Here is a 144,179-nt window from a genome sequence, read left to right on the forward strand (position 1 = left end):
CCCGGCCATTCTTCTACATGGCCGACACATGAGGACTTCTTTGGACGTCATTGGTCAGCCGACTTCAGCAGAAATCCTTCACGGGAGATGAGTCCGCTCAGAAAAAGCGTCGCAGAGCGTCAACGAAAGAGTAAGGCATACGCTGATCAACGGCGAGCTGCAAGGGTCCCTAAGTTCCAAGTTGGCACCTACATACGAGTGAAGAAACCAGTTCCTGGACCGAAAAGCACTACAAGTTATGGACCACTATTAAAAATCCTCAAAAAGATTGGCCGCTGGTCCTTCTATCTGGAAGATGGTCAAACTTGGAATGCTTCACAGCTATCAGCGGTACCAAAAGAGGCATCACCAGGGCAAGATACTAACAAGGACAACTCTTGCACGTACAACCTGTCCCCGTTGACGGACTACCAAAGAGAGCTGCACCATCGAAGGCTTGGATCACTGCACCTGCCGGTCCGCCACAAACACACTTCTCAAGATCATCCGCAGATCAACTTGCGTCTTCACGCGCTTTACCACCACAAGTGCCACTGAGCCCACCACAGCTGCAAGGTTCGCAGCCACAGAGACTGGCTCCAGGCTATGGCCCTGAGGAGTGCAGTGTACCAGTAGAGGGAAATGGACTCGATGCCGAGCCACCACCTGAACGGCCCAAAAGAAATCGCAGACCTCCAGTGCGCTTCCAAGATTACATGCAGTGATTTGACGGCTGTGAGAGCTCGTATAGACAGTGAATGTATTGGCGATTTCTGCGGACAGACAGTGAACGTATTGGTGATTGTTTTGTGCAAACAGGACTGTCTAATGATTGTTTCTAGGGCGGGAAAGATGTAGTGGCCCGCTGAAGCACTAGGTGCCGCCGTATTATCTCTGTAGACGCCAACATGTGGCGCAACCTCTGCAAGAAAACATCGGAAAGCAAAGGGGAAGATGTGGTAGGCCATTGACACAGATAAATAATTTGGAAAGAAAGTGGAGAAAAAATGCCCGCCAGGTGGGATCCGAACACACGACCTCCAGAATACCGGTCTGGTGCGATAACCACTACGCTACCGGCGGGGCGATTTTCCCCTCCACTTTCTGGGGTATTTATGTTTAGGTATTTTTGTTTCCTGTGCTTGGGGGTGGTAGCCAGCGCCACTCGGAGTACTCGGGGTGAAGGGGACCTTCTTTTTAACCCCAGGGCCGTGACTCGAGTGTCTACGACATGTCGAGAGTGGTCGGCCAGCCAGCATTGAACCCTCTTAAGCTTCCTATGGCACCAAGACTGCCAGAACAGAGGCCCTCGCTATGCATGTAGCGAATCAGAATAGGAAATGAGGGGCTCGTTGAAAATAACACAGAAATAAGAGTTGGCAGTCAAGAAAACCTCGGAAAGCAAAGGGGAAGATGTGGTAGGTCATTGAAACAGATAAAGAATTTGGAAAGAAAGAAACGAAGTGGAGAAAAAAATGTGTGTGTGTGTGTGTGTGTGTGTGTGTGTGTGTGTGTGTGTGTGTGTGTGTGTGTGTGTGTGTGTGTGTGTGTGTGTGTGTGTGTGTGTGTGTGTGTGTGTGTGTGTGTGTGTGTGTGTGTGTGTGTGTGTGTGTGTGTGTGTGTGTGTGTGTGTGTGTGTGTGTGTGTGTGTGTGTGTGTGTGTGTGTGTGTGTGTGTGTGTGTGTGTGTGTGTGTGTGTGTGTGTGTGTGTGTGTGTGTGTGTGTGTGTGTGTGTGTGTGTGTGTGTGTGTGTGTGTGTGTGTGTGTGTGTGTGTGTGTGTGTGTGTGTGTGTGTGTGTGTGTGTGTGTGTGTGTGTGTGTGTGTGTGTGTGTGTGTGTGTGTGTGTGTGTGTGTGTGTGTGTGTGTGTGTGTGTGTGTGTGTGTGTGTGTGTGTGTGTGTGTGTGTGTGTGTGTGTGTGTGTGTGTGTGTGTGTGTGTGTGTGTGTGTGTGTGTGTGTGTGTGTGTGTGTGTGTGTGTGTGTGTGTGTGTGTGTGTGTGTGTGTGTGTGTGTGTGTGTGTGTGTGTGTGTGTGTGTGTGTGTGTGTGTGTGTGTGTGTGTGTGTGTGTGTGTGTGTGTGTGTGTGTGTGTGTGTGTGTGTGTGTGTGTGTGTGTGTGTGTGTGTGTGTGTGTGTGTGTGTGTGTGTGTGTGTGTGTGTGTGTGTGTGTGTGTGTGTGTGTGTGTGTGTGTGTGTGTGTGTGTGTGTGTGTGTGTGTGTGTGTGTGTGTGTGTGTGTGTGTGTGTGTGTGTGTGTGTGTGTGTGTGTGTGTGTGTGTGTGTGTGTGTGTGTGTGTGTGTGTGTGTGTGTGTGTGTGTGTGTGTGTGTGTGTGTGTGTGTGTGTGTGTGTGTGTGTGTGTGTGTGTGTGTGTGTGTGTGTGTGTGTGTGTGTGTGTGTGTGTGTGTGTGTGTGTGTGTGTGTGTGTGTGTGTGTGTGTGTGTGTGTGTGTGTGTGTGTGTGTGTGTGTGTGTGTGTGTGTGTGTGTGTGTGTGTGTGTGTGTGTGTGTGTGTGTGTGTGTGTGTGTGTGTGTGTGTGTGTGTGTGTGTGTGTGTGTGTGTGTGTGTGTGTGTGTGTGTGTGTGTGTGTGTGTGTGTGTGTGTGTGTGTGTGTGTGTGTGTGTGTGTGTGTGTGTGTGTGTGTGTGTGTGTGTGTGTGTGTGTGTGTGTGTGTGTGTGTGTGTGTGTGTGTGTGTGTGTGTGTGTGTGTGTGTGTGTGTGTGTGTGTGTGTGTGTGTGTGTGTGTGTGTGTGTGTGTGTGTGTGTGTGTGTGTGTGTGTGTGTGTGTGTGTGTGTGTGTGTGTGTGTGTGTGTGTGTGTGTGTGTGTGTGTGTGTGTTGAAAGTGGTGGGGAAACAGCCCCGCCGGTAGCTTAGTGGTCATCGCACCAGACCGGTATTCTGGAGGTCACGGGTTCGGATCCCACCCGGCGGGCATTTTTTCACCCCTTGCTTTCTGACTCAAAAAATTCATCATCTGTTTCCATGGCTTACCGAATTCCCCCCTTTGCTTTCCGAGGTTTTCTTGACTGCCAACCCTTATTCTGTCCTAATTCCCCAAGCCCCTCATTTCCCATTTTCTGATTCGCTATATATATATATATATATATATATATATATATATATATATATATATATATATATATATATATATATATATGACAGACGATACTTGAATGCAGAGAAAGAATTCCTTTCCGTCTGAGCTACGATGTGTAGTGCAGTGCATCCGTCCGGCCGCGCCGTCCGGCCGACATAACTACTTATGCTTACGAACAACCATAGTCCATAGCAGTCATGAAACACTCGGTATGTAACGCCAGCGCATTTGATTACCCGAACAATATTCGCGCTCGTTCATACTGCTTTGTTTGTAAACATACCCAGTCAAACGATTGTGTACGAACGTTTTGTGTTTCACACATCTCTTCAATAATGAGGTAATCACGCCTGTTAACGTCAGGATAAAAAAACGCATCGTTGCTCCGATTGTACGGCCGCCCAGAGCAAGCCACGAAGCCGCTGCGTAAACAATACCTTCCGTTGTCAGTAGAGTGAACTAGAATATTATTCGTAACAGCAGCTATCTAGGCCTCACGTTTAACATCGGGTGAGCCCGCGTTTACAGCCAGAAAAAAACAACCCTTGCCGCCTGTCACTGCTTCTGTCGCAGAACAAAGCCACCCAAATTTCATCAGAGAGGTTGTGTTACACAGACACACATCACACCAGCAACAGCTAGATTCAGCCTGGACGTTCTCGGCAGGAGATAGGTGACGACGTTGCGCATAAAAACAGCCCACCACGATTTCCTCACGTACAAATGACGACTTGGCGAGACACACACGGCGAAGACGATTTTAGAGCCTTATGGTGCACTACATTCATAACAGTTTGTACACAAATCGCATACATCGGAAGACGGCATTGTTTCCTTTTTTTCCGGGTACTTCTACCACTAAAAGGCGCTCGTGGCGCATCCGCCCCACTTCCGTTCAAGCGTGAAGTGTTTTGATGCGAATGCTTGCACGCGCCGCAATATTTTTACTTTTTATGATCATAATTATTACAACTTAAGGCATAAGCGGCTTCTGCGTATTTGTTCTTTGTTTTTTTATTTTTCTGTGACGTCACCGGAAGTTTTGATACTGCAGCGTTTTGGAGACTGAGACACGCTGGCGCAACACCTGTCCCACGGAACCTCGACGCGACTCCAGGTACGCCGCGCATGCGTCGTGTAGGTACGCGCCGCCGCTGCGCCTCAGCTGTCGTCAAGCGCTAACGCGCATGTAATGCTTGGCATGAAGAACACGGCGATATCGATACATATGACTATGCCTACTGAACATGTAAATAGACAATGACAGAACATGTAAATAAACAATTTCAAACTTGTACAAATGCGTAGTTGTGTCCAGTGCTCACGTAGAACGAAATCCTGCAGCATCGCCATGGATCAAGCCTTGCGCGACTTGGTGCAAGCTTCGCCAGTTTTTGTGGTAAGCTACTAACTGTGAGGAGCCAGTCACACGACCTGTGTAGTTGCAATGGCCGGAAAGGCTGCCTTGTGCTTTCTCTCCTTGTGCACGGCTTTATGGCGTTAGAAACGTATGTGAGCGCGCATGGTATAACTTCCGACGAGACGACAGTATTTTCCTTACGGTACCGCACAGAGTGAAGGAACAAGCCACTGCTGAGTCATGTTTTGAAGCGAAAAAAAAAAATAAATCGCGTCAAAACCACTGCGATCTACTAAAAAAAAGCAGCGACAAATGAAAGATCAGGCACTACTTTTTTTTTGGTATAGAAGCGAGTTTTCAAACAAGTAATTTAACGCAGCTTAAGTCTGTCGCAAATCAATTTCGTCACACCAAATTTTGGTTTCTGTTCTTTCCTAATTATCTGACCATAAAGCAGTTAGGTTCGACATTGTATGCTTCGGTAAGTCCGGAGTTACTTCACTTAGGTCGCTGGCAGCACACTTAATGGCTAGAAGGTTTCGTGGGACCTCCCAGGAAATATGGGTCCAAGCTCGAGGTGCAGGTCTGTCTCAGTCAAGGGGGATGGGGCAAAACAACATGTCACAAATCCTTTTAACACAACACTGGTAACGCGAGTCATCGGGCAGTGGAAGAAGTGTGTACCGGGAGCCACGCGGCGTGTGTTTAGCGGCTACAATCAAAGCAGTCCCTGACAGAAGACTGCTATAAACAGGAAAGAAGACGAGTGACAGAAAGGCTGGTGATTTCATTTCTCCAAAAGGTAAACGTCGATCTCCAAAAGGTAAACGTCGATAACAAAACTTCGTCATGCACTACAAGGCGATAACTCGTGGTTCAGCTTCTGTGCAATGCATGCTAGAGTGACCAATCCTTGCCGCGAAGAGAGCGAACTCGCTGAATGACAACAACGTGCATACCATTTGACTCAAACAGGTGACCTGCGCTGTGGAGAGAGAGAGAGAGAATGATCTTTAATGTGAACTGGTGAGGTCAGCCCTGCTAGAGACAAGGCACAATACAGAATGTCATGCTGGAATTGCGTGATGCCAGAGTGCAGACCGAACTTGTGAGTCAAATCTTCATATGCTCGACACTTTACGACGAAAATGTATTTTTGGTTACATGTATTGGCCAATCGAGTGCGTTGTGGGAGAGGTGGTTGTACGGCGAAGCTAGCTGCGTGCGCTGGGAGTGGTTTCCCTGCGAGAATGTGTCGGACTTTCGAGTCTGTGATAAGGTCGTTATCGAACCACAGACTGTTCTACACGTTGCAGCTCTAGCCGAAATGACGATCGAGAAAGTTTCTTTGGAACCTAGTGTACGTACGCACCGTTGCACTCTTCCAGGTTGGCAGCTTGGCGCCGAAGGTGCCTTGCGGCGTTTTGTAACTTACGATATGTATCGTCGGTCCTCGCTCGTGTGCCGTCTCGCGGGCATGCTCGTCGGATGCCGCAATAAATCGGCACGCCGTCGACGATTACTTTCGCGTCGCTGTTATCGGGTCCCGTACGCATCGCATTTTACAGCTAAACTGTCTATGCGGAATTTTATGGCGTCTTCCACGCGAGAAAACGAAATGTTGGAAAGTCAGCTTACAAAAACCAAGATTACATCGATAAGGCAAGGTACTAGGACCTCCATATTTTGATGCGAGACGGCTCATGTTGCCGCCTGTAAAGGTATCTTCCCAGCGATGCATTTGTGTTTAGCATTGAAGCCGGCTTAAGGCTATCGGTGTAAGCTTGGTCAGTTCACAAATACCAAGTTAAGCTGATAGTTTTAGGGTATTCATATTTTGATACAAGATGGCTTATACTGCCCCTGACAAAATCTCTTCCCAGCAGTGCATTTGTGTTTAGAAGTGAAGCCGATTTGAAGAAGATGGGTGTACGCTTGTTCTTTGTAAGCTGGCAATCAACGTCGTGTGTTGCACAATGAAGCCTATACTGATAAAGGAAGTGCGATGCGAACGGGGCCCGATAACAGCGACGCGAGTGTAATCTCCGACGGCGTGTCAATACTAATGCGGCGTCTGACGAGCGTGCCCGTGAGACGACGTGTAAGCGACTAGCAAGAACCAACGATGCATATGGTGAGTCAGAGATTGCCGCAAGGCGCCTTTGGTGTCGACTTGGAAGAGTTCAAAGGCGCATACGCCAGGTTCCAAAGAAACTTTTTCGACCGTCATTTCGGCTCGAGCTGCAACGTGTGCGACAGACTGAGGTTCGATCGCGACCTGACCGCAGGCACAGAAGTCCGGCACACACTCAGGACGTCAGGATATCAGGATTATGTCAGGATGAACTACAAAATCGATCGTGGGTTTCATGTATAAGGACAATTGCATAATTAACACGTAAGTGTGATCAAAGTTAAGCCGACAGGTTTTATTATAATTACACACTTAGATGTACGTGAAGACCGACAGATATGTTATGCGCTCAGGTGAAACAGAAGGACGTAATAACTATTGATGTCGGTGGCTTAATAGACTAAAATTGATTAATGAACTCTTTAGTAATTGCAGTAAGCAGGCATGTTTGTACCACCACCACCACCACCACCACCAGGTGTGCCCGCGTTGGGTCACACCTGGTGTCAAAGGAAGCAAACCAAATCTAGCTTTGAAAAGTTAAACCAGCTTGCTAGGCGCATTTTTGGTAAAGTTACTGCCAATATCCCAAATGTAAACAAAACAGTCACCCTAGCCCTATTTGGCGAAGCCGCCTGCGCAAAATCGCAAAATAAACAAGTAATTCACCCGGGGAGGCCTTTAAATAGTTGGAATAGGTTAAAAAAAGAACCGTCTTAAAAAAAAAGGTCGGGAAACTTACTAAAAGAACGCTAACCAGTTACTTGTCCTAGTATAATCTAGGTACATAGTGTTTTTACTAACTGGCCATGCATAACTTAAAAAAAAAACTACGCGTGACAACATGAATCGGCTGAGCGCGCAGCACGACTTAGACACATTCAACACGCAGACATCACACTTGACAACAAATATAACGCAGGGATAAAACCCACTGGATGCACGGGGAGAGCGAGTCTAACTTATTTACCTTAGAAGTACATCTGGGGCGGTATTCTTGTAACTGTCCCTTTTGAAAACGTCCCTTTTGCGTCCCTTTCATCGTGACGTACTTCCGGTTAAGCAGTGGGCCTTTGATTCAAATAGCGTAACTGTTCTTGCAAACGCATTTTAAAGAACTGAAACCGTATATTTTATGTGTTTATTGTTCCGCGAGCGAACCAACAATAAGGCGACGAAAAATCGTCTGCTCCAAATCGTCTGCTCCGAGTAGCCACGGCTCATAGCTCCGCCGTGCTTGCATGGCGTCACATCCGGGTGTTCGCTTTTAGCCAATCAGGGCTCGCTCAAAAGGGACACTTTTGAAAGGGACACAAAAGGGACAAAACACGGGAATACCGCCCCTGGTCTTGCTTTTATATGTCAAGCAGCGGAAAGTCCTCTGATAAAGTCGGTGGGCTTGTTGCAAAAAACAAATATTTTAGCGATAATTTTAGAATTATGCATTTTAATGTGAGCATATACGAGTCAGCATGTAGACTTCCAAAAACTTTTTAATTGTGATTTCGAGTGGGAAAAGTGCTGTAGTTATTATGTTCAATTTTCATATAATTAATCACTGTCAGGGAATGTTAGTATCCAACAAGCAGAAGTTCCTACTTGCACTGTCTAGACTAGTAACGATAGCATTTTGGTTGCATACTTAGTGGTAGAGCCTAGTAGCCTACGTACCGTTCTGCGGGGTAGTAAATTTGTTAGTAAGGAGTTTGTAAATACAGCCGTTACTACCCTTTTACGAGCTTTTTTGTTAAGAGTGTTCCGCTTCATCGCACATGCACTTAGAAACAAGGAAAGGCTGTATAATAACAGCGCTCGTCGAAGCGTGATATAAACAACCGGCACTAACCCCAATCCTAACCGCCCCAGCCAGCGGGGCTATATTTGAAAAAAAAAAGAAATTATTCGCTAGGCAGGGGTCAAAGATTGTCGGTAAAGCTAAAGAAGACCTTCTGCAGCATCGGACACTAAGTTACGAAGGGGGTAAAATCTCTAAATTAGTTCGGCGGTACGTCAGAAACGCCGCGCCCATGCCGGGCTAGGAATAGGACGACGGCCTAGGGTGACAGAGGTAGCACCGCTGAAATTTGAACAACTCGACAACCCCTGGGCTCACAGTAAAGTACAACCACTTGCTGACCGCCCGATCAAGGGCTACCTAGATATGTAACTGGTTTTTATGTAGAAAATACGGAAATAGTTTTTGCACCCGTGTCGTGGTACTAATGCTTCCAGACTTTAGAGAGCACAGGGTTGCCTAACTTTTGCACATTCCTGCCAAAAGGTCACAGTTGTTGGCGCAGCGCACGATAAACAGTTTAGTGGCGTAGAATAGCCGGGAAACTTTTTATGGTCAAATCATAAAGAAAGAAGAGAAACTAATATTGCCCGAAATTTGGTGTAACGAAATTGATTTGCCGACAGAATTAAGCTGCATCAAATTATTTGTTTGAAAACTTGCTTCTGAACCAGAAAAAAAAATTAGTGGCTGATATTTCAATTGTCGCTGTTTTTTTAGTAGGTCGCAGTGGTTTTGACGCGATTTCTTTTTTCTTCAATACATGCACGACTCAGCAGTGGCTTGTTCCTTCAGTCTGTGCGGCACCGTACGGAAAAACGCCGGCGAAAAGTGGGCGCCGACCTGCACTGAACAACTCCCCCCCCCCTCCATTTTCTTCCGTGTTCTCTCCACCCGGTTCTGTCTTTCTTCCATCAAATGAAGATACTTCGGCGGTGCACTTAGAAGTCAGGGAGAAAATGCGTATGTCCCAATAATCCCAAAGTATCAAGCCTATACTGAGACACATGGACCTACAACGTCACACCCAAAACGAGGGTGTGAAGGTGGAATCGGCCTTCCGAGAAGCCGCCTCAGGAGGCCTCGGGAGACCGTACTCACAGAACTAACTAAAGTGTGATTATTGCCTTCCTACACTTATGCTTAAAGAAAATGCTGAAACAAGAACAAAACTTACGCTGAAAGGGCGCCTTGTCGCGAAGTTATCCGCAAGAAAAGTAAGCTACACTTAAGACAGAAGTAAGCGACGCACAAAATTGAATTGGTCCTATTTTGAAGTATAAAGAAAGATTTTTTTTGCTACTATTGTTACTGTGTGCACGGAGAGGAAAAAAAGAATATTTACACAATTGTCTGCGGCTACTTCAGGAAGAGAGGTTGCATTTCCGGGTTCTGACATTATTTTGAAGCCCTGGTTGGTTTTATTTTGAGAGAGAGAAAGGGAATAAACCTTTATTTATTGAGCAAAGGCTGATGTTATGGGCTTCACCCCGTGGAAGGATCCCTGGGATTCATTGGCTTCAATTTAAATATCGTCTCTTCCGTGTTGCAAACAAACTGAAGAAAATCTTTATTACAGCAACCCGTGGCTAGAGCTCTCTCCTCTTGCGCACATTTATAAGCAGGGCTGTTTGTTAAAGAAAAAAAAAAACAGAAATGCTCGAATTACTGGCGTGTGTTGAAAGTTCCAAAGAGAAACAGCAGATACTGAAGAATGCCCTTTAAAGTATAAGAGAAAGCCTAATTTTCGTATTAGGCTAACTAACCTGATCTATCCTGACAAACCTCTCCCGGTCTACAACATTACTTGAGGAGGTTGTGCTCATATCAACAGCAATCATTTCACCCCGCGAGACGTTTTCCCATGTGTGTGAGAAAAAGTAGTGCACCAACTCCAGACCACAGCCGAGGTACTTTTGTTCAGCATCGAATAAATTCATGAATATAAATATAATATATGTTAATTTTCTATGTAAAAGCCAAAAGAAGCCACTGTCACCAAGTTTAATGCTGAAACTTTGTCCCATCAATATGTTAGCTGTGGTGTCTACCTGGAGTTTGCGCATCTACTGTTGTAGTTCTTTAGTACTGAAACCCCCACTTCTGCATTTCGCCGATGTTTACTTGTCTGTCTGGTGCTCTGCACAGCTTAACCAATGAGGCAGCACGCGTACGCTGTACTGTAAAAAATAAAAATCCGTAATTTTATGAGAGTATTTTACGAAAAAAAAAAAACAACGGACGCTTTATCGGTCCTCTCAGTACGGATATCTGATTCCTGCTCCTTCTATTTGAGAGTAGCTATAGCACTACTTGTTTCGCTGTAATGCCCGTCGTACTCGTGCCTCTAACACTGGTTGGTTGCTTATAGAGGCTTAAAATCAGACAGTCAACAGAAGATGTAAAATCAGACAGACACAATCACAAAGTCCATCAGACAATTGATTGATTGTAGGGTTCAACGCGCCGACGCAACGCAGGCGATGAGGCGCGCCGTAGTGGAGGGCTGCGGATTAATTTTGACCACCTGGGGATCCTTAACGTGCTCGTACACTCGGGCGTTTTTGCTTTTCGCCTCCATCAGAAAAGGGGCCGCCGCGGCCGGGAATCGAACCCGCGACCTCGTGCTCAGTAGCGCAACGCCTTAGCCACTGAGCCACCGCAGTGGGTCGGTCAATCAGACAATATTGGGGCTTCGCTAGTGCGCTCTAGCTTCTTCATGAATACCTTCCGTTGTCTGGCGCTTTGGTTACAACTAACCCTTTTTTTTTTTTTTACTGGCAAGCCTCTCTTTGTTTGTGCATTTTAAGCAGCATTATCTGCTTGAAATGTACATGCTATGCGACTTGGTCGGACCTTAGGCGGCGTCATTCTGCGCCAGCCTAATTCTGGCTGGCGCATTGATTCGCGGTCCTCGTTGCAGGGTTCAGCCACCGAAATACACAGCTCGCGTGAATGAACTGTCAAACACAATTTTGTTTCACGATTAGACATCCTCCTAAAAAACGAACATAATCAACCACAAAAAGGTAATTGTAAAAAAATATATACCATCCCTTCCGAAAGAAAGTTGAGAGAAGCTCGAAAGCGACGACTTTTTGCGCACTAAGTAAACGCGCCTACGAATGACCTAAGTGTACACCGGCACGTGATTCATGAGTTATAAACTTTTGTGCTCCTTTGTATTGTCTTAGCCAGAACCGGTCCTCTTTCGCGATTTTTAACTGACCGTTTTAACACAACGGAAGCCCGGTTTTACGGGGAAGCCTGGCTGTAGCGGGTAATTGTGGGGAAATTTGTTTCGGGATACTTTCGATAGCACAAGAGTTACAGCATTTTTTTTTTGTAATGATAATCCTTCCATAGATGGCTATGCTTCACTGCAGAACAGGCAATGTGGAGAAGCCAGCTTACAAAGACCAAGCGCACAGCGACACCCTGAAAGTGGGGGAAGGATAACCCTCCACAAGCAAAGCGATAAATTTCCCACCCGAAAGTGAGTAAGACAACGAGATACCATCTCGCGAAAACTATTGACAGGATGTCTTGGGGGCATTTAGAAAGCTTGACTGGGAAAACACAGGATTAAGGATAAACGGGAAATACTTGGTCCATTTGAGGTTTGCGGACGACATAGTGTTGCTGAGTGAGACTGCGCTACACATGCAAACAAGGCTTGAGAAACTACAATAAGAAAGCACAGCTGTGGGGCTAAAAATAAATATAAATAAATCTTAGAAAACAAAACGATAGAAGAAGTAAAAGAATATGACTACCTCGGACAGATGGTTAGTGCTGACCCCAGACACGAGAGAGAAATCTGGCGCAGAATAGGTATGGGTTGGGAAGCGCTCGCAAGCACTTTTAAATAATGAAAAGTAAGCTACCTCTGTCCCTCAGAAGAAAAATCTACAACCAGTGCATACTGCCAGTGATGGGGGGGGGGGGGGGTGCTGGGGGCTGGGTGCGGTTTGGTTTGTGGAAAGAAGAAAAAAAGGTGCATTGGGGATATTTTGAGCTCGTCAGGAAGCTCACCTGCATACAACCCAGTGCGGGGAAGGGAAGTAGAGTGGGAGTGGAAAGATAAAGTAGTGAGAGATAGAGAAAGATATAGATGAGAAGGAATAAGATATAGGGCTGTCAGTCCGGGCACAGCAGTCAGTAACAGTGCGGTCCGGGCTACAACGGCTGCGTGAGGCCGGTCGTCTGCAGGTAATGGAGCAGATGTGCGAAGATTTCCCGTTGGGTTGGCGCAGGCCCCTTCGGGAACAGAAGATCCTCTATGCCGGCGCTGGGAAGGCCTTGACGCTGGAGCGCTCGGTGGAGCTCTGCTTTCAGCGCCGCGTGGTGGGGGCAGAAGCGGTGTAGGTGTTCCAGCGTTTCTTGTCCCGAACAGTCCGCACATGTAAGGGAGTCCTTGCTCCCGTGCCGGTGCAGGCGCTCCGCCACATTGCAGCAGTCGAACCACATGAGGAGCAGCAAGCATCGGGCGTCGTCCCTGCTGATGAGTGCAGAGAGCGGCCGCGGCGCCAGGCCACTCACAACCCGAGGGTCGGGGTGCATCGTCCGTTTGCACCATGCGGGTTAGGACGGTGCGGGCCTCGTCGAAGGCGGTGACGTCCCGGGAAGCTGGGGTGCCCTTCTGGTGGGCCTTCCTGGCTCGGGCGTCGGCGTCCTCGTTGCCCCGGAGGCCACTGTGGCGCGGCAGCCAGTGGAGCCGCAGTTCATGACACATGCCACCGTGTGCAGCTTGGCAGCAATTGGAGCGCTCCGGGTAGCCGCTGCTGTTGGTGGGCTGGTCGGCCTCGTGCAGCTGCAGCAGGGCAGGCCTGGAGTCCGTGAGGATGACCGTCCAGTGGTGGTCCTGGGGCCCCTGTCGAGGAGAAGGTCGGCCGCCAGGTGCAGCCAGGCCAGCTCCGCCCGTGTGGAGGAGGAGAAAGAAAAGACGGAAAGGCTGGGAGGTTAACCTGGTGTAGAGCCCAGTTTGCTACCCTGCACTGGGGGAGTGGGGCTCAGGGGATAAAAGAGAGGGCGGGAGAAGAGGAAACGATAGGAGTGGGAAATCGCACTCTCTAATCACGTTTAGGCCCTACAGTCGTTCAAGCAAATTCGTTTCGTTCAGGAAACGTAGAAGGGCTTTCGTCGGCTTCCGTGAAGTCGATGATATAGACCGATGACCTAGGATAGTCTCTACTGTAAGTGGTCGATTGTCCAATCGGCTGAGCGCGGTGGAAAGCACGCTCCTCTCCGACGAGTATTCGGGGCAGTGACACAACACATGGTTTATAGTCTCTTCCGCCCTACAGGCGTCACAGTGGGCGCTGCTGGCCATCCCGATGAGGAAGGGGTAGGCTTTCGTGAAGGCCACTCCCAACCACAGTCTACAAAGTAAAGTCGACTGGGGTTTAGACAACCCATACGGAAGACGCCGCTGAAGAAAGAGGTTGAATATAAAGGCGGTGATTCGAAAAGTCCAGTGTGTTCCATTGCTTCATGGTTATTCTACGTGCAAAGGAGCGAAGCGTCCACGCGGCATCGGTCTTTGAAAAAGCGGAAGCAGGATGGTGTGTTCGCTCTCGTGGCCTGTACGAGCAGCTTCATCAGTCAATACGTTGCCGATGATTCCGCAGTGACCTGGAAGCTGAAAGCCACTGGAACATTGTGTCATGGCCGTCTGTGATGACTTGGTGGGATATCTCTAATCTCGGTCACCAGTTGGTGGAGGGGGCCGTAGCGCAGGGCTGCGCGTAAGCTTTGTAAAGCAGCCTTGTAGTCAAATAAAATAGCCCAGTTTTGAGGAGTAGCTCCGATAACGTTATCAAGAGCCTCATGAATGGCTGCAAGTTCTGTAGCTGTCGAACTCGTGTTATGGGCAACACGGAATCGAGTTGTGGTAAAATCTGCTGGAACAACCACCGCACCTGCCGAACTGGATGACGTTACTGAGCCATCCGTGTATACATGTTTTATTCGTTGTAACATTCATGCAATTAACAGCATTGTAAGCTGTTGAAGGGCCAATGATGGCAAGTCGGCTTTTTTGCCGATTCCTGGAACGCTGACATGGATCTCAGGTTGTGTCAGACACCACAACGGGGAGGACGATGTAACCGGAGGGGCGTACCTCGACGGGATTTCATCCCTGTGCGTTGTGTCAATGGATGAAAACGTCGATCGTGGTCGATTCTGAGGGAGCTGTGCTAGATAGTGAGATGGCAGCCTCATGAGGAGCCTGATGTACAGGCGCAGTGTTTCAGTAGCCACATACGTTGCTATTGGCTGTTCCTGAGCGATGCAAACGGCGCCCACTGTTGATGCACAGCGGGGCAAACCAAGACACTTACGCAGAGCCTGCGCTTGGAGGCTTTGTATTACCCGAAGGTTAGTGGAGCAAGTATTGGAAATTGCTGGCAAGCTGTAACGCAAGGCTCCTAAAAAAGTGCGGAGTACAGCTACAGCATTTCTCTTACCGATGTTCCCCACGTCCTTCCAGCAAGAAATCTGAATATGTTGGCAATGGCGGTGAGTTTCTTCCTAAGGGCAGTCACATGTGCGCTCTATGAAATGTCTCTGTCGATGATAATGACAAGGGATTTGTGATGACTGGAGTAGAGAACGAACCTCCCATTGATCTTGATGGAATATCGGGACATGGGCTTGCAGGTAACTGCAACAAGCGCGCACTTGTCAACCGACATGCTCAGACCTTGCCTTTTCAGGTAAAATCCCGTCATACTGGCCGGCTTTTGAAGTCGTGCCCGTCGTTGTGGTCGGTTGACACCCGAAGCCCAGAGGAAAATGCCATCGGCATAAATGGAGACGCAGACATTTTTGGGGAAAGCGGGCACAGGTGTGATGATCGCTAGGTTGAAAATCGTTGGCCTTAGCACCCCACCTTGATGAACACCACGTTGAATAAGGTGCTGTGATGCTGCACCGTCCTCTGTCACAACATTAAGAAATCTTCCGGACAAGAAGCTTTCTACCCATCAGTAAACTCGCCCACCAAGGTCGAAGTGCTCCAGGGCGTCTAGAATAGCCTCATTTAACGACGTTGTCATAGGCGCCCTTAACGTCAAGGAAGAGGGCTGCTGAAATGCGTTTGCGACTTTTTTCTTGCTGTGCAAACGTTACCAAGTGCAGACCGGCTGACCAGCTCGGACCTTGCGGCGCAACAAGAAGTCGTCGCTAGAGCCCGGGCAGCCAGCCAGGACTAGGGCATCCCGGACTAAGGACGCCCCCCACAGGGCTGGTGCCCTTGCCATTTAGCACCAAATTTGCTCGTTTTTATTAAACGCTTATTTCTCTCTCTACCAAGTCCACCACACACTCTATGGAGGAACGCCCACGTCGAAAACCGGTCATAACTTGGGGGTATATACTGTTATATTCAAGGTACCTCTGCAGCCACGTGAGTATCATTCTTTCCATGACCTTACAAAGGCAGCTTGCCAGGGCAATTGGACGGTATGATGGAAGGTCAAGCGGACATTGGCCAGGCTTGAGTAAAGGGACCAGACGGCTTATTTTCTACTCCGGTGGAACGACGCCATCCATCCACGTCTTGTTAAAGATGTCCATAAACGCTTGACGTGCTTGAGGGCCAAGGTGTCATAGTGTGGAGTAGGAGACCCCATCGGGACCCGGGGATGAGCTACTCCTGCAGGATGCCAGAGCTGCCTCTAACTCTTGCATGCGTCCATGCGTTGGTCGCGTAACGTGGGGACTTCACGAATCCTTGCCTATCGAATGGCATCAGTTCTAGCGGCAACCATCGGCAGACATCTTCGGCTTCCAGCTCGAGATGGTTTTCATGTAGTGTCAAAGCTTTGAATGGGTAGCGCTGCTGCACACGTGTCGCCAGGCCACGCACTACCCTCCATTTAGAAGACAAAGGCTTCCGAGGGTCGAGGGACTCGCTGAACGATTTCCACCGTCGTGCATGGACCTGAGCGATGCGGCGCTGTATTTTCTTCTGTATGCTTCTGGCTACCCTTTAGTCGTGTACAGCTTTTGTACGCTTGTATCGTCGCTGCGCACTCCGTCAAATTGCCCAGAGAAGTTCAAGTTCGATAATAAATTCTGTTGCTTTGGGTGGTATTGTGGCAGTACGCGTGCAAGCCTGGGTTGCACTGCCGATCGCGGTTTTTAAGCTTGTGGAAAGGCCCGCACAGCAGGCGTCCTCCATAAGGGATTGAAATTTCGGCCAGTCAGTATGTTTGGTCCCATTCGGCAAAAAAGGGTGCTGGAATCCCTTAATTTTGATATAAGTTGAAATGTGATCACTGCCGTGGGTTTCAATATCAGTAAACCATTGGAGATGTCCAGCGAAGTGCCTTGAAGCCTAGGTCATATCCAGGCAGCTCCCATATGTCGGGCCGCAGAGAAATGTGAGACTGCCATCATTTCGTACACAAAGCCCAAAGCCCAAAGCCCAAAGCCAATGCAAGTCTTCAACCCCTAAGGTTCATCTTGGAACTTCCCCAAAGCGGGTGGTGGGCACTAAAATCTCCGGTGAGGATCCACACTCTTAACAAAAATCTCGTAAAAGGGTAGTAGCGGCTGCATTTACTAACTCCTTAAGGAGTTAACTACCCCCCAGAACGGTAGGTAGGTCCTGCCACTAAGTGTGAAAACCGTTACTAGTCTAGACCATGCACTTAGTAACTGCTGCTGGTTTGATACTAACATTCACTGAAGTAACAAATTCTATGAATTATTGAACATAATAAGTGCAGCTCTGTTTCCAAATGAAATCGCGATTAAAAAGTTTTTGCAAATCCACATGCTGACTTGTATATGCTCACATTAAAATGTATAATTCTAAAATTATCGCTAAAATATTTTATTTTTACGACAAGCCCACCGACTCTCTCAGGGGACTTTGCGCTGCTAGCTATAAAAGCAAGAAGAGCAGATGTATTTGTAAGGTAACTAAGTTGCACTCGCTTTCGCCGTGCATCCCGTTGGCTTTCTTGCGCAATTCATGTGTTGATTGTGCGCGTGTGACATGTGCGTGATCAATGTGTCCATATCACGCTGCGCACTCAGCAGATCCACATTGTTACGCTGAGCTTTTTGCTAGGTCATGCATGACCAGTTAGTAAAAGCAACTAAGTACCTAGTCAATACTGGGACAAGTAACTGGTTAGTGTTCTGTTAGTAAGTGCGCTGACCTTTTTTTTAAGAGTGCAAGGGCCATGTGTGTTTGGAATATATGCTTCAGACTCTGTCGATCAATGATAGCTGATGGGTATATGTAGGCACCGAGGAGCGTGAAAGAGAGCTTTCGTTTTTTTTTACAGCATACGTACTGGTTAGTGTCGGGCAGGCGTATCGAATGAGCAGTATAGGTGAGTTCCCGGCCAATGAATACTATGACGTTTTCTGCTTGTCCCATAAATAGATGACTCGATGCATTCATAGCCGGACAGTCTAATTGCAGTAGGCACGTTTTGTTCACAGATCACAAGAATCGGGACGGATCAGGAGTTGGGGGTTTGAGACCTCTTGCATTCCACAGAAGAATAGAAGCTCCACGGATTCATGGCGGAATGATGCGGTAACACGGGCCACATCACCCGAGGCTGGCCAGTAGTGGACCCAGGGCATCCAGAACTTTCCGGGCGCTGGAAATGGGGAAGGGCAGGCGGCAGCTCCGGCTGGATCGCAGCTCAGGCACCACGCACGCAGCCGCCCCCTCGCCCATGCTGTGATTGAAAAAGCAGTCCGTGAAGAGATGAAGGTAGCCACTCAGCTCGCCCTGCAGCAGGGCGGCCGCCTCGTGGAGGATGACCTGGGGCGGTGTGGTGCGCTTAATTGTTGTGGACTGAGGAGGGTCGTGGTGATTCGCAGGGCATCCCCGGTGTCTGGTGGTGGCGGCTCCAGGCGGGGTCGGTTCGGCATCTTGATGCCCTTTTCGAAGATAGGGAGCAGCGCTCCTGTGTGCGAATTGGGCCGGCTACGGAACCTCTGCAGGAGGGCAGCCCCGTCGCGTGCGGCCAGTAGGCGCTGGATATGCCGCAGCCCCGTCTGCAATGCCCGCATCTCGATGGGCCAGGTGCCCACGTCTGTGTATGTTCCTACCACCGGGACGGGGAGGGGAGGCCAAGGCAGAGGCGGATGGCGCGGCGCTGGTCCATCTCCAGCTCCTTCCAGCGTCCAGGCACCAGGTAGGCGAGGGGAAGTGCGTACAGCACAGCTGAGGAGGTCATGCCGTGGAACACGCGTTGCCCCACCTGGTACGAGAAGCCGTTGCCTCGAGCCAGAAGCTGCCGTATCCCTTGGAACACCCGTGCACTGCGTTGCCGGAGGGCCTTGACTGCCGGCAGCCACGTGAGCTGGCCACGTGAGCTGATCAGCCCGAGGTACTTCACGGCCAGCTGCCAGGGAAGAGGCCGTACGTGTTGTGTCATGGGCGGTGTTGGGCGCGGAGCCCTGTAGTCTCCCGGGTTTAGCATAAGGGCCTGCGTTTTGGCCTCGAGACTTGACAGTCTCATGAACCAAGCCCTTTCGGAAGAGCTGCAATGGATCCGAATCTTACTCTGAATACGGCCCTGGCAAAGGCGTGTACCAGTGAAACCGTAAAGCAGCAACAAGTGTAGCTGAAAGAGAACGATAATATCGCCTGCCCAGAAATATCCGTCGCAGCTGTAAAGCAGAAAAAGGCATACAGAAATAACTCATTTGCGCGTACCTGAAGCTACGATGACAGCAGGGATACTTGCAGTTTTTGCGCAGCTCCCTGGCACCCGAGAAGCAACTGTCAAGCGCCACAAGCATGGTGCAATTTTTGCCGATGCATAGGTTCCTTCGAAAAAGCATGCCGGAAATAGCAAGCAGATCAAGAACTCAATGAACTTGCCGAACCAGACAAGCATTTTCTTGGCACCGTCGAGTTGCCCCGAAAATCTGCTTCTGCGCACTATGTCGCGGTGCTGATAAACGGCACAGAACTTCCCATGAAGGTCGCTACTGGTGCAGAGGTCAGCGTGTCGGCGACAGTTTTCAAGTGTTCCAGACTACTTACAGGAGGAGGAATAAATGGTCATTTTACGAGCGCTGGTGCTGCTGTTAGGGCACCCTCCCGGTGGGGGGCGTCCCTAGCCCGGATACCCTGGCCTTGGCTAGCAGTCCAGGCCTTCTTCACCGGTATGCGCTGGGTCCCAGGGTCAGGACTTTTCAGGCAGGCCACCCGCTGCACGTAAGAAGGGGAGGGGTTGAGGGGTAGGCCTGGGGTTTGTCCGCACTCCCAAACTTGATGGTATAGGGAAGTGGTTCTCAAATGGGAGTCCGCAGACCCCAAGCGGTCCGCGAGGGCATTTCAGGGGTCCGCGAAACCCTCCCCGAAACTTTTTAACCCTTCCCCCGGTTCATTTTTTCTTTTTGCTAGACCTTGTTGGAAACGCAAACATATGGCTTCGCAATATGACGTTTAATTTTTGGCGTAGCTAGTGTCAACGTTACTAGAATAAGCTAGTAACGTTGGCTAGTGTAGCATAGCCCATGGTTTAACGTTGGCTTTTTGGACGACATGCCAGCTCTGCGGAAAAGCCAGATGCACAAAAGGCCGCTTGTATGTGTTTGGGTGACTCTTAGCTGCAAGGGCAAATTGTTTGACAAAATGACACGCATCAGCATAAACGTCCGACACAAAACGCGGCCATTGGTGTTTGCTGGAGACTACAGTCGCAAGTGCAAATACATAAAAATTATTACATGGGTCAACATGGTCCATCGTGGGGTCCCTAATCACTTTTGCAAGCCCGGAAAGAGTCCCCGACACACTCATGGTTCAGAACCGCTGGTATAGGGTGCCGGGTAAGGGACAGAAATTACAGGTGGCCGGCTATAGGGTGGTATGTAGGGTGCGATGAGCATAGGCGTTTGTATATGTCGGAAGGTGGTGGCTTCTTGTGTGGATAACTAGGCATGTAAAGCCGGGAATATTCTTCTGCTTTGCCGATAGTGGGCCACAATATCTTCATATTTTGCGAGAGGTTCTGTCTTGGGAGTAGCAGGCGACGTTTGTCCCTCGTAGATAATGGCCCGGTGTACATGCGCGCGGGAAGTGGCATGGGCCGCCTCATTACCGGCGACGGCAGTGTGTCCGGGTACCAAGACGATTTTTATCTCGGGTCGCTGACCCTTGGTTTCGAGGATGCGTAGAGCTGTTCTGGAGACGCGTCACCATGGATAACTGCTGCATGCTGCTTGCAAATCCGTAAGCACAGTGAGGCCGTCCTCACTAATCATTGCGGCTAGGGCAATAGCCACTTCCTCTACGGCTTCCGTTTGTGTTGTACGGACGGCGAGGGAGGTGCTGCGATCGGGCGGGGGCACTCGATCCGTTCTCCGTGGCCTCCAACATACGATGGGTAGCGTGTATGATGCGAGCGGCCAGCCGCTGTTGCAGCCGAAGAGAAGTCCAGAGCAGTAGGATAACGTAACTGTTTACTTCATAGCGAGAGGTGAGCCGAAGCCAGAAAAACATACAATGCCCTGACGGGCGAGGTTACAATACAGGACTCGAGCAGAGCGACCGCATGGATTCGCTGCTCAGACAGGAATGAATATCAGCGTTTGTGCTGCTTCTATTTATACCCAAAAGCAACAATAGGTCAAACGCCCCCAAGAGTAACACGCCACGAACATCACAGACACACACACGCTCTTTCCATAGTTCGTGAGTCATTCATGGCTTCGCCCCACGTGGCGTCCGAGAGAGGGGAGAGAGTGTCCTTGAAAGGTGCCGGGGTCGCGCTATCGAATGTTGATCGCGCCGATAGCGAAACGTCTGAGCCGGGGATGTCAAGGCGTGACTCACCGACGCGCAGGTGCCTGAAGGGTGTGGCGAACGTCGTGGCTTCGCACGTGGAAGCTGATGCCGGAAAACACGTGGCGGCTGATGCGGGAAAACACGTGGCGTTGGCCGGCCGATTCGTAACAGAGGTTATTTCCTGACCTGTTGAACTGGCGACGCATACCGCGTGGGCTGGCGGCTGAAGGCGACGGGACGCGTTGTGTACTTTGCAGTCGGGTTTTGGCCATACTTTATGTCCATGACCCTGGTTCGTGCCATTCGGCGAGCTTGATTGTAAACTGGGTGCATGTGGCGTGCCCAAGCAGCAGAGCACGATTGCCAATGATTGGAAACCCTATGGGTCCCCATTGGCTTCCCAGCTATCGGCCACTCATTGGTAACTCTGCTGAAAGATTGATAGAGCGCCAAGCAAACGGCGACCGGAAGTACATCACACGGAAAGCACATCGGAGGCCGAGCTTCAGCAGACGGATAAAAGCGCATTTTGACCTTGCACTTGCTGTGCCCGTGGCGACGACGGTTAGAGCGGTGAACAGGCCACAACGCAGCAAAAAGTAGTTACCTTAAGAGCCACAGCTCCGTGCCACGAAACAAAGCGTACTCAAATTAAAGTACAGCGTATTCAAAATAGCGTGCGAGATACTGTTACACGTTTTCTAGGAATGGGTCATTTGTGTGTCCTAATGCAACGGTGTCCGTCGGACTACTTGAGCGTTGTGCCTTTGCACGTTCTTTTTCTCTACGGCTGGGCTGGCGGATGGTCGCGTCGCTCCGACGTCTGCGTCTCTTTTGTGGCAATGAAACCGCCGTAGCACTCCTGTACGTGTCTGTGATGTGCGTTTTGGCGTCGGTGGTGGTGTTTTGAAGTATACCTGCACTGTAAAAAATTTCTGTAAATTTACAGAGTTTTCACATACAATGTCTGTTGCCGTACAGACGTTTTCTGTGATGGTTAGTAAACAGAAACCTGTTAACAGAAAAAACACAAATTTTCTGTTATTTCCTCATCTTGACCAATAACAGGCGTGAAATCGTGAACATATTGTACTATTAATTTGCATAAAATAGAATAAAATATGAATAATTTTTTTAATGTTTAACAAGAATTTTCTTAACCGTCAAACAGCGCCCGGCCGACGTTATTTTGTTGCGCTCCTGCAATTTTGAAATGCGGCCCTTTACAAATGGCTACCCTGTAGGTACCAGCATAACGATACAGCGGCGGGCTTCTTTCTTCAATTTTTCATCTTCCCAGGGTGAGTACTAAATTTTAACTATGTTTTGTGGAGGCGGCGCCTAGTTCCTATTTATGCCTCTCTTTTTCCTGCCTGCACTGTTGCTTGTTGGCTTGTTGGATGGAAATAGATTGTTATGAAGTGCTTACCCCGTACCGTAACGATAAGTCGCCTCGTGGGACAAGAGCGTCGTGCCGTGCTTATGTAGTGACGCTCGCCTTAATATGAGGTCCTTTTTGCTTTTTTTTTTTTTTATGAATGTTGTGCGCAGACGCGGCCACCGTACTCTCCTTTTCCTCTCTATTTACCCGCTGGTGACCGCGAATCAACACCACCTCGCGCGTTTCTGTGGTTATACAAAGGCATTGTCTAGCGTGGGTTGCTAAAAGTTATGTACAGACGAAATGAAATTCGGCGGATCAGATGCCGTTTTCCGTCGTGGAGTTTAGTGTGAAGGTTACGTCTCTGCTTACGGATGTTATAATTACGGGTTCGAGTCCCCCCAACCTTTCCTCTTTCTTTTTTTCTTTATGTGGCCGTGGCTTGCCTTTTGTAACAGCTGTAGATATTCTTCACGCCCCGTATGAAGACATCGCTATACGGGAAAAAGTTCCATTGGACCTTTTTCCAGTGGCAATCTGCACATCCGCGGGCTGCGGTCCACCATTCTTGGCAGTTGCCTCGGGTGAAATAAACAAAAGGGCGCCCCCTCAGCTTGCTGCCTGGAGAGCGGCTATGCTTCTTAAGGCTGCACGTTTTTATTTTCTCTTTCCGGGAAGTTCGCAGTGAGTTCGTACATGCACACAAAAAAGGCTTTCAAAGAAAGGGCCAAAACTGTTTGACGCTGCGCGCTGTGAGCTCTTGGCTACCTGTGAGGGAGCAAGGAAAATGAAAAAAATTAAAGGAAAGGGAGTGCTTCGGCCACTGTGGATTAGTCACGCGAGCGTGCGCCTGCTACCGTGGCAATAATGTGAGAGGCACGGGTGACAGCTGGGTGCGGGGGGAGTGCAGGACCAGGATATTTCGCACAGGGGTTCCCCGAAAGCCAAACATTTTTGGGGACGTGCCTTACAGCCAGTTTGTTTCGCCGTGGCGGCCGGCTGGAGGGCCGGTACTGGGCAAAGGTCCATTGTCCATTCACTCCGTGAGGGCGGTCGGTCTTAATTTTTATTCAGCCGGCCAAACCGCTGCCGCTTAGGCTGAAGCCAAGGCTGATGTAGCCATTGATAGAGCTACGTAGGATAATCTGCAAATATTAATAGTGATTAATAATTAACACTAACTGGCTACTCAGTGAGCGGGAGAAGTTTGGCCGTTTGGAAGAAAATCAAGGTTGACTGCTCCCGCTGTGTACTGTGAAGCGGGTAGTGAAGAAATACAGTGAACTGTATTTATTCACCCCCTTGCAATGTTGGTAGTCTGCTATATATATTTCTTGCCTTTGCTCAGGTGGTACGTTTGGATCACCTCAGTAGCACAAGAAAACGGAGTGTAGTTATCAAACACCTTTACACTTGATTTCAAAAAAACTGGAAACTATTACATGATACCATACATAAAACCCTGCAAACGATGTTGTTTTGTTGGTGCACATGTATTTTATATGCGGAACGTATGCTATTCTTGTTGCAGGGTTATTGCAGCCATCAACCCTGACATGGGAGCAAAGAAGGAGAAGTCAAAGCAAAAGCAGCATTTCCTGTTTCCAAATGTCGCATCCCTGATCACTGTGGTGGAAGACCACGAAATCTACTAGGCTCTCCAATTTCCCTGGGCAGCAATGAAGATGTCTCTGATGGAAGCGCCTTGCACCAAATGTGCCGCATCCTTGGTTACTTTGCTATTGTATGAATTGGCATTTATATGTTCTCTGCTTTTTTGTGATTTCATTAATGTGGAAAATATGTTATGTTCCTAGTCTCACAACACTTCCTCCCTCATTTTTTATTACCGTGGTATTTGCGTTATGTTGCATCTTTCTGCTTCCAGAAAGCGGGAAAAATGCCGGATTTTATTTTATTGATTTTCTTTTTTTTTGGAAGTAGAAGAAAATGTGTTCCTAGTCCTATCAGAGCTCTCACCGTAGTAGTATTGTACTGTAGTAATACGAGATGTGAACATTTTGTAACTTAATGTCGCTGTAGAAAAAGTGTTCTCAGTTTAGCGTCACTGATTAAGTTCTGTAAATAGTTCGTTTTGCCTCAGTGGGGTGTTTGTGGGCATTTCTGATAGTTGAAGAAAAGGTGATATTCCTAGTCTAACAACACCTCTGTCACGGAAAGTCTCCTTTTGTTCACTGTGCCACAATATCATGAATTGTGATTTTGTTTTCATACTCATAGATCCTTATATTTGAAATTGTTGATACGTTGTTCGTAACTGAGTTAATTCTTGGTAGCAACAGCCTTAAGTTTGGCAGAAAAATAAATAATGTCAATGATACTTTCACCCTGCTTTCTTGTGTGCCTGAGTGGTCACTTTATGCTATGTACTGCACACCAGTAATTGTTTTGGCAGTTTCAAACAATATGGTACAGGGTGATGTTTAATTTTCAAGGCATGATTATTCTCACCCATGAAGCATAAAGCCGCGAATTCAACTGGAGTACTTTCAAGATGTGAAAAAGTAACAGGAAATGTATTTTATGAAGGACCATAACCGAAATTGTATCAAGGTGCTGAATACTTTTGCTTTGACTTATTTTGCCGGAGATTGATGTCAAAATAAGTCAGAGCTAAATAATTTAACCTTACTTGTTAAATGAGCAAAACAATTTAACCAGAAATGGGAAACAGTACATTATTATAATTTTCGTAAGAAAAAACGATGTATGCACAACACAAATAGTCTATAAAAAAGCTGCCAGTGAAAAACAGAAGGTTCACAGATTTTCTGTGGAGGAAAACAACCTTAAAAAACAAAAAGTTTATAAAAAGCAGAAAACGGAAAACAGGGAATTGACATAAATTTTCTGTAGTGAGAAACAGAAAATGCTTGTAAAATAACAGAAACATGAAAAACCGAAAACAGGGAATTGACATAAATTCTCTGTAGTGAGAAACAGAAAATGCTTGTGAAATAACAGAAACATTAAAAACAGAAAACATAACTTTACAGAAAATTTCTGGCAGGACAGCTGCCAGAAAATGTCTGTTTTTTCGAGCAAAAATTTTTTACAGTGTGACCGATGGAATAACATCATTTGCCTGCTGCGGCCGGCCGCTGAAAACGTGAGTCACCATTTCATTTTTCCTTGAGCGGTACGGGAGAGCTCGCGCTCGTTCCCGCCAAAACTTCAGCTGTCGTTTATAACAATTGGTGCGCGTCAGGGCTGCTTACTGTTGGTTCTTGCGAAGAATAAAGTGGTCACATACATGTGCTTCCATTTGTGGGATGCCAGTTCTAGCTATCCTCTTTCCGGCTTTGTCTTTTCCGAACAAGCGGCCGTGCACCCACCGCAGGTTCATGACGTTCAGCATGCGTTGAAGCAAGACTCGTATGCAGTATAACAGTAACGGATGTATAAGCTGGCTTCATTGAACTCTAGCTATAAATGAAGCTTTCGTTTCATTATTTTCTTGAGCAACGTAAAGATATTGTCAAGCGAAAAAGTAATTACACTGCCGCTGGGCTTCTCCGTCGGTTCCGCTCGCATCTGGCGCGTCCGACAAGGCAGAAGTGAGTGAAGGCGACAGCAACGCCGTAACCAGTTTAATACCCAATCAGTTAGGTTTGTAGCGTCGCTTTAATGTTCGCTTTATTTGGCTACCCCTTAAAAATATAGCGCATTCAAAGTCACAAGGCTTCTCATCTATCTCCAAGTTGGCATAGATGTCTAGAAAAAAAAAAAAAAAAAAAGTTAAGAACTGTGCATTCCGAACCCATTGTGTAGTGCTTTGCCTAGTAGTCTGATCCCGCGTAGTTAGAAAACAAAACTTACGCTAATAAAACGTTGACGGCACAACATTTCAGTCGAGATAAATTGTTTGTGACTACAATGGCACAACAAAATTTCATGGAACCGCTGGCGTGTTGCTTAGTTGTGCTTTGTCTAGTGAGGTGACTGTGAGAGGGAAAGAGGTTCCCAGCCTGCACCACACATGTATCGTTTTTTTTTTTCATATAACCTTGTAAGTGTGAAGCCCATTTTCGGTGAAATTCCGGACTGTTTTCTCAAGAACGAGCCAAGTAACTGCTACTGTAAAACGCAGTTTTGAAAAATAAATAGTGCAGTACGTTTCATGTAGCACAGCTAACAAGCTAAAAGTTTAGGCTGAATATTTTCGCACGTGTATGTGTAAAGGACGGAGCTAGGTGCTGTATTTAGTAAACAGCGTGTATTTACCATTGTAGTTAACGTTTTTTTTTTCTTATTACAGGTGCTACAATGTAAAGGTGTTTCCCGTGGAGAAGTGGCGGATGCAGCAGAGAGAATAAGCCTTCCGAGCTGGACTATTCTAGAATAGTGCTGTTGAACTACATACTGTGATCTTGGCAGGTCGGCGAATTACCGGGGAGGAGGGTCTTGTTTTTATTTACCTGAATGCTTGTTTTGTAGGCATCTCAAACAGTTAAACGAAGCATAGATTGGTTCGCGCTTCATAAGCAGCGCTTTTTTATTTTTATCGACTATTGTATTTGTGTCTGCTTTCGTGTTTGTGTTTTGAACAAGCTTATTTCGTATTCTTGCCACTGTTAAGCCAGGTTTGTCGTTGTAAATTTGGTGTGCATAATAAAAAAAGGAAGCAAAGAGACGTGTTGTGTTGTGTTGCTCAATTGTTTTTGGCAAGTCACGTATTGCTTCGCAAAGTTGATGCAGTTTATTGTGCCTCGCGTTCCGTTTTCTGTTTTATACGTGCCATTGTATAGGAAAATATTCAACGAGTGCGCATTAAATAAATAATTAATGCGCACTCGTTAAATAATTTCCTGTATAATGGAATGTATAAAGCAGAAATCGGGCCGGGAGGCAACTCATAAAATAGGCATTGGCCATAAGGACTGGCCAGAAAGCCAAAAATGTGCATGGAAATAGCGTGGGGTCCACCCGTAGGCATTATCATGGCAACATACTTTGCCACGCGTCGTCCAATATTGACCTTGCAGAGCTTGGACAATTGTTGGCTTGTCACCTTTCCCAAGCACCAGCCAATAATGGCAGCCGAGGTATTGCCAAGCTCGAACTCATTGGCCACTGATGATTTGCCATGCTTGAATTTGGCGATTTCTGCTGCTTGGGTGGTAGTGGCGTTATCCTGATGTTCTTTCTAATTAGTAGGGGAATCCTAACCTTGTGGTTTTGGGTTGGAGGCGTTGTATAATGCAATATTCTTTGTGTGGCTCGTTCTGTGGGTGTTAGCTTGAGGCGTTCTATTTAAAAGGTACGATTGGCAATTACTCTATCTCTTTCCAGGTATTGTGCAATCCAAGTTGAATTAATTTCTTTGTCGACGTCTTGGAGGGCAATCCTATTGCAGTCTTATAGTTTTGGCGGATAAAGATATTCAATCTTCCCTTCTCGTTCTTTTTGAGAGCCAAGTACGGTGTATGGTAGGCGATCCGGCTGACTAGCATTGCCTGTAGCATGCGCAAGGTGTCCAACTCTTGATGTCCAAAACATCAATGTGCTACGCGGTGTATTAAGTGAACCTTACAAAAGCCTGGAAATTGGCAAGGGCCGAGCGACACACACATTCCAACAAGTGGAAAATTTGATACAGAAGTGACTTGGAAATGGAACAAGTCACGCCAAACAATATATGTAGTACATAACCTGAGGGCGCCCTCATGGGGATGGCCCATTGGCAGATCCAGAGGGGGGTCCGGGTGTCCTGACCCCCCACTTAATTTTTGAATCGATACCCCCGAGAAGATGACCGCTCAGCTCTTAGAAGTCTTGTTGATTTTTTTATTTCTTGTATTGTTGGCTTTTGGAAATTTCCGTGAATAAAAAAGGCTATTATCCTCCTCTTCTTCACCACCACCATCATGATCATCATCATTAATAGAAGCTCCCCCCCCCCCCCCCCCATCAGAAAAAAAAACCTGGATACGCTCTTGGGACTGCCAGCCGTCCAAGCATTGGGAATTATCAAATTTCTTGGTGCACTCGAAACTACAGATCATGTAGAAAGCAGATATCCTAAGCTTTTTCAAGGTCCAGGATCAATGGGCAGACAGCATACAATACGCCTTCCATACGCAGTGTCCACACCTCGAAGGATCCCTATACCCATTAAGGAACTGGTGAATCACGATTTGTTTAGGTTGGAGCAAGAAGGAATAATCCGAAAAGTGGAAGGTCCGGCCGAGCGGTGCGCACCAATCGTACCCGTACAAAATCAGTCTGGAAGGGTAAGGATCTGTGTTGACCTGACCCAACTCAATAAGTTCGTAAGGAGAGAGCGTCACCAATTACCTACGGTAGAGCAAGTTATTGAAAACTTTTCTCCAGTATTTCCTCCAATCTAGACGCCAGCTCTAGATTCTACTAAATACGCCTCTCAAAGGAGTACCAAGAACACACCACGTTCATAACTCCGTACGGGATCACATCGGCGCCGGAAATATTTCAGAGAAAGTTTATAGAGATTTTGGAAGGTCTCGACGGCGTGCTGTACCACGTGAACGATATTCTAGTGCATGGCAAGGACGGCCCGTTTGCAAAAGTTGCTTGAAAGACTGCAAAAAAGTGCGTCACCCTCAACAAAGAGAAGTGTCGTTTCTTCGTCACGAGCGTTACTTCTTGCCATGATTTTCGACGTCAATGGTGTGCGCCCGGACCCAGAAAAAGTTAGAGCTATTAAAGAATTTCCCCGACCGCAGAACGTTGCAGAAGTTCGTTCTCTACTGGGCATGATGACCACCTCGCAAGATTTTTGCCTGATGCTGCGTCTGTGTCGGCTCCGCTACGCAGCTTACTTCACAAGGACAACGAATGATCGTGGAGGCTTCTACAACAGGAAAGCTTTGAGACGATTAAGAGCACCCTCAGTTCTGACAGGTGCCTAGAAAGGTACAACAGAAGGTACCCAACAATTGTATGAGCGGATGCGTCACCACAAAGCATTCGCGCGGTGCTTTTCCAGGAGCAACCATCGGGATAAAGACGCCCTGTTGCATACGCCTGAAGATCACTAACCGTAGCCGAATAAGGGTTTTCACAGATCAAAAAGAAGCCTTTGCATTGGCATGGGCAGCTGAATGCTTTGATTTGTTCCCTAGAGGTTTCACGTTCTTGTTCAAGACAGACAATGGTGTCTCCAAAACAGGGAAGATGTGACGTCATCGTGATGTGCGAGGGCCAGGTGCGTGTGGCCTTTCTATTGGGCCAGGGAAGTCACGTGACCGTTCGGACTGTGTATAGTTTGGGGCCGAATAATAAATGAGGCTTAATCGTGGTCGTCACACAGACTTGTCTGACACGAAATATCTAATAATTATGTTTGTATTGAGCAATTCAAGCGACCTGTAGCTGAAGGGTGAGCTTGAATACACTTACATATTGTCACGCAGCCAAGGGCGACGCAGGGCTTTTGTATGAACAACGTTTATTGGAGCGAACTTGTGCTCCACAAAAACTCAAATAAAATACAACTGGCGTAGAAACAGTCAACGAAGGGACGTGCGCAGACTGGCGTCGGCGAATCGAATGCTGCAGTGTTTGCCTTGCGGGCATTTATCCTTCGGCGTTAACACTTAGAGAACAATTGAATCAGGGGGTGCTATTCCAGAAGGCCCGAGATTGAGCGGAACTCGGGAGACACGAGCTCTAGCGACGCCCACGTAACATGATAGTATTTCGAGGCGTAGTTCAAGCGCTTTAAAAATACGCTCCATGCTATGTGCTGATTATTGAGGTGACGTAACCGGTCCAGGGCAGCGCGCGACAAGGAGGCACAACTAGGGCGTGGTGCATTTTTCAGCGCGTTCTCCCGCTCAAAGTTTCTCATGCGCGGAGAGCTTGGCTGACGTGTCTTTGGCTTCTTTCTGCTTCCCCTTGCGGGTTTTGGCCAAGAATTTTAGATTTAAGATTGCTTTTCATTTTATTTAGAGTGTGCTTTCTAACGCTGGAGCATTTCCTAAATTGCTGGTTCGGGAAGCAGGCGAGCTGATGTCGTTCAGCTCTCCCGGCCAGGAGCCATCGCCCTGGTCGGCTTCCCTTTTTGTGCAGGAGCTGCCTCTGCACTTCTCCAGTGGTGGCGTGAACAGGGTTCCTGCTCTGGTGCCGACCAATGGAGCGTCAATTCGGCTCAACCATCCCGAGGCAGTACAGTCGGCCCTGCAGGGTGCCACGCAGCACTACCAGTCGGGGACCGAGGTCCGGCAATTCGGCAAGGGTGTCGTAAGGTGTAGGTCCTCAGACCTGCTGTGCATTTCTGGCCTGCTAAACTGTCGCATGTCCGGCTCCACTCCGGTGAGTGCGTTCATCCCTCATCATCTTGCGTGCTCCGAAGGCATCATATGCTAGCGCAGAGTTGAGTGCCACGGACGTGCTCCACAAATTTGCAGACGCTGGGGTGACTGCGGCGTACCGCTGTAGCCGAGAGGCCAACAACAGCAGGGTCCCCACTGAATCAGTCATCGCCACATTTGCAGGGCTCACTTGCCCCTCCGAAATTAAAGTCTGGCCACTCGTTTTCAGAGTTCATCGTTTGAATCTGCGTCCTCTGTAGTGCAAAAGGTCTTTGAGGGGTTGCAAATCGCCCCTTCGTTACTGCTCGTGTGGGAGCGCGCACTCAGCTTCCGGATGTAACGCAGATGAGGTAAAGTGCTGCCTCTGTCAGCAAGGACATCCAGCGGACCACTCCAACTGTCCCGCAGGAACTCAGGAAGTCAGTGTGTTCGAGGTTCTGGAACAACGTCGCTGTTCGCAGGTAGAAGCCGCAGCCATTGTTCAAGAGCGGGCTTTAGGATACGCGGGTGTTGCCTCTGGACAGGTGGCGACTACGGACCCTTCTTTGCCTTTGCTTGTAGATGCTGCTGTCGCAAAAGCCATCCCTGCAGCGGTTGACCGCGTGTCAGGTATATTTTCAGAAGGCTTTCAGCAAATGCAAGCTCAAATGCAAATGATGTCGTCGCAGTTTTCTCAGCTGCTCCAAGCATTCCAGGGCATGCTCGCTTTCATGCAGCAGCTCAACTCCAACTCTACTAATCCATCGTTCAGTCTTCCTCAGGCCGTCACCGCTCCTCCTCGGAGCTCTCCAGTAGCCCCACCAACGACAGCTTCCTTGGTAAAAGCACTCTGTACCAACACCTTGGCTAATAATGCAATAGTGCTTGTACCAGCGCAGTCTCAGAGCGCTGCATCTGTGCCAGCTGTTCTTCGTTCTTCCACCGAACACTTCATCGCATGAGAAGCGACCTTCATCGATAGCTTCCCAGGCCACTTGTCACCCACCTATTGATTGTTCCACAGTCCCGCTGCCTCCAGATTTGTGTGATGAAACATCGGCTGAGGACATGGTTGTGACTCTTTCCAACAAGAGAGGCACGTCCCCTCCACCAGGTCCTTCTGCGAAGTAAAAAAATAGGAACACTCATTTACGCAACACTACGCCAGGGGATATCCTAACCAGACCGGTGACTGAGGCTAACATAAACTAATCATGGCGTCTCTCAGCCGTAACGACCTCCACTGCAGCGCCATCGCACCAACCTCTACACAGATCCGCACCCAAGCCAAGTCCGTTCCCCAGGGACGATTATAAGCTAGTTTTACGTCCCTAGGGTGGCCTGAAAATTGCCAATGTAGACTGGGCTGAAATTTCTCTCGCTTTGCCCAACTCCGTCAATTTCACTTGGCGGCAGGCCAACCTAAAAGTTCGTTTTGACGCCAAACAGAACATTGCAACAATTAGCACTCCGTTCGAGAACGCAGCGAAGGCTTTGAACCAAGTGAAGCAAATTAAGTTGTGCAACGTAAGCCACCCCGTACAAGTCTATGGCCTCGCTGCTGATGACTCGGTCAAAGGGCTCATCCAAGGAGTGGCGCTACGTTTCTCGGAGGCGGAACTCTTGCAAAATATAGATCAATCGAAGCATGCAATCTACGCATGCAGACGATTGGGTCAATCTAACCTGGTCGTCATCACATTCGCTGGCGGCAAAGTCCCTTATTACATAACCCTTTCGGAGCAGAATACCCGTGCTCGCTGTACAAAAAGACGGTTCCAGTCTGCGACGTCTGCCATGAAGATGTCCCCAGCCAAATGTGAATGCGTGCCACCGGTGCGGCTTACGGGATCCCCAGGCTGGTCATGCCTGTCAATCCCACTGCATCCTCTGTTTGAGGCTCCCACCTGACAGCTTCCAAGGGCTGCCCGAAACGCTTCAGGGTACCGTTCGTGCTGAAGCAACGAGAGTCTGCGAAGCGCCGTTTGGAAGAGCGGACCACGAGGGCCGACCTGGATCCACAGCACGGAAGACGAGACCGCTTCAGTACCCACTTCCAGAGAAGGGAAAGCCGTTCGGGTTCCAGGTCCACTTCCAGGAACAGGAGATCCATGCCAGGCACGTGCGATAGGTAGACCTTCCAACATGCACGGGGCCGCAACAGGTCTACAACTCCGCAGCGAAGGCCGTCTCGGGACCGGTCACCGGCGGGCACGGATTCCACAGCTTCGGGCAGCAGCAGCTCAGCACCCGGCGGGTGTCGAGGTCGACATCCAAGTCCCGGAACCCCACGCCAGCGAGGAGCAACCCCAAACAGGTGGGCTGGGCAGATCGATCTCCCATCGCATACCAGAGCGAGTTTCCCCCGTTAGGGCAGGAAAGTAAACAACGCTGTCAAGAATGCGTGCAACTTAAGTCCCTGATAGCGAAACAGACGGAGCAAATAGAGAAACAAAACCAGTTGATCAGTTCTCTGTTAGCCAGGGTGGAGGCTGTAGAGCATAGACGCCAAGATGAAAACGACATGAGGCGCAAGGTGGCCAAAAGGGACATCCTGCCCGAATCGCCAAAGCAAGACGATTAGACTAAAACTACGCCTACCGAGGAAGAACTCACGTTGGCGAGGCCTATGCAGGAAATCAAAGACATAGTATCGCAGCTCACAAGCCAGGTGTCGCAGCTGATGGCGCAAATGACGCAATTGAGCTCGAGGGTAGCCAAGATGGACACCTTGGAGGCGAACGTGAATCAACTTTTACTTGCTCATAAAACCAGGAAAGGGGTGCCTTATGTGAAGACAAGTGCGGAAGGGAACCTCACCGCGATGAATCACAGCCTGAGCCAAGATGGAGCGCCGAACTAAGAAAAAAGAGGACGTCACGGTAGTTTCGCAGTGGAACTGCCGTGTCATCAGAGAAAAGTTGTGGGAGTTGCAGCAGTACGTAGAATCTCTCGAGTACAAGCCAGATTTAATAGCTCTGCAAGAGGCAAATAAAAGACCCAGACTCCCCGGATTTGTAACGTATACAGATCCTACGGAGGGAAGCACGGCCGTCCTAGTGCGTAACACCATCGCAGCTACCCAACACTTGACTTACCAGAAGGGCTGTGAGCACACCCTGATTGAGCTAAATAGCAGAAGTATCGGAAGCGCAGACAATGTGTTTGTGCTCAATGCATATTGCCGACCAACCAAGAAAGGTCTAGATATCGCCGGTACAATTCAAGACGCCGCGATGAAGGCAGGCTCTCGACCACTGCTTATCCTGGGGGACTTTAACGCTCCTCACACGACGTGGGATTACAAATTTTGTTCTAAGAGGGGAAGAACATTGGCGAACCTGATTGAACACTTTGACCTCGCCCTCCTCAACGAACCATTCACTCCTACCCGTACAGGCACAAGCACCTCAAGGGACACCACACCAGATTTATCATTCCTAGCTGGGACCCTCGATGCTACATGGCACAATTCGGGAGTGAACCTGGGCTCGGACCACGACGTACTATGTATCACTATCAAACGACCGCCGTTTAAGGCGAGGATGGGGACAGCACGGATCACGAACTGGGACAAGCTAAGAAAAGAGCAGGAAGACCGTTCAGAGGAGGAGGTGGAGGACCGGCCGTACGAGAACTGGGAAAAAGAGCAGCTGGCGCTGGTGGACAAGCACACGCAGAAGATTGCCACGACGTACCAGAACCCATGCATCGACGCACGACTGGCGCACCTGTGGGAAGCCAGACGCAACCTCACCAAGCACTGGAAGCGGCAGCGACATAATAGGAAATTGCGGAAGAAGATTAATGAAATTAGCAGGAAAGCAGCTGAGTATGCCGCCTAGCTGTGTAAAGAGACTGGGCTCAGCCTCTGTGACGATCTGCGCGTGATACTCTCTACCCGTAAGACTTGGCAATTGCTCCGCCATCTCATAGACCCACTGGCCAGCAAAAGCGCTACCAACCGAAGCATGGCGCGCACATTAAGCAACTACGCAGGAGGTGCGAAAAAACTAATGGAAGACTTCAAAGACAGGTACCTGAATACGGAGAAGAGTGTGGAGCAACCTGGGCCGTACAGAGGCACCTCTAATGAGGTCTTGGACAGGCCTTTCATCGACTCTGAATTACGAACGGCCATTTCTGAAAGTAATAGGCGCAGTTCCCCAGGGCCGGACACTATTACTTACAGACTCCTCAACAACATGAGCGACAAATCCAGACAAGAGCTCCTTGGACACATGAACAGTGCCTGGGAAAGCGGCGTTCTGCCAGGCAGCTGGAAGGAGGCGGAAGTCCGGTTCATCCCCAAGGCTGGGAAGTCACCACACATAGATAACTTACGGCCGATCTCCCTCACGTCCTGCAAGGTTATGGAAAGAATGGTGTTGAATAGGCTGCAAAAACATCTGGACAGCACTGATCAGATGCCGGACTCTATGTTCGGATTTCGGAAGCACTTAAGCACGCAGGACGTACTGCTGCAACTGAAGGAAGAGGTCATGAAACAAGCCACCAAGCAATCGCCTAGAGCAATCTTGGCGTTGGACCTCAAAGGAGCGTTTGACAACGTCTCCCACGCTAGCATCCTAGCCAACCTTCAGGACACAGGCTGCGGAGAGCGGGCATACAACTATGTGCGGGATTTCCTGACAGGCCGCAGCGCTCGAATCAAGGTGGGGGAAGAGGTATCTGCACCCATAGTGTTGGGAAGTAAGGGGACCCCACAGGGGTCCGTCCTGTCGTCTCTTCTCTTTAATATGGCACTATTAGGCCTGCCCAAGGCGCTCGGGGTAGTGGATGGTTTGGGGCACGCGCTCTACGCCGACGACATTTCGCTCTGGACGACGAAGGCGGGCTCTTTAGGGTGGATTCAAGATACGCTGCAAGCAGGCGCAGATGTGGTTAGTAAATACGCGAAGGAGTGTGGACTGCGATGTTCGCCTCAAAAATCTGAACTGGTGGTTGTCCGCCCTCGGGCGCCCAAGACACAGAAGGAAGACGTGAAGGTGGTCCTAGAGGGTGAAGACATCGTTCCAGGGCCCAGTGTTAAGATTCTGGGGCTCACCATCCAGGCAGACAACAAGGCCACTACGTCTGTGCGCAAGCTTATGCACTCCTCAGGACAGATCCTGCACATGCTTCGGCGGGTGGCAACAAGGTGGGGAGGACTGAAGGAGAACGACACCCTGAGGCTGGTACAAGCCTTTGTGGTGTCAAGAATAACGTACGCCACACCTTACCTCCTGATGAACAAAGGAGAAAAGAGCCAGGTGGACACAGTAATACGCAAGGCAGTGAAACAAGCCATCGGAGTTCCCATAAGTGCGTCGACGGACAAGCTCCTCCAGATGGCTCTACACAATACAGTGGACGAGCTGGTTGAGGGCCACCTATCCAGCCAAAAACAGAGGCTGAGTCACACTAAGGCGGGCCGCCGTATCCTGGGTAGAATCGGCTGAAGCGTGGCAGAGCTGACCGATCGAGAACAGCTTGCGCACAAATGGCTAGACGCAATCAAGACCAAGCCTCTCCCAAAGAACATGAATCCGGCTCACCATGGCGGCAGGCGTGAGGCTAGGGCTCGTGCCCTCAACAGGCTACTGGAGAGCGAAGACGGTGTCGTCTTCACGGACGCCTCGAAAAACAAGGGGACGACCAGAGCAGTGGCGGTGGTGACAACTAGGGGAGAGCTGCTTACAAGCGCATCGTTTCAAGTCAGAGATGTGGAAGAAACGAAAGAGTTGGCAATTGCCCTAGCCCTGACCCTTCCGGGAATTTCCAAGGTTGTCACCGACTCACAGCAGGCGTACAGGAACTTCCAGTCAGGCTGGGTGTCCCGGTGGGTACTTCGCATCCTGAGGGACAAAACACCTCCAGAGAGCCATGTTGAATTAGTATGGGTTCCAGCCCACTCCTTGGTGGAGGGCAATGAGTTTGCCCACCGACAGGCCCGCGCGTTAACGTATCGGGCAACGGCTGAGGAGGAGGTAAGAGGTGAACCTATGGTGACCTACAGAGAGATAGTGCTGCACTATCGAGAGGATAGGCAGAAACTTCCTGCCCCGCACCCAGAACTCACGCGGGAGCAGCAAGTACTGGATCGACAAATTCAGTCAGGATCTTTCCTTCACCCTCGCTTACTCAATAGCATGTTCCCAAATCAGTACGACAAGACCTGCCCGTTATGCAAGCAGCTCGGTACTCTTCGCCACATGATAGGAGAGTGCGACGTCTGCCCAAAACACCCACCCCTCATCAGCAACTCTTCCACTAAGAACCCCACCCTTACCCCTAGCGAGCGATGGGAGATCTTGCTGTCCAGCCCCGCCTTGGAGGATCAGCTACGGCTGGTTACCAGGGGCCAGGGGGCGAAGGCAGCATATGGAATCCTGTGAAGAGGGATCCACTCTCATCCAGCGCGTTTAGCGCTGACATGCTGTGCAATTAAAGTTGTTCCTCCTCCTCCTCTCAAAGTGTTACAATGAAATTGCCGCTCGATTTGATCCTCTCCTTCGGACCTTTACATTTTAACTGCTGAATTTCCCCCTGAAATTATCCCTCTACAAGAAACTCGGTTGTACTCCGGCTCATTTTTCATGTTTCATAAGTACAAAACTTTCCGACTGGACCGTCAAGGTCCCGGTGGCGGTTTACTGATATTAATATCTAATAACTCCTGCCGTAATACGTTTATGACTTTTCTTGGTATTGATTTGCTTCTGCCGGATCGCAGACCTTTTTCATTGGTCAACGTGTATTTCCCCCACGGAGTTTCCGAAGTGAGACCTTTAGATTCGGCTATCGCGGTGTGCCAGAAAGCTGTGGTTGTGGCGGGAGACAACTCACGTCATGTAACTTGGGGATTTAAGACAGACACGTCAGGGAAACGTCTGTAGGAATGGGCATGGGAAAATAACCTACAATGTCGAAATATGGGTAATGCCACTTTCATAAGTGGTCAGTCGCGGTCTGTCCTCGACCTCACTTTTGCAACATCAGGGCTGGTATCCTCGTGGTCAACACTTGGTTGCGAAACGAACAGTGACCATATCCTTATTCTTTTCGAAATCGTTTGCACCGCGAAAATACCTAGCCACATAGTACATTCATTCACCAAAATTACAAAATTTTCCTTGGAGTTGGACAATGCGCTCTCTACTTTTCCACATATAGAACAAACCTGCAGGGCTGAAATCGTGGTCACAGCTCCTAATGGTTCTATACGTAAAGCGAAATTCACTGTCGCATCAGTCCACAACAACTCACGTAGTCCTTAGTGGAATAAATTTCCGAAGTAGAAAAGCCGCTTGGAAGCAGTTCCTCCACAATCGGAGTCTGGCTAGCTGGGTTAATTTTAAATTTTACCGCGAAACTTGCAAGCAAACTGTATTACGTGCAAAGGAATCCATTAACATTGGTCGATTTTCAGCCCTATCAGAACCACATCGTAAAAAAGCATTATTCAAGTTTATGAGGTCTAGGAGATCATGTTCCCCCTCTCTGAACGCACCCTCTCACTGGTTCGTACGCCGGAAGAAACCATAGACATCCTAGATAATATTTATGGTGACCTGCAGTATCGATTTGCGACGAGGATTCCTCTGACAAGCCGTCGAAATGTAGGCTCAGCTGATTATGAAGAGGTCACTATAGGCGAACTGGATAGAGGGATTTCTTACCTCCCAGCGTCTGCGCCGGGTCCGGATGGTATTACCGCCGCTATGATCAAATTGTTGTACAATGAAGCTCCGGCAGATCTGCTAAATGTAGTTAATATTTCACTTAAAAACGCATGGATACTACCTGCAGGTAGTATCCATACAAAATCTTGGCCAAACGCCATTCATGAATGGCGTTTGGTCAAAATTTTGCCTTTCCTCAAGAAGCCCGAGCTTGATTATACCATTGATTAGGCCGATAGCGCTAACATCCACCCTAGTTAAAGTGATTGAGCGAGTTTTGCTTCTCCGAATTAACACGTTTTTGAGTGCTAAGAACATCCTAAATTGCAGACAAATTGGTTTTAGAGAAGGATGCTCCATTTGGTGGGCTCATATAGACTCAGAAACTCGCATCCAGTGGGCACGACGGAATAAGCAGGTTGCAGCACTGGTCACTCTAAATATCTCAAAAGCTTGCGACAGTGTGGAATATGGCATCCTCCTAGATCTCCTGGCTTATTATTCGTTCCCGGAGTCCATCACCGCGTGGATAGCGGCTTTTCTAGAAAACAGAGAGTTCTTTTGTTATCAACATGGCTACGCCTCTTCTCGGTATAAGCAGACGCGTGGAGTCCCCCAGGGGTCTGTCATCTCCCCAGTGTTATTCAATGGGTTCTTGAGCTCCATACCTATTCAACCTGATGTACAAACGTATGTTTATGCAGACGATATTGCCTTTTTCTCTTCTTCGCAGAATATTCATTCCCTGTTTCATTCTCTTCAGTCATGTCTGGACGCCCTGGATTGATCCCTGGAATGATCCCTTTCCCCTCTTCTCGCTGGATTGATGAGTACACAGGAGGCGTCATAAGCGTTGAAGAGGAAAGACTGGCCGCTTGTGTCGGCGGTGATGGCTTTGGTGATCCCCGGGGCCCAGCTTCACCGAATCGTCGTCGATGTTCAGTCGGTTCTGATGACCTGCCACCTCCCGGTGTGTAGCTATAGCCGCTCCGATAGGTGGCCCTGAGGACGGATTTGATGGCTTTGATATCTGTTTGGTCGGTAAATGAGCAGACTTCACTGACTGGCTGCCGAAAAGCTTTGACTCGTCTTCTGAAACTGCTGGTCCAGGCTCTACGCTTCGAGGTCCAGAGGGAGAACACGCAGGCGCCGTGAATGCTGTAGAATCTGAAGCTACTGTAGTTTCTGTGGAGCCAAGGCTGGTCGCATCCACAGGTGAGGGTGGATTAGTCTGTAAGGCCTTTTCCTTACCGCGCGATGTAGACCAGTCTTCTCGCAATCCCGACGGAAGGTGAAGGGAGGATGAAGCAGAATGCGAGCTGTTTTGTAGATCTTTCGAATCAGACTTAGTGGCCTCCACAATCATCTCAGATGCGTGGCGTGAGTCCCTCGTAACCGTTGGGGAGGTACTAGCATCCTTGACAGGCTGCGATGATTCCGGCGGTACTTGCGCTTCAACAGCTTGTCTTCCGGTGATAGTGTATCATCCGTAGTTGCTTCTGCCAGAGGCGACGACATACAGGGATTTTTCGTAGCTGCACCGACAGAAGGTGTGAAGGTTTTTCTGGTTCTGGCAGTTCCAGAGTGAATGCGGCTCCGGTTGGCAGAGACGTTGTCTGTAATTGTTCTGTTGGCACAGGTGGCGATGTAGGGCTTTCCGTTCCCACTGGTTTCTACAACCCAGGCTCCGAAGGCTCTTGTTCCGGTGCGCCTGAAACAAGAGCTTCATCTGGCGGCGTTACTTCGGACCCCGAAAGCTTGGCAGATGCCGGGTTCGTTTCCCTGCTCTGTGGGTTGCCCCCACACGGCTTCTTCTTCAACGTATCGCCTGGACCGCTGCTGCAATCCTCTCCATGAGTGCGCCGAGGTAGCTCCCTGTCCTCCAGGGCCAGCGCGTCGGGTCGTTGGAAGCAGGCGCGGTTCTCGTCAAAAGGCGATGCAGCAGAGGTAGCAATCCCCGGCGAGAACACGCCGACAATTTTAGAACGAGGGCTACGACCTCCCACTACCGACTAGGTCGGTTTGGTGTGTCACGAATACAATGAATGGTAAAGCTTTTTTAAGAGCAGAAGCTGTAAAACGCTGCACGGTAGGAAAAGAGATAGGTGGAATCCAAAATGGCGGAACTCACACTTTGCTTCTTATGCCTCGTCGCCTTCTTGATGATGATGATGATGTCCTCGATCATTTTGGCACGTACCCACAAGGGAGGAATTGGCCCGGGCTAGATCACTGATTGTACTTAAACAGGTATTTAAAATACTTTTTCCATATAAAGAATGCCGTGAAATGAACGTTAGGATTAAAACACGAATTACCGAATAATTATGTATTGTTTAGCAATTCGAGACCCCTGTAGCCGAAAGGTAAACTTGCATACAATTATAGATGTCTCTTTTCGCGCACCAAACATTTGCTGCCTCAATAGAAAACTGGGACAGATAGCGTCAACCCCATACACTCAATCGGCTCCTTTAAAATCATCTGTCTAGCAGCCGACAAGCGGCGGCATTGACAAAAGGATGTTTCACTGAGTAAAGGAGTGGGCACGTGCCAACAATATTGAGGGCATCATCATCATCATCATCATCATCATCATAAACTTCGTATATTCATAATATGGCCGGTGGCTTCGTTAGGGATTCCTTTTTACGCAGCTTTGACCCCGAAATAAAGATAGGGTCGTCCAATTGACCGAAGATGCCGCTCGCGCCATACGACTGCAGGCGGCCGTGTAAGGGGGAGGAATCTAGGAAGACTCGCACTTCGCCTTCCTACTTTCACCTACTTTTGGCAAAATGAAGTTATCATCATCATTATCCCACCTGGCTCCGTAACCGCACGGTTACGGAGCCGTCCGAGCAGTCAAGCGAAGTATAATTCTAAGGATATGTATTATATTTTGTGACTGATACATCGGGGCCCGGCCCGACTACAGCGAACGGAATTCCTAGACGTCTCCAGCTCTACTTTCCAATACCATTTATTATAATAAAAATGCGAAAATACCGCAAGGTTCATACGATCACCGCAGGCCATTCAGATGATCACGTCGCTGGGTTTCCACCGGAGCGGTGAGCGACGCAGTCTTTGGGGGCTGGATCGGACGGCGCGATTACTCGGTCCCTTGCGCGAGGTGAATATCTCGACAGGTTTGGTGTGCGGAACGGGGCTCATGGGCGTGGAGGGGTACGAGCTGGAGTTGGAGTGTCCGAGTTCCCTGCTTCTCGATGAATTGATGAGTACACAGGATGCATCATAGGTGTTGAAGAGGGAAGACTGACCGCTCGTGTCGGGGCTGATGGTTTTGGTATTCTTCGGGGCCGAGCTTCACGGAATCGTCTTCGGGGCCGAGCTTCACGGAATCGTCGTGGATGTGCTGTTGGTTCTGACACAGAACAGGGAGGTTCTGATGACCTGGCACCTCCCGGTGTGTAACTAGCCGGTCCGATAGGTGGCGGTGAGGGCGGATTCGATTGTTTGGTCGGTAAATGGGCAGACTTCACTGACTGGCTGCCGAAAAGCTTTGACTCGTCTTTTGAAACTGCTGGTCCAGGCTCTATGCTTCGAGGTCCAGAGGGAGAACACGCAGGCGCCGTGAATGCTGTAGAATCTGAAGCTACTGTAGTTTCTGTGGAGCCAAGGCTGGTCGCATCCACCGGTGAGGGTGGATTAGTCTGTAAGGCCTTTTCCTTACCGTGCGATGTAGACCAGTCTTCTCGCAATCCCGAAGGAAGGTGATGGGAGGATGAACCATATCGAGCTGTTTTGTAGATCTTCCGAATCAGACTTAGTGGCCTCCACATTCATCTCAGATGCACGGCGTGAGTCCGTCGTAACCGTTGTGGAGGTACTAGCATCCTTGACACTGCAGGCTTCGATGATTCCGGTGGTGCTTGCGCTTCAACAGCTTCGTCTTCCGAGGGTTGTGCATCACGCGTAGTTGCTTCTTCCAGAGGCGACGAACTACAGGGATTTTTTAGTACCTGCGCCGACTGAAGATGTGCAGGCTTTTCTAGTTCTGGCAGTTCCAGAGTGACTGCAGCTCCGGTTGGCAGAGACGTTATCTGTGATTGGTGTGTTGGCGTAGGTGGCGATGTAAGGCTTTCCGTTTCCACTGACACAGGCTCCGGAGGCTCTTGTTCCGGTGCGCCTGAAACAAGAGCTTCATCTAGCGGCGTTACTTCGGACACCGAAAGCTTGGCAGATGCCGGGTTCGTTTCCCTGCTCTGTGGGTTGCCCCCACACGGCCTCTCCTTCAACGTATCGCCTGGACCGCCGCTGCAATCCTCTCCATGAATGCGCCGAGATAGCTCCCTCGGTACTCCATGGGGCCACAGCGTCGGGTCGTTGAAAGCGATGCACCAGAGGCAGCAATCCCCGGCGAGAACACACCGACAATTTTGGAATGACGGCTTCGACAAGCCACGACCGACTTGCTCGGTTTGATGTGTCACCAATACGGCAAAGCCGCTTTAAGAGCAGAAGCTGTACAACGCCACACGGTGGGAAGAGAGTTCGGTGGAATCCAAATGACAGAACTCCCACTTTGCTTCTTCTTCGTCGCCTTCTTGATGATGATGATGCCATCGATCGGTTTGGCACGTGCCCACCGGGGAGGAATTGGGCTGGGCTAGATCACTGATTGTACTTAAATAGGATGAGAAAATACTAATTTCTTTCCAGAAAAAGAATGCCGTGAAATGAAAGCAATGATTAAAACCAGAATTACCCAATAATTGTGTATTCTATAGCAATTCCAGCGACCTGTAGCCGGAAGGCAAGCTTGAATAGGATTACATCCCTTTTCGTGCACCAAAAATTTGGTGCCTCAATAGAAAAGTGGGACAGGAAGGGTCAACCCCATACGCTCAATCGGCTTCTTCAAAATCGTGTCTAGCTGCCGAGAAACAGCGGCAGTTGTGAAAAGATGTTCGATTGAGTGCGGGACGTGAACCAGCGAATATGCACGGTATGGCCGATGGCTTTGTTCCGGGATATGTTATTGCTTAGCTACGACCCTGAAATACAGTGTAGGAAGCAGGCGTGAAGCGGGTGCGGCTTTCCAGATTTATTTCGGTCGCGTAGGCCCGGCCATGAACGAGCGGCCGCCAGCTGCTGAGTCCACGTTCGATGTGTTCTGTGGCGCGTGGCACTGCCCATGCAGCCCCTGGCAAGTCCCGCTGATGATGATCGTGGGATGATGCAGATGATGATAGTGGCGCTGCTAGAAGATGAGGTGCACGCCACTACAACAGATCAAGGTCGTACAACGCGTACAACTGACCGAAGACGCCGCTCGCGCCCAAGGGCTGCAGGCCGCCATCTGTTGGGGAGAAACACGGACTCCCGCTTCCCCCTTTTCGTTTCAGTTTCAATCAGAGCGAAGAGCGGCGCCTGCTCGCCGCTTTACGAAACTTCGTCGAGAACTCTGGCCTTCACCATTTCCTTTAATACCACACCCAATTGGATGTACCATTGGATGTATCCTACTTTTTCCCCAACTCCCATTACCTAATCCCTCTCCCCTAGACACCAAAATTCGCTAAAGCGCAACATGGCGTCTTTGTATCCCTTGTACATAAAATAAATGCGTGTTACCTCCACCACCCAGTTTTGGGGCAAAGTAAAGTTATCATCATCATTATCATCACCTGGCACCACGCACGTGCGGCACACATGGTTCCATTAGGTTTACCCCCGTTATGGTGTCTTAACCTTTTGTAGTGACTGGCATCCTTTTACAGAAGGAGATTGGCCAGGGATTGTGAACAACTATGGAGCTAAGTAATACGATGATAAATAAAGGATTAAAAAAAAACAAAAAAAAAACAGCCAGAACCTTTTGTAGTGACTCGTATCCTTGTACAGAAGGAGATTGGCCAGGGGTTGTGAACAACTATGGAGTTGAGTAATGCGATGATAAATAAAGGATTCAAAAAAATTACACGACACCGCAACGTGGAAAAACACCAAACACGACTTCGGCAGCGACCACATGGTCATAGAGATCCGGGTCCCGCTGTGGAACGCTGCAAGCCAAGAGAAACGAACACACAGATACACGAACTGGGAGGAGTCTCGGCGTAAGCTTCCAAGCCAGCATGGCAACATAGAAGATATAGAAGCGTGGTCGAAGGCGATAGTAGAAACGACCGAGGAGGTGACGACAGAGATAGAAACGGACGACGACATACACGAAATGGACAGCAGATTGGCCCACCTCATCGAGGCGAAGATTGCCCTCAAGAGAAGGTGGAACCAACAACGAACAAACAGAAGGCTCCGCAAAAAGATCGCGGAAATCAACAGGGAAATAGAGAAACACAGCAAGGAGCTCGGCCGGCAGCAGTGGGAGCAAACGTGCAGAGAGGCGGACGGCCAGCTCCACCTGGGCAAGACGTGGCGACTGCTCCGGCACCTTCTCGACGACACCCAGACCAAGGGAGAACAACAGTACAAGCTCGGCAGAATTATACACAAGGCGGTTGCGGAGAACGGGGAAGCGGAGGTGAAGAGGAGACTCGGCGCCAAATACCTCCCAGTTTCCCCGAAGGAAAAGCACCCAGAATACCAAGGGGCAGAGAACATCGAGGTTGACCGAGACATCCAGGAATGGGAGGTCCGAAACGCGATGCAAGACCTGAACAGGCGTTCGGCGTCGGGCCCGGACCGCGTCAGCAACAAGGCGCTCAGAAACTTGAACGACGCGGCGGTGACGGCGCTGACGGCGCTGACGGCGTACTTCAATAAATGCTGGAGGGCCGGCAAGCTACCACGCCAGTGGAAGGAAGCCAAAACCATCCTCATTCAGAAACCGGGCAAGCCACCCGACATCGAGAACCTACGCCCAATATGTTTAACATCGTGCGTGGGCAAACTGCTAGAGCATGTCTTAATGACCAGATGGCAGCAGTACCTCGAAGAGGCGGAGCTCTACCCGGATTCTCTCGTCGGCTTTCGAATCAAGCTTGGAACGCAAGACGCCATGCTCCAACTCAAGAAGGAGATAGTGGACTACGAAACGCACACCAGCGACAACAGGGCAATACTGGGCCTGGACCTGCAGAGCGCCTTCGACAAAGTCCGGCACTCTGCGATCCTCGCCCAGGTGTCGCACCTGAACATGGGACAGAGATCTTACAATTACGTTCGGAATTTCCTGACCGACCGAACAACTCGCATCTCCGCCGGGGATCTCCAACTACCAGAGAAAACGCTCGGCAGCGAGGGGACACCGCAGGGTGCGGTAATCTCGCCGCTGCTTTTTAACCTGGTCATGATCGGGGTCGCCAACCGGCTGCGAAGCGTCGAAGGGGTACGCCACACGGTTTATGCCGACGATGTGACGCTGTGGGTCACCGGCGGCAGTGACGGCCACATAGAGAATACACTACAAGAAGCAGTAAAAACGATAGAGGACCAACTGAAGGGCTCAGGGCTGGTGTGCTCCCCCACAAAGTCGGAGCTGATGGTGATCCCACCCAGGGGAGCGAATCGCAAGAAGCAAACCATCCGAGACTGCGACAAAATCTGCATACGAACGCAAGGGGGGCACATCATCCCCGAGGTAACCAAGATTAGAGTTCTGGGCATGATCATCGAGCGCAGCAAAGTCAACGGGGCAACGGTCTCCAAGCTCGAAGCTAAGACTGGCACGGCACTGCGTCTCATACGCCGCGTCGCCAATAGAAGAAGCGGGATGAAGGAAGCACGACTCGTGAGACTGGTTCAAGCCTTCGTGATCAGCCATTTCACCTACGTCGCCGCCTTCCATAATTGGCGGCAGTGCGAGCGGAAGATCGATGCGATGATCCGCAAAGCTTACAAATCAGCATTAGGGCTCCTAGGGTGCACGAGCACGCAGAAGCTCGAAGCCCTGGGACTCCACAACAGCCTCGAAGAGATCGCCGAGGCACAGCAGACGGCGCAGCTCACCAGACTGTCGGAAACCAGGACCGGCAGATCTATCCTCAAATAGGCATCGGAGCCAAGGTTGACGACCACCGCATGCATGAGCAGATACCGCGGGAGCTGGGCAAGCGCATCGTCGTGAGCCCGATCCTGCGGAACATGACTCCGACGTTCCACCAAGAAAGAAGAGAGGCGAGAGCCAAGGCGCTGATCGTGCTACACGCCAGCGATGAGGGAGCCGTGTTCGTGGATGCGGCCGTTACAAGAACATCGGCGACGCCTTCAGCGTCAGCGTGATCGGAGCCAAAACGGGTGAGACCAGGCAGGCGGCAAGCGTACGAACCACGGTGCTCAGCCAGGCGGAAGAAGTGGCGGTGGCCCTCGCCATCGCGGACCCCAGAACGAAGACGGTGTTGTGCGACTCGCGAACGGCAGTGCGCAACTTTGCGAAACACCGAGTGTGCAGTGCGGCCGCGCGCATCCTGCTCAAGGCCGAAGCCAACGGAGTCATCACCAGTGCAGTGATAAAGTGGTTTCCCGCACACGCGGGCGAAGGAGTGGCGAGCTCGCTGGCGCTCGCCAACCACAACGAGACGGCCAACGCCGTGGCGCGTGGACTCGCCGGCCGCGCCCCGGTAACGGCCGCCGCCGAAGTGGTGGATCACCCCCAGAAGGACACCATGGACACTTACAGCGAGGTAACCCTGCTGTACCGGTTAGCCAGAAGAACGACGGCCCTGCTCCACCCTCGTCTGACGCGGGAGGAGGCGGTGGTATTACGCCAATTGCAGACTAAGTCCGTGATAACCCCAGTGTTAGCAAAGCACCTGTGGCCAGAGGTATACGTAACAGACTTGTGCAGACTGTGCGGGAGGGAGAGGGCCACGTTGGGCCACATCCTGAAAGACTGCGAGTGCGCGAACGCAGACAACAGTGCAGACGTTCTCCCGCCCCTCATGGAGGAGGCGAAGAGATCCGAAGACTACGGCGTCCAACACACGGCCATCCAGCAGATCCTAGCGGCGCTCGAGAAGCATGCGACCGGACGGGATGGAAGCAGAAAGGGTTAACCCGAGTACGCTGAAGCCCGCCGCGAGCGGCTCTCCCCGCTAAGAAGGCGACCGGCCACGTCGCCCCAAGAACCCGCCTAAGAGGGTGGGATGATAGGGGTTACCGCAGGAGACCCATTAAAGTTGCTCTCTCGCTCTCTCTATCACCATCTCCCCGAAGGGAACTATGTGGTGATGCAAAGCGTGCCGAAGCGGCTTCGCTTTCTCGCAGTGTGGGATCCGCTGCTCGACGCTGGCGTTTCGAAGCGGCATCACTTTCTCGAAGTTTGGCATCCGCTGCTCGACGTCGACGTTTCGAAGCGGCGTCGGGTTGCCGAACGCCATCTGGATCCGCTGCTCGGCGTCGACGTTTGCGCTCTGCAGCTCGAGCTCTCCTTGTCTTCAGAGGTGCTCGCGGTTCTGGGAGTGAGCTGGCTGGCGCTGGTTGAAGGTGTGCCAGCCAGTTCGCTGACAGAATTGTTGGCGTCCATTCAGTTCATCGGACAAGCAGCAATTGAGGAGCGCCGCGCGGATAGGAAGAGCAGCGCGCGCGCTATCGCACAGCTGGCGTGGAGAGAGGGAGAGGAGGGGAGCGGCGTTATCGCACAGCTGGTGGGGAGAGGGGGAGAGGTGCGGACGGACGCCGACGGACATAGCCCCGAGCAAGAGATGCTTTGCATCTAAAACAAAACAACAACAACAAAAAAAAAAACAGCCAGATTCATTCCGTAGGAGGGAGGGGGAAAGCATGAAGGCATGATGAAAAGATTGTTTTAACAAAGCAGTCTCCCGGTGGCCAAAATAAAATCGTGAAGCAAAAACGCAAATTTTTATCATGTTTTTGATGCTGCTTCCGCGGAATGGACGAAGTGCAGCAGTTTTTAGCTCAAGGCCAAGACATTTAATTCCGACAGCGGGAATTAATTCTCTGCTCAGAGTATGAATGGGCGTCATTAAAAAAATTTACACCATCTTCCCGCGAGAGGAACCATGGGGTAGATGCGACGCATCGGGGGTTGCCGTTGCGTTTCAGTTATGTTAGCGTGTGGATTGCTGTTGTTGTGTGTCCTATTTACGCAGCATGTTCACCCCCGATGCGTAGCATCTACCCCATGGTTCCCCTCGCGGGAAGATGGTGTAAATTTTTATCGGGGTGGCCGGTGCTTGTTACGGTTGCGCCGACCATCGCGATAGCAGGCCTGTTAGTCTCCATTCAAATCATCGGTGGTCATCGGAGGATGTCATCGGCAGAGCGGCGGCGGAACGACTGAGCGGAGCGGCGCAGTTACCGCGTTTATATGCAGCGGAATGAGAGAGAGCAGCGCATAGCAGCGCATGCGCATGTGTTAACCGAGCGCAAGCTGCGCGCTAACCCGCACCCACGCCACCCACGCACAGCTGGCACGGCGACGGAGCGAGCGCCGGCGAGCGCTAACACGCAGATGGCGCTGCGGTGAGAGCGGCGCTTAGGGACCTTAAGCGGCGCTAGCGCGCAGCTGGCGCGGCGAGGAGAATGGGGGAGGGATGCGGACGCCGCCGGACTACGCCGGAGGGACAAGGCGGGTGAAAGAGATGCGTCGCATCTAAAAAGTACTGTCCTAGGGTTTCTGGCGATTGATTGCAAGTCATGCAAGCGTCTATTGGTGTTAGAGATATCAACTCTATAATGAATGAAGGCGGGCCGGGTGGGGGGAAGGGGGGGGGGGGGGCGTACACTAACTTAGGGAGCCAGCAAAATCAGTTTTTTTATTGGTATCTTCCAGACAAATTCATTGTTCAGCTTTACCTGCCGCTCTGTTCGGGCTAATTTCATTTTCCATAGTGTAATGCGCATTGTTGGGCGTGCGTTGGATCACATAAAAATTTCTAACTGGACAGTCTGGAACAAAACGGGACATATAGCTGTCCATCGTGCGGGACTCGGGACGCTGCATGAAAAGTCGACACAGTGACGCAGTGCAGCCGTGTTTAGAAGTGCAGGAGTTTTTAGCTCGAGGACGAGGCGTCAACTCCGACAGTGAGAATTTTTTCTCTTTTCAGAGAAGGGGCGGCATTCAAAAAAGTAATGTCCCAGGGATTCTGGCAATTAATTGCAAGTCATGCAAGCATCTGTTGGTGCCAATCCAGAGCTGCCTAAATACAAGCTTAATAGGTGGCATATCTCAGGGCTGTGAAGGACACTTAAAGGAGCCATGAAGAGAAAATGCAAGTTGGTTTTATTCGAAAGATTTCGTGTTTTATAGTGCCCCCAGCGCTTGTCCGGATACAGACGGTGCTTTATTCACTGAGAAATTAAACAATTTAGGTTAAAATTTTGATTTTCCCGCTCAATCGTGCGTTTGCGTGGTCCCAAATGACATCACAGAAACCGACCGCTCTGCAGCCTAGATACCTTCATTCACGCATCCGCCGTACAGGGTAGAGACACGTCTACGCTGGCGCCGCCATTTTTGGTTGCTCGCTCGCCGCCGAAGCAAGTCATTGTGTCAAAACCGCGCTAAAATTATCGCCGCAACGCGGTTTACTGAAGAAGTTTGAATCATATTGTCTGTTTCGCGTTGCTAGGTCTCGTGGGAAACGAAAAGAATAACGCGTTGAGCCCGTTGGCCCAATTGCGGCGGCACGGGACCGTTCAAAGGTTGTCTCCACCCTGTACAGCGGTGTTGGTTTGTTCCCGCGTTTCTTTACGTTCCGTAACCTAGATGGCGCCACCATACCGTGGCAAGCGTTTGGTTTGTTTTTGCCTGCATTTAAACCTGGCTTGTTTTTGTTCTGGGAGAAAATATTCGTTCCCTGAAACAGTGCTAGCTTGGGGTCACGTAAGACACCGTTGCTTGCGTCAATCGGCCAGTGTCGTCTGAGACAACCCCAAGCCCCGTAGTGCTGTGCAGCTAAACCAAGCATGCTGTGCGCAGTACGAACAGCAGAACGCATCAGTACTTCTATGTTTACATGTGCTTTCGTAACTTCCACTGCTTGTCCCATCATTCTTATTGCTTTGTAAAGAATGTGCCCTAAATTTAAGCGCAAATCGCTCGTTCGTCTAGTTTGTAAGCTCTACCTAATTTGCGTCTGCTTCTGCCAGCCTCCGCCAATCGCAGAGCTTAGCTCATGTGACATCATAGGTTCTGTTGCGGGAAATGAGCTGGTGGGTCGCATGACCATTCCCGTTTTTCCTAATTATGTAGCTTATTTGAGCGAAGTTTACGTTAAAAGTGGTGTCAGTATGATTCTAACGAGACAATCTTTTGAATGAACCAAACTTGTGTTTTCTCTTCATGGCTCCTTTAACATTGGTGGGAAGAGCAGAGGGATGAGTGTCATTTAAATTTTAACTGCTCCTACTCTGATCTGCTTGTTTACTTCTTCCCCTACTAGCTCAGCTCCGATTCTCGGATCCGCTAAACAGAATGAGTTGCTTTCTGAAGACCGGACGGATTTTGTTCTACTTCTTCTCCTCCTCCTTCTTTTTGTGTAGGATAGGATAGTACGAATTCATTCCAGCTTATTTTCCCTGACTCCCTGCTAAAGCTTTTTGCATCACAGCAACTGCTTCATTGTGACCAATCTTCCCTACAGGCCAATGTCATTAGGAAACATTGTTACTGCAACAAGAGTCGCACACGGAGGAGACCGTGCCATAGCTGAAAGATGTAGGCAGCACATCGCAGATGTGCGGAATAACACAACACAAGTGACAAGCCGTTCTTACAAAAACAATGAAAGAAATCTAAAAGCAACAAACATCACAAGTAGCACATACAAAAAAAATCTAGGAGACTGTATTTGCATATAAATAGATGGGCAGCTACATCCATTTAAACGTGGATATGAATTTTTAATTCTTTTTTGTAGGAACTACTTGTAATAAGTGTCGTTTAACTGTGCATATGTCCCATGAGCTGCACTTACAGCCGATTGCTTGCCAGAATGAAATTCTCTGTGAATACAATCCTACATGCGGGAAGACAGACGGGTTAAAACTGCACCAAAAGTTGTCCCCCGCGCCACTAGAAAAAGCGGCCAATAAAGTGGGCATCAAAATGATGTGTTCTTTGTGCCAATGCTTGTACAAGAATGCCCCATGTGGTTAAAGTTTCATGCCTACAAGCAATCCAACATAGCATTTAAACCTGGCAACAAAACTTTGGCACACCCACTCAGTCGCGCAGCAAGCATGCCATTACAGCCAGTGATCCTACCGCTACGGCCCAGCACATGCACACCCTGTTGTACCTTGCCATCGGTTCCTTGCTAATGCACCTACAGACCGTGCTCATGGTCTATATGCCCTAGAGTTCCTGTATGCAGCCAACATACAGGATATTATATTTATTACATAATATGGCCATGGCACCCTCCGTGCTGCTACCTACAAAGGCACACGAGCAGTCACTCAGCGAGCTCCATGGTGTAAGCGTAAGCACTGCCCCAAATGTTTATCTCCACTCTGTCCTCCATGGATCCTCTTGCCCCTGCTGTTGACAGCGGAGTGGCTATGACACCAAATGCCGTGGAACAAGCGTGCGTGAAGCGTACAGTGCTGCGTGTTTTTCTTTTCCCCACGTCTCTGCATTTCTCTATCAACATGCCAGCCTGCCATGGAAGAAGGCGGAAGACCAGTGCATGTGCATGCAACTAGCCGTTGTCACCGTAATAGATGGCTCCCAAATTAATTAAGAATAGGGTTCCTTAACACCAGCATTGTGTGCACTTTGTTTTTCACCTTCACCGCAAAGTCACAAACGGCTGTAATCATAATTACCCAAGCTAAAGGTGAACTAACAAGCGAAGAGCTCTCAGAACAGCAGGTGATCTTCGCAGTGACACTTGAACCAACACGGACCAACAGTCAAACAAAAGACCTGGGTTTAAATTTTTCAGATCTGGCGGCAATCAAGGAAGCCACTGGTCATTTTATGGAAACAGATTTTCCAAGTCCTACAACTCTCGACTAAAAGATGCTTTCACTACACATACTCTCATGAATGTACTATAAACTCTAGAGCTGGGCAGAACGGCTGAGCACCACTCAGTCTGCATCGTTACGAGAAGTGGTTGCACGTATGATTACACGACATGAGCATGCCAGTTTCATGGCATTACCAAATGCTTGGTGGTAATGCAGGCTGCAGAGCAAGCAGTTCTCTCAAAATGAAGTTCCTGTGCCTGTGAAGTGTGGAGAACGTGCTATGCATTTTGACCATAGGTTCAAATGACACTTTACCATCCTCGTTCTGACTCGAAATCACTCCAGTCTGAATTTTAAGAAGGCCTTCGCTGCCATAGTGACCCTGCTGTAATCTATTCATATTTTACTGCACAGATGATTGCCTTTACTGCTCAGTTTTGGATATGTTTCAGTGTTGACATTCCAAACAGAGACAGACCAGGATTGCTGCATGCAAATGTTACATTTTATTTGACACCGGTGCCGTGCATTTACACAACAGTAGTGAAGCGCAGAGAGGCAAAAAATGGCATCAAAAAATATGGCTACCCACAACATCTCAAAGCTAAGACTAAAGATTCATCGAAGGCCGCTACCTTTCGCTTTTGTGCGTGTAAATAAGAGCAAAAAATATCACAATCTACACACAGAAATCTGTTTGCCCTATGTCTTAGTAAATATCACCAAACAATCACCAAACATAGCGTCGGCATAAAATAAATCTATTGGCACTAAGGCTTCAAACTAGAATGACTCAAACACAAATGTCAAAGAATGGGCAGTTGTGGTTGTAAAGCTTGTAAATATCTTGTAGCACTGGTACGCCTGAGCAGACGAAAGCACTTTTCATCTTACGTCCTAAATATTTCTTGTATCTCTGTTAACTAATGTTTGCCTGAGAACGACTTTTCAGCAAAATAGAGCTATGAGAATAAGCTGTACGACTTTAACAATGGACATGTGAGACACACGATACACTGTGGATAAAAAACAGCAACATCAACAATATCCACCTCACCTACCATTGAACACCTTTGTTCTGAGCAAGTCTAACATTTCCGTGCGTCAAAGGCATGGCGTACACTTGAATATAAACTGCACCAGAAAGAAAGAAAAAAAGAAAACTTTTGCAAACATCCAGACAGAACAAAGTGCACAAAAGCTTCACGTTTCCACAGTAGAGACACCAATGCCATCGACAAGAGCACAGTACGTTGGATAAAGAGCATAGCGGTGGGTCACCGATTTGCAGGGCACACATACGTATGGGTGCTGACACCAAGAATACCCACGACTAGTAACACTGCAGACACACCTCAACACAACTTCCTCTCAGTTATGGTCGGTTGAATACTGGTGATACTAGACAGACTTGATCACACAGTTATGGGAAACGGCAAGCGGAGTTTGCTAATGGCTGTCCTTAAAAATAAATGCAAACAAAATATTTATAGTCTTCTTTTTTTAGCACTTTATGATGAACAGCAAACAAATCAGGTGAAAAGTATGCAACTCGCAAGCCAACACGGAATGTTTGTAGCACTTGCCTCTGGAAAAAAAAAAATAATAAAAAGTAAAATGAACTCATTCCTTGTGTAAGGTAGGCCATAAAAAAAAAGCAAAAAAGGCAGAAAATAACTTTTGTCAAGAATCGAGGGAGAACCTTACCAGGTTCCACCCCAACAGCACATCAGGAAAAAATACACTCTGGGCACACTGCAGCTTAAGTAAGTAACGAGTAACAAAATATTTCGCCCCTTTTACTTCAAGACCTCAGTTGTACTCGATGCCTGCAGCTTTGGTACTTCAGACTGCACAACAGAGTGTGTTTCGAATGCATGCTTTGAGTAAGCATGCATCCGTGTACATACCTCGTATGACAGAGCACTGCACCGTGTGACTGCCTCGTCCAGCAAGTCCCCTGTCCTTATAAAGCTAAATCTTTCTAGGACAGCACAAGGTGCACTCGGGATAAGTTAATTTGATGGAAGATATAAATTGCTTGATGCACCTTCTCTCTGCCTGAGGTGCTGCCAGCACCAACTTCAATGTGAGCATGAGTGGGGAAAGTGATATGCAGAGTAAAAAAAATAAATTCGTAGCACGCGAACATGAACGTTTCCCTCAGGTGTGCGCCAAGCACAACTTGCCCCAGTAAATTACTGTGTTAACAGCATCACCAATGATCGATCAAACGAGCCACAGAAAGATGCTTGCTTCCTGTGTCATACCTACACTAACTACCTGATGGCACGAGTGTACAATGCTTTTCGAAGCTTAGCATTCGGCCTTTGACACATCAGCCATTATAATGCAAAAAGTTTATAAAAAAAATCTACGTCTCAACGAAGCAGCAAGTGCTGCTTTAAAACATATTCCATGAAACCATGGCAGATCATATGCTTGCTTGTTTACTGTAATGGTGTCCAGGCACCTTCATTAGAGAATTTTGTCATGCTAGCATCTTCTACCAATAGCATCTTCTACCACCTTGCACCTTTTTATTTTCTGATAAATGGCTATTCAGAATGCAGCAAAACTTAACAGCCTAACAATCTTTACATATGAGCATATTTTTACTTGAAGGCCAGAAAATTTCTGTCAAATCAACCCCTTCCTTCAAATAAAAGCTCACAGTGGTAAAAGAATTTTGATGCCGGGTGAAGCCAAGCTGTCATTATGTACGTCTTTTTGTCCTTCAGTGAAATGGGTATGATACGTTTTCCACAGAGCTGCTGAAGCCTATACAAGATTTTTAAAAATATGAATAATAAAAGGTATGAGGCTCCAAGGTCTACACCTACATGTCATGTAATAAAAAAGTTACAAGCAAACACGGCAGTGTCCACAAGTCTGTTTCATTACTAAAATGACTACGACTCCATGAAAAAAAAGCCCAAGAAAAAACAAAACACGCTTGGTATCCTTGTCTATGAAACGGCACAGCTGACTGCAGCAATGACTACAGCTTGACAATGTTGGATGTGAGCTGTCCCACAAACACATAAATTAACCAATTTGCCTTGCTGACAATCAGAAGAACAAAGTAATGAAATCATTTACATTTACTCATAGTAAAATGGTGGCCACAACTGGTTTCCAGTGTGCTTGTACAGATTGCACAACATGGACACAGACTAGATAAGTACGTGCACAAACACGACACAAATAAAACCCGTGTCAAGTGCAGTATCCATCAATTGAGGAAAGGCCAAAGCAGCACAGCCTTGACGACGATGAAACAACCAGCAGTTGCGTGCATATTAACCAGGCAAATGGGGAACACATGAGCAAGTGCAAGCAAGGCTGCATACTCTGCACTGTCCAGTACACAGAACAAATTGCACATCTGTGCTGAATCTAAAAACAATCCTGACCTGCCGATAAAGGGAATGGAACACAGACCGATTGGGCTGTTCAGGGAGACGGCCAGTAGTAGGAATGGAAATGAAACTCGACGATCGAGACTGGGGAGCTCCTTCACAAGGGGCCCACTATCACCGGGCATCTGAAACAACATCAGCAGCGACTTCGAATGTTTTACCACACGGCGTGGAAGCCCGCCTGACAGCCCAACGACGGGGGTTGGCGTCCACTGCTTCGGACAGCCCCGCCGACAGTGAGAACACCTCGCCCTGCGCACCAGCAGCGGCAGCAGCGGGTGGGGCCACTGCGCGTTTGGCAAGGGGCGGCAGGGCCCTGACGTGTGGCCGGGCTTCCCGTGGGCTGTCCCCGTGCGAGGAGCCCGGGTGCTCCAGGAATGACGACTCCCCAGGCGCTGCTGGCACAGTGCTCTCAGGAAAAAGCAAATTGCTCAGGCTTCCTCCGCAAGCAGAGGAACTGAGGCTGACGGCAGCCCCGGGCGCCATGGGTGCCTGGGCTGGGTCAGTGGTATCCATGGATGACTGGGAGACTGACCGGCCCTCCGGTGTGACACCGGACAGGCTGACGGAGTCGAGCTTTCTTTTCGACGAGTCGGCAGCCCCTGCAGGTGGTGCAGCCCCTCCTAATCACATGAAAAAGAACACAAGGTTCACCTTTCCCTGCACACACGGCGCTACTGGCAGCCGCACGAGAGCGACCCATGAAGAAATCACCCACACAACTACTTTTACCCGACTTTTCGAACAAATATGCAGTAATATGCTTGCAATAAAGTGAAAAAGTTTGATCAACTGCTTGGACCTAATTTCGAGAATCTGCCTTAAAATTTAATGCGGAAGGTGAAACACCTGTCAGAAAAATAACCTTAAATTGGTAGCTTTTTTTGCGGGCAACTCCAGTAACTGGTGTGTGTTGTAAAAGGCGTCCATTGGTCAGATATGGGGACGTGCTGCATCCCAAGGAGTACATCAAGTCTGCATAGTTCTCAGAACAGCACTCTTGTGTTACTTTAGGGCATTAAAAAAAAAGCAATTACAGAACACTCTTGCATAAAGAGAGCTATAAGTGGTATGTATTGACAGAGTGGTGCTATCTGCACACAACAGCGCGACGTGGCCATAGAACCACAGGTAACGGCACACTTTACTGCTCCCACAGACAGCACAGCACTATATGACAGGCTTTTATTGGCCAGTCTACCTATGACAACCACAACCTGGGAAATGGTCACACTACATTTCACAACTGCCACCATTCTTTTTTTTTTTTTTGTTGAAAATGCAGTGGCTTTGATGTCAAGGGACACACATTTATAGTCCTTGTTCAATGCTGCTGTTAAAAAAGCCGATCTGCTAGTATAAACGAAAAAGGGATCAATGAGGCCTAAACTGTGCACAACACAAACATGTGGCCTGTGACACACACCACACAGGAGCAAATTTGCATGTTGGACTGCTTTTTAACGCTGCATGCCGACGAGCTACTTGTTGCTCCCCATTGAAATATGCGTGTTGCAGCCCAAGACTGAACCACCAAATATGCGCTCTGCAGCAAAACGGTAAGAGCAAGCACTGCTGGTTTGTCCTTGAAGAGAATCTATTACTTTCCTGTACTTCACCTGGTATTGCACTTGCCACTGGGTGTCCCAGCAATCTTCTTGGATGTTAGCACTTTCGACTGCTACCTACTTGAATTGAACGCATTGGTGTATGTGAGCAATGCAGTCTGTTTCTTGACACACTGTTAGACTTAAAACTCGATACAACCAACTTCAATGCAGCAGAAACCTTGATATAACGAAGTAACAAAATTTACACAACTTCGTGCCTACTCAACCCAATGCACATTTAGCCACGACATACATGGAGCAATTTTTAGTGTAATTTCAATATAATTATGTCTGAAGCAGTAAAATTCAAATAAATGTATGCAGAAGGACAATTTTCCATTTATAATGCGCAGGGGTGTAAGCGAGCTTGACCCTTTGGAGAAGCTCAAGGAGCAGGAGTAATGCTGTTTTCGAGCAGCTTTGGAGCTGTAAAAGGGTACTTTTGGAGCAGCCTTGGAGCACCAAAAGGCGAATTTTGGAGCAGTTTAAGCCTGTTTGGGAGAGAATTTCTAGAGCCAAGCATCATTTATTTGCAGCTTTTCATTGCTGGTAAGCACCAAAAAAAATTAAAATGGCTTTTATTAAAATTTAATCAATACTGAGCAAACCAATTTTCGACAAGTTAGAAAAATATACGTTCCCAAGCATCACAGCTGACAGAGCAATCACCAAGAAAAAACTAGAGCTAAGTGATGCTTTAAACAGCTGCACCTCACAAGACTTCAGACAAGTGAAAAATAGCACCATTACAGCCATGAGAAACAATTAAGAGAAGACCAGAGCTAGGCAAAATGATCTGTCTTGCACCTAAGATAAAAAGTTTACTTTCATACTACACCTTACGAGACTATAGACAAATAAAAAAAACCTAAGAGAGGAAGAAATTAAGCGAAAACTAGAGATAATCTGAACTAAACCTAACTAAATTCCAGAGAAAGTAAAAAATATTTAAATGTTCACGTTTGCAAAACAACAGGGAAAAAATATCCTAGCGCATTATATTCGCATTATCGACCAAGTAATATACATGCTTCTAACCAAGGAAAGTATGTGCAAGTGTGTCGCATTTATCCAAATAACAAACGTAGCATTGTTTATCAACTTGTTTTTTTGAGTGTACACAGTGGGCTTCCCAGAGGGAGAATGAGGAAGAAGACGCGCTTCCCCCAGTCAGCCCCCTCCCCTGCGAGAAACAAGCAGCATTGAGCAAGACACTTACGAAGCTGATTACTTGTAGATAGTTGCTAGCTTAACAAAATCTCCCCTTTTGTTTGTGCCAGTGCACCTCCTGTTATCTCATCCTGGTGGTCAGGGCACAGTGGCATCTTCCCTTTGGAACAGCAAGTGCACTTTTTACAAGATAAAATGGCGAGGGACCAACTAAACAATAAAAACTGCTTTAATTTTTTCTTTTTACACAAAACGTAAAGATTGCTATGACGGCTGGTGCCAACGCATGCATCACGGCGCAGCATGCTGTGCAGTGAAGTTGCATTTCAGGCCAACGTTTGCGCATCACCCGCACCCCCAGGTCACTCCTAAGTCCCCTGAAACTGCACCGCCATTTCGAGACTGGGAAATTGCGACAAGTGACTCTGAGCATCCTTTAGGGCGTTCACCGCGGTGCGCCACGTCGTGAATGACAGCTGGACGAATACCTAAGTGCCTACTGCTCTGTGGTCAATTCGACTGGCATTGAGCATCACCTCACAGTTGCCTCACATCTTGTGGCACCACTGTAGAGGAGTTTCGGTACAATTCTGCCTTTTGGAGCAGGGTGGAGCAAGAAAAGCAGATTGGAGCAGCGTGGAGAAAATGGAGCAGCACTTCCACCCCTGCAATGCGGCGTCTGAGGCAAGATTATTGCTATTATGAGCAAATTATGGTGTCCCAATGAATGCAGCGCTGCTAGGCTTGCTGCAAACCAATCATCAGAGGGAGGAGTTTCGGTACAATTCTGCCTTTTGGAGCAGGATGGAGCAAGAAAAGCAGATTGGAGCAGCGTGGAGAAAATGGAGCAGCACTTCCACCCCTGCAATGCGGCGTGTCTGAGGCAAGATTATTGCTAGTATGAACAAATTATGGTGTCCCAATGAATGCAGGGCTGCTAGGCTTGCTGCAAACCAATCATCAGAGGCTACCGACAGCGCAGTGGCTAAAGGTACTGGAGTGCTTGGCTGAGCACGCAGCTTACAGTATCTGTTGTTTTCTTACCTTTTGTTCAGTCTGCAAGCTGATCTGTGTTTACCGTCAACATAGCTTTTTCATCTCCCTGCACCGCTTTATCACGTTGCCTTCCTATTTTGCTATGTAAGGAGTTCAAGGATTCTTTCTCGCCCTTTTGTCTGTGATATACACGTGTTAGAGCCATGTCCCCAACATGAAAATACAAATGTGTACACACCCGTTGCGGTGGCTCAGTGGCTAAGGCATTGCGCTGCTGAGCACGAGGTCGCGGGTTCGATTCCCGGCCACGGCGGCCGCTTTTCTGATGGAGGCGAAAAGCAAAAACGCCCGTGTGTACGAGGTTTTGGAGCACATTAAAGATCCCCAAGTGGTCAAAATTAATCCGGAGCCCTCCAATACGGCGCACCTCATCGCCTGCGTTGCGTCGGCATGCTAAACCCTATAATTAATCCAATCTATAGCAGTAGACTATCGTTAAGACAAACTCAAATTAAGCGGAATTCTCAGATATGCCACACAGTGTGGGCATGTTTGTTTGGTTTTTCCACGTACTCAATGAAAACAAAAATTCGCTTAAGACGAACCGCCGCACACGTACTCTCCTGTTAAGACAAACTTTCACACTGACCACCACCGCTGACGCTTGACAGGGCATTCACATGACCGAGGGAAAAGCGAAAAGGAAAGAAAAGAAACAAAATGCGAAAGCGGCGCGAAGCGAACCTGTCTCTCCACGCGAACAAGAGAGCGAGAGAAGCAAGAAAGAAAGACCCGTGGACACAGCGGCCACCTCCGCCAACCCCTACCCGCAGAGCTAGGCGTAAAGCAAAAAATTTAAAAAAGTAAGGAGTACCACGACCAGTCATGCGCACACTGGTCTTGCAAGAGAGAGATTTGGGAACAGAGAAACTCCTGACCAATGCCGTCCCTCTGCTGGAGCATGTGAGCTCACGTCGCCGCCGCCTACCGCACCACTACCACCACAGCTACCAGCCGTGGAGTCAGCGACTTGACTCTGTGTTTACCTCGCAAGGACAGCTACCTGCCATGTCTTCTGTTAAAACGAACTTCTGATAAGACAAACAAGTTTGCATGGTCCCTTCGAGTTTGTGTCTTAACGGGAGTCTACTGTATATACAAGAGAGCAAAGAGTAACATCTCTTTCGTTACCGAGGACAATTGACCGATTTTTCAGGCTAGGTACTAATTACAGGAACACAAAATCCAGATTATTTAACGGCCTTTCCATAACACCAGTTTTTAAAATGTTTTCATATATCATAGTTGCGAAAAAATATCAAAATCAAAATTTTTGCCAAAATGTCGAAAAAAATGATAGAAAAGGAGTTGTATATAACAAACCACCGGTAGTAGAAAGAAATTAGAATATACATTTTGTAGGGAAACAATTCAAAAACACGCCCTAGAAAAAATGTCGACGTGCGCGGAACAGTTTTTCACATATAAAAAAAAATGTTAGCACATGCAGTGCTCGTGTCATGCGGTGAAGCCCAACCTCCACTTCAATATGTGCAATTTTGGGTGGTTCCATGGAAGGAATCTGACAGTTTCACATTATCAGAGGCACCAATTTGCCCCCACATAGCATAAAAACATCTTGTCAATGACTGACTTTGCATTTACAGCCAGCACAATATTTGGGACAAGCACGCGATGCGGAAAAACATGCATGAAGTTGAAAACGGAACTCCGTGGTTGATGCTTGTTGACGTTCACGGTCAGTTATCTCTCAAAACATAAAGTTGAGCTTTATTATCATCTTCTGACTCGCAATTGTAGCCTTGCTTGCAGGAACGAGGTGCGATGCGCTAGAATCGTGCCCTGCAAACTTTGGCCGAGTAGTTGTTGCGCGATAAAAAAGATCAGCACAACAAGCCTCCTCCATTGCAGCACCACCTAACATTTTGAAATGAAACAGTACAAAAACTTATCGGAGACTCCATCCGAATAGACAGTTCCACTAAGCAGCAACACTAGACCCCCGGAGATACCCTTGTATGGAAACAAAACTAGAAGGCAAACAGCTGGCAGTGTGTAAGGCCGGTTTGAAGCGCTGTCCTCGTCAGAACAGATATCTGGCGACTGGGTGTGATCTTTTGACTTGCATCTGAAGTTCTTATCGCTGAAATCGGGTTAGGGTTCAGTGAAATCAGGAGCAGCATGCTTTGTTCGAGGATCAGTCGCAGACGCTCAAGGCGCCATGGCAGGTAGCCTTGAAGTTGGGTAACTGCGTAGTAGCGCTACATATGAATTTCGCGATGCAGAAACGAAACCAAAACTGTTGTAAACTGTTTGCGAATGGTCCTGGGGTAAGAGTAGAACTACCACACAACTTAGAACAACATGCGCAAAGGCAATAAAACTGCCTAAAATCATAAAGTAGCTTTGCAAACAGGCACTGCTTGACATTTTCAGCCGATTTCTGGGATTATTACCGTCAGAGTGCAAACCTGACGATTGAAAGTCGTTTGCTGGTTCAAAAAGAAAGGCTGATGCAGAATAATTACGAATGGCACACATTCTTCGTTGGTAGCAGTGACGCGCGATGACCACGGCCCTTTTCCACATTCAGGTGATTCAAACACATGTCAAAAATTAGATTTTTGTTGCAAAAAACAAAACTGATTTTGAAAGGCCATTTTCTGATCTAACTCCAAACAGCTTTACTTGTTCGAGCAACGCCTGGAACGCTATGAAAAGGAGCTCCGAAAGTATCGTTCAAATTGAACGATTTTGAATAGGCGCGGTAAGGAAAGAGTTAACACTGCCACATAGCAGCAATCCTTTCACCAGCACGAAGTTGTGTACTGCAAGCTTGACTGCAGTTTTTCTGTCGGCAGCAGAACAGGAGCCCTTGCTAGGAACCAGGGTTTCCAGACTTCTAATTGGTGCAAAGGTCGCACGGCATTTGCGGGCCTGCGAGCTCCGCACCACAAAGTTCTAGCGGACAAGTAGCAGAAAACAAGAGGGAATCATGGAGCAGCTCAGTTAGTGTGTGCAACTGTTACTTGCTTTTGTCACAGGAAATAACTGCCTCAATTTGTTGAGAGTGAAAGCTTACAATGAGTAAGTAAAGCGGTATTGTTTGTGCAAGCTAGTTATAAATTTTTCATTAAGTAAAATTTCAACATAATGAAGCAATGAGCAAGGTTCCAATTTCAGCGATATTGAGTAGCACAAGGAGTGGAAGCAAAGCAAAGCAAGTGACGAAGTGCTGTTCAAGGCATCCAGTTACAACGAAGGGTCACACATTCAGATACAAGAATTGTCCAGCTAACACACCCATTCTATAGCAAACAAGTGAGCTGTGTGCTGCAATGCAATGGGTCATGAAGCTATGCTGTGTGAGATTGAACCTCAGGATTGGTGAAGCCCGATTCCAACCGGCTAAAGCCCCAAGACCACTGCGTTTTACTTGAAACACGGCCACGTGCTACTGCACATTGTGACTTCCCCCTGTCACAATGCTCTAACAAAGGTTCTTGATGTTCTACACACTGACATGTCTGCCACTGCTCGTGCCGGAAACCATGGTGCAGTGAGCCTCACAGCTGCAAATGAGGGCACCTGACATTTCCCATTGTTTTCTTGGTGTGTCAACAGGCTTAAGGGTTTCAAATACCACATGCAAAGCCAGTTTGGACACTTGCAAATGTGGTGGTAGGAACTGCTAAAGCATGCATCTTTGATCAGTCCTTGTAGTTATTCTGAATAAACGATGCATTACTTGTGTGCATTAATCTGGTTGGACAAAGACTAGTGCTTATGATTTATACAATTACTATGCAAAATGCGTGCCTGATGAACAGTAGTTTCACCCCTTCAGGGCTTGCTTTTTGCAAAATTTCCTGGAGCACCTCTTCTGGTGCATGTTGCACTGAAAAGTTGATTCTACCAGTTTCCGTTCAGTGCCCGTCTGCCATGCACTTTTCTTATGGAAAACTAAGCCACTTATTACAATTCTGCCACGCCACGTTACTGAAGTGTAGACCATTTGTAACATAACCGCTTATAGTGTGGAACCGGATATAACACGGGTTTTTCTGGCTACCAATAGGCCTCCCATAGGACTCAATCAATGCATAAGCGTGCCACTTATAACGTGGTTGCCCGAAGCACAGTACCATTTATAATGCATTTTTTTGGTGGGTCCGCTGATCAACCGATGCAGCTGGGCATCGTTTTAGGGTTGCAGAAAAGAAAGAAGAAAGGTGGATTCATCCATCCGCCCAAACAGGCATCCTTCAATTCCTGGGTTCCGTCTGCGCCCGCGTGATAACCACAACTGCCCTTGCTCTCGGCACACTTCTGAAGATAGCAAGCCCCTCCCCCCCCTCGCCCTTGGGCGGTAAGTTGTTGCGATTAGAACTCTGGAGGTAGCAAGCGGAGCCGCGACACCAGAGGTTTCCACCACTTCTACATTATGCTGACTGATAAGCACCCGCCTTCGGCATCGCGAACGCTAGGTGTGAACGAAAAAAAAAAAAAAAAAAAAAATCAGCTTGCGTACTTATCACGATGCCTTGCCAGCTTATGCCGGGCTGCTTGTCTCTCTGCGGCATCCGTTCTTCTAAGCGCTAATAAACACAAATCCCTGTCCCGCTCTAGGTTTAGACTAAGACGGTGCAGCATTGTCTGATGTGAAAAAAAATATATAAATAAATAAAGGACGACATAAAGACCGCACCTCCATATTTAAGGGGCACTCATTTGAGTGATGGTAAACAAAGAATGATTAAAAGATAGCTTGCGATATAGTTGTATACGCGCATGTTTTGTTTATAGTGCGGTACCGCCTTTAGTGCAGATTTTCACGGCTCCCTCGACATACATTATAAGCGGTCTACGCTTTAGTTCTAAAAACTGAAAGAAAATCGCGGAATCCGAGGCAAATATGAAAGATGCATCGACTACAAGTTCCTCAGTAAACAGGTAGCAGCACAGTGCATACATTCTGGTGGCTACCAGGGTGTCCTGCACTGCGTATGGGACTGGGTATGGGACTGCCTACAGGCTCGCCCCTTGCCTGAGCTTCCTGGCTCGTCCCCCATGTCTCTTGGAATGACCGATTGGTTAACTCAAGTGGCCAAGGACCGACGGGCCTCACGACCTAGGTGTAGCTGTGCACCCCTACATTGGAGAGCCTGGAATGAGGCCTTTGCCGCCATTTGACGGCGAATAAGAGTTCCATTCATTTCTTTATGTGCTGCACTTCTTGTCAGCACTTCATTCTTCAGAAGATCACCTGACTACTCTACGTCATGAACTCTTAATACATTCAACGGAGGTTATTTCACAGAAAGGCCAAGTCCGCTTGGTGTGAAGCCAACAGACTTCAGATCTTCACTATGATCCAGTAAATATTAAAACCTGCTTTGTTGGCTGCTATATTACTGAATGGGTTGAAGCCTCCCTCGCCTTATCCTGGCTATGCCAGTTCCTAATACAAGCTGATTACCTATCAACAATATATTATTCCAGGTAGTCCAACATTGTTACATGTGGCTTGGAATGAAACCACGGCAAAGGGATGTGCAATACTCGCAGCATGTTTGTCGTGTAGTGCACAGCCAAATGGCATCACCCTTGGAAAAAAACCACAAAGCTGCAAGAGAGGGCCCAATCTTGGCACAGACGGCTTAACTCCGTGTCCTCACCCTTGTTACATTCCCATAGAGAAGCGATAGACAAGAGCATGGTGGTCCTGCACAAACTGGCACTGCCCTCATCGATTCATTGCCCCTAGTGGATCTGTGTAAAACTTTGTTAACAATTAGGTGTCACAATTGTGAAATTGTGAATTAATACAATAAGACCTCCCTAGTGGATAAAGGACAACATTTTTCTTAGTAGTGACCACACACTCCTCAAAAATGTACGACGCACAAGTTGCATTAGAACAAATCTTTGTACGTGAACTTCACCTTAAAACAAGCATGGAAAGCGAGACCATACTACTACGCCTAGCGATCACGCTAAAAAAAATGAAAAGGTGTAATAAAAATTGCGTGATATTTCTAGCTGACAAGCTTTAAAAAAAAGAAAAAAAGCCCAGTGCAGCTTCAGAAGTGCAGAGTAAGTTGTACAAAAATAGTGCTGGCAAGCGAAAAGAAAACAATCCTGCAGCGACATTGCAGGGCTTGCATGACTGCACCAAGAAATAGTGCAACCTATCACAGAAAAAAAAAAAAAAAATTCTAGCCAACAATTATGCCCAACCCTATGACTACTGGAAAAATTAGAAAACATACGACGTTCTAAGAGTCATAATTTTCAAAGAAAATTGAAAGGGTACTTTTAAATGTAATAACAATAAAACAGAGAAAATTGGCTGTTTGTTGTACTTGACATCTGGCAGAGTCAGTGGCCTAAACATCCAAAGCTTGGCTATGTGGCTGAAACCCGCTAACCCATGAGCTAGAGGGAAACAATAGAGTCGCTGAAGGAGCATAGGGTTGGGCTTAGAAGCTACACAGCAGCAGGAAAGCCCGTCTCCAGCTGCTGCTCTCAGCTCAAAGGAAGAGGGGGGGAGGGTGCGAGGGCCAAGCGTGAGAAGCTGGTACCTGCGAGGCAGCCAAGGCAGGTGCAGTGTGGTGGCGGGACATGCACGCTCACAGCCTGACAGCGTCTGCTCGGTGACCCCAAGAAGCACTACCTGGCGGTGGCTGGTGGGCGAGGCCCACCACGGGGGCCGCGTGGCTGCCCTGCTCCAGCACCTCCGTCAGCTTGCCGCCACGGTTCTTGCGGGACACCTGCACGGAAGCCTCGCATCACGGTGGGCCAACAAAAAATTTCAAGACGAACCTTGCAGGAGGCTAGTGATAGCTTTGCAAGTGCCTCACCAGCACTCGAGCAAGTGTGCTTCAGCATATACAGGGTGTCACAACAGTAAATGAGCTGCTTTAAAATATTTTCCCGAGCAAATTGCTTCGTTGTCCGCACTCAAACACCAAGAACGGCGACATGTGACCCTTTTTTTGGGAGAAAATATGTCTTAAAATTGCATGTGCATTATGACTGAGTAGGTACCTAATATGCCCCATAGCTACCCATTGTCATTGTCATTATGCAGTGGTGGCAACTCACTTGTTGCCAACAACCACAGTGGCATGTCTCCTTGTCATATTGCAGGCACTACAGAGTAGACCATTTATAACGTATGTCGCAGGAGCTGCGAAAACCCATACAATAAACGGTACCGCGCTATAAACAAAACATGCGCAAATCCAACCACATCGCAACCTATCTTTCAATCATTCACTGCTTATCCTCACTCAAATGAACACCTCTTAAAAACATAGGCACGATCTCTATTTAGTCTTTTTTTTCCACATTGGACACTGCTGCACGGTCTTACAACCCGCAAGTGCGACTTTAACTTACTCTCTGTTTATGTTTTGAGGGAGCCTGTCTGCATTTCTTGGTGTCTAGAAGACTGGATGTGGCAGGGGGGAAAAAAGCTGGGCTTATGCCAGCGAGACTGTGTAATAAGAACGCAAGCTGGATTTCTTTTTTTCCCCCCACCTCGTGTTCGCAATGCCGCAGACGATTGATTATCAACCTAATAGAAACTTACTGCGTGCTCGGGGGCTCGCTATCCCCAGAGGTGCACCAGGAGCAAGGGCAGTTGTGGTTATCCCATGAGTGCAAACGAAACATGCGAAATAAAGGGTGCCTGTGTTTTTTTTTCCAGTGTCTAAGTTACAGGAGAGCAGGGAGGGCACGCTGCGTTGAATGAATGATTGCATTTTTTTTTTTTTTGCCACTCAAAAAAGATGCCCTAGCCAGGGTGTCGAACCGGAACCAGAATTGAACCCAAATTTTTGCCCGGAACCGTAACTGACCCGAACCCATATTTTTTCCAACATTTTTGAGCTGAACCCGAACTGGAATGAATCAAAGGAACCGTTCCAAACCGGTTCTGGGGCTTCAAAACTGTAATTTCTGGTTTCTAATTATGGTGCTCTAACTCGTGTCTGAAAATATTTTCACTACTCGCCTGACAACCCAACCAAATTTTAAGCATAGTCTGTGTAGTTCCACGACCCATCAGGTTGTCTTCTTATTATTACCCTGAATTTATAGTAAAGTTGTTCGAATATACTATCAGTTTGCTTTATATACTGCCCATATCCCCCAGTTTTCTTTTGCATTTATAATAGGTTAAGTCAAACGTAGGTATATTCCGAGGCAACATATCATGGCTTATTCTTCATGGTTCCTGTGTGCATGGTGTTTAATATTGTGTAAAGTTTTTAATGTGTTTGTAATTTTAATGCACCCATGCCCCCTTGTGAAGCCCCTCAGGTACATCATCAACCATAAATCCACATCTTCCACTTATTCTCGTTTGAATAGGCAGTTATATAGAAACAGCAGTGAAACACAAGTACTCGTGATCGTCTATGTCACCGAGACTTCTTGAGCAGGGACATTGTGTCCCTTGTTTACTGCTCTAAGAGAATGCGGCAATTAAAAAGAAAAAAAGAAAAAAAAAAAGGAAAAAAACTTTGGCGCCTTCTCAACTCCACTTTTAAAGTAGATACGACAGCATTTTTTATCATCTTGAATTTGCTCAACCTTAACATTATAAAGACAATTAATGAGGATTAGCGGGTATCTGTGGTCGATTAGTGAGATGACTGGGTGAGCTAATGTGAATTAGTGGGATTGGTATATTCAATAACTTGGATTACTGGTGTATTCAATAATTTGGATTAGACGAATTAGCAGGCTGGTTAAGGTGGATCGCACAGACCTTGATATTTTTGGGGTTCTTGATATTTGGAAATTTCGCGGCGCTCGCCCTCTCGACCAATCCGGAAATTTTGGTTAATTTGACCCCCCCAGGAATTTCAGGTAAGAACGAACAAATGGTGCCTGGTCGACCTTTCAAATTTGCTTGAAATTATTTATATCATTCCCTGATTATTCTAATGCTCAGACACCAATTTTTTCCCTGGGAAGAATTTTCTCTCAATGTAAAAAAATTGAAACTCGACAAGGTGGACCCCCGCCGCTACCTGCCTGTGCACCTCGGTCAAATTTAGTGACATCTATCTACGAAAATATTCATTAGGGGCAATTCGTATATTTATGCTGAATTTAAGCCTGGTTTACACTTCAAAAAAGTTTTGTCGCTGACAAGAATATAAATTTTTCGCAATAAAATGTCATATTCGGCACAGAGCCCACTTTTGAAGCTAAGCTTTAGAGTCCCCACTAATGCCGTTGTATGCCAATACGTCGTGCAGGAAAGCCAACTTTCTCTGACGATGGTGATCAATGATCGTGGGTGAAGTGGCCAGAATAGAACCTGGGTCTCTCGCGTCTAACCGATTGCTCCATTTCGAAATGGTCGAAGCGAACGCCAAGCACCAGATACCGATTCGCGCCGTACACCCCAAACTCAAACGTTAGTACTACGGAGTGCACTTCCAAGAGTTGCTGTGGGTATTCTAGAAAAGTAGTGCGTACCTCCAGAGTAGCACATACCCGCATTTTTCGGTTTTTTTTTATCGGTTTTTTCAAAATCCTCACCCGATGTAGGGCCTTACATGTTCTTTCATTATCACAAAAACATGCTGCATTATTTTGTTCCTGGAGCGTGTACAGCACGAGAGAAGAGCCCTATCTGCCTGGCTCTCCAAGACGAACTGTAGTGATAGCGACTTCCCTCAAATTTGTATAAAGTATATATTTTTTACAAGGCAAATGATTCCCTCAACGAATAGAACTGAAAATGGAACTGAAAAATGCCCTCTTTAATGTGCACATTCAAACCACAAAAAACCAATCTTTTACTAATGTAAAGTATACATATTGGGTAAAAGATGACAAAACTCTTAGGTTCCACCACAGATTTAAAAAAGCACTCTCGTTTTTTGTGAAACTTTCCCAATTTGTTAGAAATATAAACACCTTGCATTATATCGATACTAAAGTGTGTACAGTGCAAGCATGGATCCCTGTCAGCCGTGCTCCTCGCAGGGTGCTCAGACAGGAAACAGCCATATCTGCGTCCTTAGGATTTGGATATATTCGATATAAACCTAGCATTTCGGACAGCGGTGGGCACGGATCCAGTGTGTTGGCGATATGAATGAGCGGAAAGTCAAAATAGCATATCAAAAGGAAGATTGTCAGTGCTTTAAGAAATCCACAGGAAGCTCGAAGAACTAAACCTGAAGAACAACGTTCCCTTGATGTGCGAATTTTAAGAGTACGTTCTAGAGCTTCCGCCTTTGTAGTAAAGGGGCGCTATATTTTTGCTTTTTTTAATATAATGCAAGGTGTTTTTACTTCTAACCAAATTAAATTTAACAGTCAACAGCTTGGGAAAGTTTCACAAAACTTGAAAAAGCGTTTTTTTTTAATCTGGCGCTGAACGTAAGAGTTTTGTCGTCTTTTACCCAATCTGTACACCTTCAAGTAGACGTAGATTGGTTGATATAGTGCCAAAAAAGGCATTAAAAATGCCATTTTTTCTGTTTCATTCTCAGTTATTGCATCCGTGGAGGGATCATTTGACTTTTATACAAAGCATATATAATTTTAATTTATACAAATTTGAGGGAAGTCCATAACACTACAGTACATTGTGCAGAGATGGGCGAATAGGGTTCCTCTCTCACACTGTACATGCTCCAGAAACAACATCATGCAACATGTTTTTGACGATAATGAAAGCACATATAAAGGCCTACATCTCTGGATAATTTCAAAAGAATTGCAGCTGCATTTTTTTTTATATTAGTGTCTGAACTTTGTGTTTTTCAAACTTTTCTTCAAACTTCCGTGCCTGTTGTATCTTATCCGAGTTTTATACAATATAAAGGTGAGCAGCACTTGTTTATAAAGGTGAGCAGCACTTAAACACTTTTTGTACAATTTAGGCTCAAAAATCGAAAAAAATGGGGCTTTTAGAAGATATTGACATTTAATTGCAAAAAATGTATATCTTTTCCAGCAACAAAACCTTCTAGGAGAAGTGTGCACCAGGCATAAATTGAGCATAAAATTTAAGGAGGGACGTGGCTTTCAAAATCAACTTTTTTATTTCTTTGTCGATTTCGATGAAAATTGGCACAGCAACTGAAAATGCTTGTGATAACAGCATAAAAATTTCAAAGTAATATTTTGAAAACTTTTTTATTTATTAATTTTTCTTTCTGTTCTGCTTGTACCGAGCTTGAGCGGCTTATAAAGCATGACAGAAAACTTGTTCAAAGTGCTTTGCATTCCTAAATGAATGGATGAGGTCGTGACAGTCTTAGAATTTTTTTTTGTTACAAAACAATGTTTTTTAGTTTTCAGATTTTTAGAGGTTAATGTACAAAGGGCATGTCGACTGTGAACGACTAGTTGATTAAAAAAATTACAAAAGCAAATCTGGAAAACCAAGAGTGTCACGACCTGAACTGTTCATCAAGGAATATAACGCAAAAAACGGAATCAAAACAGACCCAGCGGTCACAAAGAAATCCCTGGTACAAGCGACAGAGGTGGCAAAAAAAACTGTTTTGAGAAAACGGCTTCCGAAGTTGCAACATAGGTTTCACTTATCAAAAGTCGTCAGGGTTGTAGCCTTTCGTGTCCTTATGAATAGGGGGGGCTTTTGGAAGGCCTTCCCTTGAAATTGGAGTGCCTTTTACAGCCTTTCTCTTTCCAGAAAATATCATTTTCAGCTCCTCCATGAATAGTACACAGCAAAGTTTGCAGACCAAATGGAGGGGGAGATAGTTTTCAATGGGCTTTCAATGGAAAGTAGGTTAGCTGGTTGGCTATATCACACTGGACAATTTCCCTTTGCAGTGTTGTCACCATGGCAACAAGTGAAGCACTCTTTTTTTTTTACTTAAATTTGAAAATGACTCTTGGCTTATTTTATGTTTTATAATCATGCCTGGAGCAGCAACTTAGTACTACTCATACGTGAAGGTGTTCATTGCCAAAAGTTTGCATACCACAAGGATGCAAATGAGCTACTTTGAAGCTTGGTATAATAGTCTGCACAACTCCAACTTCAATGCAAGAGCATTTTTTTACTACTTTTGACATTCAAGGCATCCAATATTTCTCGCAGCACAGCCAGTATGCCCTAAGCCATAGATGTATGCATCGGTATCAATAATTTCCCTAAAAAATTCACTCTTAAAATGCTGCGACAGAAAGGTAAATTTTTAACGCAGAGAACATATTTTATTCCTATATTCCTAACTCAAACCTGTTTGCATGATTATAAGAAGTGCACAGGAAACGTTGCGCAAGAAAGGCGATATGGCTTGCGCGCATCGTAGCGCACGCTTACCGCGACATATCGTACTTTGATTATCCCTGATATGGCTAGTCAGGTCGCTTTTAAGAATAAATCTAATGTCGCAGGCACTAATTACAACTACCGGCGTTCTATCGTAACCGGTTGTGCAGTCATGTGATGCTTAAATGCGGGTATGCCGGGTGCGCCGCAGCGTTTGACGCGTCGACCGTTTCTTTCCCAAGGCTGGCGAGCCTACAGTCAAACAGCAATAACTAAGCGTGTAAACATCGCAACTCCGACTAAAAGTTCACTTCGCGAACCGCTATCGCAAGCGCGCACATCGCGTGTCACTTTTCGGGGTCTGGCGACGGTAGAGTCAGGCCCACCACGAAGCGTTCGATGACCTCTGCCTTTCGAGCCGCACATTCTTCCCGTAATCTGGCTCGTGATCTCAGGCATTCCCATCGCGATAATTCCGTGTTGAATACCACAGACTGAACAGAAACTTGGCTGAGCGAAGCAGCGAAACTAAACTCAAAACACGCAGTACGGAGTTCGCGGCCGCCATCTTGCGATGCCGTCGCGACACCCAATCAGGAGGGTCGTTTTAGCGTGCCCCAACCGGAGGGCCAATAGCGGCTTCAGCGTCTATTTCTAGCTTCGTTTGTGCGTGAATGAACGAAGATAAAAAGAGACGAGTGGAACCGGGAAGACAATTGCTCGGCCGATCTAACGATATCAAAATGGCCGCGCCCGGTGGCATTGTTGCGGAGATACAACGCTCCGAAAATTGCCGTTTTTTCGCCCTTTTGTGCTGATATTTTGTAACCGCGCCTGGCAAAAGTATTTTTTTATTCAACTTTGCGACGATTTTCAGCGGAAAAACTTTGCAGACGCACAGAATAGGAAACATAGAAGCCGAATATGTGGCTTCCAAAAAAACAATGTTTTGGTCATTTTTCCAAAGTTGAAAGCCGCACCCCCCCTTAAGAATTGCCTGCTATGAATATTTTTGTAGAATGACGTCGCAAAATTTGTCAGAGGCGCACGGGAAGGTAGCGGTGGGAGTCCACCTTGACGCGTTCCAAATTTTTTTACATAAAGACGAAATTTTTCCTAGGGAAAATATTGGTGAATCTGAACATAGCAGGGAATAATATAAAAATGTTCAAGCAAATTGAAGAGGTCAAACAGCCACACTTTGTTCGAGCTTACCTCCCCATTAATTTGGAATTTTGGGCGATTCGGATACGCCGTCTGGTACCGTCCAAATTCTGTGTTGTTCTATGGCTGAAAACAGATTCAGCTGTAATTTGGTTAATGTGGGCTCCCCGCCGAGTTCAGGTGAGGAAAGAGCAGGGCATCCTTCCACGGCCGCGTTCATCTAATTCTGATTCGCAGCAGAAATCAAAGGAGCATCTAAAAATTTTCGAGATCAGAATAGGATACGAATGAGCTTGCGTACATCTCAGAGGCACACACAAAAAAACACATGGCACCGGTTGACAACCAAGTGAAAGGCAGCGTACCCATCGCTGTGGCCATCATCTAGCCGACAAACCAGGTGACCATGAAATTGTTTTTTTTTTTTAATGTCTTTTGTGCCGAACACTTTCGTGTTGTCACCAAACGACAGTGACTAACTTTAAAAAAAAAATAAAGGTTTGGTGATACTGAAAGCATTATTTAGGTGTTATGACCGTACTCGCGATAATTTGGACACTCGGTTAGTTCGTGCAATCTCTTCGGTCCCGTGAAATCCGAATTAACGGGGTTTCACTGTATATATGAGGTAGGAAGCAACAAAATTGAAAGAAAAAGATCTGCAGAAATTCAGAGAATTAGCTACTAATTCTAAATGCTGTATGTGTAGACAGTGAGTTCTTTGCAGCCAAATATGACTATGAGTAGCGAAAACCATTGGAATATTTAATTTTTTTAAGCTTTCTTTTGTTTCTTTTCACCAATGATGTAAACATATATACACATATATACCAGTATAGCAATGAAGTGTGTTTACTTTGCTAATAAAGTTCTTTTTTGACTTTAATACACTATTTTTATAGGTATTTCCAACGTTCTTTCGCGGAAGTTTTCCGTTTATTCATCAGTCTTGGGGGAAACGTATAAGCCCATATTTTTGATTTCGTCAGATCATTTTTGTGAAAATTTTGTTTCTATTTTTTATTTTTGTTTCTTCAAAATTCTGTCCCACCAATTATCTCCGTTTACGCTATTATAACAATTACAGGTGTTACTTTCGCCAAATCTGCATTTTTGTGGAAATGCAGGGCGTTACGCTACTGCTTGTGAATTCACTAAGCTACTACCTTTACTAGAACCCACTCATTGTCACCTGTCCCTGAAGTGTCATTAGCAAGTTTAAATCGTCAGTGTTTCCCTATATTCAGTGAGTCATTGTAGCCGTTCCTTCCTTCTAGACGGTCTGTTAGCATGTGGAAGGTAGGGAGAATGAAATGGCTCTAAATACCCCCTGCCACGCTTTGCAGGTGGAGGCTGACGCTGACGCCGGACAGTTTTCGACTTCTAGCACTGCTAATGATCTCATGTTAATGCTTAACCGCCGTCGGAAGTATAGGTACATGAAAAGCATGGCAGACCAACCAGTTTTCTTAAAATGCAATTTTTTGCCTCACTGTGCGAAAATATGTGTGCGCGCGCGTACAGATACTATACTCATACCTTTGACTTTTGAAGCAACGTTGCGGGTTTGGGATGTACTGTCTTATCTGACAATGAAGGAAGCCTGCTTTGACTGGTTCTGGGAGCGTACTACGATCAAAAGTCAAGGTGGTATGTTTAGTTTTGATTTCATTTCCATTCCGTCTTATTGTGATGCGTCTTACCGCAGTCACGCCTTGCTCACGCGAGCCTTCAAGAATATCCGCTTCAGTTTCATTTATCAGTTCAGTTTCTGAGATGACACCTTGGCAGCTGTTGAGGGTTTGGTGAGATGTTACAGTGATTTGTAGGTCACCTATTATTGCTTGAGAAGGTTAGTAGACTGTTCCTTACTTCTAACTTCAATGAGCATGTCACCAGATGCAAGTTTCTTTGCGTCATATTTTTTTTCGACCACACTTTCAATAAACTTGGCGATTAGGAAAACAGATTTCGAAGTTAGTGAGGTTGCTTTGTCGACAGTCTGCATGACTAAGAAATGGGAAAAGTTTCCAGGGTTTGTGAAGACAAGGTTGGATAGGGGTTTTAAAATTGCTTCGGTGCGGGCCCTTTTAGGGGCCTGATCACTTGAAAAGGGAGATTTGAAAAATACCATACAGCATAGTATGAACGAGGGTAGGAGTATTAAGTCCACTGAGGTTACCCTCATACCTAGAAAGATTCCAGAGCCCCCTGCCTGATAAATAGACAGAAAGCCCGTCCGTTGGAGCTTGACCAAAACTCCGACGGCCAACGTTCGTGGCTTCTAACCCTTCACTAATAAGTCAGCTGACAAAAATTCTTTTTTTTTATGAGCTACACTTTAAAAGTGCCCACAAACTGCATTTTTAAGTGTACCGTATCCTCACAGGAGTACACTTTGTAAGAAAAGGTATACGTGGAGTACTAGCCTCCCAGAAGCTGATAGCCTTTCAAAAAATACAATTAAGTTTGCCACATTCGGTGCTCGTTTGCATAGCTGGGCACAAGTTGGCCCAAACACTGTCACTGCAGCGCACAGTATTAACAATGGCTCACCTTAAGTCTTGACTTGTGAATCTCTCTGAGGATGTAGCGCTGCCGGGTTGGGCTGTTGCTGTGTGCTTCCGCTGAGCGCATGGAGCTACTACGGGTCATCTTCTCGTGGCCATTGGGGACGTCAATCCTAATTTCAGGAAAGGCAATATAGCAGCATATATATTGAAGAACAACACCTTTTAATTGTAGGCACTCGTTAATTTATGTGCAAAGCAATCTAAGCAGCTCTTCTACACAAACGGAGGCCAACCAGGAAAAAGCGAGCAAACCAAAAACCATTCCCAGCTGACTGCAATATGCTGCGAGGCAAGATTAAATATAGACCAATATGTGATTGGTTGCCAACTCACATGTGCCTTCTATTTTTTTTTTCTTGGTGCTATTTGAAAACACAAGTGGCAATGTGGATGTAAGATTCCAAACCTAGATTTATACACCGATTATATACGAGTTGTATAAATAATCTCAGTCAACCATTGCGACCGCCAAAATAATGAACAGTCGTGTGGTGGTCACTTTTCAATAACTATGGAGATGCAACTTGAAGTGCATGGGAAATCCACAAATGAATAAATGGTGATTATGACGTGTGAAGCATGCTCCAGTCCCCCTTCCCAAGGTACACCTTCACTGGGAGCTGTTGTAAGAAGTTCAGTTTGTAGCTACAAAGCTGCGGGGGTAACTGTATATGGAAACATTAAGCTGAAAGTGGTAAAACATCACCACAGTAGCTGAGCAAAATAGTGCTGAAAAATTTCTGGCATGATGACGGGAAAAAAGTGGAATGTTATAGTTTTCTGGCCCAGGGCAGCAACACAGTATGATGTATGCGTCGTGCACTGTGTGTCCTGCCGCATGGTATTGAAACTGCCCCATTAAAAATGTGCATCGCCATTTTAGTTTTGTCTTTGCTGAGTTAAAATAATGACAACTTATTTGCACAACAGAGACAAAAAGACCATCCAGTGGCATGCAAGGCTAAATGGATGGGCAGTGTGCCTCTATATGATGCGCCTGCTAGCCCACCAAAGGTTGGGCAAGATGATTATGAAATGAATACCTGCACACGAAAAAAAAGAGACAGGTATAAAAAACAGTCCAGAGCCCAAGTGAAACTGCTCCTCTTTTAAGTCTACCTAGGCTATCACAATTTTAAACAGTATGCACTCGCACCTTACCACCTTCCAAAGCACTCAAAGAAGTTTGTACAACCTCCTGAAAGGCTAGTCCTAGTTAAAAAAATGTAGTACCGTGTTCGGCACACATGCAGATGCCCTGCATGTATAAATGCATTATAATCAGTGCAGAATTAAGAATTGTAAGCGACCGAATAGAAAAAAGAAACAGCACGTAGGAGGGAAAAGATTGCACCTTTGTTCTGATTGCTGTAATTTGACACAAAAATGCCTGCAAAAAGTAGGAGTACTGCCATCGATGCAAAGTGCTTAAACTGTTTCAAGATGTCAGTGATAGACATCAGCCGCCATGTGTTACTGACCAGGCTTCTGTGTGGCTTAGCTAAGAGGGCATTGCAATACACACAGGCGTTTTATATATGCGTATATGGTAACTATGCAAGAACTCTGAAAAACTTAGCACAAGCCATGCGCTAAGCAAGAGCTCTTCACAACTGGGCTAGCAAAGTAACAAAGACAGACCTGTGTATCCACATGGTGTACGCAATCGTTAGTGAATGGACACACTAATGCAATGCTAATTGTTAGAAAGAGAATGCACCTGACTGTAAGGAGTCTTGAAAAAATTAAATGAGTTCAACTTGCTAGAATTTAAAAGCATTAAAAGTAACAAAGAGAAGCATAAAGTTTAAACCACAGATTCCCACACATGCTCCCTGCGTCCTCATGCAACTGATACCAGTTGTGTAAAAGTCATATTTCACGCCATGTCTCGTATAAACCATAAATGTGGCATGGCAAAAGCATGAAGTGCCACCATAATGCAACATACCTGACACTGCCTTTTCCAGCAACACCAAGAATGTCACTTTTTGGAACTTCAGAAGACTTTTGTTGCACTGGTGAAACTTGGTTGACCTGCAAAACCAGAGTCTTACAAGATGCACCAACTAAGCATATCACACCTTTGCAGGACCCAACAAGTCCATAACAGCTCGAAAGATGGCTCACACTGCAGCCGCCTGTCCCTCATAAGAATGGTGGGAAGTGTGCGTGCATACTTCATAGGCACAGTGTCTGTACCTGCAGGCACGAACTGCACATAATAGGCTTGCAGTCAAGGATTTTGCCTCCACGCACTTAGGGAGCCGGCATTTCTCATGTGTGCATCTGAGGGCTACGTTTGTCTGCAAGGAGGTATAATAATGTGTTGTCCATGCCAACAGCTTCAAGCACGTCGCACGCAAATAAAACACGCAGATGAGGCTGTTTGGAGCAATGGCAGTTGTTCCACACCCTTTTAGTACGAACAAAGCAAAACGGTAACATTGCCATGAGCATACATCCACTCTGTTAGTGTGCTAGCACTAAGACATTCGACCAAAAGAAATTTCTGCGCGGTACTCCGTAGCTTCTGCAAGAGCGAGTGAAGGCAGGAGAATGAACGATAGTGTAGCGGAGAAGTGCAGGCCGATGTTCGCAAACGCAAATGGGACAAGGCCAAAACAACCAGCCTTGTTACGTGCTCAAAAATGGCGATAAATGAGCTTCCAGCATTCAGGTCCTGCCTTTCCAATAGTGAAGTAGAACCATTTGCATTAGGCCCCATAAGGCACTGACTCTCCAAGCGCCCTTTGTTGAGCCCTGCTCCTTTTACAACCAGGTCCTTTTACAGCCCACGTCAATAATATAGTTTCAGATCCAAAATATTTTTTCAACCATGGTTGCAAGTCAGTATAAGTAATATTAAAATCCGAGTCAAGAGGCCCCCACATGAACACCATGTGGATTTCAAAAATACTATTATATCTTTAAAACAAAAATTGCCATAAGCAGAATTTGCACTTCAATGAAGTTAAACTTTTACTTTCAAGAAAACGCCAGCCTAAAAGCAAGCACTTGCAGCTTCATCACGTGTTATGGCTCCCAAGGCCTCCGGTACTTGTTGGTAAGCCAGGTTACCCTGACATCTGGTCTCCATTCACACTCGCATACATGCAGTCACACAACTGAGTTAAAGCTACCTAATGGTGCAGCACAGTCTGCTCAGGTTGAAGAACAAAGGAAGGAAGGAAACGTTCTGAACATATGCTCTATACGAGTGCTTGCATTGAGAGTTCTGGGGTTCATAGCTCCCTAACATTTGGCAAAATTTAGTACAAGTGACTTACTGAAAAACTTCAATTTTTTTAATTAATTTCATTAAATGCACCTGTCGTGGTGGCTCAGCGGCTGAGATTCTGTGCTACTGAGCACGAGGTCGTGGGTTTGATTCCTGGAGGCAGCGGCGGCTTTTTCTGATACAAGCAAAAAGCAAACCAGTGCGCACAAGATTTCGGCAAATGTTTAAGCTCCCCAGGTGATGTAAATCAGTACGGAAGACTCCACTGCAGTGCACTTTAAGACAAGACCCGGGTGTCACTCCAGTGTGTGAAATCCCAATTTTAACTTTTAAATTCATGAAAATCAAGTTTCGTGTAAGATATAAATTTTTACAATTGTATTTTAACAATACAAATGGCAGACAAAAAAGCTCGATAAGTCCGGAATGAAGGAAGAAAGCTTCGGAGCCGTACAATACCAGAGCTCTACATACGGATGAGCTCTACATAAGGATGCAAAAAACTTGGAAACAATAAATATACAAAATAATAAATAACATCAGCACCCCAAACACGACTTTATGGTTACTATAGAGATTGTTACATTCACACAGGCATAAAAAGGGAGAAGCAAGGTCTCAGCATTTCCCGTTTTTAGACAACAAAATGTGAAATCTTGTTAGGAGAGCTTGATACATTTATTATTTTGTCACGAGCTACATCTAATGCAGCGTTTGGCGCATCCCTTCGAGAGTGGCAGCAATCTATGATCTTGGAAATCGTGTCAAATGCTCGGGAAGTCAAGCTTCCGAGCTTTGTGTGCTCAAAGAATAGTTGTAAAGTCAAATGTTTTTTATGCAATTTGATAGTACGTTAAATAATAATGTGCTGCTCACTTCTTAATCCAAAAGTTGTGAGTATATGCATACATCTCCAAAAGTGAGTACAAAAAGGTGGTTTCAAATCCCTACCCACTTCCTGCATGCAAAGCCTGAGCAGGAGCAAACACTGATAGGAACAAAGACAATCCAGTGGTGCCTTTTGTGACAAGTAGCCTTCATGCGCTCCAAATAGTACCGTTGAGATGTGTATACAGCAAGTGATTTCTACTCGCTGTTGACTTCATTTCACTGGTCTTGACAGTAATTGCCTGGTTTAGCTTAAAAATCAAGCAAAGGATACACACCTTCTGCTTGCACCACTTCACGAAGAAGTTATTTTTCTCTTCAGGCGTGCCTCCATGGAATGATGCGTTTCGTTTGAGAACAATGTAATCATAGGTCGACAATCCCTTGAGAGCTACAAAAGAGAATCAGAGCACTCCTCAGTACACATCATGCAATGATGGCTGCCAGTGGTACAAATAATGTTTGCCGGCTATGACAAAAAATCTGCAAAGAAGAAAAAAGTCGCAAGACTGTTTCTCTTGATTCACACTTGCAGGTGTAAAGAAGATATTTTTTTTAGTGATTTCGTATTTTTACAGACCTACTGATAAACAAATTGGGTCAGCAGAGACCAAGGCCAAGAGATGTGGGTTATATTTGATTACTAATACGATATGCGAGTACTTAAACTACCCCAGGGTTGAACAGGTTTCTCATCTTCGGAATGCACTGTAGTAGCTTGTAGTCACCGTCAATGACCAGCTGGAATGTACTCGCAAATATCAAATATGTAGTCCATGTATAGCAATATATCTAGGACAACTGAATAACAACATAGCAACGCTTGCAGTAGGGCCTACAATGCTTTACCAAGTCACGCCAGCATCAAACGGGCTTCAACCTGTCACCAATGAACAATCAAAACATCACCCTCTCGACAAAAAAGGACAACACAAAAAATTGCCACACAGTCAGGAAATGTCACATGACTTTCATTCAGCATGAGCAGCAACACTTTTGCAAATGATTATGCATGACCCAGTACAGTCGAACCTCGATGTAACAAAGTCGGTAAAATTTGTAATTTACTTCGTTACGTTGAAATTTCGCTACATTGAAATTCACAGTTAAAATGAAGTGTTCATCCCATGATGCGGTTCCTGCAAACGAAAATGTGGCGTGCACGCAGGGCTGGCCCACTGTTTCCGTTTCTGTCGGAGCTTAATCGTCTATGTGGGCATCAGCGTGAATTGCATGGAGCGTTTTCTGCACTCAAGAATGCGCCTCGCAAGCCACAGGCGTGCTGATGCAGCCGCGGAAACCACCCATGCGATACGGGTACCTCTGACCGAAATGCAACACGAGCGCCAAACGAAGTTGTTCATGCGAGAAAGAAGCTGATAATGTGGGCGAAAACAGTTCTGCAAAACATCATACACGCCGCTTAGGAAAGCGCCTATCAAATATTCTCTGCGGTGGTAAGCCAAATCGTCTCTGGTGGGGCCAGCCAGCATCCCCGAGTGCTTCGAAGCTCCCACCACAGGGTGCACGCCTCCCTATTGGCGAGAGTCGTCAGACATCTGCCACAGCTGCGCGCAGCGCGAGACGCCTTCTGGCCGAGGCAAAAGCCACCGGCGGCACGCAATGGAGGACACAGGCTTGAGAAAAATGCACGTGCAATGCTCATAGCGACCCAAAAAAATGCTTCGCCATGCACTTGCTGGAACAATAGAACCCAACAAGCCTGAGCAAACTCGAACGAAGGGCAAAGCGGCAGCATGCAGCAGTGGCGGTGCCATACGCAGTTTGTGGGCAAGGAGCTCGCTCTTATTCTGTGGCTCGCTACATCTGCAGCATTGGGCGGCTCGAGTCGCCGTTTGCGTTTTATCAAGACGCCGTTTCCGCGTTTATGTCTCCCAAAATCTACTTCTACAAACAAAATTTCGTGCTTAGTTGTCCATTAAACTTTGTTACACTGAAATTTCGGCAAACGGGACTTCTTTACACAGAGGGTGAAAATACATGGTGTGTAAACACTTGAAGTTAAAAAAATTACTTGGTTCATTACATCGGGGTTTCGTTACATTGAAGTTCGTTACATCGAGGTTTGACTATACTCATTTTATGATTCCAACCGATTTTGTGTTTTAACATTCGAACCAATATTTGTCACACGGGCTACTACTGTGCTTTATTTTGTCATACAACAAGATGTTCATTTGAAAAATATGGAACCTTTCCAGTATGCACTACACAAAAGCCTTGTGCATGACATCGGGTGCTAAAGTTCGCATCAAGCACTGTCTCTAACACAGCTTTTTGATGACACCGCCCTGAACTCACCAAAAAACCACACTCTGCCACATACACACACACCGCTGGCTGCGACACAGGTCTTTTCAAAAAAGCTGCAGGATTTATGCTGCACAGGTGTGCACACCAGGATTTTGGGAACGTCTGTTTTCCCTTTCTTTAACTCTCAAGCTTCTGGCGACTTTCCCGATCCCACATAAATGTTGCAACACCTTCCTCTAGGTTGGGTGTCGCACCTTACACGGGAGCGCCATCACAGCAAGTCAAACTGTCAAAATAGTCCCTTCCCACATCCCACCCCTTCGGGAAGCATAACTACTGATAGCACTACTGATGCAAATAACAGCCGCCTCACAATCGAACTGTCAATGGTGAAAAAAACTATTGATAGTACTATCGACCGGGCACTAAAATTGAAACTCGGTATGATGCTACCGATATTCAACTATTGCCAAGCCATTAATATAATATTATCTATTGTTGACTGTCCCAAAATTATCAACGTAATATCATCGATAATTACACACACTAAAGTTACCAATCTTAATTTTGATAGGCTGCAAAAAATGTGAAGGGACCTTGAATGAAGTTTCGCCTCGTAGAAGCACTTAAGAAGAAACATCAGCATAGTTATTCAGGAATACCCCAAGAATTACTAAACAGCTGGAGGACATATGAAAACTTTGGTAAGAGATGATCTTGATAACATATTACCTAGAAATTATTACTGGTAGATTGCTTATCCGTTTTTGGGGTGAAGCTGTCTTGAGCTAGGTTCTGACCGAAATTGCGTGCGTTTATATAAGGTCGCGCCAACAAAGCATTGCACATGCTCGTTCCAGAGCTAGCGAAAAATGCTTCGTAGCCCTCAATCTAATCGAGGTGGCTTGGAAAAAAATCAAACTGAATTTGGCTGCTATGACGACTGTATTACTACGCCAAGTTTTATTCACTTGTCATAATTAGTTCACAGTGAAGTCAAAAAAGGTTACAGAATTGCCGTCTGTTGCCAATACATGGCCGTGTGTGGAGGAAGTATGGCTACCAATAATGGCTGTAACTCTCACTTTATTGAAACTATCCTGAAACAAATTAAATGAAAATTAATTTAGAATTAATTATAAGCAACTTATGTTTCATGTCTTTATTCGATCAATATAGTAAGTCACCATACATAATTCAATATAGTTATCCACCAATACAGCTGTCCTGGTTTTTTTATCTTGACAGTAGCGGAAGGGAATTTTTTTAGCAAATTTTTGTCTCCCTGCTTTGATGTAATGATGTAATGAACAGAGTAATTAATAATACAAAATGTGTTTCCCCATTTACAAGTAAACTATACGTCCCAAATTGAAGACATAACTGTACAAGCATCAGAAATCACAAGGTATGTTTTCCAGTGAAACAGATTGCTAGACTGAAAGAAAAAATATTTCGTTTCCTACTCACAAGCTTATACATATGAGTGCCACGGGTGAGGATATGGTTCTTATCATTTACCTTGAGTCATTTCATGCTATCTTTCAAAGACTGTGGAACCTGTGCCCCTTACCACTGCTCCCACCCCAAGGTTTACCCATGCTTTCAAGATGCAAGGAGGAGAGCCGGTGCTGTAGCAGTTCCTTTCCTTTTTTAGACGACCATAAGGACACCCAGCAAGCACAGGAGCTCAAGAGTGCCAGTGCGGGCTGTGCCAACGTTCTAAGACGGTGACTATATTAGCTGCAGTAGAGCCAGTGATAAGTCTAGCGACAGCCGACTACTATCATAAGGCTTGGTGGCACTATTGGTAGTACTGATAGTCAAGTGACCAATAGTTTTGCTTCTTTATACCCCCGCTTTGTTTATATGCCATGCACCACAGTTGGATGCATACCATTCTGCCACAATCTCCTTTGAGGTTACAGCACAGCGTCCATGCAGCTCATGCATCACATACTAGTTTTAATTTGGTGCCCATTGGTCACGTGACTTGCAAGGCATGATGGTATACAAGCACAATCATCGCAAAACTAAAAATATTGCTGTTGACAGCTACAAATACTACAAGTCAGCTTTCGTGCCATTGGTTAAAACTGACATCACGTACGAGTCAGTACTCGATTGGTTATGCCACCCAACATGATGTCAGGGCCCACCGAAATCGCTCAGAGAATCACACACTGATCCTGGCTTTTGCTTTCGTCCCGTTACAGCCACAGCCTCTGAAACCTTACAACCTCCTGTACACAACCCTCATGTATAATTTTCAGAAACAAATAAAATTGACTGATTGACTGATAAACAGCAAAAGCCAGGTGTCACTCTATTTTGGCCCAAGCTCTCAAGATGTGTTAACTCTGAAATGGCTGTTGCCTGGCACATCAGAAGGAGGCTAATCACCAGGATGTGGGGAGATGGAAAAGGAAAGCAAGTGATGTGCATTTTCACGTGGTTTGAATGTCAACAATTTAGCAAGCAGAAAAGGTTTAGCCAGCTTGGATGCAATGACAGAGAGCAAGGTCTGAGAAGGCACCCCAAAAGTACACACAGTGAAGACCCCCTATAGCGTTGCCGTAAGTGCAGGATACCACGGGAACAGCTAATCAATTCACGGGCTCCCATGAAAAAATTAATAATGGGCAGCTTGTTTGTTGTTGACTAGGAACCTCATTTCAGTTTATCGTTAGGTTAAAAATTTATTTGTTGCATTATAATGATGCATCAAATAATGTTGGTCAATGACAGCTTTCTTGTTGCCACAAAAATGCGAAGGCCACTGTTCATCAACCCACTAGTGAAAAATAGACCAACTACACTACATTTTGCAGATTGGATTTGTTCGGTACAAATAACTAGCTTCAGATTAAACACCAGGCGACTTCTCACACTACCAGACTATAACAAAGGCAAACTTCACTGAGAAATGAGCAGTTTTCTCCATACACGCAAAACTAGTACTACATTCCTTTTGCACTAAAATGCTGTGCAACAAAAAATACCCTGACAATTACTACACTCCCCAATGCGAAATTTGTGCGCAGCGTGAACTGCAGTCTTCTCGGTCACGGCACATATCTGCTGCGTCTCGGGAAGTGAATGTGTGATCAGTGAATGCACGGCGGCGCGTGCTACTCTGCTGTTACCTTGCAGTGCGTCGCCGCCGCCGGCTACCACGTTGTCGCAAATCGTGTTGGAACCTCCCGCGCAAATATAACGTGGTTCGGATTAACCACGCACATAGTAGTAGCGTCTGCCGAAACTGTGAGGGGGGCGCACCGAGAGAGATGGCGCCATACCAGCGCGTGCTGCCCTCCCCGTCACACCCTCGCCAAACGCTCCTACGAGCGTCTCGTGCGGGCTCAGCCTACTGCCCTCCCCTCGCACCCTTGCCACTTTTTCCTCCACCGTTTTCTTCCTGCCTTCGCTCGCTCAGTTACGGCACCATCCCCGCCCCGAAACCCCAGTAGCGGCCGCCAGAGCACTAAAAATCATCAACCAAACCGTTACCCACATCTAGGTCACTTAAACGTGACAGGAATTACACACAAGCTACCCGTGAACAACCAGTGGCATTTCTACCAAAGACACACACTTACCGAGGAATAAATGAAAGCCAAGCAGGTGACTAAGAAGAGCAATGGCAAGAAGAGAAAGGGCCGCACACATTTCCACCATAAGAAGCCATATGGTTTTGTCCACCGGCACAAACACACGGAATGATCCTGCAGAGGGAACGACATGAATGACGTCAGTAAAAGAAAAAACATCACACTGCCATGTTCAGCCAACCTCTGCGACCTTTATGGCTGCATGCTCAATCTCGCACAAGAGAAACTGCACAGTAGCAGCAGTGAACACAAAAAATGCTCGCATGCAGAAACATTGCTGGTTACTAGAGAAGTGCAGGTTGTAGACGATGGTGCAAGTGAACCTTCCTTGGGGTGTTCACAGTTGTGAACCACACAGCCCAAGCATAAAACTTGTCCCATTCTTTACAATTCTTGAGCTCTGCAACTTTATATGGTCAACGTTATCCTTGGTGAGTTCACTGTAGTGAACCACACAGCCCTTGAGAATTTTCTTTAGCATAAAACTTGTCCCATTTTTTATGACTAGCACTCGACGACTTTATTTTAACACGCTACACTCGAATCTTGCAAGTATAGCAAAACACTACTGCAAATAAACTGAAAATATAACAATGGGTCTTTGTCAAAAGACCGGTCAACGTAAAAACACTACAGGCTTAAAACTTCAACAAACTGTAGACAACTGAGTGTCACATTACTCCACACTGAAATGAAGTCTTGGGCCAACATACAACAAACACTTCTGCGAACCGTCAAAAAGGTTGAATGGAAGCGCACCCAAGTCAGCGTCATTTGCTTTACATAGCACTCACAACTGCAGCATGCTGTTGCTCATCATTTCACCTGGTGGGTAATTGAGGGGGAGTGACTATCTTGCCTTCATGAGCCCACCGTGACCAGAGCAATTATTAAGGTTACTTATCCCACCACAAGACCGGCCTGCAGTACAGCCTGAGCATTTGTGCAGCCCACTCGGCAGTAGGCTGCCTTTCACATGAAGTATAATCACACTTATTTCCTTCTTTTCTATGGGTACTGCTGCTTGCTCCGCATATTAAAAAATAATGCTGCCATGATTACTCGACTGCTTTACATTTCATTGTAGGCGAACATTTAAGAGAGCTATTTTTTTCTTTAGGAAATACCGATTCATTGACGCTTCGGTAACAGCCAGGCATTGCACAGCAGTCACCAAAGTGTGGTTAAAAGTGCACCAGAAGTAAAACAGCAATAAATAAAATGCCACTTCCTACTTTAACTCAGTTGAAGTCAGTTGCACCGTGAATATTTTATTAATCAGACTTTTAAGTTATCTACAAAACAATGTACTTCATTGTTAAGGTGCCAAAAATTGCTTGCAACTGTGACAAGTGTTACCAGAAGTAATCACCATGATGTTGGCTCCCCAAAAATATGTGAATTAGAATAAAATTTGATTGAGTACAATAAGTGCAATGGGTCATTATTTTGTTCCTGAGAGCAGTGCAATGCCTTGGAAAAGGGCATACATGGTTGCTCACAATTCTTAGACTTCAAAATTCATTGTTGCTCAAATGTGCACACAAGCAACAAGAAAAGCTGTGTGGGACACAACAACACTACGTGCCATCCTAAACTAGAAGTCTTAATACAGCCCTCATTATGTTAAGCTTCGGAATCTGCAGCCTCCCTACTATAAATGATAATAGGCAGTTCAGTGGTCGCACACACGTGTAGCAAGAAAGAAAACGATTGATTGATTGATTTGATTGATTGTAGGGTTTAACGCTCCGACGCAATGCAGGCGATGAGGCGCGCCGTAGTGGAGGGCTCCGGATTAATTTTGACCACCTGGGGATCTTTAACATGCGCCGAAATCTCGAACACACGGGCATTTTTGCTTTTCGCCTCCATCAGAAAAGCGGCCGCCGCGGCCGGGAATCGAACCCGCGACCTCATGCTCAGCAGCTTAGCCTTAGCCACTGAGAAGAAAGAAAACGCTGGCTAAATTGCAACAGTATCTTACAATGGCAAGACCATGGGAATCGGATATGTAGCGAATGAAAACAAGTGTTTATTGGCCCTAAGCACAGATTGAATATCCTGCATTCAAGTGTACAGCATTAGACTTTTCTTGGCCATATGCTACAACATGCCACATTTTTCTGCACTTTCAATTAACGCAAGACACATCACTGGCCTTTCAGGAAAGCCAGAGCCAAATTTGGATGCATGTAGGAGCAGTGAGTGAGTATTGTGTGTTGTCCAAGACAGGGCTGGTGCTGTTGATTGCAGCACCTTTCCCCAACTACAGGCACCAGTTGTTGACATCTGGTTCCTTTCCTGTCTCTTCTAGTGAACATTTACCTTAGCGTCTAAACCTGTCCAAAATTATTGACCTAAGCATAAAGCGAAAAACTGGCTTCCTGTGAAAAATGAGTTCGAAGCTTGCTCTGACTTGCTGGAAGAAATACATCAGACTGCTTACGCCAAGTTGAAAGGATGTCGCAACTGAGAAATTTTGTCAGAATGGGAAAATCTGAATGCAGAGAAAGTTTACAAATATTAAACAGGCATCTACTGCAAAAAGAAAAAAGAAAAGAAAAGAAAGCAAAAAAAAAACATATATATATATTGTCACTGACCTGCAAGTCCACCTCTTGAGTCAATGGCACTGACCGATGAATTTCCATGGTGAACTACAAGATCACAGCAAAAATGTGGTTGTTGCAACAAATTCTAAGTCACACAGCACCTTAAGAAGCTACAAATATACTGCATATGCAAGATAATACTAATGCTGTTTTATTCCGAACAAGCATGACGAAAGCTAATTCTTCTTTCAAAGGCATTGGTAACAACACATACCCTGGTATTCTGGATCCTTCCTCCACTCGAGCCTCCAGTGGAGGAGGTCCTTGAAAGCGATTTCCCCATGCATAAGCATTGCGGAGTCCTCCCCTCAGCCGAGTGGAGGGAGCAAATGGAGTGGATGGAGGAGGGACTCAGAATACGGCCCATAATGCATGCATTCCCAAACCACCCACCCACCCTGTGATCCCAAGAGTACTCCTCATATGCTAATGAGGGACAGTCATTCATTGGCAAGCAAGAAGCGAACTTGACGAAAACGATGAAACCAGGATGGATGATAAAAATAAAGCAGGGCACTACAAATTAAAAAAAGAAAGGCAAGGAGAAAGATTGAAATAAATCATGGAGCTGAAATTCAAGAGGATTTCATTCTCACAAATGCTGTAGTATTCAAATAAAAAATGCATGCGTGAGCTAGGTCATGTCACGAAGCTCCACCAAGCGCCCGGCACAAGCATATGTAACTTGACAGGACCCTTCGTTTCTGGGTCTGAAATTTTTTTTTTTCCACCAATCGTGGGTGTGAAAGATTAAGCGCTATTCATTCAGAGCAATAACTGGTAAGGAATGGGGCATTTTACAAAACTGCTATAAAATCGGGGCGTTCGAATTTCACTACTCGTTACAAATGCGACAAAAATTTACAGTGAGAAACCCGCATGGGTCGGTTCTGCACCCCAACAAAATTCTTGTCCCACTGAACTACGATAACTGCACGCACGTCCTTTTCTGGGTAGTTGCAGTTCATTATCATGGTAATAACCCTGCAGCACGGGCGTTTCGAAGGTCTCTGAACCAAATGCTATTTTACTTGTGCAGTTAAGAGGCAGATGCCACCTTGGAGCGGCTATACAACGTTTTTTAAAGGCATTGGGTTGAAATGCCATTTGAGCATTTATTCCCGCCCATACAAGAACTGAGGTACCTTTATGGGCGTGAATCGGGGAACATGAGCGTTTTTGCACTTTACCCAATTAGAAACATGCACACTGCAGCCGAAATTGACAGCTACGACCTGATGTACAGGGCTAGAACGCTACAACTATGGGTCAGTCAGTGGTCTGCACTCGCATGGTCCAAACAACAGATTGCACAGCGTTGCGCATAAATCCCACAACCCATCAAACTGCAAACTATTCGATGGGGCCAATGGTTGACAATTCTGGAGATTTGATTTGTTCTTTTCTTTCAGATAAACCCACGGTAATGGAGCAGCTCCGCCGTACTAGCGTAAAATACCGAGGAAGCGCCCTTCCTCGAAATGCAGATAGTTCAGGGAATCTTGGGGAGGGGGCCCTTGTTCGGAACTACCCTGTAATTCAAAATGGCGGCGTGTAAATGTTAACTATCCGTACCGCACCCCCTCAAAACAAAACAAAAAAAATAATGCAGTTCTTGGAGAGAAACACACTTTTAGTGAAGATTACGAAGACTGTGAAGCCCCTCTTGGCGCAACCAATGTGAGCAATTCATACCATTGATCTCCACTAGAGTTGCTGGATGGCGCTTCGAGCTCTCCGGCGCGCGGCCGGCGGAAGTTCGAGCGCTCGTCCCGGAAGTCGGGCAAATGGCCGCCGTTCCAGCATAGCCCATGCTACGTATGGGCTGGTTTCGCGCGCATTCCACCAAAAATGCCTGCTTGTTGCGCCGTCAACTGCACAAGCAGACCAGAGAAGTCGTCTGGGAAGACGTTCCACTTGGAAGTATTACAATATTCTGTACGACGTGCGTGATACGCAGCGAAACGCAAATGTCACATCCGTGTCGTTTTTAAGCTGCGGCTCTTGTTACGCAGATTCCCTCGCTCTAAGCCGGATTTATACCGGCGTTGGGTGGCAAACTTATACCCTAGTTACAAGGGGAAAGTAACCGCATTAATTTTAACTGTGGTTACTAAACTTTAACCTCGGTTATCGCAAACTGCGGTTTTGGCTGTTACACGCGAAATTGCAAGTTTGGTGACCACGGTCACTGGATTGTCAGCTGCGAGCGTAACAAAAATAAATTACCACACTTTTAACTTCACGATAAAAAAACAAAAGAGAAGCAGTGTAGACAAAAAAAAATATTGTTAAAGGGAAGGTGAAGCGGTTTTAGAATTAAAAGAAAAGTTGACTAGCAGCAAGTACACATTGAATAGTTCATGTGTACGAAATATTTTCGCAATACATGCAATAGAAGCGGCGCAATGAGCAAACAAAAGTGTCCCGATGCCCCGCCCCCATCTCGCCGCGCGATGCCGGAAGACCGAAGAGCGCGGGCGAAAACCGGCTGAAAAACGTCATACCTAGACTTCCGGCCGGATCGGCCGCCTCGGCCATGCTCTTTTCGCCGTGTTTCCTTGTGAATGATACTTGCTGTTGTTGTGGTTGATAGCACTCAGTTGTACAATTTTCGTATTCAAAAAGTATGCACGAACGCCAAACGAGACATACGTTATCATGCTGTATTCCTAAGCAGAATAATGCCACGCCGGGATGCTTGATAACATACGGAAGCGACAGCCGAGGTGGCTGTGCTTGATGACAAAGAATATACCACACTACGTTAAATACTTTGTAAACCGCTCCAATGCGGGTTGTTTTTTTTTTTGATGCGACGGACGTGAATGTTCACATTAGATTCTGGATTTAGGAAGGATGGGGAATACTGCTGTGCTTTGGCCGAGGTTGTTTTGTTCCATTCCAGAAACCAAGTCACATTTGTTCAGGAAATACTTGTTTCGTTAAACGCGTCGGTTTTCTTTCCCTATGGGCTCAGGACAGTGTTCAAAAAAACATTTTTTTTGGCGAAACTAAAACAAGGGGCCAATCCTGATAGAAGTTCTCTCCCGGCTAAGAGGTAAACAGTATTCCTACAAAGTAAAAGAACCAATACAACCAGATTACTTATTTTGCAAGTATACATGTCACAATAAGGTGATGTTTGTCTGGAATAAAAAAAAAAAACATCACTCCGAACCACCACCGTGCCATAATTTGCGTTGACTGCGGGGGCCTAATTTTTTGCCCAAGATTCCGTGTGGCTGCATATTATAACCTGGCAAGCACTTGTTGTCACTGAACCTCAAGTGTGCTCCAGTGATAGGCGGTGATATATATAATGATGATACTAAAAAAATTAGGAGCGAAGAGTAAATATACGGCCTCTGTCCGACTAGCGCGGTAAATGCTTAAATCTAGAAATGCTGAAACAGGCCAACGATTCATTATCACAAACGTTTGGTGATTGTTACCTAAAGTAACGTAACTACAACGTAACTGCCTTGTCCGACTGGTCTGTTAATTATAACGAGGTGGCCGTAATATTGTAGCAGAATGCGCAACGCACAAGCGAAAATCAAGCCCTACTACAGCCAATAATTCTGAGCAGGCACTAGTATGCTGCAGTGTTTTCAGAATAAATGCATGTGAAGCAGTAAGACGCCACTCATCGAAGGGCAGCTAGCAATCGTGGAGGCGCCGTAGCGCCGCTGCCGAAATGGCGCGCGCGTGTGGGTCTGTGTACGGGGATGAGTAACGGGGCTGGGGTGGGCGACAACGAACAAAGAAAATGCGGAAGCAGAGTCTGCTTGTTAATTTATGCGTGTACCGGCAAGATGTGTCTCGCATATACGTTTACAGCGCATGAACGCTATTTTTTCGCGCAGTGCACGTACGTGCTTTTCGCTGGTAGATTGTTTATACAACGCCCATTAATCTTCGGCATGAATGGTTTTGTGTATAACAAGAAACAGTTAGGGCAGTACGTAATATTAACATAAGGTATAAAATCCCCCTATGCTGGTTGCCTAATTCAAACATATTTTGATGGAACCCACTAGCCGACGTCACAGTCACTGCTTTGGGGTTCTCTGTCATGTAAAGCAAATTTAAGCTCCAAGATAATTGAACCAACAGCACGGGAAATTATAAAACAAACTTCCAGTCATGTACGAAAATTAAACTGCAAGCTAAATTGCCGCAAAGGCAACCGTGCGATCGTTTGCAATGCTTCCGACAACCCGCGCGGCCGAAGGGTGTCCTCCTTTGACGTCATGACGGGCGCAACCAATCAGGGCCGCGCTTTTTGCAAGATAAATGCCACTTGGACTCATGTACGATAAATTTCAATGTGATATTCGGAATCAGCGCGCAAGAAACTATATAACTGTTAATCTAACTCAATTTTTTTGGAAATCGCTTCAGCTTCCCTTTAAAGCAGTCGCTTCTGACCCAAACGTAACGCACTCGCACGCGGCGAGGAGAGGCGCTTTCCCAATTCAGCTCGCAACCGGCTTGGTTTGCTTACGCCTGTTCGGTGTTGGGAACTTTCGGCTTAGCATCGCGGTAGATATTTGACCGCCGCTATCTGTACAACTGCGAATTACAATCCATAGCACAATTTTTCACCGCACTAACATCCATTTTCTCGCAAGTGGAAGTTCTTTTCCGCGATCAGATTGATTTCGAAGAGCGGCAATAAGCTGTTGCTGCCGTGGTCTGGGCCGGTTCGGGCCGTGCAGGAAGGCGCGCTGGCGTGTTTGCAGGCACGGCCGACACGCGCGCCGATCGTTTCAGAGTGCTGAAAACGCTTCAGGATTGCCTGCTACAGTCGAACACGGATATATCGAACACGGGTATATCGAATTATTGTCTATATCGAACTCATAAATTATCCCTTTGAAAATACTGTGTAATAGTATAGGCATTCGTACGTTTATATCGAACCGTATTTTTCCCGACATTGGGTATATCGAACGCCGCGCGAGCTGGAAGGTGCTCTTCGGCGGTCGCTGCACTCCCGATTGAGGTTGAGGAGGATGTGGAGGAATGCGCGGGCATGGCGAAGACTGGCTCGCGGAACTAATCCCCCCCTACCGGAACGAATTTGCGCTTGCCCACCCGCTACCGGCCGCCGTAGCGTTAGCGGACGGAGCCCGGTATGGTAAATCTCTCTAGGCACACAAGCCCGAACGCTCGGAAAATGTGACAGTGCGAGGTAGGGATGCCCCGACTGCGCACGTCCTTTTATTATTTTTTTTCCGGCTGCCTACGTTCACCGGCTTGCCGAAAAAGTTTCTTTTTTCTCTCTCTCTCTCTGGGTCTGTCTTTCCTCGATGTCGTCTCGGGAAAGGGAAGAGGGAACGAAGGCGCTGGCGGCCTCCTCCTTCTTTTGCATTTTGCTGCTGTTGCTGCTGTTTGGCGAGTTGTCCCGCAACTTTCGGAGATCACTGTTTCTCTCGGAGATGACCATCGCGAGCGCTTTGTTGGAGTCCGTTCAGAGAGCCTTGGAATTGTTACCTTCAAAGTTCTTGTGGCACGTGCGCGCTGTTCTTCTTTTGCGTGCGTGTTGTGCATGGTGTGCGAAGGCGCAGCTACTGCACAGCTACTGCTGGAAGACGCTGGTCGAGAAGATGGACCAGCGTCTTTAATTTCATTTCCAGGACGAAGAAGCAGGCTAAGATCAGCGATTTTTTTTCTCACGGAAAAAAAGCGTCCTGATGCGTCGTGAGCGCGGAATTAGTTGTCATTCTTGAATGCGACGATCAGTAAGGGATCGTCCGCCATAGCTGAGGTCTCAGAGCCCATATTTTTTATATCGATTTTTTCATATATCGAACTATTTCACGATCCCCTTGGAGTTCGATATATCCGTGTTCGACTGTATATCCATTTTTGGCGAACGGCACAAGGAATTCACAAATTTAGCATGGCTTTTGTCGTAGTTGATCGGGCGGATCGGGAAACAAGCCGCTGCTGACGGGCAGTTGCGCTGATTGCAAGAGCGATGCAAAGAACGCAAGCGCGTCTTGGAGACAGCTTTGGGGCGCCTGCTATTTGACAACCTTCGCCTCTTCCGAACGCCAGGTATTTTTTTTTTTTTTTTTTTTTTTTTTCCGCCTCCGCTGATGCGCCGCCACTTGCGTCCGAACTGACTTGTGCGATTTTGAGCACTGCGGCTGCGGAAATTGCGGTTAGTGTGACTGAACTGAGGTGGCCAAGCTCAGTTTGCGTTAACCATGGTTAGCAACGTAACCGCAGTTTCGTCTGTCGTGTAACGCAGCAAACTGCGGTTTTGTCTAACCGCGGCTCGCTTAACCGTGGTTAACTGTGCCCATGTAACTAGGGTATTAAGAAGGGACAAATGGGCTCCACCCCCAGGCAGCAGGCTCTGCAGTGACCACTTTACTGACAACTGTTTTGACAGAACAGGCGCACGAACTCGGCTACAGCCCGACGCCATGCCCACGTTGTTTTCTTTCTAGCATAAATCCCTAGCATAAATTCCTAGCATAAATGCCGTTCGAGCTGCGTCGTCTCCTCTCAAACCAAGACCCAAGTGACACTTTCGTTCTCCTTCGCAATTAAATTCTGCTTGATATTAACGTCGCATGTTTCAGTATAGCATAAGTTGCGATCTAAACGCGATCTGTATAGCCAAAGTGCAATAAAGTGAGAACAAAATGCCAAAATGCGCCAATGGGGACGCTTATCAGCGGTTAAGAAGCGTAGCAGACGCCCGACTTCCGGGACGAGCCGTTGAACTTCCGGTGGCCGTGTGTGCGCCCGGCCGCGACAGTGGCGAAGCGCCATCTAGCAACTAAGTGGAGATCAGTGATTCATACGGTGTTCCCATCAACCGCGCTGTTGGTCCTGTTTGCCAGAGAATCAGTTCTTGCCATCATATGGTCCATTTTTGAGATGTTGGACAAGGTGTACTTCTGACGAGTTCGGAGGGCGTTCACGGCAGAGCAAAATGGCTTTGGTGGGTCTCAGAAATCATCCAGTGTCCTCTGGCTTTTGTTACGAATGCATTTCAAGAACCACCATTGCCACAAAGCCACAAGCCCATTTTGTTGTCAGATGACAACAAAATGGTGAGCGTGTGCCGAATCAACGCTAACCCGTGTTCTTTGATTGGATTCTGGTTTACACAAGCGCGCAGTCAGAATTGTTCCTGGCGGTTTTGGTTTCAGTGGTTTTGGCCGTCAACGGGTGGTTGAGAGAGAGGGGGGGGGGGGGGGGGGGTGCGCTTCTTCGGTAGTGCGCGAAAACTTGAAATACTCAGATTATGAGAGGGGGGTGCTTGCATGGGTGCGGGCGCTTGATTGGTATTTCATGGTATTTTCAACACCAGAATCAACTTTTTTTGCTTTGCTTTGTACAGTTATGTACAACCTTACCTGTTCACAAACACCCCTCACTACACTTTTTCACATACACTACAAAACACTGGCATAAATGTCAGAGGCCACCTCTGCCCATTTTTTGCTTCATTTGGCACCACTGAGGAAAGATGCCTGCTAACAGTGACCAACACTATACATTAAATTTTCTATAATGGCAGTAAAAAGCCCCTGCCACTTCCATTGTGAGGACTCAGTAATAAATTAGTGCGTCCAAGACTAGCACGCATAAGGCGTACTCGGGAAGGAAGCGAACAGCACCAGCAGAAAATGCCCAACTACTCAAACCTGCAAATTTTCCGTTCACGGTAAAGCTAACCACTTCCACAATGTCACTGAACTTATGCACATCAGGAAGCATTCACCATTGCCGGCTTTCTCCCTCACTCAGCTTACCAACATCACTAACCTGGAGTGTGGTGAAACAAACTGCTTTTCACAAAATATGCCACAATGAGCCCAGCAGATAGTAGGAAAGTCAGAAGGCAAGCCACCAGGGCACTGGCCACACATATGGCAAAGCACCTGCACAAAAGACAGATTAGGAATAGTTAAAAACGCCACCCACAACTGAAAATTTGTGGCCTTACAGAGCAGGCTACATTTTGTGAGATAGATTACAAAATTCTACATGATTTCGCCCTGATATGACATTGAACAAAGCTGTAAAACATGCAATGCACCTAACCTCATACAGCGCATATTAAGCTCAACACCAGTGCAACACTCACTTGTAGTTCCTTGATCCGACACAGTTGTTCAGCCACTTGCAGTGGTGGTCAAATTTTTCAATGCACTTGTTGCAGGAGCTGCAGTGTTTTGATCGGTTTCCCCTAGCACATAAAGGAGGCACAAAATTATCACGCGCAAACAGGATCACTACAGGGTACTGCAAAGTGTAAGCAAGGGTTAAAAGGCTGCAGATGGACACTTGCACCGTGCTGCACAACAGGTTGCAAATACAGGCGTCACTGACCCAGGCTATACCACGCCACTTAACCAGAAGTAGTTAAAATTGCGCGACAAATATTTGAACAATACACCTTCACAAGTTTAAAAAACTTAACTGGAAGTTTTTGCGGTGTCATGCTTTAACATCAAAGAACAAGAAAGCTAGAAACAATATGATGGGAGCCCAGCCAATAGATCACGCGGTGATCCCAAACGCCAACGAGCTTGTTTTGGTTTTGGTGCAATACTCGGCCAGATAATTGTGTGACCCTTGTAGACTACTACGTGCACAGCCACTTTTATTATGGCTATTATGACAATCTGTATGCTTTCGCTGTGTTAAAAAAAAAAAAAAAACGAGAATGCTTATATTGGCTAAAGTCAGTATATTCAAGTGTGTGCAATGTCTGATAGACACACCGTCTTCCCTGGCTGCCACTGGATGGCGCTACTAGTCCACGCTGGTGGCGATGCTGCTATGCGAGGCGGCGTGCGGGGACCACACACAAGCGGTTGGTTTGACACCAACATTCACACAGCCATTTTACAAAAAGGACAATATGCTTTTCTACTACAAAGCATCAATGCTGATCACAGGTCCCATGATGAAACATTTTGCTTATAGCCCTTCACACGGGCACTTTCAATCACGATTGAGTCGATCCGGATCGGGTGCTGCTACACGGCAGTTTCAACCTCGATTGAACCCGACCCCGCTCGAACTCAATCCTTGTTTCTCAAGCGCGATCGAGTGAAAGCGGTGATACTCTCATTCCCGCTGAGTAATGGCACAGAAGATGACAACTTCAACTAACGCCGCAAATTGTATCAAATAACTTTACCCAAATAAGCATGAAGTAACATTTATATAGTTCCGTATAACTACGACCACACAAACTTACCAGGCGCCGGCCGCGAAGTACATTTTTAGCGCCATCTGGCGTACGTGAGTGCAACCGGTGCAATTCCTCGATCGGGATCGAAACATGCCATGTAGCAGCGGCAGTGCGTCAAGCGCGCTCGAAAAGTCAATCACGCTTCGCTTCAATCTGGCTTGAAAATGCCCGTGTGACAGGGCTATTAGTGGTCTGTAGCAGTAAAGGATGCGGGAGTTCGGGAAAGCAGGATTGATACCGTTTGGTATGCAGTAGTGTTGTGTTCGGTTGCTTCTATTTCGCTATACATCCCCGCTGCCTCGCTTGCTTCCAGTTTATCATGATGAGAACAGCGGCCGCAGCAGCCACTGTTTGCATCATGGAATCGCTGAGACGGAAATGAGGAATGCAAATGCATTGTTTGATTAGGGATTTCTCCGCAATTAAGGCATCTTTCAGCTCAGAATCAACGCTAAAATGGCTGTGGGAAGGTCACTTTTGTTTGAAACCAACTTGCTGGTTGCGTTCAGTGTACCTTTATAACAAAGTGGAACCTCTGACAATTTGTCCATAATTGTGCCCATAGTGAGCGTGAGCAGCTTTGACAATAAAAGGAACTGCTTCCCGATTACCAGATTCTGTATTTTAAAAAAATGTCATTTCAGCCAGAACTTGCAATTGCACTATGGCTATTTACTGTAGCAAAAATTTTACAATTCAATACTTTCCAATTTGCACAAAAGTGCTTCTTCATACAGCATAAAATTCAGCCTCCAAGAGCAAGGAAATAGATAAGCATTTATTCTTGTTTTGCCTTCGACATTAAAGTGCAAACCTACCTAAAAAAGCAAATCCATCATTACAAGCTAAGTGCACACAGCCTGTTTTACTTAGTACAAGAAGACACGACAGTGCATAGGCACCAACAAGCCACAGGAGGTCAAAATGCAATGTCTGTAAACAATTGTAATTCAATGCAGGCACTGACGACAGCAGAGGAAAACTGCCACATGAAACGTACTCAAGCAAAATCTCACTACGACTCCGCAGAAAAATTTTATAACCGTAACTTCCCTCCCCAACCCTCTAATTATTGCTAGATAAGTTAGGGCACACTGCATAGAAAACATTTCCCAGCTGGGAAGGGAGAAGAGCTTCCTTTGGCTACTAAAGTGAGTGTGTGGAGTGCCGGCCGCTTTAGTTAAGGGATATACGGAACCAGGGAAGGGCAATGCATCAACCTGGATGTCTGCAGAAACGCACAAAGACTTGTGAATCCTTTGTGCTCTGGAGACGCCACTTTTGAGAACCCTTGCTCTACAGGATGAAAAGCTCAAAACACAACACTTACACCTTTACTTCACATATGTAGCAGAATTGGTTCTCGATCACATGAGCATGCTTGCTTCGATCGAACTGAGGAAGTGGACCTTTAACATTTTTGGCTCGAACGTTGACATCTGCAGGGTCAATTGTAACGCTGAAAATGTGCGACACGAGGTGGACGACACACACAGCTGCATTCACCTGGCAGGGCTGTCAAGGATAAATCACCACAAAGTGAGAAAAACAGCAACATTGAACAGGGCCAGGCGGATAGTAAATGAGAGGCAAGGCTGGGCACCAGACCCCAAACAGTTATGCGAGTCGAGCAAGTAGCTAAGGTACACGCACTTACTGTGTTTACCAATGCTATATGCAACCCGAGCTATCTGCGCCAAATTCCGGGGCGATTTTCTTTGCTTTCTGAAATGCAAATCTACATTCAAGTGGGGCCGGGCCGTTAACGTGAAAAGGATACAAGTGAAAGGCCAATCTGCCAGCCACCGGCCGGGCAGCTGGGAACTAGCACAGCGAAATACATGACCAAAAAGTAGGCGAGGAAGAACCAGGCCAAAAGCTGCAGCGGGTGCAGTGGTAGGCTCCACCCGTTTTGGCGGCTCCATTCGCCACCCTTAGAGCTCTTCACCCCACAGTCAATAAGCACCTGGAACAGTACACAGGATGGAACTATCACAATGTGCGCTTACACTGCTGCATCTGCTCGAATGTTTGGCAAAATAGTAAACACCTTAATATGCACAAAAATGTGTAATTTCAGCACTGCTGTTTCGTTAGAGCTGCGGTTCTGTCAAGTTGTATGAATGTTTATTTGCTTTCTCCCAACCCTTTTGTCACATGGTGAGCGGCGACGCAAGTCCTGACGGAATGTTTACTTCAGATGGAACGAACACGCCCACTCATAAAGAATAAAGTAGGCGCGTTCGGAGCAGCGAACGTTTGTATTACAGGGGCGCGTTAGCAGGCAAGTGGATGATAGTACTTTTAAAGAGCACTACAAAACTGTGGGAGAACAGAAACATATTCATTTCACAACCCGAGGCTACCGAAACAGTCGCACAGCCGATCGGCTGAGTGGGCGAGCGAATACAACGAGTACCAACCTGGCACACCCCCAAAAGGTGAGAACAGCGGGTCTGCAGGATATCCCTCTTCATAGCAGCCGTCGTAGCGCTTCAAAGCCACAGCTTAGCGCTTGGTATGGGAGACTGACGCCCGTAGAACGACGCGCCGAACGATGCACGCAGACAGGCTATAAAGGAAGCACGATAAAATGCAAATGAGGACATCGGCGCTTTAAGTCAACAGGCCACCACTTTAGGCGTAAACGAGTAAGCAGCCAAGGCACCTTAGCATATTGACGAGCCCAAAATGCGGCGGAGTCCTGCGATGTGCTCACGAGAGTCGCCCTGCTGAACAGAATGCGAGTGCGACAGAAAATCGACTCCTACAACTGACATTTGCACTGGTTGGTCGCTCCTATCGCTGGTCGCATCCTCTTAATCTTGCCAGCGCAGCCCATGATGCGGGCACGCGCGGATACATGGCCGCGCATGGCTGTGACCCTGGTTGCCTAGGTTGCAGGCAGGGGAGGAAGCGAAGGAAAGTGGGGAGGCCCGGGAAAATACTTCGGGAGCAGCCGTTAGGGGTATCAGGGGCGCTGCTGGCGCTACCCCTTCCCCACTTTTTTCTTCCGCAGAATTCTCCACGTCATTTGATGCCAGAAACGATGTCGAGACCAGTGCCGGGAACTTCGCCCGCGGGAAAAAGAAAGTGCTATGAGTTGCGATTGCAACTTCAAACGTTGGGGGTTTAACACATCGAAACTACATTTGGGCTATGGAGGAGCTCTGTATTGGAGGGCTGCGTATTTATAATTAGGCCACCTGGGTATCTCTTAACGTGCGCCCATGCAAATCTAGGCCCACGGTCGTTTTCGTTTCTCTCCAACAACAACAAAAAAAAAAGGCCGCCGCAGCCGGTATCGAACCCGCGTTCTTTGAATTTGGTTAGCCGCTGCTGAGTCAAGGTTGCTTCATAAACAAACTCAACACGTACGAATGAGAGGTCAGGAAAGCGTAGAAGTAGAGGGCTGCATGGGCCGGAATTTCTAGGCCCGGTTCGACCCGGCCAGCTACAGACACAGCCCGGGCGCGGCCTGAGCCCGACAAAACTTAAAGATAAACGCCCGAGTCCGTACCGAGCCCGACACGTACAGTTTTAAAATATGAGCCTGGCCCGAGCCCGACAGCATTTAATAAAATAAACCCGAACCCGAACACTGTTTTTTTTTTTTAAGATCAGCCCGAGTCCGCCAGGATCCAAACAAGAGCCCTAATAAGTGTGGTCTTTTTACCTTAAATTAGCATAGAGTGCACGAATATATCGAATTTACATTTGTTTAAAACGTGAACATAAATGTCCTGACTTACAAATGTATTTTACAGAGAATCTCGGTGAAATAACCAAAGCATTTGCGACAGTGACACACTGAGGATCGCTTAAATGCTGTGAGAATAGTGTATTTTTTTATATTTATGCATTTCTTGGACAGATATTCCGCCTTCAGTTATTTCATTCAATTCGTTTCCCAAAGAACTCTCCTTCCTACTTGTTTTGGACGCTAGCACACTCTGCCGAGAGTTAGTTTAACTTGTACTTCTCTCAATTAAATTCGCTAAGGTTCCTTCCCAGGTAGCACAAAAGAGCTTAAATACTTCTACTACCGCGATTTTTCAGGACGAAAGAAACGGCTTGCAAACATACCAGACAATCCGATCACGCATTCGCGACGTTTTCGAAAGGTCTTAAATCACGTCGAATGTCCAGCGGGTATTACTATTTCTAGACGATTTATTTACTCTCTTTAAAACATCCTAAAAAATCGGTTTAGAAGTTTGATTTTACAAGAGCTGTATAAGTCTGTCAATGCGACTTTTCAATCCGCATTTTAGATGGTTAGAAGACGTTCTGATAATTCTGGTCTAGCAAAGGGCTTTAGAAAGATGCTAAGAATCCCTTTCTTGGGATATTTAGAGGCGCTTTTTAGACGTATGAAATACGGCTTTATGAACCCCCCTGCCATACCCCACTCCCCCGGAGGTGATGCTGGGGGCGAATGCAGCGGCTTTGCTGCATGAATTCGCAATTAAAAGCCATTTGGCTCGAGCAAACATTTTATTGAGACCAAGCAATGGGGGTAATGTACTGAGGAGAAAAATACCGTTACAATTCAGAAAACATTGCGGTGAAAGCGTCCTTTCCACCTGCCAGAAGCATCTTATATAAAAACGTCCAAATAAAACACTTAACAAGATAAGAGCAATGCTACAAACTTGTATCAACAAGTCCAGAACTCTACACTTTCTTATTTTTAAACAAAGGATGGAGGGCAAACAGAACTCTGAAAATAAAACAAAATAGATCAATGCAAGAAACTTGTAAAATCAGGTCCATAACTCTGTGAACTTGCTTATGGATATTGGAAGGAACGAATGCAGCACAAATAAAACACTACAAAAAAGGCACACGCAAGAAACTCACCATCACGTCCACAACTTGTACAGTTGTGTATGATTATTTGAAAGCAAGTATGCAGCACAAATAAAACTTTCGCGAAAAAATATAAATAGAAGAAAATTGTACCATCAGGTCCACAACTTTGTACATTTGTTTTTAAACTTAAACAATACGATGCAAGGACAACTTGTTCTACAAAAAATGATAGTCACTTAGGAAAGTGAAACAATTGAACTGCGTTTATCTGAAAGATCACATTGTAAAAATGTACCACAAAATGTGTGAAATACTTTCTTCCAAATAAGAAGCCACGTGCAGCATGACTAACAAAGCATCACCAGCGGGAGTGAACATATCTTAAATGCAAAAGCTTTTCTTCAATACACATGGTTCATACATGGTTGAAAAAAAAAGAAAACAATGCACAATTTTTCTAAACAAATAAAAAGCCATGTGCGGCACGACTAGCAAATATCACCAGTAGTAGTAAACCTATCCTAAATGCCAAAACGTTTCATCAATAGTCATGGTTCATACATGCTTGAAAAAAAAAATACCCTCAGCAACCACAACAGATAATGGGGTCCTCTTGTCTGCACTGATGAGGGGCAAATCCTCTGTGACCTTTCTGTCGACGACGCCTTTCCCATTTCTTGCAGTTTCCTTAACTAGCTGTGCTGTACTGGTCGTACCTCCAGCTGTTCAGGTTGCCTGGATGAACTGCATAAAAAAAGCCAATAAAAACCCTAGGTGTGTAATCTGTTTAAAATACCCTGTATGTGTTAGTCAATGTGGGTCTTACGTTCGCGCCTTTGCATTCTTGAGCTGGATCATGATGACTGTCTTCATTTCTGCGTCCGTGGCTCCTCGTGTTTGCATATTCGCTCTCACAGCCACTTAAAAAGAGTTGTACACGCACGCATATTTCAGAGAACATCCCTTTTTTACGGCCTATTGTACGTACCACATAAATTTAACTGAACTGAGCAGTTGCAATAAGATAATAAAAAGTTGAACCAGGGCAAGCTGAAGCAGCAAGCATGGTGCTATTTCATTTAACACTACAGGCTTCACAGCCCAAAAAGGAGTTGACTACCTATTGACTAACCTCTGACGAGGTGGCACAAGCTTGTTTTTCTGGCCCGAGTTTTCTGTCGCGAGCTGCCTAATTATTTGCCAGCTGCTTCGCTGAGCCACGGCACAGCGATATCTTCCGTCAGGTGAAGGGTGCAGGCCTTTTGGGCTAGGAAATTATTTGCCGGCAGCTTGGTTTAAGTAAAGGTCCTATTCTAGGTCCATTTTAAAAGCGCTGTGACGGCGCAAATGACCGAAATAACCCACGTGGTCGTACTGTCACGGAAGTTGTCCTTCGCGAGCAAAGAGTGCCGGCATTTCGTGTCAGAATAATTATTTGCCGTGAGAGCACGGCCGGGTGGCTTATTTCGGTTATTTGCGCCGCCACAGTGCGTTAAAATCGGGCCTAGAATATGACCTTTAGTTAAACCAAGCTGCCGGCAAATAATTATCCTAGCGCAAGAGGCATGCACCCTTCACCTAACGGAACATCGATGTGTCGCGGCTAAGGCAAGGAGCCGGCAAATAATTAGGCAGCTCCGACAGAAAACTGCCAAGAAAGCTGCCGGCTAGCTAGCTTACAGCGCGGAAGACCGGCACTCTTCGCTACACGGCAGCTTGCGAAAGAAAACTCTCCAGCTGTCTGCCGGCAAAGCGCGTTCTCATACAGCATGCCGGCACTAATCATGTGACCGCAGCAAGCCAATAAAGGGGAGACTGCCGGCAAACTTCCGCTCGCGCGGGTAGGCCGGCTGCCGGCCGAATATCCACTCCCAAGAATTGATGTTTCAAGCTGATATATTTTAAAATTTGCCTAAAATATGCAAAACTAACCATCGCGCGACATTTTTGCACTACTTTAATGCAACATTGCCGAAAGAGCCTTATCTCTAACCAGGATTTAACATCTTGCGACGCTTACCACGTCTATCATCTGGTTGGGGCAGCATGTTGCGATGGCAACAGTCGGGTCGGTTCCGAAACAGATCGCGATTTGAACCTACGTAGATTTTAATTGCGGCAATACGTTGATATTAATTGCTGCGAAAAAAAAATAAACAGGCGCCAGTAAAATCGCAGTGCCGCTTCGAGCAGAGGCACCCGTGTTGGAGGCGGTTTGCAGAGCTTTATCGGCATCAAAACACGGATATCTCAGGCGCTGCGGCTGGCTAAACGTTCACCCACGACGCCCTGTCAGGCAGGCACTGCGTCATGGCATGGGACGACAGAATTCTCTCATAAGGAGTGAAACAAACCCACTTGTTCGCCTACGGGCCTCCTGGGTTTAGTGCAAAAAAGATGCCGCAAGATTTTGACGCCGGCTTTCTTAAAAATTACGGTGAAAGCGCAGCTCAGCGTTTCCGACCAAGGATGCCAAGATGCAGCACAAGTTGTCGCGCAAGTAAACCAAAACATTTAATAAATGTTACAATGCCAACAATATATTCCAGGAGCAGCTGCTTAACCAAATACTTCTCGCCTTAAACTAACCATGGTATTACGTATACAACACTCGTGTTTGACAACATCGCGAAACTGCACACATCAAGACAACTTAACGGGTGCTTGTGGCTGGAAATAAAGCTTTTTTCAGAATCACTGTCACAAATACATCAGAAACATGTCACAGCGCGGCGGTATCAACGGGCGGAACAATATGTGACCAATGAAAACGGCACAAATAGCAAATACTTACAAAAATGAGGGCTACACAAAGAAGCTCGAAGATCGGCTCCCAGCCGCAAACTGACCGTTGGGGTTGGCGCCAAAATGAATACTCTTCAACCCAGCGCGCGCCCACGCTCATGCGAACGCTGCTGAGGAGGCAGGGGCAGAGAGGAAAGCCACTGTCAGTCCATGGAGTCACATCAGGCCATACCGTTGGCGCCAAACCTGATTACTCTCAAACCAGCGCGCGCCCAAGCGCGGGACTGTACGGCCGGCTACAAGAAGGCTAGAGGAAGAACTGCCAACAGCAGTTATCAGAAATACGTTTTAAAGACGTCATTGTCTGAGGGATATTATCCTTGCAATGATTGACTTCTAGAAGCCATCTTTTCCTGTCTGAAATCCCTTTCTGACGTTTCCTCCATAAATACGACGTTTTCTAGACATTCTGTGCTACCTGGGTTGTCGGTTTGTATTCGGTGTCTATCCAAGTGGAGCCAAGTTCCTCGCATGCTCACAAAGTTTTCTGCTCAAAAAGTCGCTTTTATAGGCAAAAAGGATTGTGTATAAAATGTGTAAGGAAAGGCCCGAGGGTGCGTTAGCTTATCTGTGGTAGTATGGTCTGAACAAAGTGCGAAGTCCAGGTCACGTTTGTTCTTTTTTTTTTTTTTTTAGTTTGAAAAACAGAGGAAGAAAGCAATAATGTATTCTGCTATTAGAGTGCTCTCGTTTTCTGACCCACTCTCTCCCACTATGCTGATGGAGCCCATACGTTTTCTTTTGTTAGCTTGAAGGCTTTGTATACGTCATTTTGTAATTTTTTGACAGCGCCGCGGTGAATGCACTTCACGTTTTTGTTTTCATTTCATTTAAACGATCAATGAGCCGAATATTTGTTATCAACATTTTAAAATTTGCGGCAACTGCCGGGATGCAGGGACTGCCCGGGCCGGCTCGGGCCGGCTCGGCCCAAAAAGTTTTGTTCGAGCCCGAGCCCGGCCCTGGCCCGAGAAAATGCCTGCTACCCGGCCCGAGCCCGGCCCGCGGGCCGGGCCGGGCCGGGCTCAGGCTTTTCGGGCTGGCCCGTGCCCGTGCAGAGCACTAAAGGAAAGTGCTTTGACTTTTTTTCATCAAATGCTGGGAAATAAAGTGTACATCATCATAAGGCAGTTTCTAGCGTTCCGTCCAGATGGAACGGTAGTTGCCGCTAAAATTCCGTCCAGATGGAACTAAGTGAGAAGTGACTAGAGTTCTGTCCAGATCTAATGAAAACGTCTGATTAGACGCCGTTGCCGTCGAGACATGGGACGTGTAAGCAGCTTGTCTGTGACTTCTTTCCCCATCCAAGGCGTGTGTTTATATCTCTGCGTTCTTTGCTGACATAAAAAAATGATTATTATCATTCTACAAACACTTAAAATCACTTCCCATGTGCTTCCCTTAGCGTTCTAGACGCCGGCTTTTAGTGTATATACCCGCAGGGCCATGTCTAATGACATACAAGTAATCATTTTACAATGTTACTCGCTGCGTGTGCGAGTGTTTTGTAATAATTTTGTAAATATGTCGCTTTTATTTGTAAAAATGGCTATATCTACAGCCTTTCACTTTGAATCCCCTGCACAGACAGCACTGGGTTCGGTGGATTCGCTCATAGGCTCCTTTCGCATGGGTTTGTTCTAGTGTCACTAGATAGTGTAGTGTGTTATAACGACTAGTAGATTTTGTGAGCCCCAGGTTCACATTACACAGAGTATGGCAAGAATAAACGAGCGTCTTTTACAAATTTTCTTGAAGAAACTGCATATATATGCTCCTCTGCACTGAAACTTTGCACGAAGGTCCATTTTGTGACAGCAATGCCCTCATTTTTTAGCAACAATTAAAAAGCTATTTTCGCTAATGGAAGCAAAACTGGATCAAAGTTTGCGCTGGTTCAAAGTTTGAATCTTGAAGGTCCGGTTGCTTTTCTCCGTTGGCACAGTGCTTGCCGCGATCGTTTTTGATCGCAAGCTTTCAACCATAAAATTATGATGTCGCTGGGCTTGCGGACGAAAGAAAAATTTTGTAGATATTTTTGCGTCCCCCTTTGTGCACGTCAAAGCGAAATGCAGACAGTACCGTAGAGAAGCAGACGACGCGTCTCGGAGAGCACTGCCTCGAGCGCTGCCTGTAGGGGCACCACTGAAATCCCCCTCGCGGCACGTTTCGAAAGCAGTCGCGGGAGTCACCGGCCCGCTCATCACTGTCGCCGTTGCTTTTGAGGCACATTCGCGACTGATATTTTCTGTTTGTATGCGTTGGAAATACATATTTATGTGGAGCAGTCACTCTGTTAGCAAATGTGGTGTATTTACGAGAGTGTAAATGCTTCTGACGCGATCGTAGTGTGGTACATTCGGACCGCATAAGCGCCAGGTGTGTGTCACAAGCCGGCGTCACAAAATCGGCATATATGCATGGAGCTGATTGTAATTCCACTGCCCTGAAATTTACTAACAGTACCTCCGTAAGCAGCGTTCGTTCCGATGTTCATGCTATGGCTATTCACTGCGATGTAAATCGCTTTCGTGTGCTTTCATAATCCAGCAGAGCACTCACCTGACAGCCCGCCAGTTACGCTTCATATCTCGGATATTGATCAGTACCCTGAACAAGCCAATGTGGCATAAATTTCACGGACATTCTACGCAATAAGTACGATGGATAATGCAAAATTACATGCGGGATTCAGCACAAAGAATTTACGGCTGGGTCGTCTTTTCGCGAGGTGAGTTTTCCCAAACAGTCATCGGTTAGATATATCCTCCGCTTATATCCGCGGCCGTGACTAAACGCTTCTTCGAAATGACACACAGAGCCTGCAGAATTTAGCACAAAAGTGAAATCAGAGGGCTTTATCAGATAACACACTCTTATCGCGATAAACGCGTTTATCTCTTGTGAACTTACTGTATAGTCCTTCACAAAATGTGTCCGCCGAGTGATCAGCTGTTCGTTAAAGTCAAAAAACAAAATAAGAGTGAACGCGCAGCTTGTGGGCGTGATTACTAAAACGGTCATTCCTTGATTTCGCTCCGCATTTGTACACAACGATATTTAAGCACCCCCCTCCTTCGCCTCCCTGTCTTAGAAAACATCAGTGCATTTCGCATCTAGTTGGTCTAGTGAGTTCAACCTTGCTTAAGGTAAGACGAACGTCTCTAGGATTTCCGAAGCTGCACTGGGTTTTTTCATTCCCACACGAGCTATTACATTGCTTCCGGACTTGGCAGACCATTTATATTTCGTGGTTTCATTAACTCTTCTTGGCCCATGCTATCAGGCGGGAGTGGGCACATATTTAACGACCCACAGACTTGGAATATACTTAACATGTTCGCGCGGCCTCTATTTCTATAAAAGGCACAAGTTATTAGGTATTAGGTAATCACCTCCCCGAATGATATTTTTCTACGACGTATACATTAAAAACACGGCCGAATTCGTTGTTCGCGCTGCAAAACGAAACAAACCTCTCACTGTGCCAATATCAGGTCTAAACGAGGCGTCAATAGAATTCACTTGCGCCTGATATATTCGGAGGTGACAGTGGTGATATGCCGCTGTCGTCGCCGACGGCCGCAACAGCGGCGAAAAAGCGCGCAGTACCGCGTCCCCGGTTAACTCTTGTTGGCGTTCGAGCACTCTAATCAGGACGCAGCTGTTTTTTGAAGTGCCCTAAACGTACTATATTTGCTTACAGACATCACCATAAGAAGGTGTTTAGGGCGCAGAAAGGCAAAAAATGGGCCCATCTCCCCGCGAGGGGGACTCGAGTAAATGCGTCGCATAGGGGGTGGGTGTATTGCGTTAACGTTTAGTGTTTGGGGGGTTGGTGCTATCACGTGTACACCACGCAGCTATCACGCCGCTAGCACGCCGCTGAGTCGCCAACGCACGCCGCTGACAACGTAGTTTGAATGAGTCAAGGATATAAGGCGCGTTCGTAGCCTTTGATTCTGTGTCGGTTTTGTGGCGCAGTGGGAAGAGCACCATGCACCTCGCGTTCCGCCCACAGGTAGTGAATGCGTTGTATCAGCAGCTTCTTGACGTAGTTTGAATGAGTCAAGGATATAAGGCGCGTTCGTAGCCTCTCATTCTGTGTCGGTTTTGTGGCGCAGTGGGTAGAGCACCATGTACCTTGCGTTCCGCCCGCAGGGTCGTGGGATCGAAACCAGGCGCCGGTAACTGTTATTTCTTTTTATAGCGTAGGGGGAGGCTGGCTGCTGCGGACGCCGACGCACGGGTGACATCGTGAGTAATACAAATGCTCTGCATTTAAAAGAAGCGAAAGAGAACCAAAACACTACATGAGCCGCTATCAGCTGCGCAGCAGACATCCCGTAAGCGCCGCGGAGAAGCGGCGGCAGGCGGCGTAGCGATCGCGAGGAGGGAGGGCAGTTCGCCGTGGCGGCGCGAGCGCTCTCCGAAAGTGTGCGGTGGGGGGTCCCGGGGCAGTATGCTGTGCCCGCACAAGGCGCTCGACAGCGCGACGCTTGGCGAAGGGGGGCGTGCGCGTGACGATGATGTGCGTCCCCTTCAGACGCTGTTCGCGGTCCCTTCCTGAGATGCACTTCGCACCGCCGACGCAGAGGCTGACCATAGCTGCCGTTCAGAGAACCCACAAGTGAGTGCTGCCTGGCTCATTGCCGCCATAAGGAGTAGAGCACTGCACGGGCCCGGGCCAGCCCGCGGGCCGGGCCGCCCGAAGTCGATTATCGGCAGGCCCGGGCCGGGCTTCGGCTCAGCGCCGTGCACCTGGGCCGGGCTCGGGCTTGAACTCATAGGCCCGGCCGTTAATAGTTCCGACGTGAAGTGTAGAAAAGACCATTAGAATGAATATTCTGTTTATTTTTGCGCGCTTCTTGATGTTACTTGTACGCATTGTCTTAAAAACGTGTTTTGCTAGGTCTGATAGTCACTATGCTGTAATTTTAATGACATTTTATATACTGCATCAAGATTTTATATTTTGGTGTACAACATAACAAAGATGCGGTAACAAGGAATTTTCCTAGCGGGGAAGGAATTAATGCAGACAACCTGGAGCTGTGCGCCTATATCTATGTACACGTGGTTTAGATGTCGCGCCAATCGAAATGCGGCTACCGCGGCGGGGAATCGAACTCGCGTGATAAAGAAACCACCGCTTAACAACCACTGGAGGTGAAATATTTCAACGCACGCACATACTCGTGGATTCAAATGTGGATCAAAAAATTTTAGCAATACCAACTTGTGGCCGAGACAACTAATGGTGATGGTGACTCTCGTGCAAGAATACGAGCTATTATGACGCCGATGTGACGTGAACTGCAGACGTTGTAAGCTAAACTACGTGCACTTTTAAACCCTTATTTTTTGCGTTTCCCTTCATGACGTGATTGTACAGACTAGATTCTCCGTCTGATTACCCGCTACGAAGACACTGAACCAAATATAATGAGCAAATTTTCTTCAGCGTCAAAGACCGGGCCTGGTCACACACGCGCAGGCCCTCCCTAGGCTCAAAAATAAATGACCGGGCCCGGGCCGGGCCTCAATCACATTCCCCCCCCCCCTCACGCTGTACTCACTCGAACTCAGACTAAAAAGGCTGGTCCGTACTCAAAATCACTCGTGCTCACTCATCACATCCTTTGTAATCGTACTGAGTTTGGTTCCGGCCGTCGTGGGGTGCGGACGTGTTTTGCCTTCGCTCCCGCCCGGCCAAAGCGGCCCGCTATCTTTGCCGGCCACACGTCGCGGGCCATGGGTGTTTGTTTCGGGCAGCGGGCGCTCTGCTGCGTCGAGCCACCGAGCGCAAGCTCCCGCACGCCAGTACCCACTCGAGTGTTTGAACTTTCATCCAGCAAGCTCTCCTGACCTTGGACCGCTGTGGACAACTCTTCACTGCACAGCCTCGCCTCCACTCTCCACCGCTCCCGTCGAGATCCCCATCCCGGACGCAGCATGACGCCAGGATACTGTGTTTGTGTTGTGGTTCGTGCGCAGTAGTCCCAGTCACAATGGAAACTCTTCTCCTCTCGCGGCTGCGGAACTTCTTGTCTATCCTCTCTTTACCTCTCTATACTTTTCTCTACCCTATCATATTTTCCCCTTCTACATTACCATCCCCCCGGACTGGCTTAAATGCAGGTGAGCCCCCAGATGGACTGAATAATATCCCCAGTCAACTTCTTTTCATTTTTCGCAAACCGAACCACTTCTCTCTCTCTCTCTCTCTCTCTCTCTCTCTCTCTCTCTGCAATAGTATTCAGCTGTATTCAAACTAAAATGTCCTCACGAGTACTCGTACTTATTAGTACTATGCTCATCTGTGCATACTTGTACTCGTACTCAATTTGTACTCTCTCGTCACCTGTACTCGTACTTGAATCTGTCCTCACTTGTACTTGTACTCATACTGTACTCACTTTTACTCGTTTTCAAATGTGTTCCTGCTAATTTGTACTCGAATCAGCCACTTGCATTCACGCGCTGATCGAAATACACGGACTCAACTGAGTAGCACAAGTGTCACCGCTACAGCTTGTGCACTTCCCACTCAGCAGTGTGCTGCTAAGAAAAGTTGTGACGGTTGCGATGGATTTTTAATGTATTTGTAAACAGGCAATTTCAGAGTAAAAAGCACATCAAGCATTGATTTAGATATCATGAGTTGAACAACCGTAAAATTTGCCTCCACGCCTCCTCTACATCCCAAAATGTTCTGACGGCATGATGGGAGACTAGCTGAGCCACGCTCACATACAAGCAGCGCAGACTACAACCGCGAATAAATCACACGCCGTCGTGGAGTTGCACGCGTCGTCAACATGCAATCGCGAGTACTGTACTCATGCGTACTACTCAGGAGTGCATGAACTCATGTGTACTACTCGCGTGTGTATGTACTCATGAGTGCAGTACTCGCGAATCTGCACTCATGAGTACATGCACTCATGGGCACTGTATTCACGAGTACTGTACTCATGAGTACTGTACTCACTGGTCATCGTACTCGTGGGTTTGAGTACAAATGAGTGCACTTATGAGTGAGTACGCCGACATGTGGTTAGGAATGACGCATGGGATTATATTGCTTGCAGCGCATTGCGGGATACCGCGGAAGTGGTTGTAGTATCCCATGTCCTTGCCGCTCACGCGGAGGGTGCGCGGGCGCGGCCAGCTTAACGTGCATAACGGCCGTTAAATGTGCTATAGGCATTAAGTGTCGGTTGTTTCCGCCAAATAATTACGAAGGACGAAAACTGTGTATTAAAAAGTTAGCTCGGCGTTAATACACCGCTGGTCCTTAGTGCGCGGCATGGGCGGCGGAAATACGTCGTAATGGGCTGCTACAGGTTCGCTTTATGATCGGAGTCTCGAAAATTTCTAAATTTCTTCATTATAAAAAAAAAACCGAAAAGAAAGAAAAACCACCGCAAACCGAACTAGTGACCATGTCAGTCACCAAGCCACCGGTCAGAAACAGCATTAATAATAAAAATCTACTTAAGTTCTGTGAATTGTCTACTACTTTCCTTATCCGTTTCATCAACCTTACAACCTTACGTTTCCTTGGTGGCATACGGGCAGGGTATTTTTTTGTTGTTTTTACAGCAAACGTGTCTATGGCTAGGGCCTAGCATATGATCGTCTCCTGCGGGGCCGAGCGTAACCAACAATATTCAGCGTATGAAAAAATAAATCATAGAAAAATAAACAAGTAAAATCTCCATATTTTGATGTGACTGCATATATTGCCCCCGGTATGATCTCTTCCCAGCAATGTATTTGTGTTTAGAGGTGAAGCCGAATTTAAGGAAGAGGTGCAAGCTTGGTCTTTGTAAGCTGTAAGCTGGCTTCCCCGCATTATGTGTTGCACACTGGCGCATGGCCACCTCTGGAGGGAGTATGCATGTTACATGCAACGCCCTCTAGACTTTTACAGCTGCACCTGATACCCCTCTCCACCGCTGCCGCCTCTTTCGCCACGCTCGGCGTCTCTTTTTCCTGACATTGCGCAATGCTGCGTTCTTTAGGGGCCGCCTGTGAGGCGCACTAAGCCTGCGCCCTGACTGGTGTAGCCACACTATAATAAAACGTCGTCGTCTCTAGCCACCAATCGCGTGTGTCCTTAGTCTGTGACGCAGAGATCGCGACACTGTCCTTATAATTCAACATAGCAAATCCACAATATAGCTAAACCCCAACGTAGCAAATCCGCGGAACAGAGAGAAGAGAACATTTTAATGAGCTCAAAAGTGAGAGTGGAACCCTAGTCCGTGAATCCATGCGTTGCCCTAGCTGTCTTGGCCCATGTCACCAGGAGAGTCTAGTCCTCCGGTTGACAGCTGGAGCTGTGTTTCCCACAGCTCAGGAAAGGAACGGGTGGAGAAGGGTGGTAGGGTTAGGCTCTGTTTGTCTGTAGTGCACTGTCAAAACAATAAAATTACACGAAGTGGTGCATGACCACTGCACACTAAGTGTGATTGCCCCTCTTAAACAGCACTATTGTGCAAGACCTGTGTCTTCCCCAATCTCAGGCTCAGCGGAAAAGCATTCATCCTGATCAAAATACCACTGGGTCCCTCAGCTGGCCAGACGTTGTGTTCCCATCAAAATACGATATCGGCGCTGTCGTGGGTGCAGGGGTTGAAGCCGCTGCAGATGAGTCTTTGCTTCAACGAGGCAGTGTGCTTTATAGCTAGCAATAATGTACTCTTATTGTATGAAAAAACCGTGATTAGGCGATGAAACGAAAAAATCTCAACTCGGGAGCAAAGGACAGTCACTCCGAGAACCCGCATACACCGGCCAACTTGGGTTTTTCTGTACAATGTTGCCAGACTCCGAAAGAACTTATAAACTTATAGTTGGGATATCCATCTCAAAACTCAAAAATGCTTAGTTTGCATCCATATATGAAAATGGTTGTATTTTGTATTGGCTTGCAAGCAACTACAACAGCAAAATGTCTAGGGCACTGCTGTTGTAACACTTCAAAAAAAAAAAAAAAACCGTAACACGACCTTCGTGTAAAGTTGGACTTCAATAAGCCAGTCGTTCCTGAAAAAAAAATATCTTAAAGGGTCTATTAAGACAAAATACAAGTTTGGTACAGGCAAACGACTGTATTGAGTCAATAACGATGATGCCAACCGTAACCCAAACATCCTACAAGTAGGCCACACATTAGACAAAACATATAAGGCAGTCCCCACTCACCAGCCACTTTCTCGCCGGGTCCTTATGACGTCACGATGACTTGTTTGTGCGATTGGCGGCTGCCGAATAGAGCCCCTGTCAGGAAACTTGACTGTAGATTATAGCGATGCCTCTAATTCCGTTTGATCATATCACTTGAATGCTAACGTGAACTAAACACACTGATAACTACATTTTTGATATACTCCCTAATACGTCACCACTGACGCCTGGAGCACAAAATTTGAGTGATCGCGCGCCGTACTTCAAGCGATTTATCTTCTTTAGGGCTGCCTCAATCGCAACAGGCTCCGCCGTTGCCGTTGTGGAAGACGTCATGTGGCCGGGACGACGAGCCCAGGAAACATTGAAGGCAGTTATCACAAAGGCCGCTGCGCTGGTCTTCAGTCCTCTGTCGACAGAACCGGCTGGAAATACATGAGGTATGTCTCCCTACGTCCGGTACAAGTGCTCTAGTACTAACGGCAGACTCTAAATCGGCCCTACAACTTTTGATACACGGAGTTCCCGTAGACAGAACGTGCCAACGCTCCTTGCGTCTTGTTCAGCAACTCAAGGAAAACGGCCACAGTGTTCGCTTCCAGTGCATGGCTCCTCTCCCCCGTAGGTGTGCGAGGAAACGAAGCCACTGATAGGTTGTCCCGAGAAGCGCTTTCACATACTCGGTCGTTGAGAGTGATACCAGACCACCGGCGCATCCGAATGCCGATCACTTCAGGTCCCTTTGGAGCCCACGAAACCAACCTTGCGTTACCAAAGGAATCAAAAGAGCAGATTCGTCGCTTTACTGTGCCGCATACCCGCATGGCTTTACAAACTGGATCTAATTACCTTATCGCCCCTGTGTCCAACGTGTCGTGTGCTTGTTGACGTCAGACATATTTAATGGACTGCCCTGTGCATGCGATGGAGCGCTCAGCTTTATTTGAAGAACTTCGAAGAGCCGCCCCGCCCCGCATTACTCCTTCGACGACACACCTATAATATTCCAGAAAGGACACTGGATCACTACGAGGGGCATCTTACGCCTTGTCCTGAGCATTTTGAGGGATACCTCTGATAGGCTGCGAATAGCTTTAAAAGGTGCCAGTCGGGCGGAGCAACTTCAGGCACGCCTAGCAAGGCTATGTCCGTCCGTTGGCAAACAACTCACTCACGAAATTTGACGGTTTTTAAATATGTCCTATCTTTTTTCCGTGAAAAAAAAAAAAAAACGTATTGCCGGGGTGGGACCGAGTTGAGTGAGTTGCCAAGGTCCTTTAAAATTGAACAAAGACTTATTTTGTCTTCATGACCCCTTCAAAGAGGCTCATTTATTGTTGCAACACCATGGATTTGCTTGTCTTCGTAGGGGCTTGTGCGACTTGATGAAAATCATTCACCGGATGGGTCATATGGAGCGCGAGCTGCTGGCGAATTTTGCGTTGGTTCACCCGCTTCATACTGGTCAGGATCAAGACCGTAATTAAGCCTATATTGGCTATAGAGCCTATAGCCTATAGAGCCCAGATTAAGGTGTTTTATGCATGTGGTTCAATGTCAGTCTCTGAAATCTTTCTCTCAACATTTCGTGAACTTGAATTTTGTGGAAATTTGCCCTTGTTAGTGCTTCCTTCAACTCCCCCCCCCCCCCCCCCCCCCACACACACACACACACACCTTCCCGCCTTCCAGGCGTTTGTTTTGTATAGTGTGTTTGTTTATAGGGTGTTACGATTCAGCGCGCCGCTATCCTGTTCGCGCGTGCTATAGGTTTGGTGCAGTGCGGTGAAGTTTTCCGGTGTTACGGCAAAGCCCGGCCTCCCCAAGCAAGTTACCACAAGCCGGAGCGTGTCTTCCGCGCGGGCCGTCGTTGGCGACGATTCACGGCTGCGGCAGTTGCAAAATACGGAAGAAAACTGGTCGTGTTGAGACTTCACTCTACAGACTCCGCTCGCTGAGATCTCCTTGCTCCCCTCTCTCAGACTCAACGTGCACAGGCTATCACGAGACCGGGAAAGGGTGTCCTTGTGTGTGTGTATACTTTGTTCGCGCCGTTCGCAAAGCGGTTCTGTGTATAAATTCCGCTCTTTGTGAGACCGTGACTCATGAGAGACCACTTCGGGCCTCCGTTAGGAGCGTCGCTCTGAGTCATGCTGTAAGCTCGCCCGCGAGGGTGCTGTTCCTGTATTGTCGCTGTTCATCTCTGGCCATGCAGTAAAACAGTCAAGTTTTGCTCTCGGCTCTGTCATCAACACCAAGGCAGCTCTCCCGCTCGCCGCTTGTTCACCACGCTACCACTACATGGCGGAGGCGATGGAGCTCGGTACGGGAACGCCTTCGCCAGTGTAACAAGGGCGTCTGCTTATTGAGTGTTCGCTGCTCAGGTTGCTTAGGTACTTTCCTGTTCTAAGTGGAGTGCTGTCACCACTGGTCGCTGAACCGGGATATATGTTTGAATAAATTATTTTTTTCATTAATTTTGCGGGCGCATTCGTTCAATAGGACCTACATTATTGGTGTTGCTCCGGTCTTTCCTGCTATGTTATGCTGAGGTGATTTTCACCGAAGGTTTAAAAAAGTCCGAGGACACCTAACCATTCTTGTGAGTTGGGAATGCGAAAGCATTACTGTCCAACTGAACGCCGCATGGGTGCTCTTCCGAGGGGGTATGTTGACGTCGCAGCCAAATCATTGTGTCTGATATCTAAGCTCGGATTTAGACCTTCTGCGCGTGTGCACACTGATCAGAACGAATTCGAATTCCTGGTCGGAGTATTCATTTACTCAGTTGATCTGTTTTGCCTCGTAGGTGCGCGAGGCCTTACGTCGTTTTCCACGACTGGATTATTCAAGTGGTAACTAAAAGCTGTATACGTAGTTGTTTGTAAGGTTTATTGATAGCTTGAACAGAGCTGTATTCTGAACTGCCGCGTATCCGCTCTTTCCAGCCCCTACAGGTGGCGCTGCGGAAAACGGCAATTGCGGACGAGATGGTGATCGGGCTCCGAAGCAACATACGCGCCAGTATCAGTATCATATGCGCCAGTATGGCCTAAAAGACCGTAGTTCCGCTAGAAAAAAATTCTTTCTGGAAAAATAAATACCGGCATACATTGCTGAATGCGAGACAACATTCGAATCGTTTCAGGGCACGCTCAGGCCGCGCGGAAGTGGTTTGAGAATGCCGCTTGACTCCCCTGCAAGTCGCTCGCCCGCTCAACCGCGGCATTCACGGAGGTCGGTTTTGGGACGCCTTCGCCAATGTAACGCCCTCTGCTGCGGCACACCTAATAGCCCAGCCTCGGTGGCTAAAACCCCGAAGTTCAAATTTTGACTCCTTGGAGCTTTATTTTCTTGGCAACAATGGCTCGCCCCCCAGATGTAGCTAGGAACGACCTGTATATTTTCTGTTGACCTGAGATGACGCAAGTTTCTGGCGAATTTTGGTTCATACTCCCGAACATCAACTTGTGTATAGCATCCGTGATTTGACTTCTGCGCTGCGGAGAGGTTGTGGTCGAGTGAGAAGACTGAAGTTTCTAATCAGTTCAACAAATGTTTTTTTTTTTTTAAATGCGGATCATCTCATGCTCGCGGCTGTGTCCCTCCCTCCCTTGTCCGCCGTCCGCACTCTACTGCGCATGCGCGTCTCTTCAGCCCCGTCAGCGTTTGGGCTGACGTTAGCGCAGTCCACTATAAATAGAAATAGTTACGCGGCGCCCGGTTTCGATCCCACGACTCTCTGGCCGCAACGGGAGGTACGTGGCGCTCTTCCCACTGCGCTACAAACCGAGACGGGAGATTATGCTACGAACGCGCCTTATGCCCTTCACTCATTCAAACGACATCAAAAAGCTACTGATACAACTAAGGCACGAGAAGCTGAACGTCAACGGAAACGACCAACTGAAAACTAATGGGAACTTCAGTCGACCCCACGGCTGCTTCTACTACTCAGGGTTCCCCTGCGGGAAGATGGTGTAATTTTTTTTTGCCTGGAATCTGGGCAAAATGTATAGCCGCGTACGCACGCGAAATAATTCGAAGACGGTATTGGTGCTGCTAAAGCCATTCCATGCCTTAAATGAGCTCGAACGACCGGCAAGGAACAAATTTAAGGACACGACACTAGGGCTAACATGTACAACTTTGGGCTAGTAAAAGTTAGTCCACCTGCTGTGTCAGCCCCATCATCTCCATTGGGCGTGATTTGAGCTGAATTTATGTAATTATTTAACAATCTTACGTTCACACTCCCGTCCATTACGCAGTGAAGTTGTGCGTCGTACCGCTACATTGCTGCTTTTTCCTCTTTTCGTCGCGACACGCTCACCAGCAACGCGACTGGGTGCTTTTTGGGACACTGAAATAGACCAGTGCATCTACTCTTTCCGGTGGGGGGAGGGGGGGGGGTGAAGCTGCAGATCACAGACGCACTTTGTAAAGCGGTAACCTCCTAAGTGCGCAGTTTAGAACGAGCGAATCATTCGAAGCCGCTGTATACTGCTTAGTGCTATGAAGGGAAAGGCTGGTTGGTGCATGTTGAATAGTTGTGGTAAATGGCCTGTGCCACGCCTGTAGCAGTTGTTTAGATGCGACGCTGAGGAGCATCTCTTGCCGGCGGCCCTGTCCTGCGTGCGTCCGTCGTCCGCGTCCGCACAGCTGCGTCTCTCCTCCGCTCGCCTCCTCTCCTCTCTCCGATAGCGAACACTCTCTCCCAACATCTGCGGTCGCGCTGCGCGCGGCGCTGCGCGCGGCTGCGCACTGTGCGCATGTGCTGTACTCTCTCTCTCCGCGGTCTCCTCTCCTTCGGGCGCGCTGCGCATAGAAGCGGAGTGCCGCGCTCCGGCCGGTCTCTCAGTCGACGGTCGTCCGGCTTGAGCTTGCGCTTGCTCTCTTGCCGTACCCGACGATTGCTTGATGCGACGCCAATGGAACCCCCTTCAGCGTCGCATCACACTAGGGTTCCCGCGAGGGGAGGTGGGCGTAATTTTTTCGGGTTGCTATAGAAATTTTGAAAAAGTTGAATGTTTACAAAAACACGCGCGTAGGGCGGGGCCCTCACTCAGACAAATTTCGGATTTCGGCTACCGGGGCGACTGTCTTCTCCACCTTCTCCTCGGGTGTTTATCCAAATTTAACTGTATCACTTGTGCCCATCCAGGACGCTTTTCTTTAGCCAAAACTGCAGAATTTATCCCCCACCCGGGACGCATGTTTAACTTTCTTTCAAAGTTTGTTTTTAAATGTCTATTTCAACACAAAAAAAATGCCGCTGTACCTCCTCTCTGCCTTCCTTGGCAGTGTTGACTGATCGCTGTCATTTTTTCACAAATTTTTTTTTCTGCAGGCAGTTACGCATCACATTCTACAAAAAAAAGCGAGTAACCAATATCACAAAAGACAATCCCCGTAAAATAACACTGAAACGGGAAAGTTGTCTTTGTCCTGTTCGTAGCGCTGTTTGCCAAATTTTAAATTCTTGACCAGCAGCTAGCTTTTGAACAGCCAGTGTTGCCACCATGACTTACTGGTTGTGCACGTAAGTCATGGCAGGTACGATAAGTCAGTAAACCGCTTCCGCGGCGACGGATTGCTCGGGTACACTGTCAACGTTTTGTTAACACTTGTCTTACTAGCATGAGGTCAGTGAGTGATAAAATCTATTGGTGCATCGTTCGCCGTATTTTTATTCTGAACGCCACTGGTTTATTACTGAGTATGCTTTCAACTGTGCACCGTATTGGCTGAGCAGCAATGCCTTTTCAGCGTCGAATGTGGCATGGCTTTACAGTGACCACTTTGCGTGGTGCACTCCTCGTACTTTTTGTACGTGTAGAAGGCCGCAGCGCCAACTCCATGCCACGCTTTCGTTTTCAGTTCCAGGATTCATTCCAGGGAGCAAGTCTTGATGGTACCAGAATCGTCCGTGCAATAGCTGGCACGTGAACTAGGCTCTACCCGGCGTAGACTGTGACCAGGGCCCGTTTGCCCGTACGCATAAGTTCCCGGTTAAGTTCCCACTTACGAATAAGACGTCAATAAGTCGAAGTCGGCCACAGCAAATAAGCCGGTTGCCAGAAAACCCGACTGAAATGCCACCTCACCCGAGTGCTTGCATCAGTTTCGGGCAAACGAATTATTACCTAGACAGCGCTAAAGTCGTAGTTGAGAACTTATTCCCACACTTATCGCGTTCTGGCAAACGGGCCCAGGATGCGAGAAATCCTCGAAAGGAGCGGGGCATGCCCGGGAACAAGTACCGGTGGTACAGAAATCGACTGTACAACAGGTGGCACGTGACTAGTCTCCAACCGATATCGACCGTGACGAGGTGGCGAAAAAGGAGAGGGGCAATTCCTCCTCGGAGTCGCCATCAGCCTCTTTGGCACAGGGGCGTCATCCCCGATCGCCACACAGAGACGAGAATTTGCAGGGTTTTGGCCCCAAGAAGTCTTTCCTATGGTCCGCACTGGGTACAGGGGTGGGATGGCCCAGATGCGCTTTGCTGCAGTCCCCGTAAGAGAGACAAAACCCGAGAAGACCTTCCGTGGGGCTGTGACGTGGACAGCGGTGCGAGAGGGCACATCCATCGGCTCTTCTCACTCTCGTTGGAAAGACCAGTGCCAACCACTGCGAGGCGTGGGCCCAGTGTCACTGCCATCACTATTTCGGGGATTCACGGTGGACACCAGGGAAGACCAGAAGGCTCCCCATGAACGCATACTCGATGAAAGGGCCGTATGTGTCATGTGCAGGGCACCGATTGCGAGCGCACTATGATGAAACACAAGGAGCTGCAAGAAGGTACGTTTGGCGGCACGGACAAAGACAATACCGCTCCGCCTTCGGCCAGTGATATCAGCGGTATTAGTAAAACAGGGGTCAGCAGTGACGTAGAAGTGGCTGTTCGCACCCACTTGTTACAGCGACCAGAGCTGCTGAAGCCCAATGCCACCGATTGCCTTAAAATCGGCCAGCCGGAGCTGAAGTCTTCGACGTTATCCTCCCAAGTGCACGTAGGCCGATCACACGATGTGGCACCGAGGCCACCCAGGCTCGTTTTCCCTCCTGAAGATGTCGAGCCTGAGTCAGGGGTTGTGACACTGCTTAATCCTGACAGCTGGGTTAGCGGCTATGTTCTCAATATCGACGTGATGCTTGGTTGAATAGGGTAGGAATTGTTTGAATTCTTGGGCACGACCACTGCTTCACACAGCATTACACTTAGTGTCATTGGGGTTACTATCGAGAAGCTATGAGATGCTGTAAATACTCTCAAGAAAATACCATTCTAGTCACGCGCCTGAGTGGTCTCTGATTTTTTAATCCGGCTCAGCATTACATTGCTTCCTACCAAAATTTCCTGTCCGCATATGTGTCCCGCACAAGGAATATGCGTCCAGCACAAAAAAATTTAACATGTGAATGGCTACGCATCGTAACTCAGCGCAAAAAGAGCTATTGCCTTAATCCGGAAATCCCGTCCAATACTTCCTGCCTGGCGTAGCCATCACGGTACTCACTCAGCTCTGCAGTCTAGAGATGGAGGGACACCTTCGCTTATAGTTGTGGATCATGTGGGGTGCCTATGAGAACCACGGTGAACAGCGTAAGGCTGAGGACACATTCTTGTGGCACGCCGCGAGTCGCTGGATGATCTGGTGTCTCGCCATCAAGTGTGCTCATAAAAACCTTCCCACGTCGTAGAAAGCTTGCTATCCACTTATGTAACCGGCCTCCGTGGAATGCCAATAGCTTCCAGGGCTTCTAAAATGGAATCGTGATACATATTATCAAATGCTCCCGTAATGTCTAGGCACACGGCAGCTGTTAGGCGACGATATTGCTTCCCGATCTGGTGTCTCGCCATCAAGTGTGCTCATAAAAACCCTCCCACGTCGTAGAAAGCTTGCTATCCACTTATGTAACCGGCCTCCGTGGAATGCCAATAGCTTCCAGGGCTTCTAAAATGGAATCGAGATACATATTATCAAATGCTCCCGTAATGTCTAGGCACACGGCAGCTGTTAGGCGACGATATTGCTTCCCATTCTCAGCGATGGCAAGGTCAGTAACGCTGTCTATAAATGACTGGCCCTTGCGAAAGCATGTCATGGTGTCATGGTACAGGCCATGCTTTTCTAGAAACCATTCCAAACGTGCGGGTACCATACTCTGCATCAACTGCTTACACATCAAGCCAGTGTCACTGACCTGTAGGACGAAATGTCACGTGGAGGCGCATGCCAGGCTGCAGGGCTAAGCTACTTCTTTTTCGTTGGCTTGGGACAGACCCAGACGGTCAATATAAGTTGTAGAGATCCAAAACAGCTTTCTTACCTTGTGTTCCGAGATTGACAAAGAGCAGTGTACGTGAGACCATCAGGCTGTTGCGACTGGCCATCCGAGCGCAGTCACCGGTGTAGCGCCGCTGCCTTGCTCCGTCCGCTATCGACGCGGCGCAGAGCAGAGCGATGAAGTTCTCGAGCCGACGAAAAGTTGAAGCAACATTAATATACAGTATATACAAGGGTAACAAAGGCGTTACATGACTCTCACAAAGGCGACAGCACCTCTCCACTCGATGCCTCCGAAAAGTTCCGCCGTAAAGTGCCGCCAAAAGATCCGCGTCGCTGTGCCTCCGGGCGGGCTTTTATACCCCCGGGAGGCCGTTGCAGCCGCGAGCGGTTTGAATCGCTCCAATCAGGACTCTCGCTGGCCGAAGTTGGAAATCCGACGAATGGAGGCGAAGCGATTGCGTCAGCCGAGCCACCCCGATGGGGAAAAAAGGCGACGCCGTCGCCGTCTCAGCGAAGCCGTCTCCAAGCATGTAGCGGCATGTCGGTTGCCGGTCGATCGCCCGATACATGATTCAGCCGAGCCGCCACGACGGGAGAAAGGAGAGGCGACTCTGCGGCGATGCAAGTTTAGGCCTGTCGGCGCGGGCGGTTTGGTCTGGTTTGGTCGAGGCGTGAATCGGCCCCGCCATCGGCGGGTCGCCCCATGCAACTAATTTGGGCCGGGCGCCCTGGCACAACAAGGCCCAGGAGTAGTAAACGAGCTGAAGCAGACAGCGCTACAAGGAGAGGGGCAGCGTAAACGGATCGTCCAAGCAGCTGTCTGCTGTTGGAGGAGCACAGCAGTGTAGTGGTTCTATGGAATCGCACCTGGAATTAGATTCCAGGTGCAACCGTGATGCAGTGCCCGTCAGCTCCGCTGCAGATTTCGCTCCACTGCTGACGGCAAAAGACTTTTGTAGTGGTGTTGAATGACCCTGTTTAAGTCGGCCACCTTCTTTCTTAATTTTCGGTTCAGCCGTTGCCGCTTCCAACACGCCTGTATCGAACATTTGGCCTCGATCAGATGGGCCAGGAGGCTGCCCACGGCACGACGTCTTCGTCCATTGCAATGGTCTTAGTGGCCAACTGCACTGCTTCGCGGAGCTCTGCAATCCAGGTTTCGATGCCATGTGATGTCGTGTGCTGTGGTGTGACGTCCGTTACGGAAACCGTCCCAGTCCGTCCACTTGTGTGCAATGGTGTTGCCCCGGAATAGGTTGGGTACCGTAGTTCCGAGGATGTAGTGATCGCTGCCCAGGTCGACGCCGGTGTTGTGCCATGTTACTTTGCCCTTGTGATCGTTTTTGATAAACGTAAGGTCTGGTGTGGTGTCTCGTGCTACGGAGTTGCCGATGCGGGTAGGATGAGCGGGGTCCGTTATCAGGGCGCAGTTGTGGTCCAGGGCATCCTGTACCAGGTCCCGTCCCTTGGCCGTGTCCTTCACGTAACCGCACGCCCGATGGGCGGCGTTGAAATCCCCTATGATCAAGAACATGTATTTGGGTTGGGTGCTGGCTGTGTGTAGTAGGGTCTTGAATTGCTGTGTTTGGTGCTTGGGGTTACTGTAGATGTTGGCGATGAAAAGGCTGGGTTTCCGTTGTTTGCTTGAAAGTATTTCGGCGAAGGTGTATTCCACCCTGCTGCGGCCGTGTTTGAGTTGGAGCTCAATGAGCGTGAGCCTTATGCGGACGAACGTGCCGACGCCTCGTCCCTCTACCGGACTAACGTGAGCGCGATAACCAGCGAGGGTGGGGGTCGCCGTCGCCGTTTCCTGTAGCAGGATGATGTCGGGTGTTACGAATGGGCCAGCGCCGCAGTACTTCCCCGCATCACTCCTCGGCTGTGCAGCGAAGCCACTCGTGCGCCTTTGAAAACACGCGAAATTCCCACTTGTTGCCGACATGATTGCGCGTGTTTTCAAAGGCGCACGAGTGGCTTCGCTGCACAGCCGAGGAGTGATGCGGGGAAGTACTGCGGCGCTGGCCCATTCGTAACACGGGTTTCTTGGGTACTGTGGTGATGTGTTGTTGCAGCACTGCTCTGTTGTTGTAACTATAGCAGTTTCACTGCCAGACCGTAGGTCCTGGCAGCGATCCTATTCTGTCTTGGGGCTGGGACATGGTTGTAGCGGAGTTGGGGCTTGCGTCTGTTCTTGGCGGTATGGGTGGTTGGCGAATTGCGCCGCAAAGGTGGGGCAATGGGCTTGAGGGTCTGTTCAATGAAGTCGAACCACTCTTGTATGTTGCGGAAGGACGTGGTGATCAGCTCCTCCAGCCGCACCAGTCGTTGGTCGGTGACGGCAGCCGTGCTGGCGTATGTGTTGGCGGGCGCTTCAATTTTTGCTTCGAGCTGAGTTTCCAATTGGGTCAGTTCCGTGTGGTTTTGTGATGACGTGCGTGCTCGTTTCTTGGGAGTTGGATCAGGGGTCTTCTCTTTCTGAGGCGTGTCTTGGGCTGTGTCCATTGATTGTGTGCCGTGGTGTGATGGCGTGTCGGTGCTCCGCTCGGGGCTAACGGCGGGTGTAGGTGTCTCGGGTGACTGACCTGGGACAGTGGTTGGCTGGGCTAGCTGTGCTTGGAGTTCTTTCTTGACCTCGACTAGCTCTTGGGCAAGCCGACGCGTGGTCTTTACAAGCGTCGCGGTGGTTGCGCGGAGTTGTTCGAGTTCCTTGTAGTAGGGGCTGATAATCCACGCCTGCCAGCTGCTCGGAGTGCTTCGGCCACTAGTGGCGTTGTTGGAGCTAACGCTACTGCTTTTAAATTTGCCCTTTGCTTTTTTCCGCCCACCTGACTCCGTCGGATGAGTCACTGCCGCGGGATGCGCTGCGCGATGCACGACGGGAAGCGTAGCAAACGAGGCATGGCGCGCGCTACGCGACGCGCTGCGTGATCCGCCACGGGAAGCACTGCGCGAGCGGGAGCGTCCAAGGTGTGGAAACGAGCTTAGTTCGAGTGCTTGCTTTTGATGTTCTTCGGCGATACGGCGTTCCCACAGCCGTCGCCGCACGACGTATGGAACCTTGTATTTGGCTCTGCAGAAGTGGTCCCTGGTGGGGTGTTCTCCGCCGCAGAGCTTGCATTTGGGGACCAACTTGAGGCCGTCTCTTGGATTACAAACGCCACTTGTAAGGCAAGCACGTACGTTTGGTGTGGGGCACACGTCGCGCCTGTGGATGACCTTGCCGCATACTTTGCAAACTTCTATTTGCTTCCTGTAGAAACTGCGCGGGTAGAGCATGGATCCGTAACGCACATACCTGGGAACCTTGCTACCGTTGAACACTACGATTACTGTCGTAGTGTTCCCGATACGCTTCGCCCCCGCGGCAACAGGGTTGTACTTGGTAACGATCTGCGATCTGCTGCAATATTTCGGCTTCGCTGTTCTCGAGCGCTATTCCCCTGTTCAACCCCTTGACTCTGTCGTGGGTGGTCGATCCGTAAGTGCTCACTTCGTATATTTTACCTTGGACGTTGATAGCTTGAATTCGAGTATACTTCTCGGCTCGCTCGACGCTCGGAGTTCTGAGCACCATAATGTTCTGCTGTATTTAGGACACGCAATATACTCAGCGAGATCTGCCTTCTCAATTCCCACTGGCGCCATGATGGCGGTTGCCATGGCACACATGCAGCTCCTGCATTGAAAATATCGAGTCCTCCGCGGAACCGCACCACAATTTTAAATTAATTTCGTCTGCAGGCATGGCTGCCATGCGAGCCGCCCGAATAACTTCGGCCCTAACTTAGGTTCTTGTTGAACTTAGGCTTCTATTGAGAGCTGGGAGTATTAGCACGAGGAATCGACTCACCCTGCGTTGCTTGCTGGCGTGGTCAGCTATTGTGCCCGTCGATGTGCAGCCATCCGGGCGAGCGCTGAAATTCCTCGGGCGTTATTTCTTCTCCGTCTACTTGCACGCACATTTGGGAAACCCGGGAACCGTGCGTCGAAGCGGCGACGGAACCCTCCATGTTGTCGTGGCAGAAGAATGGCTGGCTAGGCCTAGCTCGCCCTGGGTTCGCTTAGGCTAACGGCTCCTCGTGGCGATGAACCAGGAAAAGTCCGACAAATCGATGAAAAACGCACCTTCGATGGAAAGTCGGGTATCGGGTGATAGCGGGTACCTTCACGAACCCATTGGTAATCATATCATCGGGATCCAAACTAATTAGCACTGCGAAAGCGGGCATTAAAGACGGAGCTGATATGAACACGTCTGCTCACCACGGCGACCGCAGCACCCCAACCCATTGCGGGATAATTTCACAAAAGACCGGAACTCTTGCCAGTCAGTGTGACGTTGTACCGTATGTGAGGCGTATACCTCGATATAACGGTAACTGTACTTATGTGGACACGTGGTACGTAAATTCTGTACGAGTCAACATCGGCGCACCGCGCAGCAGCGGACGAAAGACATAGGAGCGAGGACCAGGCTGCTGCGGTATGAAGCGCCCTGGAAGTATATCGGTGAACCATCATTTAAAATTTCCAGGTCATGTTTATGGATAAAGTACTGGCAAAGTACGAGCATCGTTATTAGCACCACCAGAGGGCGACGTGTTAGCAAGCGGCCCTCTGGTGGTGCTAATAACGATGCTCCCCCACACAAGAAGCACGCAAACTTATATACGGTGCCCCTTGAGACCACGACGAACCCCCCTCACCCCTACAATATGAGGAATGGAGAGTTATAAACTTATAGCTGAGCGGAGAACCGGTCCCGGTACGGTACCCGGTAGCGTTTGGAAACATGCGCCCCGGTTAACCTCAGCTTGCAGCACAACCAGTATTGCCGCCTCTGCGCATGCGCAGTAGCGACGGTCACCTACCGGGTGCCATACCGGGACCGGTTCACCGCTCTGCTGTAAATCCCTAACCACATGGACGCGAAATCACGTGTCGCGCGAGCGTCGGCGTCGTTCGGCGTCAACGCGCGGGCCCGTAGGAGAGGGCGAGTAACCGCATGAGACCGGGGAAGTCGCGCGCCAGTCGCTGCGTCGGCGAGCGTTGCTGGACACGTATGCCATTCTGTCGAAGTCGTTTATGAGCAGTTATTGTCGATTCCTGAACTGCAATTATACAGTCTTTAGCTTTAGCAAAAAAAAAAAAAAATCACTTGGCGCCTTTATTCATTGCTAAGTATGTTGGCGGGCAAATATTGAAATGCTGCGAAATGTATCTCGAGTCATCACGGTCAAATCTGAACAGACGCACCTCGCACAATTGCTTTACTTGCTACTTTATTTAACCTTGATGTTATGTTACCGACTGCACGTTCATAAATTCAAAGTGTAAGCAAAACAAATTACCGTTACCGTCGAACGTCATTTGTAGGTTAAAAGGCAAGGTACTCTGGCACCCTGTCTGTACCCTGTAAAAAAAAAACTGATCAAACTGAAAAAAGCAGAGCAAAAGGTTTCCCCCCAGACAGCAGTGGGCCCGGACGGAATACCAATGCAACTGATAAACCTACTTGGACCTAAAAGTAAGGAATCGTTTATGAGGGCAATAGATAAGGTGATAGAAACCAAACAAATACCAGAGGACTGGTTAGAAAGTAGGATGAATTTAATATATAAAGGCAGAGGAGACAAAGCCAGTATTGATTCATACAGACCACTCACAGTAACGTCAGTGGTGTATAGATTCGTAATGCAGGCGATAAAATCAGAAATTCAAGCATGGATGGAAGAAAATGAAATACCTGGGGAGCTGCAGAATGGATTTAGACAAGACAGGCGACTGGATGACAATCTGTTCGTGATAACGCAATGCATTGAAATTGCGAAAGCACAGAATAGACCACTATGGATTACGTTCTTGGACATTAAAGGGGCATATGACAACGTAAACAGAGAACGGCTGTGGAGAATGCTGAAACTCCAGGGATTAGATGACGAGTTAGTACAGTTCCTTATAGCAATCTATAAAGACAATAGAGTGCACCTTACTTGGGAAGGACAGAAATGCGCCCAGCAGGTCAACATCCATCGGGGACTGAAACAGGGATGCCCTTTGAGCCCAATACTGTTCATGCTTTACATGGCAGGGTTAGAAAAGAAACTGGAAGAAAGTCAAGTAGGGTTTAGCCTAACCCATATGCTGTAAGGCGAATTGGTACAACAGCATATTCCGGGAATGTTATACGCAGACGACATTGTTCTTTTAGCTGATAACCAAACCAATATGCAGCGGCTAATAAATATTTGCGGCCAGGAAGCCACTGACCTCGGATTAAATTTCAGTGCAGAAAAATCAGGAATAATGGTTTTCAATGACGCTGCCAGTGACGTAGTGTCTATCCAGCAAGGCAAATTACCTAGAGTGAAGGAATATAAATATTTGGGAGTGTGGATAAATGAAGGGGATAACTACTTAAGTACTCACGAGGAGCAACTTAAGGTTAAGGGAAAGCGAAACGCAGCTATAATGAAGCATAGAGCTCTGTGGGGGTATAACAAATATGAAGTAGTAAGAGGAATGTGGAAAGAAGTAATGGTTCCGGGTCTCACGTTTGCGAATGCTGTACTCTGCTTAAAATCAGACGTTCTATCAGGCCTTGAAGTAAACCAGAGAACGGTAGGACGTTTGGCCTTAGGCGCGCATGCAAAAACAACTAACGAAGCAGTTCAGGGAGACATGGGCTGGGCGTCGTTTGAAGTTAGAGAAGCTCAGAGTAAAATATGCTTTGAGATGAGGTTGAGGGCAATGCATCAACGAAGGTGGGCAGCTAAGGTTTTTAGGTACCTATACTTGAAAAGCGTGGACACGCAGTGGTTAAGAAAGACTAGAAGGCTAACGATGAAATACGGAAGGAACAGTGGGGAATCCAAAACAGCCAAGGTAACCAAAAAAGAGGCAAGGCAGATTGAAACGAATAAATGGAGGGAAAAAATGGAAGCTCAAACGTCGTTAGAGATGTACAGGGCTGAGAAGATGAACATCAGAAAGGAAAATTTCTACGATAATTCCCAGGGCAGTGCTTTGCTTTTTGAGGCTAGAGCAGGTTGCCTGCGAACTAAGAGTTTTGTGCGGAAGTATTCACAAAATGATGGGGTATGCGTGGTCTGCGGAAAAGAAACAGAAACTATGCGGCACATCGTGTTAGAATGTGAGGGTATCCATCCAAATCTACATGAAGGGAATATTGGGCTTTCAGAAGCCCTAGGATTTAAGGGTATCACAGAGGAACTTAACTTCAAGGCTGTCGAGGGGACGAAAAGAAGATTAGAATGCTGGTGGACGAAAAGCAGAGAGGGGAATATTGCCTAGGACAGTTACCACCTGTAACAGAAAAAAAAAAGTATTTTGTGCCTAATAAGCTTTTTGTGCCTGCCCTAAGCAGCGCTAGTATTGAACCAAAAGTGTAAAACATAGGTATATTAGTTCTTTTTGGTAAGATGACATGTCATCACCCCGATAAAAAGGGGAAACCAATAGAAATCATCATCATCATTTGCCGAAAAAAAAAGAAAAACACCGGGGCTTCGCCAGGATTCGAACCACGGACTTTCAAAACAGAACTCCGGCACTCAACCGCTCGACCACGCGAGGATTTTTTTTGTAACACGACATTTATTTACACAGATTTACACATGTACATGATACAAAGGCACGAAGGAGGCATTGACAAGTTTGCGCGCACATACTGTCGTGACATAACCTTCGGCCACCTTCAAGTGAGTCTTCACTAGTCAAAAAATACACAACACATGACTGCGGGTGCAAAATTAATTACGAGAATGAAACCATGGCGTTGCAGAACACCGCAAAATCAAACAGACTGAACAGGGGACGCTGGAAAGGAACCGAGTTCACAGGCGGGCGTATACTCTTGGTTGACGTGAGGGGCGCCTGATGAGTGGAGTACAGCGTTGTGAGAACGCAGTGGTAGGACCACGCGCGAGTCACAGCCGTTGCCAGCGTTGCATTTCTTTCGCTTTGAACTTTTGCAGGGCTCGGCATCCCTTTTGCAGTGAGTCGCGAGGCCTGTGTCGCTATTTGGTTCCCCCATCGTGCTCACGGTCCATTCAGCCTTTGCCGTAAAGTGCCGCCAGGCAGGCTTGGGGCTCAACTGCGTCTACTCTGGCCCTCCACAGAGAGTGGAGCCCGATGACAAGCACGCAGTCTCGAAGCACCCTGTTCCTTGTAGGTGCGCTCAGGCGCTGGAGGCCTGACCACGACAGGTCCCATCGCTCAGTGAACGCAGTCTGTAGCTCGTCCCAGAAGACGGCCGCGGTGTTGCACTCAATAAGGACGTGTTCGGCCGTTTCCCGCTTTCCGCAGAGAAGGCATCCCGCGCCGCCATGGAGAAAGAAACCTCTATCCTCCAAACGTGCCTTCGCCGGCAGCACTCCCATGTGGAGGCGGAAGAAAAAGTATTTCGAACCTGTGGGCACAGGGAGTCTTCTTACCCGTTTCATTACGTCCTCAGGAGTTTGGGGTTGTCGGTAGAGAGGGTGCGGCAGGACCTTCTCCACGAGGTCCCAGTATAGTTTCTGGGGCTTTGCTTTGAGTAGGTACTCCCAAGAAAAATGCTGCTCCAGCAGGGCTAGGGCTAGCGTAACTTCTTTATAGAATCCGGTGGCGCGTGCGCCGAAGCAGGGGAGTGCTGTGGTGGCGATCCACGGTGCCAAATGTCTGGCACCTAGGCTCTGCGTGGCTGCCCCGAGGAACGAGTCCCTTCGCTCCAGAAAGTACAGAAGTCGCTGGACGACTGTCAGTTTAAGCTCCACGTTGACGAGACCCAACCCACCCCTTTCTAGGCTCCAAAAGAGGTTTGAGCGGCGCATGGGTTCGTACGTAGAACGCCAGAGGAACACCGCTCAGGACCGGTGCAGCTTGTTCAGGGAGCCTGCGTCAATGGTTGTTATGCGGTCTCCATACAGCACCGCGGGGTATGCTATTGCGTTGCATACATGGGCCCTCGTGAACAGAGCGATGTGTCTGTGTCTCCACGGTTGCAGCTTTCTTTCCGCCGCTGACAGCTTGGGTTTCCATCGTTGTGTGACAGCGGCGCTTTGGTTGAGATTGACGCCCAGGTAACTGGACATCTCCTCTTCCCAGGCCATTCGAAATAGGCAACTTGGTTTGAAAGCCCATTTACCCAACCAGGCACCCCTCGACTTTAGTAGGTTTAGCTCTGGTCCTGAAAAGAGGCAAAACTGATTCGCTAGCCTGATTACTTCGACCACTTGTGATCTTTGTGTACAAACGAAGGCCACATCGTCGGCGTATGCGAGAACACGGAGCTCCTCACTTCCCAGCGTGAGGCCATTTATGACCTTAGATGCGAGAGTCATACGGCAAAGTGGCTCAAGATAAAGTGTGAATAAGATGTGTGGCACGGGGGGCGAGGAACCTTGAAGAATTCGGTGTACCCACCGAGGCTGCCCACGCATAGTGTCGGGTGTGCTTTAGTCATGGAAAGAATGATCCTCACGAGGCTACAGTGGTTCCTCGAATACCACAACGCATATCCGGAGGCTATGGCCGGTTTTCGACGAGGGCGTTCTTCTATTGACTGTGTGGTAGATTTAGTCACGTTTGTACAGTAAGAAAAAAGCCGCAAACGGCTCTCAGCAGTCCTCTTTCTCGACGTCAAGGGGGCCTATGATAACGTGCTTCACGAGTCAGTACTAGACGCCCTTCAGCACTTTGGACTCGGTGGCAGAATTTACAAATTGATACACAGGTTCTTGTCCGAAAGATGATTTTTTGTAATGACAGAAGACGGCCCAACATCGCAGCACATCATCAAACGTGGTGTTCCTCAAGGTGGGGTGCTAAGCCCAACCCTCTTCAACCTAGCGATAATCGGGCTTGTCCACGCTCTACCGAAGACTGTCCGTATATCCATTTACGCCGATGACATCTGCCTCTGGGCTTCGGCTGTTAATCGACCTCAGCTGCGAGCACGGCTTCAAAAAGCGGCCAATGTGACGAGGGCATACCTCCGAAAGCAAGGACTCAGTATTTCTAGTGAAAAGTGCGCGGTCGTTGCGTTTACCCGCAAAACCATGTCCCCATATCCCATAACCATCAATGGAAAGTCGATACCTTACTCCAGAAATCACAAATTTCTTGCCGTGATCATCGACAGGGACCTGTCATGGAGCGCACATGTGTCTTTCTTAAAGAAGAAACTCACCGCCATCGCCCACATATTCAAATTTCTCGCTGGAAAGACGTGGGGTACTTCGGTCAGAGGAATGCTGCAACTGTACCAGGCACTCTTCTTGGGATTTTTGCGCTACAGCTTGCCAGCGATATCCGGTACATGCTCCACTAACCTTCGGGCGATCCAGAGCATCCAAGCGCAGGCTCTCCGCACGTGTCTTGGTTTGCCGCGATGTGCTTCAACAGTGGGCACATTATACATTGCCCAAGACTATCCTACAGCAACTTATGTGACCACTGAGACGCTACGCCTACACATCAGGCTCCTCACGAGGCTACCATGTCACCACCTTGCGCAGCTTCCTCAGAGTCGACCACGCTCTTCCTTTGCAGCCATTGTCGCAGCGCACAGGGCTGAGGTACCGTCAGACTACACGCCTGCGGTCACACCGTCCTCCCCGTTGTGGTGCCTGGCAACACCGGACATTCGTCTGCATGTTCCGGGCACTGGAAAAAAGGTCAACATACCACCACTGGCTCTCAGACAATTTTCTATGAAGTTACTGTACGAACAACACAATGACCGGAAGCATGTATACACAGACGGTTCTGTGACGTCCTCGACCTCGGCAGGTGCGGTGGTTATACCATCAGAATCAACCAAGATTCGATTCCGTGTCGCCCATGTGACGAGCTCGACGGCTACTGAACTTGCAGCCATCCGTGAAGCTCTTCAATACATCATGGAAGCTTCTCCCCAAAAATGGTCCATTTTTACCGACTCCAAAGGCGCCCTGCAAAGCTTCCGAGCAGCCCTGCGCTATGGTCCTTTGCACCAACTAGTGACAGAAATTCGGGAATTATTTCACCAGGCTGTCATAAAGGGCCATAATATTGTATTTCAGTGGCTGCCAAGTCACTGTGGAATCACCGGCAATGTATCGGCCGATGCAGCTGCCCGGACAGGCCATGGCAGTGAAAGGACCATCTTGCTTCCGCTTGCAAGGACTGATGCCGCTAGGCTGCTTCGTCAGTTCGCGCGGAGGACCTCCATTACTCAATGGAATACACCGGACTTTGTGCACCCGCTCTTCCACAACCAGGACCCTCTAATCCAGCGTCGTCTTCCGTGTGGGCTGACTCGATCACAGTCTACTTTACTTTGTAGGCTGTGGTTGGGAGTGGCCTTCACGAAAGCCTACTCCTTCCTCATCGGGATGGCCAGTAGTGCCCACTGCGACGCCTGCGAGGTTGAAGAGACAATCGACCATGTGCTTTGTTGTTGCCCCGAGTATTCATCGGAAAGACGCGTTTTGGCAGCCGAGCTCAGAAGATTGGACAATCAACAGTTCAAGCTAGAGACTATTCTAGGACAAAGACCCCTACAATCGACTTCGCAGAAGACAACAAAAGCCCTTCTGCGTTTTATGAAGGGCACAGGTTTAGCTGAGATACTCTAGTGCCCACGAAGGGACTAAAGTGTGTGCGCGACCCCGCTCCTATCCCCCCTTTTTTGCCTGCCATCTCTTTTATCCCCTGAACACCCCTTCCCCAGTGCCGAGTAGCAATCCGGGCTCTAAGCCTGGATAACCTCTCGGCCTTTCCTTTCGCTTTTCTCCTCCTCCTTTTGGTCGCATTTGAGAGATTTCAGCAGTGGTAACGCTTGTTTCTTGCGCACCGATCTTGGAGCAGAGGACAATAATGCTAGTGCTACAAGCGATATAACCACAGCTCCCTTATTTGAGTCAAGGAAAGCTATCGCACATCCCCAGTCTCCCCTGCGTAAGCCACGGGAGCTACGAATGGAATGGAATGCGCCGCTAGAATTCTGGCGTTGATAACGCTTGCTCGTCACGCACCGATCTTGCAGACAGGCCACATTATGCTAATACTGTATGCGATGTAGCCAGAGCTCCCTTATTTAACTCACACAAAGCTATCGCAGATCCCCGATCTCCCCGATGAAAGCCGAACAAGCCACAAATGGATGAGCGCTTGCGAACAGAAATAGCTTGCAATTTGTCTCAAGGCAACCAATTACCGAAAGTTAAAAAGAAATTGATCGTTTTCTGCTGAAAGGAATGACCCCAAACCACGCGAAGACGGACGCTGCCGCCCGCTTTCCGATGCTCTCTCGCGCTGAGTCGACGCCAATATCTGGCGAGCGTAGACATCGGCGTAGCTCGGGCGTCAGCTCGCGTTGCCATGCATTTTTGGCGACGCGCGCTGACGCGCGTTGACGTCGACGCGAGAAAACGCCGAAAGTACGCTGCATGTGGTTGGGCCTTAACTCTCATCCGGCCTTGGGCCTTAACTCTCATCCGTTCTCATCCGGCGCCTAGGAGCACGATACATCCACGCGCCACACGGGAGTCTCAGCGCCGAAGAATCGCAAACTCTGCGCAGAATACAAATCAACACATGCGTCCACAAATCTATATGGGCGAAGATGGTTAGTGGGAAACATTTGACATTAACTTAAAACTGTGCTAAATGCGGTGCAACATCCACCCTATTCCCCGCTATCTGGCCATTTCCAAGAATATGCTCAGAGGAGGACAACTCAAACATTACTTATTCCACTTCTATTGAGACATGGGAGACAGCCTTGACAAGCTCGTCACGTAAAGGTCAGCATGAGTTGATTGAAAAGTGAGGCAAGGAGCTGCGGCATCTGGGGCCCTGGACTTCGAGCTCCCTACCATCTGTTGACTCCCTTTTCCTAAACTCTCAGTATTTCTTACTCCATGAAGTTTCTCTATCTCTCTTTTAGAAAAAAAAATAAAAAAAAAAACACCAAACGTTCAGTCTAGTCATTACGCTTGATAACAATCATTTCGAAATAGTAACACTGTTGCATCCTCGCTCAAACCCACACCCGAAGCGCAGATATGTCCTCTCTCTTTCGTGCGCTGCGGCGATTAAAAACCGTTGCTGCTATAGCCTGGCTCTCCTCGCTGACCTTCAGTGCTTAAATTGTAAATGCAGACCCGCCGCGGTGGCTCAGTGGCTAAGGCGTTGCGCTGCTGAGCACGAGGTCGCGGGTTCGATAACCGACCGCGGTGGCCGCTTATCTGATGGAGGCGAAAAGCAAAAACACCCGTGTGTACGAGATTTCGGCGCACGTTAAAGATCCCCAGGTGGTCAAAATTAATCCGGAGCCCTCCACTACGGCATGCCTCATCGCCTGCGTTGCAGCGGCGCGTTAAACCCTACAATCAAATCAAATTGTAAATGTAGCAACTCAGGTCCAGAACACTCTCTCGACGTCAGAGTAACGGTATCGCGCCGTACATCTTAAGACTTAACCGTAGATGTAATCTGGAACTTTGTTCTGCGATCAATAAGTGGGCGCACAATGCTATGGGTTTTTGAAATGACCTTGTGTGAGGCTGCTTACGGCTTCGATAGTGATTGCGACCGGCAAATTGCATATCCGCACTAAAGCTGGAGTGCATTGGCAAAATATTATCGTGAACAGCTGCTTAGGCGGTGCTGTGTGCCGACCGCGCAGAGCGCTCAAGGTGGCGTCGTGAGAAACTGCGTCGTGGGAGCGTAGCAGCTTGGCTGAGCGGCGCGTCACCTTATCTTCAAAAGGCGCAAGCACACGGTCGTAGTGATCGTAGGTTGAGGGAAAACAAACATAACCTAAACAGGGAACACTGCTCCGCCGTGTCAGCACCACCATCGGCCGCGCCGTTGTCCCATGGCACGATAGGCGCGCCACGGCCGACTACAAGACAGGCGTTCGCGAAGGCGACCAATGTAATCCAGCGAGCTGAATTGCGCCATATGAAGGAGGAGGAAAAACTTTTAAGTGTGAATACACTTTATAAGCGACCCCAAACCATCCACCGCCGGCGGCGGCGTTGGCGTCCGCAGTGCTCCTCTATAAAGAAACAGCATCCGGCGCCAGGTTTCGATCCGCGGACTTTGCGGCCGCAGCGCGACGCTCTACCGATCAAGCCACGGACGCGACGGTGATATCAGTGTTGACGCGCCTTATATCTTTAACGCATTCAAACTACGTCGTCAGCGGCGTGCGTTGGCGACTCAGCGGCGTTATAGCGGCTTGATAACTGCGTGGTGTACACGTGATACTACAAACCCGATGGAAGATATGGAAGAGAAGGCGGCGAGGCGGTGGGCTGCGGGGGCCGAGCGCAAGCGCCGCAAGCGGGCCGACAACCGTGCATTCGCACTTTCACATTCTCCCCCTCGGGGAAATGCGGGGGAATTTTTTTTTTAAATGTACAAAACAGAGTTAAAGAGAGGGAGAGGCGGTTAGGCCTCTCTTGCGTGGGTGGTATTCCTCAGTCCGGGATCCCATTGGTCGAGGCCGCCGCCCGTGCCCGCTGGACGAGAGCCCGCTGAGACTCTAGGTCCGAGCAGCCGGACAGGGCCGCCTCCCAGCCCTCCCTCGTTGGCTTCACTTTGACTTTTAACCCTGGATTATACTGGCAGGCCCATACCATATGATACGTGTCTGCCCACTGACCGCAGAAGTTACACGAACCCGAGAAGGGTGGGTTGGTGTGTTTGAGCATTGCGCGGCTGTAGAATGAGCCCGTCTGCAGCCGGCGAAGATGGCGCTCCTCAGTTCTATCCAGGCCCTTGGCGGGCACCGGGAACGCCCGCCTACCGAGGCGCAGGTATGTTGTGACCTCAGAGAATGTGTTTAGCGGGTAAGGTACGAGTGTACGGTCAGAGCCTGGGAAGTCAGAGGAACTCCGGGGGAGAGAAGCTCGGGCGGCTGTGTGCGCAGCCTCGTTCCCCTCTACTCCCTGGTGGCCAGGTACCCATACAAGTTGTGTTATGGTGTCGGATATTTCTGGATTAGCATTTGTGAGAATTTTTCTACCTAGGAGTGCTATCCGACCCCTGATGAAATTTAGGCAAGCTTGTTGCGAGTGAGACATTATGTGCGTTGCGTCAGAGTGAGTGGCGGCCAGGGCTATAGCCGTCTCTTCAGTAAATTCAATTTTACTCGTTTTCACCGATAGTCCATCCACCTGTGTTCCCTCGTGCAGGACCGCAACCGCACAGATGCCCACCGGTGTGGGCCCCACTGAGTCTACATAATACACGCCTTTACGGGTGCCGTATTGTTTGGTTATGGCTGTTGCTCGGGCTTGCCTTCTTTCTGAGTTTCGGTCAGGATGCATATTACGGGGCAGAGGTTTAACGATTAGCTTGCGGCGCGGACAGTTCTGGATTTTCAAAGACGATATTATTTCTTGAGCTACTTGAATGCAGAAATTTTAGTCTGTTTATCTGTCTGTCTGTCCCTTGATTCAGCCGCCTGGCCCTATTCGCGACTTCACAAATTCACCGTGAACTGTGAATTTGCCGGAAGCCTTGTCTGATTGGCTTTCTGTTTTGGTCACGTGCTTCCGGCTGACAAAACGGCTGTGTGTGCTTTTGTCATTTTGACGTTTCATGACGTTTCCTAGCTCTGAAGTGTTAAGTTTGCCTCATCTCTAAACTCAAAGCGCATAACTCTTGACCGGCAATGAAAATCTAGGGTGCTATTCTCGGCGCGCTAACTTACACGAACTGTGAATTTGCCGAAAGTCTTTTAAAGACGATAGTCTTTCTTGGGCTACTTAAACCCAGAAATATTGGTCTGTCTGTCTGTCCGTCTGTCTGTCTGTAACTCGATTCAGCCACCCGGCCAAAGTAAAATGCTTACTGGGCAATAGTCATATATACTCACAGCCAAATGTAAACGTCTAAGCCCGGTTTATATGTCCATACTTGTCAACTTTGTTGAACAAGAACAAGGCATTACGCAAATATAAGACAGGAAATTAGGACACAAGGGATATTTACAGTGTTCCTTTATTAAAAAATTCCTGGGTGCTTGGTTTTTCGATAGCAAATGATATTCTAATCTACTGCAGAAAACCGCCGCCTCCTGGCGGCATATGAAAAATCACGCGGCAATAGCAACGAATGGTTCCACTAGCTAGGTTCCACGTTCTGCTTGGAACGCCCGTGGAGCACAGCCACGCGGTTCTATAAACCTTGTAGTTGGCCGCCTCCATTCACGCGCGTCTCCACCGTACTGCAGCGCTAGCATCGAGGAACCCCGAGCGCGGTAAATTCAAATCGCCTTGAGCAAACCTTTAGTGTGTTTACTTTGGGATGAGCGCGACGGAACAGGAACAGCATGAGAGGTGAGCGGGAAAGCGAAGGGGGGCATTTCCTTGGCAAGTGCCTACAAAGACTATCGTCTTTTAACGACATTTGCAACGAAAGGGGCAGATACGCCGCCAATTTTTTTGATTGGCTTTCAGTTTTGGTGACGTGCTGCCGGTTGACAATGCGGGTGTCTGTGCTGTCATAATTTTGACGTTCCATCTCGTTTACTGGCACCAGGTCTTAAGTTTGCCTTATTTCTTTCTACTGAAAACGCATAATTCTTGGCCGGCAATGAAAAACTATACGAAATGTAGCGGACATGTCAACGTAGGCCTGTATTCGCTATTCAGCAACAATACGGCTTGTATGTCACGTCGTCTCGGTGATTGACGTGGAGGGCATGACGTGGTATTGGCTGAGAGGGCGTGACGGAGGGCGTGATGCAGTTGGCGGGAACGCTTACGCCACACACTGGCAACTCCAGCCTGCGTAAAGGCAGAGTCCTTTTAAAAGCGACGTGATGCTACGTAGCAGCTTGCAAATGGCGGCTGCTGTCGCCGTGAAATAGGGCAAAAAATTTCACCGACATTCGGTGCCGTGAAATCTGCGTGAATTTGCAGCAGGCGCAATTTCGCACTTCGCGCAATTTAGAACAGTTTTTTGCGGAAGAAATAATATTTTTGACTGCTTCCAAATCAGCAATAACGACGCATAAAAATAACGTAGCATTTTGTTTTTATGTTTGGCAATAAAATAGCCATTATTTGTTCGGCGTAACAGTAACTTAAGAGGGCAGTACAGGCATCTCCATTACAAAGAACCCAACGCATGGCATTTCTACACACTCTTCCTAGTAAGCTGGTGGGTCGCATGATCGAATTCAAGAGAAAATTAACAAAGAAAACTGACTGTTTCATTCATTACTCCGCCGATTGAGGTCGAGCTTGACGAATGAGTGAATTGGCGGCACCGGTACACTCCGCCGTTATCAGGCGTATAGCGGTTCGCTGCCCTGACCGCGTCACACAACCGATGGTCACGGCCGTCTTTTGTAGCGAAAGCTACACTATGCTACCTCGGGCAGTCTTCGCGGGGTGACCAGTTTTGATCTTGAGAGCTATAGGTCAAACCACACCCCCTTGCGCAAGTGCCCGGCACGATGCTTTATCTTGAGTTAAACGAGCGCGAACTTAAAGGGGCCATGAAGACAAAATACAAGTTTGGTTCATTAGAAAGACTGCTCTGTCGTGATAACAATGATACCGATTTCATCGCAAACTTCGGAAAAATAACGGAGATATTAAATAAAACGTGTGGAGGAGTGGCGACTCGCTAGCCAGTTCCCGGCAATTTTTCTATGACGTCACAGAATCTTGTTTGGACGATTGACGGCGGCCGAACTGATCAATCGCCAGGACACATGACTGGACGATTGTAGTGGGCCACTAGTTTCGTTTGATCGAATCACTTGAATGTTAACCTGCAATTAAGACACTGAAAATTATGTTTTTAGTGATGGCCCATATGACGTCACTCGTGCCGATAACACGTCACTGTGGCGCGAAATTTGAAAGTTCTCAACTCTTTCGCTACCGCGCCTATTCAAAATCGATCAATTTGATCGATACTTTGGGAGCGCCTTTTCATAGCGTTCCAGGCGTTGCTCGAACAAGTAAAGCTGTTCGGAGTTAGATCAGAAAATGGCCTTTCAAAATCAGTTTTGTTTTCATTTTTACAACGGAAACGTGATTTTTGACACGCTTTTGAATCACCTGGGTGTGGAAAAGGGGCGTGGTCATCGCGCGTCATTTCTACCAACGAAGAATGCGTGCTCTGCACCAGAGTTGGTTTTTTGCTGTCAGGGCGTGAATGGTGAACCAGCAAACGATTATCAATCGTCAGGTTCACGCTCTGACAGTAATAATCCCAGAAATCGGCTGAAAATGTCAATCAGTGCCTGGTTGCAAAGCTACTTTATGATTTTAGGCAGTTTTCTTGCCTTTGCGCACGTTGTTCTAAGTTCTGTGGTAGTTCTACTTACCCCAGGACCATTCGCGAACAGTTTACAACAGTTTTGGTTTCGTTTCTGCATCGCGAAATTCCTATTTAGCGCTACTACAAGGTAAATGTAACTGGTGGCGAAGCTTCCATAGAAGCCCATACGTTCAGAAAATGGCGGCTCTTACGCTGCTCATGGGGCTTAGCGCCATCTGTGTGAGGAGGGAACACTTCCGGCGGAACAAAAAATAAACAGGATGTGACGCAAGATCCGGTCAGAGAGTGACGTCATTTTGGTGGCATTAGCGCGAAAATTTGAGTTCAAAATAGCTTTAGCAGGCCTCTGATCGCTGAGGGCTCATGTCATTACCATCTGACGCAAGTTGGCGAGCCCTTGGCATGTGTGCTTCAAGTCAACGCCAGCTTAACTAGTACAGACTCGTGACTAGAGAAACGTACTTAAGCATACTGTCGTATGATTCGCCTCGGTGTTTATAAAAACATCTTGCATTTTCTCTCAAACTTTATTATGTATTCATGCCTTCCACTGCTGTATAAAAGCAATCAGTTGTTTATTTTGATTGCAGTGGGTGGCCAACCGGGAATCGGGCACGTACCCCCCGACCGGAATTTTTTTTTCTGCCTTGGGATACAGAGCGCAAAATGACACTTGACCACTCTCCCCAGCCCCCCTTTCATATCAAAAATGTGCCCACTCCTTACCCCGATACAAATTTCTACCAACGCCACTGCTGGGTTTAATTGCGACGCACATACGCAGGTTGCGTGCGTGCCTTAAGTATAGATCAAGGTTATATAATGCTTGCTCAGTTTGTGTACTTCAGTTCTAAGAGAAGAAATAACGCATAGTCATGCTATAATGAAGACATTTGAATTTTATTCCAGGATAAACATAAACAACTCGTTTTTGAGCTGACCCTGCAGATCATGTGGGAGACGTGCTCCGTCACGTCACGGCTATGTGGTCTGACACCGGAGAAAACCTGGAAAGTGACCATTCGATCCTAGCCACGACGGAAAAGGTAAACACGTTTGCGAACCATGCTCTAAATTCTCTCCTCAGGAAACTGTGCGCCTCCCTTACGGTGAATTTTCTGGACCTGTGAGTCTGCACTGAGGGGGAAGGCCGCATAGCTCGGGATGGCATTCACTTTCTTGCAGAGACTGCTCGCACAGTGGCTGGCTTAGTAGCCCAGGTTGTGAGCACTTTTTAGGGGCACCGATGGCGAAAAACAGAGGCAGGGGCAGTATGCAAAAGTCACCGACACGGCACAGGACATCGCCACGAATATTCTGGTGATCCCAGAGAAATTTCCCCATGGAAGGTGCAACGCGACGGTGGCAACAGGTCCAAGAAGGCCAAACATGCCAGTAATAAGCGAGGAGCCATGCTGTACTGCGGAGTTGAAGGAAGCACAGTATGAGACAGGTGGTGTGGTCCACAGCATCCCAGGGCACCAGCGGCAGGGAGCACATCCATGATCCTTGCTGTGGGGGGAGGGGGGGGGGGTTGGAAACGGGGGCCTTGTTCGGCACCAGTAATGCTGGCCTCGGGCCAACAACCACCGGAACCAACCTTTATCGCTGGGTTACCACTGAGGGGAATCTGCCAGCCACCTTCCCCACACGACATCCACTCAGCATAGGAAATTCCTGCAGACGTGCGCCTGTTTAACATGGTGGGAGACTTCGTCCCGCAGCATCTCGGTCAGGAATGGCGTCAGCAGGCATATGTGTTGGCCGGCCGCATGGTAATCGAAGTGAGCGGAAAGACGTCAAGGTGGGGTTCTTCAGCCACAATGGAGGTCGCCGTGAGCTCATGGATCGAGCTGTGCCGAACACTGCAGGAAAACAAGGCCTCTTTGTTTGCGGTGACTGAAACACACCTTCGTGAGCCGGGGGAGCCACCTGCTCACTCCGACTGGTGTTGGGCGGGCTGTGGCAGAGCCAGGCAGGGGCGCAAGGGTGGAGGAGTGGGCTTCCTGTGGCGGTGAAACCTACAGTGGCAACGCCAAGTTGAGGGGGTGCAGTGACCACCTGTGGGTGTTTGGTGATTTGAGTGGCAGTATGTGTGGTTTACGTGGTGGTGAACAATAAGTACCGTGAAGAGAATGTGCAGCTGCTGGACTGCGTTCGCAGGGATGCACCCCGGTGGGCAACGGGAAGATACCTCACCATCCTGGGTGACTTTAATGTGCATCTTAGTGAATTGGACGGCCACACGGACTTCAACGGTACGTTGGAGCTGCCGTTGACAGAGGACATGCAGCTAAGCACTCTGAACCTCGACCAGCGGTGCGTGGGCCAGTTCACGTAATGTGCACAGGGATGCGCCACCGCCATAGACTATGCGCTAGTCTACCACGGTTTTGACGATATAGTAGGCTGTGCACGGTGGATGAGGAGGGCCTGCGGAGTATGGGGAGTGACCACAACCGTCTGTGGTTGCAGTTTGGGACGGCAGGGTTCACGAATAGGAAGTCGTAGAAAGAAAGGGTCATGGGCAAGTACCTGCCTAGCGCTGCATTGAAGGTCTGCGAGGACTTCGAAGTTAGCCCGTGTAGGCACGCAACAGCATCTACGAGGACGCCGTAAGAGCCTTACGGGAGGTCACCGAGTGCCACATGGTGCAGGATAGGAGGTCAGACGAAGCCAGGAAGAACGCGCGGTGGGATGACGAGGTCGAAACGGTATGAAAAGAACTCCGCAGGTTAAACCGTGAACACAGGCGGGCACTCAAGGCAGGGAGTGTCGAAGCGGTCTCACTTTTGTGGGCTCAATACACTGAGCTAAAGCACAAGGTGCAACCATTGGTCCAGGCTAAGTTGGCTGAACATAACAGGCGGCCAGGGGCGTCGGAACAGGGGGGCAGGGGGGAGCGACGGCTCCCTCTAATGTACCAATGGGGGAGCACGGCTCGTCCAGTAAAGGGGCACGTGAAGACTTCTGCTGAGCCTCGGACCGCTCCAGCAAAGTTAGGTTTATTTGTTGAAGGCAAAATGGCAAATGATCAGACGATATTTTTCGCCCTTATGAGTGGCCTCAAATTTGAAAAAAAAAATAGCGAGTTCGGCGTAACCCGTTTTCGGAAGATTTTAGTTGAAAGGCCTTCGTATGAAGTATTTGAAAAGCTACTCTTCCCCGACCAAATATTCGATACCTGCGGTATCAATCAAAGGATCGATGGTACATTGGTTTTGCCTTTTGTATTCCGCTCGCACAAGCATGATACTAGCCAGCTCCACTGGACAGCATGAC

General features: G+C 47.9%; 1 protein-coding gene and 1 pseudogene across 1 annotated transcript; one reads left to right on the plus strand and one right to left on the minus strand.

Annotated features, from left to right (window-relative positions):
- The first annotated feature begins 44,591 nt into the window (after nucleotides 1-44,591).
- On the plus strand, nucleotides 44,592-47,528 carry LOC144172001 (uncharacterized; annotated as a pseudogene).
- Nucleotides 47,529-52,863: 5,335 nt separating this feature from the next.
- On the minus strand, nucleotides 52,864-100,422 carry LOC144155221 (palmitoyltransferase ZDHHC11). The gene is made up of 13 exons (XM_077686545.1): nucleotides 100,145-100,422; nucleotides 99,900-100,048; nucleotides 99,257-99,442; nucleotides 98,807-98,982; nucleotides 96,361-96,462; nucleotides 96,039-96,154; nucleotides 88,233-88,286; nucleotides 85,615-85,740; nucleotides 80,020-80,132; nucleotides 77,564-77,649; nucleotides 75,596-75,722; nucleotides 66,272-66,368; nucleotides 52,864-56,421 (listed from the first exon to the last, which is right to left on the minus strand). The coding sequence occupies exons 2-13, from the start codon at nucleotides 99,951-99,953 to the stop codon at nucleotides 55,913-55,915; spliced, it is 1,746 nt and encodes a 581-aa protein (XP_077542671.1). The 5' UTR covers nucleotides 99,954-100,048; nucleotides 100,145-100,422; the 3' UTR covers nucleotides 52,864-55,912.
- Between the last annotated feature and the right edge of the window lie 43,757 nt (nucleotides 100,423-144,179).

This window comes from Haemaphysalis longicornis, unplaced genomic scaffold, assembly GCF_048455015.1.
Source record: "Haemaphysalis longicornis isolate Haplotype H1 unplaced genomic scaffold, Haemaphysalis longicornis Haplotype H1 scaffold_1, whole genome shotgun sequence".
NCBI lineage: Eukaryota > Metazoa > Arthropoda > Arachnida > Ixodida > Ixodidae > Haemaphysalis > Haemaphysalis longicornis.

What these genes read in the sequence shown, in the direction of transcription:
- LOC144155221 (XM_077686545.1), bottom strand. Translation starts at nt 99,953, where the DNA reads ATGAAGAGGGATATCCTGCAGACCCGCTGTTCTCACCTTTTGGGGGTG. An exon ending in GGCAGATTGGCCTTTCACTT is followed by an intron (nt 98,983 to 99,256) that starts GTATCCTTTTCA and finishes CAGCCCTGCCAG; the next exon opens with GTGAATGCAGCTGTGTGTGT. An exon ending in GTCGGATCAAGGAACTACAA is followed by an intron (nt 96,155 to 96,360) that starts GTGAGTGTTGCA and finishes TCTTTTGTGCAG; the next exon opens with GTGCTTTGCCATATGTGTGG.